Source organism: Elgaria multicarinata, chromosome 3, assembly GCF_023053635.1.
Source record: "Elgaria multicarinata webbii isolate HBS135686 ecotype San Diego chromosome 3, rElgMul1.1.pri, whole genome shotgun sequence".
Taxonomy (NCBI): domain Eukaryota; kingdom Metazoa; phylum Chordata; class Lepidosauria; order Squamata; family Anguidae; genus Elgaria; species Elgaria multicarinata.
The window spans coordinates 119,747,354-119,891,532 of NC_086173.1; positions in this window are offsets into that span (position 1 = coordinate 119,747,354).

Sequence of the window (144,179 nt, forward strand, 5' to 3'; positions counted from 1 at the left end):
GTGAATATAATTTCACCCTATTCATTACATTACATTTGTATACCACCCAATAGATGAATTTTCTGGGCAGTTCACCACTGTTAAAACCAATAATAATAATAATAATAATAATAATAATAATAATAATAATAATAATAATAATTTTAAGGTTCAAAACTATAGTATAAAACCAAAGTTAAAGCCAGCAGCAGTGTAAAGATCTAAAAATAAAACAACATGTTTAAAAACTAAAAAAAACCGGAAGGATTAAAATGCCTGGGAGAATAAGGTCTTCACCTGGTTTCGAAAACGCCACAATGTATCATGCCACCACTGAAAAGGCCCTCTTCTTAGTAGCCACCTGCCTCACCTCATTTGATGGGGGCACCCAGAAGCGGGCCTCTGAAGTGAATATCTGGGTCCAGCCAGGTATATACAGGAGGAGACAATATTTCAGGTAACCTGGTCCCAAGCAATTTAGGGCTTTGAAAGTTCATCTCTGTACTTTGAATTTGGCCCAGAAACAGGCTGGAAGCCAGTGCAGATCACAAAGTGCTGGTGTAACAAGTACCAGTTAACAATCTACTTTTGCCCTATTTTTGACCAACTGAACATTCTGTATTCAAAGGCAGCCTGACATACAGTGCAGTACAATATTTATTTATTTATTTATTTTATTACATTTATATACCGCCCCCCAGCCGAAGCTCTCTGGGCGGTTTACAACAATTAAAATAGTAGACATTAAAAGTATATTTTTAAAAACAAACAAACATAAAAACAGTATAAAAATAACAACAGTATTCATTTAAAACAACAATTCTGGGGTCCATTAAAACAAACTTAACGTTATTAAATGCTGCTTAAAATGCCTGGGAGAAGAGAAAGGTCTTGACCTGGCGCCGAAAAGATAACAACATTGGCGCCAGGCGAGCCTCATCGGGAAGATCATTCCACAGTCGGGGGGCAACCACTGAGAAGGCCCTCTCCCTTGTTGCCATCCTCCGAGCTTCCCTCAGAGTAGGCACTCGGAGGAGGACCTTAGATGTTGAGCGCAGTGTACAGGTAGGTTCATGTCAGGAGAGGCGTTCCATCAGGTATTGCGGTCCCAAGCCATGTAGGGCTTTATAGGTTAAAACCAGCACCTTGAATTGGGCTCGGAAACATATAGGCAGCCAATGCAAGCGGGCCAGAATCGGTGTTATATGCTCAAATCTTCCTGATCCGGCTATCAATCTGGCCGCCGCATTTTGCACAAGCTGCAGTTTCCAGACCGTCTTCAAAGGCTGCCCCATGTAGAGGGCGTTGCAGTAATCTAATTTGGAAGTTACCAAAGTATGGACAACTGAAGCTAGGTTATCCCTGTCCAGATAGGGGCGTAGCTGGGCCACCAACCGAAGTTGGTAGAAGGCACTCCGTGCCACCGAGGCCACCTGTGCCTCAAGTGACAAAGATGGTTCTAGGAGAACCCCCAAGCTACGAACCTGCTCTTTCAGGGGAAGTGCAACCCCATCCAGAACCGGTTGAACACCCCCCATCCGATCAGAGGAACCACCCACCAGCAGCATCTCAGTCTTGTCTGGATTGAGTTTCAGTTTATTAGCCCTCATCCAGTCCATTGTCGCAGCCAAGCACCGGTTCAGCACATCCACAGCCACACCTGATGAAGTTGAAAAGGAGCAGTAGAGCTGCATGTCATCAGCGTACTGATGATAGTGCACTCCAAAACTCTGGATGACCGCACCCAACGGTTTCATGTACATGTTAAACAGCATGGGGGACAAGACCGACCCCTGTGGAACCCCATACCGAAGAGTCCACGGTGCCGAGCAATGTCCCCCAAGCACCACCTTCTGGAGCCGTCCTGCTAAGTAGGAGCGGAACCACTGCAATGCAGTGCCCCCCACTCCCAGCTCAGCCAGACGTTCCAGAAGGATACCATGGTCGATGGTATCGAAAGCCGCTGAGAGATCAAGGAGAATCAACAGAGTCACACTCCCCCTGTCTTTCTCCCGACATAGGTCATCATACAGGGCGACCAAGGCTGTTTCCGTGCCAAAACCAGGCCTGAAACCCGACTGAAATGGATCCAGATAATCAGTCTCATCCAAAAGTGTCTGGAGCTGTCCCGCCACCACCCGCTCAAGGACCTTGCCCAGGAATGGAACATTTGCTACCGGCCTGTAATTACTAAGATTTTCCGGGTCCAAGGAAGTTTTCTTCAGGAGTGGTCTCACTACTGCCTCTTTCAGACGGTCTGGGACCACTCCCTCTCATAGAGAGGCATTAATCACCTCTTTGGCCCAGCCGGCTGTTCCATCCCTACTAGCTTTTATTAGCCAAGAGGGGCAAGGATCCAGAGCAGAGGTGGTTGCGCGGACCTGTCCAAGCACCTTGTCAACATCCTCGAGCTGTACCAACTGAAACGCATCCAAGATTACAGGACAAGACTGTACTCTGGACACCTCACTAGATTCACCTGCTATAACACTGGAGTCTAAGTCCTGGCGGATGCAAAAGATTTTATTCTGGAAGTGCCTGGCAAATTCATTACAGTGGGCCTCAGATGATTCTACCATGTCCTTGGGGCCAGCATGTAATAGCCCCCGGACAACTCTAAAAAGCTCCGCTGGGCGGCAAATTGAAGATTTAATAGTGGCAGCAAAGTATTGTTTTTTTGTTGCCCTCAGTGCCCCTGAATATGCCTTACTATAGGCACTTACCAATATTTGATTGCATCCACTAGGAGTTCGTCTCCACCTGCCCTCAAGCCTTCTCCTATTTTGTTTCATCGCTCTCAGCTCTGGGGTATACCACGGAACCGTACGAGCTCTACTCAGGAGAGGGCGCTCGGAAGCAATCCTGTCAACTGCCCGGGTCATTTCTGCATTCCACAGATCAACCAGGGTTTCGAGAGCAGAGCCAGCCCTATCAGCCGGAAAACTCCCCAGAGCCCTTTGGAAACCATCCAGATCCATTAGTCTCCGGGGGCGGACCATCTTAATAGGTCCCCCACCCTTGCAGAGGGGAAAAGCTGCTGTAAGTCTAAACCTCAGCAAGCAGTGATCCGACCATGACAAAGGGAGTGATGTAAGGTCCCCCACTTCCAGATCACCATCTCCATGTCCAGTTGTGAAAACCAGGTCAAGAGTGTGCCCCGCTACATGTGTTGGGCCGATGACATGTTGGGACAGTCCCATGGTACAATAATCTAGATGAGAGGCTACCAGAACATGAATACCTGTAGCCCACCAGGGATGTCCAGATTCTGTAAAATCCATTCCATCTATATTCCACAGATTGACGGGCAATTTTCCTTCCATCAGCCACTCATTGGCAGATTCAGATTTGTATTTGCTCAAATTCACACTGGCAGAAATGTGCAAATTCCCCCTCCCCCACAAAAAAGTGTTTTCATGCTTTAAGTTTGTGTGAAGTTTCAGAGAGTAAAATGTTTGCAGGTCCATGGAATCCATGTGACTCCGGAAAAGCTGCAGAATCCATGGGTCAGGTTTATGGAAATCTGAACTCAATTGATTCCATTGCAGATTTCTCTGAAATCTCTAGCAGCCCACTAGTCAGGGATGTCTCAAGGGCAGGAAATGAGGCAGCCACTCAGAACAGCAAATTCTGGGGGGCACCAAACAACCATCTGAAGGTGGCAGCACTCCAGCTGGTGGTCCTCTCCTGCCTGCGAAGTCCACTGGCTGCTCCCAGGCTGCAACAAGTGCTGCAGCAGAAAAGCAGCAGGCACAGCTCTCCTGACAGCTTGCCCAGCCCAAATGTTTCATGTTGAGGTGTCCTTCCTCAAAGTGGCCGAGGCCTTCCAGGCGCAACGGCCTTGAAGATCACTGGGACTGCAGCAGCACAGGTGAGCTCCAGGGCTACCACACCCAGAATGTGTCACACACTTTAAGGAAGGACACCTCAGTGTGAGGTATTGATGGGGAGGTGGGGAAGGAGAAGGAGGGTGGGTGCAACCATGGCCACCAGGGGAGAGGGGAGAGAAGATGAGGTGGAGGGTGGCCATGGGAGGAGAGAGATGGAGGAGGGTCACAATAGTTGGGGAAGAAGAGGAGGAGGAGATTGGCCACTGAGATGGGGGAAGAGGAAAAAGGTGGTAGCAGTGGGGAAGGAAAAAGGAGGACGAGGGTGGAAAGAGGAGGAGGTGGCAGCAGAGGGGTGGAGGAGAAGGAGGTGGCCATGAAATGGGAGGGGAGGAGGGCACTAAAATACCTGGAGATGGCCCTGCCTCTTCTTGAGCTTGGGCTCTCCTGCTGAAGTCAATAGCAGGTAACCAGCTAATGGAGCCTTTGCATCCATTTTGCATAGATGCAGAACATGCACATCACATCCTTCCTTTTCAAAGCAACCAAGGAGACTCGTCCTATACAATGCCACTGAAAGCTATATAAAGCCAAATCCCATTTGAGGATTTAACATTGTAAGACTCTCTGACCCCAAATGTGTCGACCTGCAGAAGGGAAATATGTGAATGATTTCATAGGGAGCATTAAAGAGAGCTGCGTAGGACCGATGGCTCAAGGGGTGGGGGTGGGGATGGGAAGGAGAGCAGCCAAGATGGAATCTTTCACCTTCATGATATTAGACCAAATGACTCTCATGCCAAAAAGAACTGAAATGATATACCAGCCAGTGCTTAATGATGAGCTATACAAGTTTGAGTACAATACAATGTCATTCATCTGAACAGCACAAGGGACATGCTGAGAATTAGATATTTGGTTTAATGAGAGTGCCGTTTGCATTCTAGATGGGGGAGCTCTCAGAAACTGCCCTTGAAATAACTCAGAAAATTGCCCACATTTTTCTGGAAACAAAAGTAAGAAACGTTGGCTATTTTCTCATGCAATCCAAGGGTCCCCCCCAAAAAATTATCCTTCCATTCATCTTCCTGCAGTGTTTCCCCTAACCCCAGTCCCTATGCAATCTAATGGAACTAATTTCCCATCTCCAACACATGGAGTTCACCCCTCCAACTCTTTGTTCCTGCTGTATTCCATGTAATGGAGTGATGTTGTTCCATTGCATTGAAACAGACTAGAATATATATGTGCAGGGGGGAAATCGAAGGATGAGGGAAGGAAGTCAATCTGCCCCACACTCAATGGAGGAGTTGAAGGGGTTTGATGTCTCCCTCCCCCCTCCCACATTTGTATTTTGATCATGCACCTCTTTATTCTTGCACACCTCAATGGAATGGAGCATCATTGCATATGGGCATGCATATTAGGTGTAACACAGTTGCAGAGACAGTAGTGCCAGGGAAAGATTACTGGCTTCTCCCTGGAATTCTCAATAATGAGACCCTTTCTAATCAATTTCCCAATCCATGGGTGGTAGAAGGTAAACTAAAGCCCATGGGTGGGATTCCTTCCCCCACCCATGAATTTTGGCCCTGTGCCACTTGACTGTGGTCCTGTTCAATGTAATGGACACACGTTGCTCCATTACATTAGGAACATAGGAAGCTGCCTTATCACTGTGAGTCTGATTATTGGTCCACCTAACCCATTATTGTCAGCACTGATTGGCAGTGGTTCTCCAGGGCTTCAGGCAGGATTCTTTCTTCTCCATGAACCCCTGCCAAAGGAAGTGAGGCAGGTGGCTACCAGGAGGAGGGCCTTCTCTGCTGTGGCACCCCAGCTGTGGAATGAGTTCCCTAGAGAGGTTTGCCTGGCACCTACGTTATACTCTTTTCTACACCAGGTGAAGACCTTTTTATTTTCCCAGTATTTTCCCAGTTTAGCATCTTAGACTTTTAACTTTGCTGTTTCAAATCTGTATTTTAAATCTGCATAAAGCTCTGCATTGATTCTCAGTTTTACCCTTGTTGTGCTTATATATTGTACTTTTATATTGTGTTTTTATACTGTTGTTTGTTTTAGACTTTGATTCGTATTTGATGGTTCCCTGGGGCCTAACCAGGGTAGCCAGCAGCAATTCCTCTTCAGCTCAGATTTTAATCAGAAGAGGGGAAGAATTCCAGGGCATTTATGAGCTCCTCAAATTCTTTTATGAGCCTGGCTCAGGAGAACTTCCCCAGCATTTGCAGGCATAACTCATCCCAGTTATCCATGTTCTGATAACCTCTCATCTAGATTATTGTAATAATAATAATAATAATAATAATAATAATAATAACAACAACAACAACAACAACAACAACAACAATAACAACAACAACAACAACAACCCACCTCTCCCTCTGGATCGAGACAGGGCAAAACACAAATGCAAACATATAACTAATTAAAACATTTTAAACTAATACATTATTAAAAGCAGCACATTATTAAAAAGCAAATTTAAAATTCAACTGGGTAAGCCTGCCGGAAGAGATAAGTCTTTATGGCTTTCTTAAATTCCGGAAGACTGTTAAGTTGACGAATCTCTCCTGGCCAGTCATTCCACAAACTGGGAGCAGAAGAAGAAAAGGTCCTCTGGGTAATAGTTATCAGCCTTGTTTTTGTTGGCTGGAGTAGATTCTTTCCAGAAGACCTGAGTGTGTGGGGCGGATTGTATGGGAGAATGTGATCCCGCAGGTAGCCTGGACCCAAACCATGTAGGGCATTAAAGGTGATAACCAACACTTTATACTTCGCCCGGAAACTAATTGGCAGCCATTGAAGAAATTTTAAAACTGGTGTAATGTGGTCACCCCTAGGTGTACTGGTGACCAGCCTGGCTGCCATATTTTGGACTAGTTGAAGTTTCCAGACTAGGCACGAAGGTAGGCCTATGTAAAGCGCATTGCAGAAGTCGAGCCTTGAAGTTACCATCACGTGCACTACCATCTTTAGGTCTTTTGACTCTAGGAAGGGGCACTTTATATGTGGGATGGCTTTTGAAAACAATTCAGAAAGCTCAAAATAGGGCAGTGGGGTTGCTAATTGGGACTGGTCTAGGGGGCACAAGGTTGGAGGAAGCTGTACTATTCATCCCAAGAAACTTCCAAGTGTCTAGTAATTAGAGATGGGTGAATCCTTGATGCCCAGTCCAGGGGGTGGATCTACCATGGGGAAATCCCTGGAGCGTTGTTGCATATGCCAGAGTTTACAGAACAGCTCTCTGGCTTTCAAAAAGTCACAGATAGGAAAATGGTGGCTGCCATTAATCTATCATGGAAACACTACAGCTGCACATAGTGTGTTTTATGCTATTTGTAGGCCTGAAACTTACTTCTACAGAAAATTGCAGCCGCTCCACAGGAACTCTTGTGGTCACTGAGGACTCCAGAGATCATGTTTTTTGAGATCTGGACACATTTAAGTCTGTGGCAGATTCCTCCAGCATCCCTACTGGTAATCAAAGGAGGTTGAAGAGAGAAATGCCCAATTCATCAACCCAAATTCATGAGAAATCATTCTCTGGTATTTCTATCTCAGTATCTGCGTTATAGGTAACATGCATTCCTGTATTTCTGTTCCAGATGTACTGTTATCATACTGCCAATACTCACTGCACCCACAACACTGCAAATGTTATGCTTCTTGGCTTTATTTTCCCCCTCCTTTCTATTTCACCTTCTGTTTTACATATGGTCTAATTATAGCTTCCTGCTGGACATTTCATGCAGAATGCACAAAGATGTTTTTCCAAGAGGCCTCAATTATTTGCTCTTCTTCTTTTTCTCTAGCGATTCTGAAAGGAAGGCTGCACTAATAAATAAATAAATAAGCACAACCCCCTGCCTATTCGGAAGAGACAGTTTTATAATTGCATTTTGGGTTGTCTTTGTATTCTTTTGTATTGTTTGCATGTAGGGGGATAAACCGAATGTGGATGTTGGAACGCAGCCAGGCGGAATTGTCAGGGTAAGAGTGAAAGTGTAGAAGGCTAGATGGAAAGTGAATTGGGAGGGGAGGGGAGAAAGATCAGCAATAAGAACTGGGAGCTCTTGGAAGAACAGCTCCAGGAAAATGATCATGAGAGAACCGTCTTAGACAAACTAGCCTTTGTATATCTTGTTGAGAAAAGCCAACCACAAGTTCTCTGCCAATCGGTCTTTTTGAGAGCAGAGTGCATAGAGAGATGTGAAATCTTTGAAAGGAATTTGTCTCTATTTTATCCCCTGGTTTATATTGAGAAGTGATTTTTCCAAAAAAAAAAAAAGGGGGGGGGAGGGAGGACAAGCAAGCCCAGAAGGAGCCAAATAATGAGTGTGCCTTTTTCACACTTTTCCCTCTGAGGCAATGTGCATGGTCTTTATTCATAATGACAATGGAGCGTGATTGTTCCTAGTACAGTATTAGAAGATGTGTTGCTGTACTATAGTGGAATGGCATATATGAATGATATTAAAATACCTAACAGATGAGCTTATAACACCTGTTTCAAAAGCACTTATAAATTAAAGTGCCTGGGATTATTTGTCCCTGTCTCCATTGCCTGTGACAATCCACCCATCATATGATAATTACCTAAGCAGAAGGCAGTTTCTGCTATTCATTTGTTAACCATGGTTTGCCTTCCTTTACCTGATAGGATTATCCTTTCACTAAAAAAAAATATCTTCACGAGTTCTTTCTTTTAAGCAGACCACATGCAGGTGTTTTCAAATGGATGGAGGTTCCATATATGAGCTATACCGTCTCTTGAGCATCTGTATATTGTCTTCCCCAATCTGGTACTCTCCAGTTGCTTTGGACTCCAACTCTGAACATCTGTGACCATAGGCCATAGTGACTGTGTCTGATGGGAGATGAAGTCCAAAACATCTGGGGGTGGGGACAAGGTTGTGGAAGGCTGATCTATTGCCCTGATCTATAGTTGGGGAAACTGCAATTACCTTTTTCAGTAGGGCAAAGTTCTGGCAGTTGTAATATTATAGCAGATACCCCTTCTGATTGACAAAAGATAACCTCCCTAGTGCCTTAAATAATAACATAATACACCATAGGAAAATCACATACTAAGAATTATTAGTAATACTTGCACATTCACATAAACTCAAGCAAAACTAGTACTTAATAAGGTTTCCTGACTTTTAAAAAAGTTGATGTCAGAGACTTAAACCTAGCAGTGCAATCTTATACATGTGTACTTGGAAATAAGCCATTGACTTCAGCAGGACTTGTTCATAACATTGTAAGTATTCATAGCATTGCAGCCTAAATCAAGAATTCATCACATCAATTCTTTCCTGAGAAATGCAAAAAGAAAAAAGAAAAAGAAAGAAAGAAAGAAAAATACAGTAGCACCTGTTGCTAATAGATTGTGGTCTCTACTCACTTGAGGGTTTCAGTACCCTGGACAGCTCTATCTTGGCTTATAATGATGTAGCTACCTCAGGCAGAAGATTTTGGGCACCATTAAAGCATGGATTTATTTTTATTTTATTAGTAATTTATGTTGTTATAGGAAAGGCTATCATTTGGCTTTCCTGTCTCAGGTGCCAAAACACTGCTAAATTATCCTTCAGGGACAGCCATCTTGTCCCTTCCTCACTAATGCTACAAGATCACTAGGCTGATAATGTTTCTCTCTTTGAAAGATGCATGCCCATACGCAGATTAGTCTTGGACTGTGAGAAATGGGGGTAATGGGAGTCACTGAGGAAGATGCACACAGTTGTCCTCTATATGGCTCATATATTAATTCACACACCAGGCACATCGTCACTGTTCAGGGGAATTGTGTGGCTCAAGCTTCTCTCTGCTCCTTAAAAATAGTGCTCCCTTCCATTGGGTCAATAGCTTGTCAGATTATGAATGGAGAAGTGCCTAATAGCTCTCTCACCTTTGGGAGACTGCACTAGGTTATCTCATTTTGATTCTTTGATTCTTATTTCCATGCATCCTTCATGCAAATGCAGCTGGAGAAGGACACATGGCCACAGAGAGTGGGCCAGAGCCTCTCCAAAGAGGCTATTAAAGAGAGGAGTTGATGGACTTATTAGAAGGCTACCAACGAGATTCTTTCCCAAGACATACAAGCCTCTCTTTCACTTACAGGCAGCTAGAGAAATTGCCCCTATAAGTCCCGCACACTTAATTAGGAACCAAACATCCTCAACTGTCTAGTACTGCAGTGAAGTGTATGGCAAGGTCTTGACCAAACTGCTTGAACAGAGGGCATCTTGGGAATTCTCTGGAAGCTAATTATCAGCTTTGTTTCTCCTTTCTTGCACACCATCCTCCCTCTAAATGGAGACTCTTGTCATTAGAGGTTGAAGTGGATACTTGACATACCTTTTCCTAGATGGAAAGCCTTGTGTTTCCCTACACCTTCTCCCACAAAGGAGTCCCTGGGGAGAAACTCTGTGCCCTGAGATGATAGAACCGGCATCTTGCCACTTAACTAGATTTGCTTCTCTCCAAATTATTTGGGAGGTAGCCCAGCACCTGCAGGCATTAAAGTTCAGATCCACTCAAAACAATGTGTTATTTCTTTTTCTTCTCACCCACCTATCCTCCCTGCCCACATCTCCCAGAAGGCAGCTAGGAGTGTGTTCCGTTCCCATCTCTGTACATGACTTATTGGCTGAAAGTGAGGCAATTACTTTGCTTTTTGCCATGTCTAAATATTTCCCTACCAAAAACATGAAAAGGGGCAACAATGATTCCTTTCTCAGGCTGCTGATTCTTCCTCATCCAGAGATGGCTTGTTTCCACTTTAATCTTCCAGGGAACCAAGTGAGGCTGCATAGCCATAGCGACCCATGCCCCATCCCTCCAGCTATAGCTTCGCTCAGTGCCATGGAACGTTTCAAGGTCTACATGCCATCACCAGGTAATGATCTGACAAACGCAATTGGTTTTTGTGTTTGCACCCGAGTTTTATTGGGAATGCCATTGGCTGTACAATAAATGGCCATTATGATGAATCACTGTGCAAGTATGAACACTTTTTAAAATGTTAATTTTGATTCCTCTTTAACAAAGAGTTCATTATTCAGTCCTTTCTTGCATGATTGACCACCTTCGCTTCTTGGAGAAGCAACTTGCTTGTTCCTCTCTCTTGATCTGATTTTAAGAAGATGCCAGGTGCTATGGGGTGAGTGGGGGGAGCAGTACTGAGAGGCTGTTGGATGGGGGATCTCTGCTGGTGGCTGTGCAGCTGTCAGACTAACTACTGCAAACAACCCACAGACTTCTCACCATGGGGACCCTCATTCACAGAGTCCTGTGTAAAGAGGCTCATGTAGAACCAGTGATCTGTAGCATCTGTCATGCATAATACTTGCCTCGCCATATGGCCAGATGCTACAGACAAGCGGCTTTTCATATAGTTGTCGACATCATGTGGGATCTTTCTAAATGGCCACCCTGGGCTAAATGATCATCTGTATCCAACACCTGGATGTCCAGGGCTGTTCTTCAGTTGTGGGGAACCCTGTTATGAGAAATCTTGTGTGAACATACATGTGTGAACTACTTCTTAGAGAAATTTTCTGCATATCTGACTCGATACAATTAACAAGCAGAAGCTATTATGTTATACTAGCTTCTTCTAGTATGGCTTATACCAGGTCGGTCAAAGTACAAGGCACAATTCATTCTGCATCCATAGCCCCTTCAGTGAAATTCCAGATTTGTCAGTGAAAGCAATGGCTTTAACGCATGGGACAAATTTCAAGACCCAGGAGCATTGCACTCTTCCTAGGCCTTCCAATGAGATGTTCTCACCCCATTACTTCCTGTAATGACATGCTTTCCCCTATGATAGGCCTTTGACAAACATTCCGTTTGATCTTATTTCCTTTTCCACTGGTTCCCTGCAAGCACAAAGTAGGGGTTCAGCCACTCTGGATCCTGGAGTCAAATTTTCTTCTGCTCTATCCCGAGGGAAAGGGGTTAGTGGTGTTTGCTCAAAACACAGGTTACTTCTTTTTTACTCTGGGGCAAGGGAGGGCAACCTCCAGCCTATTGGCCAAATCCAGCATGCGGGATTGCCCAAACCAGCCCAGTCATTATTCGGCCATATAAATGGTGGAGAGGGAGGACAATTTGGATTGGGCCTACAGCAGGCAGAAATGTTTAACGTCCTCCAATCCCCATTCTAAAGTAAAACAACAACCCCTTATGCTTACTCTAGAGTAAAACAGAAGCTGCTAGCTATGACTTTAAAGTAATGTGTGCTTTGGCCCTGTGGCAATGGAAATTGACAACCAGCAACTTTGCCTGGTGAGGTTGGGATCTTGACCCACCAGTTCACTCCCCGACTCCCTTCTCAGAGTGGCCTCCAGCAAAATTAATTGCTGACAAAGGGCACAGAGTATTTCTGCAAAGATATGGTGATGATGGAGTTTATTCAAGGACCATCAATTGGCAGCTCCATTCTTGACCTTACATTTTATGCCTGCTGTGTGCTGCTTTTAAGATCTCCTTTGCCTTCTCCCCAGTGCATAGTATTGTATTGGCATGATTCTTCTCCTAAACTGTAAATGGGCTCTGGGCATTTAAAAAGATGGCTCTGCAATCACTTCAGTTATAATCGGCTGCTCTGTACAACAAAGGAGGTTAAATGAGGATTCAGTATCAAGCTTATATAAACACTATTGCCCTTGAAGTACATCCTTTCCCAGCAGCACTGAGCTTTAAGATCCCTTTCTGACTTTCCGCTACTGATGTTTTATTGATGCTTGCCAGCCATATTAACTGCCATGCTCCTCATGTGCAATGATGCAATGTAGCCTGAAGTCATTAGGCTTGTCTTCATGGACCAAAGATCATTAGCAATGAGGAATCCACTAAGCAATTGCTCGGCTAATTTCTCCCTAAATGCAACATGCAGCCTTTCTAGTGTGATTGGGTGAATGTTTGTGAAGTTAAAATGGGCATCTTACACATTGCTTAATTGAAGCCTCCATGAGCATCAGCTGTGACTTAGCAAACAGAGCTAAGGTTACCAGGTTGCAACTGGAAAATCCCTGTATTCCTTTATCTTAGGAGATTCCCTCTACTGGAGATTCCCTCTATTTCTTTATCTCAAAGCTGGGGAACTCGTGACACTCCAGATGGTTCAGCATTCAACTCCTATCAGCTCTAGCCTGCCTAGCCAATGGTGAAGTATTATGTGAGGGTCACAAGTTGTCCCGCCCTGCTTTAACTCCTCTGCTGAATGAAGAGACTGAGCAGAATGGCCTCTTTGGCCTATTCAACTCACTCACTCACTCCCCCCCTCTCTCTCTCACACACACACACTCCTATCATATACAAAAAGCCTTCTATGTCTGCTACCTGACATGGTGGACCACACAGCATGTAGAAGAGAATGTGTGCAACGGGGAGAATTTGGAAGAACCCATCACAAGGAATGGGTGAGAATTTCATTTTGTTTCACTTTTGATAAGAGATTACCAAAATTTGCACAGTTCTCCATATTCAGGACAAAAACAACTTGAGATTTTTAAAAATTGGATTAGGGATGGCCATCATGGGGAAATCCAACCATTTTGGGATCACTAGATTTCCCCAGAGTCCCTATTTACAACTTGAGACACAGGCTTTCCCACTGAAATACAGGAATTTCCTCAGAATTTTTAAAATTTCCATTTATGCAAATTGCAGTCACAATTTGCATAATGTACACAAATTTGGTGCAAAATTGGCTTAATTTGCTCAAATTGCAGCTGTAATATGCTTAATTTTTTGCAAATTGCATTTGCTATCAGCACAAACTGCAGGTGCAATTTGAACAGATTAAGCATATTACGGTCACAGTTTGTGCAAAGTAAGCAAATTTCAGCCAAAGTTTGCATATATTATGCAAACTGCAGCCACAACTTGCCTAAATGGTGATTAAAAAAACAAAAATGATGCAAAAACAAAAAATCCATGAGCTGGCCCCACTGAACACAAATGGATTTTTGTATTTGGTTTGTTCTTGTTTTTTTAAAATACAGATTGAGTCGGGCCTGGTCATGGGTAAGCACGTTGGAGTCCATGGGGCTGAGCTGCTGAAAGCAAGCTACATGCACACACACACACACACACACACAGAGAGAGAGAGAGAGAGAGAGAGAGAGAGAGAGAGAGAGAGAGAGAGAGAGAGGGAGGGAGGGAGATTCCTCTGACATCCCAAAATTGAATGTTGGAGATACCGACACTGACAGATTTGTCCATCCAGGCCCAGAACTTTGTGTGCGTTGTTCTTAAAAGCCTAGCTCTGAAACCTTGCATATTTGAAATGGGGATGCCAGTGCCACCTCTATTTTCTAACTTAACAGCTATATGGCAGGGAGGTACAACATGATCCTCTCCTTGCTGGGAATAGCACTAAAGCTAACACAAACCCTTAAGAAGAGCCTTGCTGGATCAGACCAAGGGTCCACCTAGTCACACAGTGGCCAACCAGCTGTCAACCAGGGACCAACAAGGCAGGACATTCTGTTCACACAGTGGCCAACCAAATGCCTGCGGGAAACCCACAAGCACAGCATGAGCACAATAGCACCCTCTTGTTCATGTTCCCCAGAAAGCGGTATATAGAGACATACTGCCTCTGATACTGGATGATACTAGTAGCCATTGAAAGCCAATGAAGCTGCATCCAGTCCAGCCAATGAACGAGTCTGAAAAAGATAAGGGGGATCTTTGGGGAATCTTTTGGGGGGCCTCCCACATGAAAGCTCCTTAAAATGTTCACTAGAGGATGATCCATTCCTCTCTGCAGTCGGACACTTTAGATTCTCACTGCCGCATCACTTCAATGATTTTTTTCTAAGCTGGCTTCTTCGTCTGTACAGTTTGTTTCCAAATAAAAAGAGAAAGAAAATAAAGAGGATAGTTTGTAGAAAGGCTTCTCAAACCACCACAGTATTTACATAAAAGCCCTTTTTAAAGAGAGAGAGAGAGAGAGAGAGAGAGAGAGAGAGAGAGAGAGAGAGAGAGAGAGAGAGGAGAAGCAGCAGCAGCAGCAGCAGCTAAGACACCAAAGTAGGGGGCTCCCATGATTCAAATGAAAGAAAAACACAACCACTAACTACAAGAAAGCAAGGAAATGGCATGTCACCTGCTAAAGGTGTTGAGCCAAATCTTGCAAGGTAGAGGGGAGGGGAGATCATTAATGTTAAGACCTACAGATCTATGCCCACTCTGACTTCAGCTCCATGAAACAAAAGCAGTCTTGGATTTATTCTCTTCAGCTGAATGCCGAGCATGAATAGCCATTGGGCGGCGTCCGGTAATGGTTGGTTTGCTAGGATAAGGACTTCTGCAATCTTCCCTTCTCCGCAGGGGATCCACTTCCCCGCAGTTATCTCAGCAAAGCCTGGTTTGAAATACACATTTCAAAATAATAATAAAATAAAATAAAACTGCAGCAGTGTGCCGATATACATACCAAGAGAAGGCCCTCGCCTACACAGAGTTTGCCTGCTGGGGTTAAAAGGACAATGCCACTGATTGCCTTGAGCCCAACGAAAACAGTTTCTTTATAATAGGCATTAGTCAACCGGAGCAATGTCATTCATAAAAACGTATGGAGGGGCAAAGGGACAACATCCCAAACACATGGACTAGGAATTTGGAGGTATGGGACCATTGCCAACATAGAATTCTAATGAGAAACTATTATTAATCTGAGAATGGAAGTTAAATTTGGCTCACTGGGTGTATTATTAACTGCATTCCTGATAACCGTGTTGCCCTTTAGTAAAATGATTGAGTTGCGGGGTTGGACTCGATGGCTGTATAGGCCCCTTCCAACTCTACTATTCTATGATTATTGCTGGCAGGAAAGGTAGGAACTCTTCTGCTCATAGGAACTCTTCTGCTCACAGAAGCACATTGTCCTGTCAATGGGTCCCTCTCCTTGGGTTGCCCAGGATGATGAATGGTGGGCAGATCTTGCCACTGCTATCATGGTGAATGGCAGGCATTTACATATACCTACGGATAGGCCAGCCCTCTCTTGCTCACCCCAAAGATTGATTGGGCTTCTTGTGTGTTCAGGTTTAATCCAACTCCCTCTCTTCCTTCCCCAAGCCTCCCACTTTCCTGTTCCACCCCCACCCCCAGGGCTGGTGCTACCATTAGGCCAATAAGGTAGCTGCCTAGGGCGCAGACCTCAAAGGGGTGCAGTACTGCCCTTTAAGGGTCACAGTTTTATACAAATTAGCAGTTTTAAGAAAAAAAACATAATAAAAGAAAAATATAATAGTTCAGAAACTCTTCTTGAACAGCTGAATCAAAGTTGGCAATTTGTGTGTGGGGGGGGGGGGTGCAAGTAGCTCACATTGCCTAGGGTGCAAAATAGTCTGGCACCAGCTCTGCCTCCCCTCTTTCTCCAAGAAGAAACACAGAGAAGGTGTGATAAATGACACAAGGGGTGGGGAGAGCAGGACTTGGTGCATCACTTCCTACAAGGGATTGTGGGTCTTGACTGCTGTTTCTGGCAGGAAGTAACACACATCATTTACAGACAAGCCTTCTGGACTTGATCCTCTTCAACTTGCTGGGATCATCATTCCTACAATAGGTGCAATTTGCAAGTGGATAAATACACGGAGATCTGGTCTGCTTTTCTTGAAATCTATGTATAACTCTCTCCCTTTTCTTTTTTGAATGATATACATGATGAAAAATGATGATATTCCGATATATGTAATGTGATTTTTTTCTTTACACAATAAAATACAAACATAAAAACAACAACAAAGAAAAACAAACAGCTAGGTATTAAAATTAACCATTGCCTGAGTATACAGATAAGCTTTCAATAGGTGCCTAAACACAATCAAGAAAAGTGCTTCCCACACTATTTATTTATTACATTTCTATACCACCCCGTAGCTGAAGTCTTCTGGGCAGCTCACAAAAACTAAAACTTCAAGGTACAGAGAAAAACAATATAAAATAAAGAAAAGCTTAAAACTACAGTATAAACGTACGATCAGAATAAAACCTACCAGAAATACAGAGATTTAAAATATAGGCTTAAACCAACAGAGCTAAAAGACTGGAATGCTAAAATGCTGGGGGAATTAAATGATCTTCACCTGGTGATGAAAGGAGTACAGAGTAGGAGCCAGGCAAACCTGTCTAACTAGGGTGCCACAGCAGAAAAGGCCCTCTTCCTGGTAGCCAACCACCTCACGTCCTTTGGCAGGGGCTCCCAGGGAAAGACCGCTGAAGATGACCTTCCGGTCTGGGCAATTCCATACTGTATGGGAGAAGACGATACACTATGAAGGAGAGAATTCCAAAGGTGGGACGCCATAGCAGAAAACACTCTCTCCCTGGTTGCTGTCAGATGTACTGTAGATATCAGTGAACGGGAAATTTGATTTGGGAGAAGGTGCTCCCTCATATTCAGAAGAAGAAAGAAAGAAACCACAGGTACTGCTCCCTTACTACTGGTGTTGTTTGGTCATATACATGGGTCTTTTGAGTCAGTGGGTTTGGCACTGCTTGCCAAAGATTTTCCTGATGCGACCTATAAATTCATATCCTGCAATTCTGCGGCTGCTTTTTAATTTCTTTTTTAACTAGTGCACTCTCCCCACAGGCACTGTCAGATGCTAATAAAATCTTTAATTAATTCAGATTCTAATGGGCTCGCATATTTTTCTCGCTTGCTCGCAACTTCAATCAGCTCTCTCTCTCTCTCTCTCTCTCTCTCTCGTGTGCCGCTTTCATATCACTTTGCACTGTAGCTCAGGTTTATCTGGAGCTCGACTAAGATGGGCATATTGGCAGCAAAGCTTCAGATAAAAGCAGAGCAGGGATGAGGAAAATCATTACTGCAGGATGTATCTTTTTTTTAAAGGGGGGGGGAGGAAAGAAAGAAAAAAGGGGAAGAGCATACCCCAAAGGTCCCATCATATTATGAATTCCCCAGGAACTCTTTAAATTACAGACAATTTGCTTGATTGGACTGCGCTGATTTTAAGTATTAGAGTGAGACAAATCATTCTTAACAAACGTTAAATCAAAAACGATAGACAAGAAATCTTGATAATGTGAAATGAGTTCTGTAAAATGAAGGCATCTGCAGGACGCTCAGTTTGTAATAAAGCAATAAGCTTTTCCAAATATGTCTTGTCTCATTATCCAACTTGATGACTAGTTACTGAACGATCCTCTCTAATAAACTAGTTAACTCCAAAACAGTTTTCCCCCCTTTTTTTCTTCTTCTTCTTTTCTTTGCAGGTGCCAGAAGTGTTTCAAGTTAGAATTCAGACTTCATTCCTCTTGCAATTTCCCACTATTTGGGTTAAAATTGTGCCACAAGTACAGCAACATTTTTCTAAGGGCTATAATCCTAAGTATGCTGCATCAAGTCTCACTGCATCTCATAGGAGTTACATCTGTCAACAGGAAGATAAGTTGGGATGTTGGAGAAATCTGTAATGGATTCAATTGAGTTTCAATTTCTATGAATCCACCCTGCCGATTCTGCAGTGGGCTGGCTGTTTCTGAGATGCATAGATTCCATAGGCTTGTGGACCTTTTTTTTTTTTTTAATAACTTTTTGGAAGGATTGATTCACTCATGCGAGTGGAACAAAATTCTTATACATCCCTAAAATTTTGTTTTTAAAAAAATCAATTTCCACCAATGAGCAGATGATGGAATGAAAGATGCCTAACAATCTGTGAAACGTTGATGGAATGGATTTAACAAAAACTGTATGTCCCTAATTCTAAGGCAATGGAATATCATCTGTGAAATGGGAGACCAGGGCCTCATCTACACCTAGCAGGATATTGCAGTATGAAAGTGGTATGAAAGCGGTATATAAAAGGCAGGAGCCACACTACTGCTTTATAGCGGTATTGAACTGCACTAACAACTGTTGGAGCCCATGGACACAGACCATATACCGCTTTCATACCACTTTCATACCGCAATATCCTGCTTGGTGTGGCTCCTGCCTTTTATATACCACTTTCATATTGCAATATCCTGCTTGGTGTAGATGAGGCCCTGGTTTGTAAAAGCTAAATGGATTTTTAAAAAGAACTGGAATCCTTGAACCATGAGACCGGTGATCTGGCAGTTCCAATTAAGATCCCAATTTTCTTCCTTAAGTGTTTTCACATCCTCCCTCCCTCATGTATATCCCCAGCCTTAGAGCATCTTTAGACAAGTGTTTTAGCGCACGCTTGTGACTGGCCACTCACGGGTCATTTTGACAATACAACTATCTTCCTGCGCACCCGCTGCTGCTCCTGTTGTTTTTTCCGCTACAAAATACAACCCAAAAAATCTTCTTGGCTCTGACAATAATTGGTGCCATTTCCTGCCATATGCAAGAGAGGTTGCGGCATAAAAACGCCCACTGAATGCACCACATGGTCGTTGATTGGTTCCTCTTTCTTCCCTGTGTGAAGGAAGAGGAAGCTGTTTGTCCCTATTGTGGGACAGAAGCAGGAGGCAAAGAGAGGATAGGGAACCGTGATTTTCCCCCATCTGAAAATGCTCTTAGTAGTGGTTGTAGCTCAGAGCACGTTTTGCATGCCAAAGGTCCCAGGTTCAATGCAATCCCCAGCATCTCCAGATAGAGCCTCCAAAGACCCCTGTCTCAAACCCTGGAGAGCTGCTTCTAGTCAGTGCAGAAGTGTAGGCAACTTGATGCCCTCTAGATGTTTTAGGCTAACTCCCATCAGCCCCAGTTGGCATAGCCAATGGTCAGGAATGATGGGAACTGTAGTCCAAACACCTGCAAGGCCCTGATTATGAGCCAGCATCCTATGTTCCAGAGCTGCATCAGAAGAACCTGGTACTATACTTTTCTCTGGCCTCTCGCACTGTTGGTGCAAAACAGGAAATATTAAATGGGTAGCAGCATTGGTAGGCTTATTTGTCTCAGAAAAGGCTTGCTATTGTTTATTCTTTGACATCCCTCACCAGTCCCCTCTGGCTAAATCCAAGAAGGAAACATCCATCCATTTTATTTTCCTTTAAAACTGGCGAGCATGTTTGCGAACATCAGAGACTATCCGCTGTGGATTTAGTAGGTAGGAGCCTCCCACACGCATCATGCCAAGGTACCCCGCTCTTGACCCTGCACTACAGGGAATACATCTATATAGCAACCATTATTATTGTTAATAACGTCTCTACTCAGTGGTTCTTGGTGGCAAAAAGTGATTTGATGAAACGGGGAGAATTCACACACCGGGCTCATGTATCATAATATGCTGTAAACTGATTTGTTGCGAGTTTCTGCAGGATAATGCACTCTGTAGCAATATTGCTCCAGGTTACAGAGGATGGCTTAGCGCGCACACATACATCTATATGGCCTAGGGCAATATTATAATTGAATATAAATCATGAATGATTAGATTATTCACATGGTATATTACAGTCCAGATTTGCAACTGTCCAGGACAGCTGAGGCAGTCCCTCAGCTACTCTATCTAGATGTGAAGGCTATTCCTAGAGTGGTGACCACAACTGTAGGAAATAAATGTTTATAATTATTGCAACTCATCTCCATAGTTAGTCAGAGCATTGGGCACTGCAGTTTCATTCATGATCCCTCATAAGTTTGACAGCTCGGTCAATAAGGGAAATAAACAGCCCGGATAATTAAAGGTGAGTTCAGAACAGTAACCCTTCAACTCCCTCCAGGCTGTATTAGTATAATTGATCTCAGAACATTAATAAGGGTATTGATCAGGCTGGAAGGAACTGAAATCAAGGGGAAGCAGGAGGGATACAACTAGATAGTAAGGAACTATTCAACATCTCCACCATGTATTCATGGTAGGTAACTAAGAAATTATGGGTCGAGCTTCAAAGAAACTATCAGCTGTCCAGGAAGATTGAACTTCTAGCTTAGACATGAATAAAAAACTAACTTTAAGGGCAGTGCAATCAGCACAATGGACCTGAGAGGAATCTTAGAGCAGCAGGGATTTCAAATGACGTAAGGCTTGTTTGATCATTTTCAACATTGCAATTTCCCCATTACTTCAGTTTCGTAAGTCAGCATTTCTGAAGGAAGATCAATCGGTGAGGCCACGATGCTTTTTTTGAGTGCAGGAAAGGTCTTCAGCACAATATATCCCTTGTTGGAAAAAGAAGTGATTAGATGAGGTTTGTAATGGACTTTCTGAACAATGAAATGGAAAGCTATACTTATTTAACTCTGAAAGAGGAATCTCAAAAACCTATCTTTGCTCCTATTTCATTTAAAATCAAGAAGGCATGGTCAGAGATTGTTTTGAAAAAGCCAAAATCCTGATTCATCTAAGAAAATCTCGTATGAAGGATTTTTTAAAATTGCATTTTCATGATGCAAATATTATATGTAGGTGATGCCATATTACCTGGCCAAAAACATGACAATTCTAGTCTAGAAGCTACTTATAGAAAGGTGCGAGAGTTCTCACAGAACCTAGCTAGAACTATGCTGTGCTTGTAGTTCAGCTCACTGTGAAGAGATGTAATTGTTGTATTTAACCTCAAAAGATCCCCCAACATCTTCCTAGACCCGTTGATCCTCACGGGTCATTTCCCAGCGTTCAAATGCCTTTCATTCTTATAAAAATGTAAATGTCCACCTTCTCTTCAGAGAAATACGTAAACCCACAGTAGAACATTTCACACTGAAGATATGCAAAGCTGCAGTAGAATTTTTTACACTGTACTCTGCGATACTAATGCCTTTGGTGGGCGGAAGGGCAGAATATCTACAAACCCATCTGTATACCCATGGTGTACACTCATCGTTAGGTAACTAGAGTGATACCCTCTTAAATGCAGCTGCATGTTGGATATCGTAGGATGTTAGTTCTCGAGCGAACATTTATGTACACTGTGAAATACCTAACAGAACAATAGATCTCAACTCAGTACACCGAATGCACTCAAGTCTATTATCTTCTGGTTGGTCTATTATTTCAAGCTATCCTGCTCCTAAATCTAATGATGTTCTCTATTCTCATGATTCTTCAGAGGAAACTACACTGAATTCTATGTGCTTGTATTATTCTTCACCACCATAATGAACCTGAACTTCCTGGTAGAACGAGCTTCTGCTTTATTAGCAGCAGCTTCAAATGTTGTTGTTTTCTACTCTTGCATTTGTGGGAGACAAAGCTGTTGCACCCCGATTTTAAAAAGTCCAGCTATAACAAAATTAGGAACCCCGTTCCATAGAATACCTTTTGAAGACCACAGCCATGTGGTGGGCTTCACAACCCACCATGGAACTTGACTGGCTTAATTCTAAATGGCTTGGCTAAACTGGGTTAAAGGTTGGGCTGCAGTTGTGTTGCTTGTTCCACGAAAGGGCTGATAGTTAGATGGTGAAAGCAATGGATGGGCAACAAATAATGAAGAACAGACAATTATACTAAAGAGTTGATGATTAGGCTAGGTAATTATTATTATTATTATTTTTACTTTCGATCTTCATTTTCCCCCCCTTCCCCCCTTTTTTCCTTCTTTTTTGCAAACGGGGAACTCTTGCACATACATAAATCACTGAGCTCCTAGATGGGAGCAAAGACGGGTTTCCATGGAAACAAGATCTATGCTCTAAAGAGGAGCTGCCCTTTGTTATGTATCTTTGTGATATTTCTCTCCAGACATGTCACTGGCAATTACCCACAGAAGTAGAGCTCAAATTGTAGCGTAGCCCAGCAGATCCGCCTTACATTATTTTCTGTAATTAATGAGATTATTGAATTTCTATGCTAATAAACCATGGCAAGGAGTCTGAAAACAACTCTTCTCTCTCTCTCTCTCTCTCTCGCCCCCCCCACCCCCATCCCACAATATGAAGGGAGTCCTTTGTATTACCTCCCTGCCACCTTCCCGCTTCCCCAAATCACCACACTGCATTAGATGCTGTCAAAATGAAATTCTAAAAAGCTCTTCGATGTTTTTACGAGTCAGCTTGGTATAAGGGTATTGACTTTTTTCTTCTTCTTTTTGCATTGCCAGGAGGTGAAGCCCCACATAAATGTTCATAAAAGCAGTTCCCGAGCTATTCATCTTTCATAACATTGTTTCTTTACGAATGCTGGAGCTTCGCTTAGAGGCCGATGTATCATTTTTTGACAGGCCTCCATCTATTCTTGTTCCGCCTGCACACTTCCTGTACATAGAAATGAAGCTCGCCTGAGCCAATCCTCCTCCGAAGCTGTTTTCAATGAAGTTTCCCATTTCAAATGCACTCTCCAACCTTTCTGGGATAGAAATAGATTGGATTCTGTTGCATCAAGATGGCGTGGTGGTGACACAGGCTGCCAACTCATAGGTAAACGCAGGCACTGGCCGTCCACAACACTCTGAAGTGTAGTACTTCTGCATAAGCTCTTGGGCCACTGAAAAAATGCATGGTGTGTCTTTTTCTTTAAAAAGGCTGTCTTAGGCCTTAGCTAGACGTAAGGTTTATCCCGGGATCATCCTGGGGTCATCCCTGTTCATGTAAATGAAACACAGGATATCCCGGGAGCAGGCAGGGACGACCCCGGGATGATCCCAGGATAAACCTTAGGTCTAGCTAAGGCCTTATTGTTCCAGGAGAGGTCTGAGTATTTGTAAATCTCTAGATATGGGGATATTCCACAACTGAAGGGCAGCCACTGAAAACTCTTCTCTGTGTCACACTTAAACCCTTGCATTCTTTGTGGTATGGATGATAAAACTGAGAAGGTACTTTCAGTTGATCTCAGGCCTAGTTCACATAAACTGAAGATGTAGTCAAATTGTTCACAGTGGAGGCTGTTGGTTTCAATGTCAGAACTCTAAAAGAGTCCCTTGGAGTTCTGACTGGTTCTGACTGAAACCCGGAGCGGATTTGCCATCCCACTTGACTTCAGAGCCACTGGTTGTTCCTAGACTGAAGCACCTCTGGCTACAGATGCAGGAGTGCACAGGCCTGAAGTCCAACCAAATGGAAAAACAGAATCTCAGCCAAGCCAAATACAAACAATATTGCGGCACGCTGGAGTTATTGGGCTTAGTTCAGAAGAATGAAGTATTACAATGGGCCTGCCAGACAAGACAGTAAGCCACAATTAGGCTGCTAACCCTTTTGCAGCAAATGGTTACTGGGCATGTTTAAACCATGGTTATGTAGTCACCATAGTTAGGAATGGTTCACATGACATGTTAAGCCATAACATTTAGCTCAAATGCTTAACCACCATGGCTTAGCATGTTGTCTAAACAGGGTCACTGTCACTCAGAAATATTGCCTGTCTGCCTGCCTTTCTTCCAAACATTTCTACATCACTTTTCCATAGAGACTTAGAGCTGCTTGCAATAAATATAAAACACTTCTGTTGTACATTAACACTACTCATTTTCACCTCTTGCCTGCTGTTATCTTTTTCCTTACCCACTGGTCCTGATGTGAGCTCTGCCATTTAGTTGGAATACTTGGCAGAGTTTGGGCCATTGTTGAAGCACCGGCAGATGAGCAGAGGTTAATCTTCTTTCTTCCAACCGCCAGACCCTGTCTAGTAAAAGGAAAACATCTTCTCTAGATAAGGCCATTGCTCTAGAATCTAGAGCATGGGCTCCTAAACCCTTTTTGAAAGGGCTCTTACAAAAAGACCCATGTGGGTATGTACTGGAGTCTTTGGAGGCCTGCTGTGACATGTTTACAATGCACTTTGAGGATAAAGTCACTCATATCCACTCTAAACCTGTTTCCATTATTGGTTTACTCCCTATGGAGTCCTCCAGAGCACTGCCTCTTTGGTTGTCCTGGCTCAGTTTCAGTTGCTGTGGCCAGAACATGTAGATAGACTTTAGAGGGGTTCAGCCAGCCACCAATGCTCTTCCCCATCTTGGCTGTTGGAGGGGATTGACCAGGTAAGTCCATGAGGTAAATTAATGCCTCTTCATAAGAGGGTGTGGTGGTGCTGACCGCCTTGAAAGAGGTGATTGTGCCACCGCCTCTTACAAAATCCTCTTTGGACCTGGGAGATTGTAAAAACTATCTCCCAGTGGTTAAAATATCCTCCTTGGGCAAGTTATTATTATTATTTATTTATTTATTTATTTATTTATTTATATAGCATCATCAATGTACATGGTGCTGTACAGAGTAAAACAATAAAATAGCAAAACCCTGCCGCATAGGCTTACATTCTAATAAAATCATTATAAAACAATAAGAAGGGGAAGAGAATGCACCAAACAGGCACAGGGTAGAGTAAAACTAACAGTATAAAAGTCAGAACAAAATCAAGTTTTAAAAGCTTTAGAAAAAAAGAAAAGTTTTTAGCTGAGCTTTAAAAGCTGCGATTGAACTTGTAGTTCTCAAATGTTCTGGAAAGGTTCTGTGAAGGTTCTGAAAAGGTGGTGGTACTTCACCTCCATGTGATTTGGGGGAAAGCAGATTAGCTGAATCCAATTCAGTCCAGATTCAAGACCAAGTTTAGCACTGAAACAGTTTTCCTTGCCCAGATGGATCTTCACTATCAGGGGGAAAGCAATCTCTCAGTGGTTTTTGATATTGCCATGGCATCTTGCTCGTGCAGCTCTATGGGTGGGTGGGGACACAGCGATACACTGGTTCAGTTCCTACCTCCAGTGTACACTCCAGAAGGAATTGGGGAGTTCTGTTTGACTTCACTGTACTTGTGCTTTGGGTCCCCACAAGGTTCCATCTCATTCCCCATGTTTTTAACATCTATATGAAGCCACTGGATTAGGTCATCAAAGGATTTGGAGTGAAGCATCATCAGTCAACTGATGACGCCAAGATATATTTCTGTCTGACATCTGAGTGATGTGAGGCTATGCACATGCTGATTAGTGTATCAATTCGGTAATGGGCCATATGGGGAGGCAATAAACTGAAGTTTAATCCTAACAAAATAGAGGATCTGTGGGTAGGTAGTTCTTTTATCTGACAAATGGGCATGTAGCCTGTTCTAGATGGTGTTGCACTTCTTGTGAAAGAGCAAGTAATGAGTACCTTTGGGGCACTCTTTAATCCAGCTTTGTTACTTGAGGCCCAGGTGACCTAGGTGGCTTAGAGTACCTTTCATCAGCTTCAGCTGGTTCACCAGCTATAGCCATTCCTGGACAGGGATAGATGGCTCTGGGGATCCAAATTCAATACTTGATTTTTGACCAGCTACTTTAGTACAGGTATGTTTGTTAGGCTGTTCTAGTTTTAGCTGCTCTTCAGTTCTGCACTTATGATTATGCTGTTTATTGATTTACTAAATATCTTATCTTGTGTAATTAATTTTGTACATTATTATTTGTTTTATTTGGCATGGCTAATTGATTGTGTTTTTTGCTAACCACTGTGGTATCTGCACAGATGAAGGTCACTTTAAGAATATTTTAATAACTAAAACAATAAATTTTAAAATTGCCAAGCCCTCACTGAGCCCCTACCTTACATGCTACTTGGAGGATGGAATCCCACTATGACATCTTGTGTTGAATTGGTCCATACCGTCAGAATCTACTCATGTAAGTGTCCTTAAGTCTTCCTTACATCTCTTATATCTACAGCCCTATTTAGATATTACATAAAGCTGTGGAGAATGGCGAAGTGGTATCCATGCATACCCAACCTCTATGCATTCATTCTAGGGTATAAAAGAGTCACTGCATGTGCAACAATATGCATGAAAGTCTCTCTCTGCCTAATGGGACTGCTGGAAAGCATGAGGACTCTTTCGGACTTTGAATACATGTGTTCTTATGCCATCTGAATCAGGCTTAAATATATCCCTACCTCTACAGTTAGCAACTCCAGTTTTACCTTACCTATTCCCATCTCTTACTCGATAGGGTTCCACACCCACCAGGAGGATCAATTTACTCTTGGGAAACCCTGCCTGTTGGGGTCATGTAGAACCCTCTGCCTGGATCCTTGCCCTTCCCAAACTGACAAGGACAAAAGATGAAGTCGATACTAAATGCATAATAAATATAGGCATACGATCATACATTGAATAAATGCCCAAGGGTAGAGGCAGCAATACCATTGCTGAGGATATTTAAAACGAGCCAAATGCTGGAAAATTGTTCTGTAATGAGAAATCCTGTGATTGCCAATAAGATAGAATAGATAGTCTAATAGGCCTCTTTTATCTTTGATGCCTGTAATGATAGTACACAAGCTGGATGCAGCTGTCAAATGTAGCTCCTCTATCTTACCACATGAATTTGTCCCATTGTAATTACTGTGCAAGTAATGGAGATAAAAATTCTGCCCTAGAATATGCATTCTCAACTCCCTTGGCAAGGAAGGATGACTTCATACACAAACATGAGAGCAAGCTCCTTAGTGTATTATACAGCTCCTCTGCTTCCCTCTGCCGAAACACCCCTACATGCTAATTATCTTCTTTTCTGGCAGATACATCATGAAATATTAACCAAAGTTGGCTGATGCAGCTGGCTCAATAGTTAAACTAGTGAAAATCAGATGAAGTAATTGGATTTTTAAAAAAAAAAAAAAAAACACGGAGACGCATATATTATTGGATATCGAGTAGCTTCCTATTACAAGACATATTTTGCAGTAATTTCACAGGCCTATAGCTCGCTTGTGTAAATACGTGGCTCTTTAGTAAAGGGAAGCAATAGAAAGCTATCGATAAAACTCTGTCTTCCATATAGACAAGAGCTGGGAACCAAAAGGACAGGCAGCAGGTCTTTTGAGAAGCCTCTACATCAACTTAACAGCCACTCCTAATTCTGGAACTGAGAGTCTCTAACAGAAGCCAAGAGCAGTGATCTAAAAAGAAATTAGGAGAAGATGCAGTGTGCATGAGAAAGTGCTTGTCACACACCTAAGGGGTGCTTTGAATCCTGGTCATTAAGAAATGCGTGCCGTATTGGTGGCCAGTTTGTAGAGCACACATGCTTGTGGTGAAGCAGCTTTCTTACCATCTGCACAATGCACTTGTCATGATGAACCCATTCACGTGGCCTGTTCCTTGCAAAGGCAGGCTGAGATTTTGAATGGAAAACTTTCCTGAAGAGAATTGAATGGCTGCAAACAAAGCTGCCGTCTAGGCTCATAAGGTTCACACAACCATTTTGCTTCCAGCAGTGTTTCAGTTTCGACTGAATGCAAGTCGTATCCAGGGACCTGAGCTAATGGTGACTGACCAAGAAAGAGATCTTGAGGTTGTGGTGGGTGGCTTGATGAAAACGTCAACCCAGCGTAATGAAGACAAACTCCATGTGAGGCATAATTATAAAAAAGGAATTGAGAATAAAACTGCCAGTACTATACTGCCTTCATACAAATCTATCGGGCAACCCCACTTAGAATACTGTGTACCGTATTGTAGAGCTTGGAAAAGTGCAGAAAAGGGCAACTAAGATGATCAAGGGGCTGGAGCATCTTCCCTATGAGGGAAGGTTAAAACAGCTGGGATTGCTTAGCTTTGAAAAAAGGAAGGTAAGTGGAGACATGATAGAGGTATACAAAATTATGCATGGTGAGGAGACATTTTTCTCCCTCTCCCATAATACTAGAACCTGGGGTCATCCCATGAAGCTGATTGGTGGGAGGCTGAGAACAAATAAATGGAAGAACTTCTTCACACAGTACATAGTTAAACTATGAAATTCATTTTAACAAAATGTAATGATGGCCACCAATAAAAGGGGGGATGGATATAGTCCTGGAGGAGAAGACTATCAATGGCTACTAGTCCTGATGACTATGTGCTACCTCCAGTATCTGAGGCAGGAACCTTATATACACCAATTGCTGGGGAACATGGATGCAAGGGTGCTGTTGCACTCATGTCTTGCTTGTGGGTTCCTGGTCGACAGCTGCTTGGCCACTGAATAAACAGAGTGCTGGATTAGATGGATCCTTAGTCTGACCCAGCATGGCTCTTCTTATGTTCTTAAGAAAGCTCTGAAAATGCAGTATAAATGGATGCTGTCCCAAGACAGAAGGTGAGACCTGTGTCCTGTTTTCTATCCTCACTCCCGTCTAGCTCAGAAGAAGACTCCAAAGGGGAGAAGGCATCATGCAATGAGCCATTGTGCAATACTCCAGAACCTTCCAGACCAGAGGATATAGATTTACTGGACTCCTTGGGCAACCCTCTAAAGCAGTCCTTACCATGCCTATGTCACAGGAGCTAGAGGCTGCAGAGTTGGGCAACAGTCCTTTAAACATAGACAGCTCTTCAGAAGGGGCATGGTTAAGACCAAGTCCCAGCCAGCGAGCTTTCAAAGTCCACCCAGTTTGAGATTGATAAACAAATGGTCAAAGAACACCTAATTTCCTTGAATGAGTTCAAATCCCCAGGGCCCGATGAACTGCATCCAAGAGTAATGAAGGAGCTAGCGGAAGAACTCTCAGAACCTTTGTCTATTATCTTTGCAAAATCATGGAAGACGGGTGAGGTGCCGGACGACTGGAGGAGGGCTAACGTCCCTATCTTCAAAAAGGGCAAAAAGGAGGAACCTGGGAACTACAGACCAGTCAGCCTGACATCCATCCCTGGGAAAATTCTGGAGCAGATTATAAAGAAGTCAATCTGTAAACACCTTGAAATCAATGCAGTGATTACTAGAAGCCAACATGGATTTGTCAGGAACAAATCCTGTCAGACTAATTTGATCTCATTTTTTGATAGGATAACCTCCCTTGTGGACTGTGGGAATGCTGTGGATGTCATATATCTTGACTTCAGCAAAGCTTTTGACAAAGTACCACATGACATTCTGATTAACAAACTAGCTAAAAGTGGGCTAGATGGAACAACTATTAGGTGGATCCACAATTGGCTACAGAATCGGACTCAAAGAGTACTTATCAATGGAACCTTCTCAAACTGGGGAGAGGCAACGAGTGGGGTGCCGCAGGGCTCAGTCCTGGGCCCAGTGCTCTTCAACATTTTTATTAATGATTTGGACGAGGAGGTGCAGGGAACGCTGATCAAATTTGCAGATGACACAAAATTGGGTGGGATAGCTAATACCCTGGAAGACAGAAACAAACTTCAAAGTGATCTTGATAGGCTGGAGTGCTGGGCTGAAAACAACAGAATGAAATTTAATAGGGATAAATGCCAAGTTCTACATTTAGGGAATAAAAACCAAATGCACAGTTACAAGATGGGGGACACTTGGCTCAGCAATACTACAAATGAGAAAGATCTTGGAATTGTTGTAGATCACAAGCTGAATATGAGCCAACAGTGCGATATGGCTGCAAGAAAGGCAAATGCTATTTTGGGCTGCATTAATAGAAGTATAGCTTCCAAATCACGTGAGGTACTGGTTCCTCTCTATTCGGCCCTGGTTAGGCCTCATCTAGAGTATTGCGTCCAGTTCTGGGCTCCACAATTCAAGAAGGACGCAGACAAGCTGGAGCGTGTTCAGAAGAGGGCAACGAGGATGATCAGAGGTCTAGAAACAAAGCCCTATGAAGAGAGACTGAAAGAACTGGGCATGTTTAGCCTGGAGAAGAGAAGATTGAGGGGAGACATGATAGCACTCTTCAAATACTTAAAAGGTTGTCACACAGAGGAGGGCCAGGATCTCTTCTCGATTCTCCCAGAGTGCAGGACATGGAATAATGGGCTCAAGTTAAAGGAAGCCAGATTCCGGCTGGACATCAGGAAAAACTTCCTGACTGTTAGAGCAGTGCGACAGTGGAATCAGCTACCTAGGGAGGTTGTGGGCTCTCCCACACTAGAGGCATTCAAGAGGCAGCTGGACAACCATCTGTCAGGGATGCTTTAGGGTGGATTCCTGCATTGAGCAGGGGGTTGGACTCGATGGCCTTGTAGGCCCCTTCCAACTCTGCTATTCTATGATTCTATGATTCTATGATTCTATGATTCCTCTGCATGTTGAGACAACAGCTATCCTTCGGTGAGTTCCAGCACCTGCCACAGTGATCTGTCCAAGGTCCCAAGAGCCCTGTTGTGATCTCACATAGATAGACATGAGACTGCTATATTGGATGTAACTCTGCCCTCCGAGTAGGTGTCACTGTTAGAAATCAACCTCTCCTGGAAACCTTGAACTGAGCTAGGACAGGACAGCCTCCTCACAGGCTAGCATACTTTAAGGGTAAAGCAGAAAGGAACAAGACATCATATATCTTGACTTCAGCAAAGCTTTTGACAAAGTACCACATGACATTCTGATTAACAAACTAGCTAAAAGTGGGCTAGATGGAACAACGATTAGGTGGATCCACAGTTGGCTACAGAATCGGACTCAAAGAGTACTTATCAACAGAATCTTCTCAAACTGGGGAGAGGCAACGAGTGGGGTACCGCAGGGCTCAGTCCTGGGCCCAGTGCTCTTCAACATTTTTATTAATGATTTGGATGAGGAGGTGCAGGGAACGCTGATCAAATTTGCAGATGACACAAAATTGGGTGGGATAGCTAATACCCTGGAAGACAGAAACAAACTTCAAAGTGATCTTGATAGGCTGGAGTGCTGGGCTGAAAACAACAGAATGAAATTTAATAGGGATAAATGCCAAGTTCTACATTTAGGAAATAGAAACCAAATGCACAGTTACAAGATGGGGGATACTTGGCTCAGCAATACTACAAACGAGAAGGATCTTGGAATTGTTGTAGATTGCAAGCTGAATTTGAGCCAACAGTGCGATATGGCTGCAAGAAAGGCAAATGTTATTTTGGGCTGCATTAATAGAAGTATAGCTTCCAAATCATGTCAGGTCCTGGTTCCTCTCTATTCGGCCCTGGTTAGGCCTCATCTAGAGTATTGCATCCAGTTCTGGGCTCCACAATTCAAGAAGGATGCAGACAAGCTGGAGCGTGTTCAGAAGAGGGCAACCAGGATGATCAGAGGTCTAGAAACAAAGCCCTATGAAGAGAGACTGAAAGAACTGGGCATGTTTAGCCTGGAGAAGAGAAGATTGAGGGGAGACATGATAGCACTCTTCAAATACTTAAAAGGTTGTCACACAGAGGAGGGCCAGGATCTCTTCTCGATCCTCCCAGAGTGCAGGACATGGAATAACGGGCTCAAGTTAAAGGAAGCCAGATTCCGGCTGGACATCAGGAAAAACTTCCTGACTGTTAGAGCAGTGCGACAATGGAATCAGTTACCTAGGGAGGTTGTGGGCTCTCCCACACTAGAGGCCTTCAAGAGGCAGCTGGACAACCATCTGTCAGGGATGCTTTAGGGTGGATTCCTGCATTGAGCAGGGAGTTGGACTCGAAGGCCTTGTAGGCCCCTACCAACTCTGCTATTCTATGATTCTATGATAAGAGCCCTCTCCTGCTTCCTGAGAGACCAGTGGACAAACTTGACCTAGAAGCCATTATATGTTCTTCCAGACCTGCTCTAGATTACTTGTCTTCCTTTTGGATATGGCTGGTCTTCTTGCAATTGCCAGGAATTTGCATGATTGAGCACAAGAAGCACAATCCCCTCCTAACCTTCCTCAGACTTCCAGCTCTATCTGAAAGGGGATATGTGTTGGCAGGTAACCTAATCTGCACAGCTAAGTATGAGGTCAATCTGCAAATATCTGGTTCACACAGGCATTTCTGGTGTTGATGTGCCTTGATAATTTCCTCTTGTGATGCATTGGTATTTAGTGAGATCATACGCTGTGTTATCCTACTGGAAGAAAAATATATGTTAGGAATAGCTTGGTTTTGATGAATCCAGTTTGAAGTGCATAACATTAGATGTGAGCACTGCTTTCAGGTCTTTTTCCAGCCCTATATGTCTATGGAGTTGTGTGTGTGTTTTCCAATTCTTGGTGCTTCTAGTTTCCCCCTTTGCTTTAAGAATCACAGCCCCCAGGCCAAGAACCCCTACATCAGAGCATAATGAAAGTCATGCTGCTACATTCATTATCCTTTATAGGAATTCTGCTTGCATTTCATTTGAAAAACACCTTTTTTATTTGGAAATCAGATTGTGCTCACATTAGTACTGTGTTTCTCAGCATCTGCAGATTTGTAAATCACAGTATTGCCTGGAAAAACGATGCTCCAGTAAATATAGCTTTTTTTAAAGCATCCCACCACGATCTTTTCTCTTTCCTCCTATGTTATTGTCCGGTTTGGATCATCACAGTTTCCTTGCCTTTATAACCAGCAGCAACAACAAGCCTTTTACTTACAGTTTTAATGTTTTGAAAATTTGGAGTTGTGTCTCTTTTGTGATTTCATTCAAAAGCCTGATTGCCACATTTTTCATAAATGCTGCAAAGATAGTTGATACAGTTGGACTTACTTTCCTAAGGATAAGGTTTTTAAAATCATATAAAGACCAGGTTCAGAGAAAAAGACACTGGCCCAATAAACTTTTATATCCTGGTTTTTCATCAGAGATTAAACTACAGTTTCCCTATTCAGACACAACAGGAAAGTGTAGTTTAACAAACCCCAGAAGTTTTGCATTTACTGTGAGCAAGTAAATGCCATGACCCAGGGCTGGATTAAGGCCAGCTGATGGCCTAAGCACAACCCAATAATGGTGCCCCCTTGGCCCTCCCATTGCTTAGCTAGCAAGACGTTAAGACTCAATAAGTGCTGAAGTTTTCTCTTTTGTGCACCACTTAATTGAACACGTTTTATCTTGGGGTCTGAAAAGTACAGAAGCAAAAATTAAAAACACACACACAAAAGAATATGGATCATATATATTCATAATGCTTATTAAAAACAACAACACTGAAATTCATGCAGAAAACATTGGTAAGACAGTCAAACATAGTGAACTCTATTATTATTATTATTATTATTATTATTATATTTGTATCCCGCCTTTTGCCCAATGCTGGGCCTCAAGGTGGCCTTACAAAGTTTAAAACATACATTGGGGGGTGGGGGGAACAAAACCATAAACGTTTAAAAAACACAACAAAATTATAAGACATTAACATACAGTAGATGGAGGGCCAGATTATTCTCCAAAGGCCTGCTGGAACAAAAAAGTTTTAGCCTGCTTCCGAAAGCCCATCAAGGAGGGAGAAAGCCTAGCTTCCATGGGAAGAGAGTTCCAGAGCACTGGAGCAGCCACCGAGAAGGCCCTCTCCCATGTTCCCACCAAGCACGCCTGTGAAGATGGTGGGACTGAAAGAAGGGCCTCTCCAGAAGATCTTAAAGCACGGGCAGGCTCATAAGGGAGAATACGTTCTTTCAAATAACCTGGACGCGAGCCATATAGGGCTTTATAGGTCATAACCAGCACTTTGAATTGTGCCCAGAAACAGACTGGAAGCCAGTGGAGCTGTTTTAACAGGGGAGTTGTCTGCTCCCTGTAACCAGCCCCGGTCAACAATCTGGCTGCAGCTCTTTGAACCAGCTGGAGTTTCCGAACACTCTTCAAAGGCAGCCCCACGTAGAGCGCGTTATAGTAATCCAATCAGGATGTAACTAAGGCATGTGTCACCATGGCCAGGTCTGACATCTCTAGGAACTGGCGCAGCTGGCGCACTAACTTTAGCTGTGCAAATGCACTCCTGGCCACTGCCGAAACCTGGGCATCCAGGTTCAGGGCTGAATCCAGAAGTACACCCAAGCTGCAGACCTGTGTCTTCAGGGGGAGTGTAACCCCATCCAACACAAGCTGAATCCCTATTCCCTGATCTGCTTTTCGACTGACCAGGAGCACCTCTGTCTTATCTGGATTAAGCTTCAATTTGTTCGCCCTCATCCAATCCATTACTGCCATTACTGCCAATCCATTAGCACAGAAACCGCTTCCTTGGAATTGGGTGGAAAGCAGTAGTAGAGTTGGGTGTCACCAGAGTACTGGTGGAACCACACCCCACAACTCCGGATAACCTCTCCCAACGGTTTCATGTATATGTTAAATAGCATGGGAGACAAAACAGAGCCCTGAGGGACTCCACAGGCCAACGGCCAAGGAGTCGAACAGGAGTCCCCCAGTACCACCTTCTGGGTCTGTCCATCCAGGAAGGAATGGAGCCACTGTAAAACAGTGCCTCCAAGACCCATCCCAGCAAGGCGGCCCAGAAGGATACCATGGTCGATGGTATCGAACGCCGCTGAGAGGTCCAGCAGAACCAGCAGGGACACACTCCCCCTGTCCAGTTCCCGGCGAAGATCATCCACCAAGGTGACCAAAGCTGTTTCTGTCCCATAACCAGGCCTGAAGCCAGATTGAAATGGATCTAGATAATCCGTCTCATCCAGGAATCCCTGGAGTTGGGAGGCCACCACACGCTCCAATACCTTGCCCAAAAATGGGATGTTGACCGGTAGTTATCCAATACAGTGGGGGCCAAGGAGGGCTTTTTCAGTGTGGGTCTTACCACTGCCTCCTTCAAGCAGGCTGGGACCCTACCTTGGCAAAGGGAGGCATTGACCACTCCACTTACCCACTCAGCCAGTCCCCCTCTGGCAGCTTTTATAAGCCAGGAAGGGCAAGGATCTAGTATACACGTGGTGGCTCTCACCAATCCAAGGACCCTGTCCACATCATCGGACTGTGCAAATTGAAAGGTATCCAATAATACTGGACAAGCAGGTGCCAAAGTTACATCCACTGGGTCTGTATCAACAATAGCATCCAAGTTAGAGAGGATCCGAGCAATTTTGACTGCAAAGTGCTGGGCAAATTGGTTACAGCAGGCTGTTGAAAGGTCTGAAATCACTTTTGGGGGGGCAGAGTGTAGAAGGCCCCTGACCACCCGAAACAGCTCTGCTGGACGGCTCTTTGCAGACGCAATAGTGGCAGAGAAAAAAAGTTTTTTCACTGCCCGAATTGCCACAGAGTAGGCCTTCAAATAGGCTCTAGCCTGTGTTCGATCAGATTCACTCCGAGTTTTCCGCCAACGTCGCTGTAGCCTCCGTCTCACTCGTTTCATTGCTGCCAGTTCACTGGAAAACCAAGGGGCTGGTGTGGCTCCACAACGTGAGAGAGGGCGCTCAGGAGCAATCGTGTCCACCACCCTGGCCATCTCTGCATTCCATATACCTAACTCTAGGTATATGTTGAGACAAAGGTTGTCAGAAAGTTATCTCAGATGTCAGATTTCGTTGTGGGAAAAACAGAGCCTAAAGCTGGTTGATTGGGTGTAATAAAATAAAGCACAAACAATAAAACTTTGCCGCTCTTAGAATATGCCACTAGGCCCTTATGAATCTGGAATTCCTTAAAATTAGATGGCTACAGCTATGGTACCGGTACTCTGTGGTGCCCCCCTTCCCTTGGTGCCCTAAGTACGTGCTTATATTGCTTAAAGGTTAATCCAGGACTGCCATGACCCACTGCAGAGGATTCTGATGAGGGAGAAGTTACTTCCTCAAGGATAGGACAGTCATCACTTTATTTAGCACCCTCCCAGGCAGAGAACACAACCATGCCATCATCATCTGGCTCAGAGGATGCATCCCTTAGCCCCATCTCTCCTGGAAGAATCAACTGGATTGTTAAAGTGCCCTCATCTGATTTTGTAGACTCACAGAAGTCTCAGGCTACAAAATCAGGCAAGGGCCTTTAACAATGGATCAGTCCAAACAACAGGATTTGTCAGCATACATAATATGATTTCAGTTGGCTTTAGGTCCCTGCTGAGACAACATCCTCCTATTGTTCTAAGAAGATAAAGTTCTAGCCAGCAGGACCCACTTTGAGCTATTCAAGGTCCTATTTTCTTCCCCTACAAACCTCAGTGAACAATACAGAGTAGGGAAGGAGGAAGAATGCAGGCACAAAGCTCATTCTCATTCAATAAACCATAGTATATTGGACTAAGATTTTCATGTCTGAACCAGGCTGAATAATTCATGCAAATATAAGTGGAAGAGCAAAGGTAGAATCAAAGCCACATGGACATAACCCAGGCAACAACAATCTATGATAAGCTATGTCTATACTGCAAATCTGTAGGGATGTATTTTTGTTTTGTTATTGTTTGTTTAATCAGTTTAGTCATCATGGCTTTGCCCAATGAATTCTGGGAATTGCAGTTTGATGAGGATACTGGAAATTCTTTAGACCCTCTCACCAAACTACAGTTCCAGGATCCTCTGGGGAAAGGAAATGACTGTTAAACTACCCTTAGTCCACAAGCATAGATACATTCTTTGCCATTTATTTCAATAAGATGTGGAACTGGGCCCCACTGACTATTCAAAATGCATGATAAACCCTCTTTTCATCTAAGCTATTTTTCATTTCTTTTTTTATATTCCCTACATGGGTTTTCTTCATAGATTTGTGGGTCACCATGGAGACTTCAGTTATCTGGCTTCTACAACCTGACCCACAAGCTATATAAAGTTGAGAACTTGAATATGAGCTGGTGTATCCAAATTACACAACCATATTTTTTTTAATCTGAATGTAGGGTGAACTAGACATGTGATTAGCTTCAGCGTACTCTAATACATTTCTTAAGAACCCAAGACAAGCCATGCTAGATCAGTTCAAGGGTCCATCTTGTCCAGCATTCTGTTCACACAGTAGCCAACCAGCTACCCAAGCGAATCCCACAAGCAAAATCTGAGTGAAACAACATCCTCTTGCCCATGTTCCCAAATAACTGGTGTACATAGGCATGCTGCCTCTAACAGTGGAAGTAGCATATAGCCATCAAAACTAGTAGCCATCGATAACCTTCTCCTCCTGGAATTTATCCAACCCTCTTTTAAAGCCATCCAAATTGGTGGCCATCTTTACATCTTATCAAAGTGAATTCCATAGTTTAAGTATGCACTCTATGGAGAAGTACTTCCCTTAATCTGTCCTGAATCTCCCACCAATCAGCTTCATGGTTTGACCCCAGGTTCTAATATTATGAGAGAAAGAGAAAAATGTCTCCATATCCACTTTCTCCACAACACTTTCATTATGCCATAAAAGGGGATGCTAGCTTAGCATGATGAAATTGCACAATTCCTTATCGTATTTCTGGAGGATATAAAACTCAAACCACATCCTTGCACCTGCATCTTTCCACCTAAAAATAAATGCTTGTGAATTGTTCTTTACATCATTGATTTCAATTCTGGTAAAAATCCATTTTTAAAGCTTGTACTTTGGCTTTGCTTGCTTCAGGATGAGAGCAGCATAACTATCTTCTGAAGATACTATATCTGGTGTATATTTGAGGGCTGCTGTAGTGTACTAACTAAGTCTGAGAGCTATGAACTCATTTAATAGCAAAAGGCAAGCCACCACCTCTCAGATGCAGATCCTCACCTACAATATTAGGATAGCAATAATGGCCTGCCTTACAGGGGTGTTGAAAAGATGGTACAGGAAGCGGTTCAAACAATCAAAACTGTTTCATACATATTTATGGTTATTCTGATTTGATTTCCTGCCTCCGTTTTGCCCAACCTTGCCTTCATTTGCTAGTGCAGAACCATGGAAGCCAAGGCTTCACATCCAACTGTTCCCATATTTATTATGCATTGACTTTCTACTTATTGAATCCCAGTTCTTTTTATGTTTATGTCCCCATATGGAGACTTTGTTATGCAGCACCTGCTTTTTGTTTGCAGTTTTCCTGAATTGGCAATAAAGATGTTGTGTTGTTTTAGAAGCTAATCTCAATCAAAGAAGCAGAGGAAGATCCGATGCTACTTGGCATTGGCTCTCTTCCACTATTGATTTGTTTTCTTCGGCAGCGCTCCCCGTCGTTAGTTGGACTGGAACCCCTCTGAAGTTTGTGCTACCAACACAGTCTCATTGATCACTTCAACAAATGCACTCTGTTCTTTCTTGAACATTAAACAAAAAATGTGGCAACTCTGCACAGAGAAGGCCGGTGATTATCACAGATCAGTCACTAGGGATCCCCCCCCCCTCCATCTTAAGTCATAGTTCAGATTTGGCATAAATATGTGATGTGATAATGAGACTGAGGGGAAACACAAAGTATTGTTTACTAAACTAGATTAATCAAGAGGGGGTCAGCTCTGTAACCCGTACGCATGGAACTTCAAATACACATTTTAAATAATTGCGGTCATTATTCTTTTGAACAAGTTACAAGTATTGTGATGGATTGTCTTGAACTTTTGCTTTTTTACTTTTATCAAACAGATCCACTAATACAGCCAGAGATTATGGTCTGATGCAGGAAGTATGATATCTTATGACCTGTTATGTATAAGCATGTGACCATAATTCATTTGTAATTAATTACAGCTTGTCTTATCTTGGAGGCTGTGGGCTCAAGAGGGAATTACAAGTAATTTCACCCCAAATGCAAGCTGAAACACTGTCCAGAAGAATCAATTCATACACTATGAAATTGCTCTGATTTGTGCAAATAAAAGCTCATGCAAGAGGTCTATTCATATGAGAAGCGCAATACGAGAGAGGAATACTTAATGGAAGACCCAGTGGCAACTTCCATGACTAGTGGGAATTTCCTTATCCCAGGCATGCCCTGCACCCATAAGCTGCCACTGCATCTTACTCAAGTGTTCATTCACATTACACTGCTTACTGCTATTAGCAATACCTTTATACTGCTATTTGCCAAATCAGGCTTACTCATAACAAACGAACTGTCTCTCAGTATTGGATATAATGGTTTTGTGAGGGAGAAGGAAGAGTAAACCATCATCATATGTGAAGATGCATAGGGTTTATGGAAACCTTTTTCACTGCTTAACTTCAGTGGTGTCGTGATTCCTGACCCTGGGGTCTCACAGTGCTTTGAGGAAGAATCCGATGAGGATGAGGTTCAGGCCACTTTCCCCAGAGGAGAACCTTTAGTACCCTCTCCCATGCCCTCTCATCAAGACTATCAAAACCAAGTCCACAGAACCTCTCCATCTCTTAGGCCTTGCAGAAACCAAAAGACTCTGAATCAGGCAAGGACACCTTAAGAAACGTAGCTGGTCTCAGGTGGCTTCAGCTCCCTGCCAAGACAACAACTTTCCATAGCACAGCCAGCAGAGCCCACTGGGAGCTTTCCGGGGTCCTGATTTCTGCTTCAAGAGACCTGCCTTGAAGATCCAACATTCCAATACATGTTGCTGGAGTACTTATTACTAATGTAGCTGGTACCATTGTGAAGTCCTGTTGGCAATTAACAAGGTCTATTTTTTCCATAATGTAATCTTGATATTGATGCATCACCCCGGAGGCAGTGTACAAAGCTTTTGATGTGCTTTCTCTGGACTTTGGAAAATTAGTTGTGGTAGAGTCCGCCCCCTCCTGTGGGCACAGGGCCTGCTCCAGCAGAATTCATCCTCATGCATTTTTACTGAGGCCTCCTCTTCCATCACCCCAACAGCCAAATATGCCTCCCAGCACTTCAACTATGGCTATCTGTTGTCCTAGCATTCACCAGGCAAAACCTCTGCTTGTTCCTAGTAGATGCTCAAACTGTGCTTTTGGTCATGGTTGAGACACCATAGAACAGCAATTCCCACATACTTTGTCAAAATAAAACCCCATGTTTATGACTTGCAGGATTAGCTTGTCTACCACTGGAGCCAGACATCTTTTCTTCTCCTGTGCATAGCTGGGAGTTAAGCGTGCCATGGGAATTAAGGTATGCTGGGCGTCTGCTATAGATGTGGGGTTGATATTAAGTAAGGGGTCAGCATATGGAAAGAGCACAGAACATGGGCAAAATCTATCGCTCAGTTACTTGGCCAAGCAAGAGTGTGGCTTCACGTTTGCATTCTTGTATCCACTCTTGGTCCCTGACATTAAGCAAATATGACAGATACTTTCCCCCAAAGGAAGCCTCCGGCACCGACTCTGGCTGGGAGAGCAATGCAAGACCTTGCTGGGAAAAGATGATTTGTGTGATTACTTAGGTATAGCGCGGCTCTATCTATGTATAGCTCTTTCCCCAAAACAATCTCATAAACATTTTTCTTAGAAAGGGTTTCCATGGAGATACTTAAAAGTTACAGGGAAAATTACCTCCATTTGTTTCCTTTAAAAGTAGGTCAGTTTAGAGGACAAAGAGATGGAGTGAGGTTAAAAAGATCTGATATGTGCTGCTTCCGCCTTCACTAAGAGTTGCACTTCCCCATGTAAGCCAAATTTGTTTCTGAAGAGTGTAGACATCTGATGCCTCCCTGTTTAATATTGCCCCCTTTTCTCCTCTCCCTTTCCTTTTCTTCGCTTTTCCATTTGCTTTCTGCCTTTACCCGTCCTTTCTCTTTCTACCTTTACCTTTCTCCCAAACTTTCACATAAAACAAGGGGTGAACAATGCAAATCAGTCAGGGAGCAAGCCTATGTCCCCTAGACAGTGTCTGGGCGGACATAGGTTTGTTCAGTTTCCTGGCTCCAAGTTCATAGTCAGAGCTCCAAGCTGGAAGCCAGGAAATATGCTTCCTCTCCCCCTCCCCCTCCCCCTCCCCCTTGTCCTCACAACAATCCTGTGAGGTAGGTTAGGCTGGCCCAAATTCATCCAGTGAGCTTCATGGCAGAGTGGGAGCTAGAACCTAGTACTCCCCAGTCCCACTACACCACACTGGCTCAGTTATCCTTCTTTCTCTTTTTTCTTACAGCCCACAAGTCTCTTTGCACCTGATACTAAGAACATAAGCAGAGCCATGCTGGATAAGACCAAGGGCCCACCTAGTCCAGCACCACAGTGGCCAACCAGTTGTCAATCAGGAATCCACAAGTAGGACATGGGTGCAACAGCACCCTCTAGCCCATGATTCCCAGCAACTGGTATATATAGGCTTTCCTACTAGCAATAACCCAATGAATGGGAAAACTGTCCCTCACTTAAAAACCAAGTGCCTGAATGCTCCCACATCCATACCAACAATTTTGTCTTGAATAAACATTTAAAATTCAATCACTTTAAGAATTCTGACAATGACTTTGCTAATTCATTTCATTTTTGTGTTGTTGGTGTTGTCTTTTCCCCCCAGACTTGATTGTTGTTGTTTTCGCTTAAAATGCAATTGCAACACTAGTCCGTCAGTGTGGATTGCAAAGCATAGTATTCAGGCTTTTGAGGCCTACTGTGCCTTTAATTAGAAGTTTCCTCTAATAACTTCCTGTTCACTACAGTATTACTTTACTGATGAATTACCCCTTAATTAGCCAGATCTATTTCCCCATGAGGGGATTTTAGCTATTGCCTTCCTCTTTCTATGTTTTTCTTTTGAAATGGTGCTATTTTGCTATAAAAATGAGGAAAAGAAAGGGGGAAATCCTTTGAAATAGTGATGTTTTGCAGTCAAGAAAAGAAAACAAATAATAAGAAACTACTAATTACATCCCACCCTCACCCCAGGAAGTAAGGAGAAAAAGCATTACTAATGCTACACTGTACAGGAAGTAATTAGAAACAGAAGCCTCTAGGAGGAAGCTTCTAATTAAAGCTGATAGGAAATTTTGCTGAATTGAACTAAAATCTCAGTAGTTAAGCCAAAACTAGACTATTAAATCTGCAGCTTTGTCTAAGGCTGTGTGCACACACACTTCATTCCACCAGCCACGCTAAAAGACTACTCCAGGTGTGTGTGTTTTCTCTTCCCTGCCCATCCCTTTTTCCTTCTGTGTTGTGTCAGTTTAGATTATAAAACTTCAGGGAGGAACAGTCTAGTTTAACTGATAGTTTCTACACTACTTTTTTTGCTATGGAGAGGGAGATGATAGATAGATAGATAGATAGATAGATAGATAGATAGATAGATAGATAGATAGATATATTCAGCCTTAGTAAGGATACAAAGTTTACCACTCACAGCAGCTAATTTCTCCCTTTCCTTCACTTCTTTTCTTCTGTGGCTCTTCAGTGATTATCACAGCCAATTGTTTTTTACAACTCAGGAATAGAGGAAAGAGTCACCTGGTTGCCTAGGTAACACTGGAATGCTTTCTGATCTTCATGCACCATGCAGCAGGCCACAGTTCTGGACCACAGGAAAGAGCCAACCATTTACCTAGGTGTTGTTGTTTCCTTCTCTTTTTCCTGTGTCCCAGAGCTATAAAAGAAAATGGCTGTGATCATCCTTGTGACTGCAAAACAGCTACAGCCAACATTAACTTAAAGGTACATAGGGTCAGGCAGATTGGCAATACTGTACCCTACCGTTTTGCCCCTGAAATGTCTTGCAGCTGATACTTTGGCTCATGGTGATAGTGGCAGACCTTGCCAGATAATATTAATGCCATTCAGAAGCACTATTTTTATACTGCTTCCAGATGGTTGTGGAAAAGCAACACCTCAGTTAACAGTGCTCTAGGGCAGTGCCGGTTCCAGGTCTTTGAGGGCAAGATGCCCTCAATGGGCCCTGTTCCTCAGTGAGTCAACCTTCACACCACAATTGTCACCAGCTGCTGTTCCTCCTCATCCCCTTTCACACCATTGCTTCGACATGCTTGCTTCATAGGCAGGCAGCCAGTGAGCACATAGGCAGTGGCATCTATTGTTCCTCTAGTATCAGAGGCAGTAAGCCTATATACACCAGTTGCTGAGGAATGTGGGTGGGAGGATGCTGTTGCACCCATGTCCTGCTTGTAGGTCCCTGGCCAACAGCTGTTTGGCCATTGTGGGAACAGAATGCTAGACTAGATGGATCCAGCAGAGCTCTTCTTTTGTCCTTATGTTCTTCCTTCTCACCACCTCTGTTGTCTGGGCCAAAGTGAGAGGCAGGTGAACAAGCAGGTTTGCAGTGGTGAAGAGGGGGGAGCAACTCCAGGGGGCTCTTGTCAGTAGGCGCCTGCTGGGATACGGGCCCTCGTGGGGTGCCCAACCATGCCTACCTTTGACTCTGGCCCTACTCTGGCCCTGTTCTGTGATGAGATGCAGCCCCCAAAAAATAAAGGGGGAAAGCCAGAGGCAAAGTTTCCTTAGTTACAGCAGTTACCACCACCACCCACACACAACCGTTATGACTAGGGTGACCATATGAAAAGGAGGACAGGGCTCCTGTATCTTTAACAGTAATGTAGAAAAGGGAATTGCAGCAGGTGTCAATTGAAGTGAGTGAAATTCCCTCTTCATCACAGCAGTTAAAGCTACACTAGCTATAGTAGAGTGGCCAGATACAAAAGAGGGCAGGGCTTCTGCATCTTTAACTGTGTTGATGTAGAGAGAATTTCACCCTCTTCAATTGACACCTGCTGAAATTCCCTTTTCTCCATTACAGTTAAAGATACAAGAGCCCTGTCCTCCTTTTCATATGGTCACCCTAGTTATGACTAAAATGGAGTCTCAGTGAAGACTTCTGTTCCCGGTGTTAAAAGGAGGAGGTGCTGATATGCCATGACTGGATGGCTCTGGTAGCCCTTCCCCCTTACAAATCTTCCAAGAAACTTTGAGCTTCAGTGCTCAGCTGTACTGGGCAATGCACAGCTGCTCCCCCCCCCCATTTCTTTCTGTAATTTGGGGAAACTGTCTTCCTTCCATCTCAGGCAATACAGAGCCTGTGCCAAGGAAGGGTTGGAGAATCATGCTAGAATGCTAGAAGAATAGCCCTGTATTATCAATCCTAAGGACAGGACTTCAATAGGCACCAGAAGAGACCCATTGGAAAAGGACTGGGACACCATTTCTGTGGGTGTTAGCAGGAAAGGCAGGGATGTAAACACATGTGCTATTCACAACTAGTTGCTGTTAAACAAGCTTTAGATCGTTCGGGTGTGATAAACCTCAACTTCCCATATTCCTGCCCATGCCGACTGGGACTGATGGGAGTTGAAATCCAAAACATCTGGAGAATGGGTGATGACATAGTTTGTCAATAAGTGTTTAGAACAGATGGTGAACATCCTTGTTCCAGCCCAGACTCCACATCAGCCCCAGATGTTTGAAGAACAGTCTCTCCAGCCCCAGCACCCCCTGGGATGAATATGGACACAGTGCAGCCTGTTTCCTTGCGACTTGAAAGACTTCAGGCTATCACCCGGAGCAGTTGACACTGGCAATTAACAAGATATTCCACTATGCTCAGGCGATATTACTGTAGCTTTTCCTGTTGCTTAGCAACAAGGCCACCAGGAAGCCTGAGAAAGAATTTCGCCACAAGCTGTGTTTGTCCAGGTTAGGCACTCATCCCCATATTGCAAATAGTAAGCAATCCCCCCTTATTTACTGAGGCGAAGCAAAATGAAGCCCCATATCCCACAAGGGACTTTTAAAGTAAATTTGCTGGATAATCAAATATTTGCAGGTGCCACAGCAAGGAGGTATTGATTAGAGAGGGATCTAAACTGTCTAGTTAATTTCAAGAGCTTGTTTGTCTATGTGCCACAGAGTCTTTCTAATGGATTATTTTTTCTGACCAGGTCACTACACCCCAGAGAATTCCCACTATCAATGCTATGAGTAGCAGACCAGATAGACAAGAATTCATCCCAGATATTCCTGGCCTTGATTTGACAGCAATTTGTTAATGTTGTGTTTTCAACATTGCTTCGTTTGGCTCAATCACACTCACTGGTTCTGTTTTGTTGTGCAATATCTAATTCTAGTATTTATTTTCTGGGGTATTATATAACAACATAAGAAGTCCCATGCTGGATCAGACCAAGGGTCTATTTAGTCCAGGGAAGGATCTACACTACTGTTTTTAACAGCATTGAAGTGCAGTGACAACTGTTGGGGCCCATATACCATTTTAAAACCACTTTCATAGTGTTATATCCTGCTTGGTGTAGATCTGGCCCAACACTCTGTTCTCACAGTGGCCAACCAGCTGTCAATCAGAGACCCACAAGCAGGAAACAGTGCAACAGCACTCTCCCAACCATGTTCCCCAGTAACTGGCGTATATAATTCTGGTATCATGTCCCAAGATGGATCATATAATTCGTGCAAAAGAACAAAATCTCCATATTATTGTAAAATGTTCAATTCTCTAGTTACATTTTGCCATGCATATGTCTAATACCAAACCCTGATACTTAGAGACTGAACATCTTGTCAAATAACATTTTGAAAATAAACTTAACAAGATTATATGGATCTACCATCAAGTACCATCTCCCACAACTCTAGAATAATACGATTCAACATTAATCCTTCTTTCCTTTTTTAAAATTAAATTTTAAAAGCAAGTTTGCATGGATAATTGGATAAAAAGACTATTTGCTTCATTTCGTTTCCTGGCATGACAATTTGTTCAAAGACAGTTCTGTTCCTCTTCCAGAAGGATAGGTTTGTATTATTCCTATCCAGGTCTTTGATAAAGGGTCAGATGTAGGCCTGACCTCTCAGTAATCATATCCTTTTATGGGTTTTGAAGCAAGTGAAACAGGTGACATAATGAGAGAGTGGAATCCTCAGTGTTTCCAAGACATGCTGTTGGGTGAGACTGCCAAAAATTGGAAATATTCACATTTGAGTGGTGGGAGTAAATGTAACCATCTGGCAGAGTTGGAAGTTGGAATAAACACCATGAAGAGATAATAAGAGCTATTTTGGATCTTCAGAAGCAGCACAACTCGAGGAAATGTGGTAAAATCAACAACAGAAGTGCATAGAAAGCATATCTGGAACCATTTTTAAAGAGTGGACCAGATTAAAGACACTTAACTATATACTGAACCAGTAAGTGCATCACAATAATCTATGGTTTGTTGTGAATGAAGCAGGAGCAATCATGCCGGTTGCTGCCCAATTGCTCCCATTGCAGCTGGGCAGAGCTAAACAATTCAGGGATGCGCCATCCATAGGTTGTTTCTCATGACATCCAAACCCCAAACTGTGGGAGGAGAAACAACCCAGAGTGAGAACCCAAGAAGAAATCATGGGTTCTAACTCTCAGGTTTGTTTCTCCCCCAATAACCCACAATTCCAGATTCAGATATTGTGATAAACAACCCAGGGATGGAGTGAACCTGGGTTGTTTAGTTCAGTAGGAACGGATGGGTGTCTGAGAGCAGCTGTTTGCTCACTCACTTCCACTCATTCACTATCCAGGCTACAAATCCTAGTAACTGTGTCAGATGAAAAGGCTCATTAAGTAAGCTACATTAAGTGTTTAAGAGTCCATCAAGGAAGACAGTGTAGTTCAGCCTTCCCAGATTTGGTGTCTTCCAGATGTTTTGAACTATGCCTCACAGCATTCCTGACCATGCTGACTGGGGTTGAAGGGGTTGAAATCTAAAACATCTGGAGGACATCAGGTTGGGGAAGGCTAGTGTAGGTAGAGATGGGTGACTCCGTCAGGGTTCATGTCAGCTCAGAATTGGTATTTTTTTAAAAAAAAAATGTTTCCCTTCACTGTGGGTCCAGTGTGAGTCATTGCTGGTGGTTTCAAGGGAAAATGGAAGGTGATTTGAGAGTGAGGTGGGAGGTGGGCAGGTGGGAGTGGGAGAAGCCAGGATATTTTCCCCTGGCTCAGATTTTTAATCTGGACTGGAGAAGAGTTTAAGGGCAACATGATGTTCACCTCTTCTTTGGGGTGAGCATTACAAGCCCCTGAGCTCATATCTGAGCCATATCCTGTGGGTTTCACTGGAGACTGTAACTGTAGAAGCTTGAAATCTGTAAAGCATCAGATTTATTTGATGATCAAGGAATGACTTGCCTGCATAAAACAGCTATTACGGTTTATTTTTAAAAAAGCATACAGAGGCAGGACACTTTCACTTGACACAGAGACCCCACTGGAAATTAGATGCCCTGGGCAAGTTTTCCAATCATGTCACGCATAAGCCCTATGCAGGCATTCAACTTATTCACATGTGGGCTCAACATGGGGAGGGGATGTGAATGCACAAACAAACCCCACCTTCAATGTCCCTGGCCTCATCCACAAGTCAATCGCCAGCCTTCCTGTGTTGAGCAGGAGGCTTCTACTCAGGTTTACTTTAACAAAAGTAAAAGCCTCCACAACACTGGGAACCCTTTATCAGGGTTCCTGATCTCATGGATACTTCTACTCATTTTCAAGCAAACTTGAGTAGAATTTTCCTTCAGAGTTCCCTGCTCAGTGTGGGAAGGGTAAGGACTAAATGTGTGAATCCAGGGACATTGGATGTGGGGCTTGCATGGGCACCCACCTCATCTCCCTATTTTTAGCCTTTACATGAGCAGGCTGAATGCCTGCATAGGGTTATGCACTGTCATAAGATCTAGAAATGCTCACTGCTAGGGTGACCATATGAAAAGGAGGACAGGGCTCCTATATCTTTAACAGTTGCATAGAAAAGGGAATTTCAGCAGGCGTCATTTGTATATATGGAGAACCTGGTGAAATTTCCTCTTCACAACCACAATTAAAGGTGCAGGAACTATACTAGAGTGACCAGATTTAAAGGAGGGCAGGGCATCTGCAGCTTTAACTGTTGCGATGAAGAGGAAATTTCACCAGGTTCTCCATATATACAAATGACACCTGCTGAAATTCCCTTTTCTATGCAAATGTTAAAGATACAGGAGCCCTGTCCTCCTTTTCATATGGTCACCCTATCACTGCATGAGCTGTTGCCATAAAATAATGCGTCTCAAAACTACACTCTCTATACCTGATGACTCCTACAACTAGAGCCCTCCTCCAGTCTTTTTCCATCACAGGCAAATCTGGCAATATGCTCTCATTTGCTATCATAGGAGACAGATTACTCATGCAGGTTGTTAGTAGTTGGCATGAGGGAAAGTGGGCTTCCATTGTTCCCCATCCAGGATGCTCAGGTAAGCAGTGCTGTTAGGAAGGAAATGTTTCCCTTGATTGATCTCTCCCTCACCTTTGATGGAAATTCCAGCAATCTGTCTCCTGACTTGGGGCTGAGATATCTGAAGGACCACCTACTCCCTCATGAAGCTGCACATCAGTTGCAGCTGTCATCTGAAGACTACTATGTGTTCCACTGCTAGGGACATACAAGAATTTTATTTCTGTTTGCAAATCATACACACGTCCCACTTGCATGCCTGAACACAAATGTGAGCAGGAGCCCTTTATTCAAGGAATTCCTGAATTTTCAATTGCATTTCAAAAATGCACACTTTGGAATGAGCATTTCCCCCCACCCCCAAAATATGCATTTTCGCACTTTAATCAATGGGGGGAAGTGCGCACTTTGAAAAAATTCACACAGAAATGTGGACTTTTCCTGATAAAAATGCACAAATTCACATTGGAATGTGTTGAAAAAGTGGTTGAAAATGAAAATGGAAGTGAGGCGAAATGAACTTCAAAGTGATTTTCAGAGAATTTAAGCAAGCTCAAAAACCACTGGTCCTCCCATCCATATCTACTACCAAGGGAAACACACTTGGCAGTGACATGAGACAGGGCTTTTTTAGTGGCAGCATCCCAGTTAGGAAACCCATATCTCAGTGGATATTTGACTAGCCCCATTCTTGACGGTTTCTAGGCAAGCAGCCAAGGCGTTTATATCCTACCAAGCTTTTTCTGGCTTTTAAGTAGTTGTTAATCCTTCTGTTTTGATGCTGTTTTTTAAGTGATTGTTTTAAATATTTGTATTCCTCACAGGGCAATTTTTTTAAAAAAAAATTGTAATAAAATTTATATTTAGAGTTGTAAACCACCTTGGGGGCCCTTTTTAATAAGTTTTAGTGAGTTTTGTTTTTAGTTTATAGCAACACAGCAAAAACAGCCATAAGAACAAAAAGGCTGGCAGAGAAAGGAGGGGAAGGGAATGAGGGACAACAATCAGAGGTTTTGCTCATTTCCCAAGTTCCAATTTATCAGAAACAAAACCTTTTAGCTACAGTTAGGCATACAGTTGGGGGCAGGATGTTGGAGAGCCACTAGTGAGTGCATAGCTGTTAAATAAATAAATAAATAAATAAATAAAGCCACACTTTTGCTATTTCTGACAGAGCAGGAGAAAAGGGAGCAAATTGTACCATACATGTGAGAGACGGAATGTGGATGAATAAGTTCCTGAGGACAAAAACTAACGTGTAAAGTGCTTCTGGGACTATCTGAACAAGTGCCACTCAACTTGAGTAAGCAAACCAGAGAATTGCCTTTTAACCATTTTTTAATAATTGAAGTGCTTGAATAACATAAAATGAGATTGGACCAAGCCCTTGAAACCCATTCACGGAGACAGGAGATGTCCCATATCTTTTCTAGCTTCATGTTCCATCTGGCCATTTTATGTATTAGCAGAATGGGAAGCTTGTACATTTCCCTCAGATTGATCTCTGGAGAGTCTCTGAAGAGAAAATGATATCCAGATACTGAACGGATGCAACGGCTGTATCTTGAGCTCATCTCAGAGCTTCAGAAATAACACCGCATTCCTTATAAGTGGCAATAACCAGCAAAGATGTGACACAACCAATTTTGCTGCAGCTGCCCTAGTGTGATGTCGCTGGTGCACATTTAATTTTAAGTAGCATTTTGGCTGCCACACATATAGATATTATATGTGGATGTCAAAGAAACTGGCACTGGATTCAAATGAGATGGATTTCTTTGAACCTGACCTGAGGTTTCTGCAGAGGACTGGCTTTTTCATGGACTTGTGTATCATGGTGTTTGTTGGTTTGAACTTTTGGGGAGATTAGTGCACGTGCTCATTTGCAAACAAATGAAAATCTTGTGCATAAAAATCTGATTCCATGAATGAGTGAATGCGGTAACACAAGATGCCTAACCACCTGTGGAATACAGATGGAATGGGTTTAATGAAAACTGTACATCCCAAATTATATATGGCTAATATTCAAAGGCTAACCTAGGTGTGACAATATTACAATCCATAGTTCTCGGTGTCACACAATATCAGGGGCAAACAATAAACAGACTTTTGTGGTAGGGGAATTGAACAAACAAAGCATACAAGTCTGTATCTATAATGGGAATCTAGCCTACGTTTTAGCCAGAACGATGTATCTTTCATTATGAGGTATGAATGTGTTATTCTAATAATGGTGCCGTGAGATCCACTAGGCAGAACTGGATTCTTAGAACATTAAAAGTGCTGAGTCATATAGGCCATAAAGCTCAGCATTTTGCCTGGTAGTAATTAAGATGTCTCAAGAAAGGTCACCTGAGAGTCAGTGGACTGATTATTTATTTATTATTTATTTATTTAATTACATTGACATACCGCCCCACAGCCGAAGCTCTCTGGGCGGTTCACAAAAGACTGATATTCTTTATTATTTCTAATCTCCAGTTTTTTATCAAGGCAATGCAGATTTCAGGGTATATCAATGGGTCATCTGTTGGGAATGAAAAGTCGAGAAAAAGTGTTGGTGTGCTGATTTGGTCACATGAGATCTCAGCTAGGAATGTCTGAGAAATCTGCAACAGAATCAAATGAGTTCGAACTTCTATTCTGTATCAAGCCAGCTGCTTTTACTTTCCAAAATTTTACACAAATTTAGTCATAGAAAAATATGTAAAATAAAAGAACTCTGGCCGAACATGTGCATTTCCCCCATAGGCTAAAGCATGGAAATGTGCATTTTGGGGGGGATCAGAGTATTTTTTGCATGTGCAAATTTGCCTAAATTTGGGAAATTGGAAAAAATCGGATTCCATCAATGAGTAGATGATGGAACGAAAGGCACCTGAGAATCCACAGTATGCAGACAGAATGGATTTTATAAAATTCATACACCCGCATCTTAGCATGAGGTCAAATACTAATCTTTCCAAAGCCAAAGTTATCGTTGGCTTTGGAAGCTACAAACGCTTTCTCTTTGGCACTCTTGGCAATTACAAATGTCATACACCACATGCAGAAGACTGGTCATGTGACTATTCCACTATATCCACAAAGCATCACCCATATTGGAAAAGCCAGCTGACTTGCACCAAGCTTATATGTTCTAAGATGGTCATGTGAACAGCTGGTTAGTCTCACAAAGTCAATCGGAATACACCAGCTTAAGTTCCAGTACATTAATGTAACTGGGTTGTGCTGTTAGTCAGCAATGAGTATTATTACTCTTTGCTCTGTAGGGCTGTTTTTCAGTTTTCTTCCATTTCCAATTACACCTCACAGTTGCCATCGATCTGTTTGCCGTTAGCATGAAACTCAGAGATGCTCTGATCTATTTAATGTAAAGTCTCTACCTTCATTAACCCTCCTTTTTTGTTTTTAAGACAGACCATTTAAATTGATCGCTATTAAATAAAATCACAAGTGCTATCAATCCCCCTGCTTCAGGGAGTTAAAGTAAGCAACAATTGGACCAGGAAGGAATTGCTTTCGTATACCTTCAGCTTAACTACTGCATTATTTTTAACATAGGAACTTAAGCGCTTTCCTGTATGCATACAGGTCTTTGGTATTGTTAAGGAAATGCCCAAGATAAAATGGACCATTGGCTTGAATTGTTCTGGCAGAAAACATGGTATTGGACCCAAACTTTTCACATATCATCCCTGCTGGTAGCTCAGATGCTGTTTCCATGCCCCAGTTCTCCTGAACCCCTCACCCATGTGCTCTTTTTGTATGCCATTTCCCCATTATCAAACTACTCCCAAAGCAGATATGGGTGCCCAGAGGCCATAGGATTGTTCACATAACAACTGTGTGCTCAATCAATGCATAGAGGGGCTGCAAGAGCTGAACCTCAGAGTATTGATTTCATCTTGTGAGCAGAGCCTTCATGCACAGGCTTTGTTCACAAGACCTGATCAACGTACAGAGTTCTGGGCTGAGACCATTGGGCATGATCCTGCTCTCCTTCCATGCATCGATTGTACACACATTTGTTTCGCAAAGAGTCTCAGCAAATTTCCTGACAGGCCTCCAGTCAGCAATGGTCCTGGATCAATTGTTCCGACCACACCATGGATAATCCAGTCTTGATTTTAGTCCTGTGTGGTAATTAACCTAAGCCAATCAGTTATGACAAATCTAGGTAATCTTTTGTTTTGCTACACCTTTCTGCTTCTTCTCTACAATCAATTTATCCAAAGTATAAGATTTTTGCCTAAAGGTTATGAAGTTAGCACAAACAAGCCCCTTTTTTTTACCTCTGGCCTTCTCATGACTATATTTTACTGGATTGTTCTGCTCTGGAGATGAAATTATGAAGTAGGTTTTTAGAATTGTTTTATTGCTGGTGTTTTATTAATATTTCATAGAATCATACAATAGCAGAGTTGGAAGGGGCCTACAAGGCCATCGAGTCCAACCCCCTGCTCAATGCAGGAATCCACCCTAAAGCATCCCCGACAGATGCTCCCTTATTGTTGTATCATTACTGTTGTTGTTGTTTAATTATATGGATTTAAGTGTTGTAAGCTGCCTTTGGAGGACTTCTGCCCAGAAAAGCATCCTATAAATATTTTAAATAAATAAATAAAAATATTCTGGTACCCTCAAGATGTTTGGATTACAACTCCCATCAGCCCCAGTCAACATGGCCATTAGTCAGGGATCATGGGAGTTATAGTCCTAAACCTCTGGCAGGCACCAGGGTTGCCGGCCTCTGTTTTAGGGTGTTTAGGACACCCACAAGACCTTGGTGGTGGCTGCAGAGTAGGGTGACCATAGGGAAAGGAGGACAGGGCTCCAGTATCTTTAACAGTTGTATAGAGAAGGGAGTTTCAGCAGGTGTCATTTGTATGCATGCAGCCCCTGGTGAAATTCCCTCTTCATCACAACAGTTAAAGCTGCAGGAGCCCTGCCCTCTTTTGTATCTGGTCATGCTAGGCAGGGCTCCTGCAACTTTAACTGTTGTGATGAAGAGGGAATTTCACCAGGGGCTGCATGCATACAAATGACACCTGCTGAAACTCCCTTCTCTATACAACTGTTAAAGATACCGGAGCCCTGTCCTCCTTTCCATATGGTCACCAAATCCCTCATCCCAGCCTTCCCCACCCTAGACTACAACTCCCATAATCCCTAGCAAGCATAGCCTGGAATGCTTTCTTCTGCAGCATTCCCTCATCACAACCAAAATAGGGTTTTTTTCCTGCTTCCCCCAGACTTTTCTTTCGTTGCTGTTGCTTTAGATCTTCCCTTCCTCCTCCTGCTTTAGAAAGCCAGGCTCTATCTATGCATGTTTAGACAAAAGACTTCACTGCTACTCAAAAGTTGCTTTCAACATCCTCCTACTCTCATTCAGATCTCTTCTCTCTCATGCTCTCCTTTACATTTAAGGATTCTGCTTAAACATGCATAAGTGAATCAACGTGATTTTTCTCCGACAAGTATTTTCAGCTGCAAGATGCTTGATTATGTGAGGGAGGGAAAGGAGTTGTTTCACCCACCCACCCCGGCATGAGCCTCTGAACACTCCAAGTCATGACAAAGCTGAATTTACGCTGCAATGCTTTACATGTCTACTCAGAAGTAAGACCCTCTGCTTTCAGTGGGGCTTACTCTGAGGCAAGTGTGTATAGGGTTGCAACCTAAATGTAAGAGATAAGCAAGTAGCTGTCATCATGTCACTGCTGATCACATATTCCAGGAGAGCAAGCACATGACAAGGAAATCACATGACTAGGGAGATCCTGAGATGGGAAAGTGCATCATCTCTCTTCTCTTTGCCTTTTTGATCTCTTGTTGTATTTGGTTCAAAAGTGGAATCGACCTAGAAAAAGAAAACACTTGCAGAAACAGAGGTACTGTTGATAGATTCTTCTATTCAGGGAGATAGCGGCCAACCTGTTTGGGTAGGCTGGTACTACCTCTAAAGGATCAGGTTCACAGTTCATGTGTGCTCAATGGTCCAGTTTTATCACTGGGGAACCAAATGACCTCAGTGGCACAGAACACCTTGCCGTGATCCCTCTTTGACACGCTTATCCAGGCTTTAGTAACCCCCAGATTCGATGGCTGCAACCTATTGTATGTGGGAGTCAGAGCTGGCCCTACCATGACATAGGGTGAGACAGTTACTTCAAGCAGCAGGTGCTGGGAGGTGGCAGTAAGGTGCTGGAGGAGAGAACTGTGCTACATGGTCTCCCCTGCCATCTCCCTTCAGGAGGGGTGGAGGATACTATTCCACTGCCAGAATTTTTTTTTTTTTTAAAAAAGGGGGGGTCAGCTATCAGTTCAGTTGGCTTTTGTACATGGAATGGGTGGAGTGCCATCTTATCCTTCATCTCAGGCAGAAAAATGTCATAGGTGGGGCAAGGCTTTTGAAGACCACTAGGAAACTGCAGTTGGTACAAAATACAGCTGCCAGACAATAAACCGGGACCCATTGCTAAAAGCATATCTCACTGGTGCTCAAAAAGCTACACTGGTTTCTGGTCCATTGCAAGCACAATTTTGAGTGTGGATGCTTGCATTTAAAAGCCTACACAGTTTTGGTTCCCAGGTACCTGAAGGAATGCCTACTTCCACCACATTAACATGACTCAGTGCTGTGGTCATGGTTGGAGACCCTTCTCTGAGGTCAGGCAATTGGGGAAAGGAGAAGGCCTTCTCCCCTCTCCCCACAGGCCTTCTGGCCTCTCTCCCACTTGTAATACCCTGTCTGTAGAACTCTCTCTCCCAGGAAACTTGCTTGGAACCCACCTTCTTCTTTCCCTGGTCTTTGTAACTTCTGAGGCTTTCATGCTGCTTTTAACCTGCTGTTTCACCATCTGTATCATTTTGGTACTTTTTATTATTTGTTGCTGTACGAGTTTCTTGTGTTGTTGTTGTGTTAACTACCTTGTTACATTTTTGTTTTGTTTTTAACATTGAAGGACAGTATGTAAGTCCCCCAAACAAATAAACAAAAACAAAATATGAGGGAAAAACTGAGAGCTCCATCGGATGAGTGTTTTATTGCACTCACTGCTGGGCACTCAAGGATTTTTACGGGTCCCACTCACAATGTTGTCTACCTCCCACATGCCTCCCACTCCTTCACATGACAAAAAAACCACCCCAGTAAGTCCGGTTTGTTTTTAAAGACGGAAGTTGCCACTATCTCCTGCTGTGTGCAGAAGAAACAGCAGGATCAAAATGCCCCACTGAATGGACCACGTGCATGTTGTTTACTTCCTTTTTAAAAAGAGGAAGTAATGAGGGACAAACGCATGGGTGGAGAAGCAACAGTAAGGAAACACGATTTCCCCCTGTGTGATGACACTCTGAATGAGATTGAGTCAGCCTTAGGATTTAAAAAGCTTCTTGCTTCCATCATTTTATAACACTGGTGGCCAAAGTGCTCATTTGTATTACAAATGCCTGTCTTCTATATTAACAAATACCTGATATTTGAAGAAATAGCGTGTGAGTAAACTTCACATGTGAAAGTAGTCTCAAAGACAAAGATGGCTAAACCATGTTAGTGCAAGACATTTTATTCTCTGAAATGAAACTTAAATTGTGTCCACTCTTCTTCCCCCCACTCCACACTTCCAAGCATCTTGCTACACCATTCAGAAATAATTCCTGCCTTTAGATACCAATTCAGATACCAATTTTTGCCTTCTTCAGTCTGCCCTCCATGTGTCACCTGAAGCAGGATGCTTCATCCTTCTGCAGGGCAGGGCAAGGCCTGTTGCCAAATTATCCAGGAGACAAGTGTTCACCACTATGACATGGAAAAGTAGACCTTGGTCACAGGTGTGTTCAGTGTCTAAGATGCATGAAAAGAAAATTCTCAGTAATGTACCAGCTAATTAACCAATAACAGGTATTAGTCTTGAAAAGAAAATATAAGACTTCTAGAACCACTTCTGAAGTTTTGCCCTATATGTATCTTCACTCCAAGACTGCTGATAGTGCATCGGTGTCTTTCAAAAGCAACATACGAGAAGGGACAACCCACAGGGTGACAAATCGGAAGAATCTAACAGTGCGATCAGCAGCAGCACCTTCTGATTTATTACTTCTCTGCCCAAGGTTTATCTTACATTCCGCCTTTATATATTTTCATGTATATCTCTACACACAGCTTTGTTCCTTCACTAAAGTAGAGCTTCAGCTAAATGCTGCGGCCCTACTTAGAGCGAAACCCTGATCAGCAGAATATATTCAATTGTTGTAAACTGCTCAGAGAGCTTCTGCAATGGGGTGGTATAGAAATGAAATGGAGAAGGAGAAGGAGAAGAAGACTTTGTTGTATAAATTATGCCTAATCCAGAAATATGTCAAGAAATACTTTTGTAAGCCGCCATGAGAGCCTTTTTTGGCTGAATGGCGGCATAAAAATACTTAAATAAATAAATAAATAAATAAATAATCCAAGTGTATCCAAGTCCAGTATTGAAACACTCACGAAAGATCACAGGCAAGGCATTGCGCTCCACACGTTTATTCTCGAGAATAAGGTGACCTCTTGGCGCTCACACTGCTAAATCAGAGTCACACGGCGCTGAGGCAAGACAATAGCTTATATACTTCCATGCAGTGGTCAGAAGGAGAATTACAGCTGAGATTACTCAGCCACTATCACCATGTGCTTTACTTCCTTGTTCCCAAGTGTGTTTTGCGCCTGTAGCTCCTCCCCTATTGGTGATGTGGCTAGGGGGCAGTCCTAGACTTGGCTGAGTTTAACTGGTCAATGTCATTTGAAACTGACCTATGGTGTTAAAGTGCACCTAAGCAATGTCTGGGCAGCTAGCCAGTGGAGTGGATTTGGCAGGATTAACTTAATCAGTGTCCTCTGGAGCTGACAAGACTAATGGGCTTTATGTGTGCCTACATGCTGCTTGCATGGGGGTAAATGGAGTTCTTACTGGGGGCATTTGGCCATTCCCTTTCCCTGCCTTGTGTGCCCGTTCACCCTTTCCTGGTGTCCCTGTGTGTGTGTGTGTGTGTGTGTGCGCGTTTGCATGTACACGTGTACGCGAGTGCGTGTACATGCATGTGTACACACATGTCTGAATACATGTCTGTGTGTCAGGATGTGGGTTTGCGTGTCAGGGGGGAAATGGACATTCTAGATTTTACATCACCTTGAGTTTTAACATATGTGGCTTTTCTTCCACTTTGGAACATGCATTTGAAACAATTCATCTAGCCAATTAATTGAATTAAAATTGCAGCTGTAGTTAGAACTAAATCCTCATATAGTTTGATGTGGCTATTAGGTATCCTCATTTGGCTATTTCATAAACCTGCTGACATGGATTATACTACATGCACATTTCTGATACGGAGAGCCTAAAGGGAACTCGTGGGTCATCGATCCAACACCCTCCTATGTGTCACAGATTTTTTAAAAGAACAATATGAACAATTTGCATTACAACTGGAGTGCTTTGGGTACACCTCTTGGGGACATAGCGAGCTGCCTTATACTGAGTCAGACCATTGGTCCATCTGGCTCAGTATTGTCAGCACTGACTGGCAGCAACTCTCCAGGATTTCTGAGAGGAGACTTTCCCAGCCTTGCCTGGAGATGCTGTGGATTGCACCTGGGACTTTTTGCATGCAAAATGTGTGCTGTGCCACTGAGCTACAGTCCTTCAGACTGTGGGGTCAAGTCTCCCAGCCAGGCAACAGCTTCTTCATCCATTATAGAAGCTGATCCATCCTATTATTGTGACAGATCTATTGGATATTGTTGAGTCCAAACCCTAGTCAAAACCAGAGCCCTACTGATTCCAGCAGGCTAGAGGGGAGGGTGGGAGGTGTAGCAGCTTGGAATGAATGAGGGAGCTGCTGTACCTTGTGTTATGGTGAAGCTGTTCAATCTTTCCAGGTTGCAACTCTGGCCAGATATACACCAAGCAGGATATAACACTTTGAAAATGTTTTGAAAAACTGTATATGGAGTGTATCCTGGGCCCCAACAATTGTCACTGCTGTTATAAACCATTTTAAAGCAGTTGTGTAGCTCCTGCCTCTGTTTAGCCCAAAGGTACTAATGGACTATGAGCATTTCTGTAAGATGCTTTTATTGCACGAATGTGATTAGTCACTCACAAAAGTTTGCAGGTCTTTTACACAATGTTATCAACCTCCAGGGCATCTCCCATGCTTTTTGACCTTTATCCCGCTTTTTAAAAGATGTGAGGTAGCCTGATAAGGAATGTTAATTTGATATATTGCCAGCACCATCTAGTAGCTGTATAATGAAACATATAGAATTTGCTGAGAAAGGAAATCTTTGATTCAAAGCACATGTCTGCCCATGTAAAGAAAGTGATCTTCCTCAAAGAATCCGGAAGCAGAAGCCTGGGTAAGGATGCGGGATTTTAGTATCATGTCATGAAGTCATATGTCAGCGGTACGACACATTGCTAACTTTTTTTTTCTGGCAGAGTTGCTGTGCCATTAAACTGCTGCCTAACAGGCCAAAGTTAATTAGATTTACCTTTTCTGAGGCTGGAGATGCAATGATGAAAACTTTTTCTTCCTCTGCTCATGAAGTTACTTGGAAGAAGCAAACAAGCCCTGTCCACCTTAAGGCCTGAATTGACATAGGTGAGAAGAAAAGTGTATTATTATTGTTGTTGTTGTTGTTGTTATTTAAAATAAATGAAACTAGCTGAAATGGGTAAGAAAAGGGAAAAACCCTCCTATGGACCACAAGGTGTAGATCTGGCCATCGTGTTATTTCCTGCTTTTTATTCCACATTCGTAATGATTTGACACAAGGTATAGGTCTGGCCTCAATGTTATACCGCAGCTGTGAATTTCCATCCCTTTTCAGAGAGTTCAGATCAAACTCTAATGGGCTTCTGATATTGTTTTAGCATTGCGAACAGTTTGTCATTGTATCTGCTTATTCACCAAAATAGTGAGAAGGCAGCTTTACTGTGGAAGATGGCAGGAGGCAATAGAAGGTGAGCTCAGCTGCATTTGCACAGCAGAAGCCTTTAAAAATCACTGTGCTATGAACGAGACATTTCCATATTTCACAGCTATTTTTGTCTGGTGCCTAAAGTTGATGATACAGCAGAAAGAAAGAAAAGAAAGAAGAAGAAGAGGGAGGGAGAAGAGAGAGAAAAATTTGAATGAAAAGGGGAGGGCAGGGAGGAAATAATGAAAAACCTTTTGCTGTTCCTTTCTTCCTAACAATTTACATTGCAAGCATATCACTCAGCAAACCCAACAAAGCAAAATGGGTTATGCCTGTAAATTGACAGAGATTAGGAACTCTAAGCGACTCTGATGTTAGCATTAGAGGAAGAAGAGTGGGTGCTAATTTTCAGCACAATCTCTTGAACCCAAAATTTCCGTCTCCTACTTTATTTTGCCATGAAACAGCTTTATCTTTTCTTTAAAAACACACATCTAGCTTCCTGTCCATAGGCAAAAGGAGGTCAGAAGGGATTTAAAACATTGACTGTGGACCTTGGGTATCAGAGCAAGGTACCGGCTAACTTCATGTGAGAAAATATGTTTCAGAGTAGTTAACCATTTCCCTGGATCTCACGTGCTTTTCACTGTGTTTTCTGTGGAGGCTGCCACGACACAGGCTCTGAACACCAGACCTCACGTCTGCCACCACTTCTTATGGGGCGATACAGGCTCTGAACACCAGACCCGGCCGAGGCTACTCCCTGCTCAAGCCAAGCACCACCACTTGATACGCCTGAGGCAAGGGATAAGAACCCACCTTCCTCCAAACTATGTGGAGAAAGGGGTTTAAAATGGAGAATGGATTTTAATATATATAATAATGCGCTGTGAGTTATATCTGCTGAGGTGAATGATTGTCAGAGTGGGTGTTATATGTGTAAACTTAAGACGATAAATGCCAAACAGACACATGGGACTTTTGTGGTAGTTTAAAAACAAAACAATCAAAATTTATTTTTAAAAGTTCATAAGCTTTGTTTCAAATAACAACATTTAAAAACCTTTTTGAAACCTTTCATACAATCCGGTCACTCATTCACATTCACGCTTTCCTTTTTCTCACACTCTTGAACTTTCTTTATTATCAGTATTGATTAATATACTTCCACTACGTGCACACCATACTCTAAAGACACCACTCACTAAACTGACTCTCAAATTTCCCAGAACTTAAGTACCATAAATACAGAGAGCACTACAGACTCTAAGAGTCCCTAACAAGTCTCCCTGAAAAGTTTCCCTGACAAGAACTCTCAATCCCCTCAGTCATTCCCTTATATATCACTCCTCCCCACTCCCAAGTCATTCTAACTCCGCCCACTCAGGCCAACATTCTAAAAACCACAGACTTACAAACTGCAGACATATATTTGGAATTGACTTGTGGGGTGTAACGCCACAGAGGCCTGCTCCAAAACCTTGTGCAGGTTGTTGTAATTGTTGTTAATTTACACATCAATGTGCATGATGTCCTGAGAGGACAGGTTCTTATCCAGAGAGTTTTACACTCAACAGTTTGACCCGGGGAGACAACAAGGAAAGAGGGAAGGGAAGCTTTGGTAAACAGGGGAAGGATTTGCACTGATTTATGGGTACTTAGGCCTATTTACAGAAGGGCATGCAGATTAAACAGTTGTGCCATAGGCTATATGGAAAAGGCAGGTTTTGAGGAGAGGTGCGAAGGACATTAAAGAAGTGGGATCATGCCGGTGTTTCATGATGCGGTTCGGAGCATAAAGGTTTAATCTGACACCTGGCTCAGCTCCAGAACCTGCTTGCAATACCAATGTTGAGCACCAGTCTACATACAGGTTGAAGCACTTGTGGGGGGAGGGGAAGGGGGGACGACAATTGCTACTAATTATATTCCACCCTTGGGCTCTCCACACACATTGGGCCTGTTCTCACATCACAACAGCCCATCGTAGGTTAATTTACCTGCGGAGGCTGTTGCATCATGCCAGGTGCCCAAAGGTCCCTTTATCCATTTCACCTGTGGGCATCCGGCTTGTTGTGTTTGTGTTTGTGTGAACCCAGGTGGCATGAGCTGTTTGAATGTTAGACAATCCTCAAGTAAACCTAGAAAACAGCCATGAGTTATCTGAGGGTTGTCTAGCCCTCAAACAACCCCTGCTGCCTGGGTTCGCATGACAATGCGTGCCATAGTAAGCTGGGCACCCATAGGTGCCTTGCAAAAATGACACCAACAGTGCCCACAGGTAAATCAGACCATGGTGGGCTGTCATGTCATGTGAACCAGGTCATGCTCTCGCTCTCACTCTCTTTTCAAGCTTCATCCCACGTACCTGTTTCCCTTGAATTATCCCCTACAGTGCTAAACTGTCAGTGTTGTTGTTGTTGTTGTTGCTAAACCACACCCTGGGCGGCAGAGCTCCTAAGATCCTTTGCAAAGGGTTTAAGGGAGGAAATGTAAAAAAAAAATCATTAAAAAATCAACAGATGACCCAATCCGATTCAAATTTGGTATGCTTAAAGCTCTCAATATCTATTACTGTGCCAATTTTGAGGTCTTTATCTTCAAAGCTTACGCAGATGTTAGCATTTGTTTAATTCCTATCAAATCCTGCTCCTAAGCCCCAGTGGCCGCTCGGAAAACACGCTTGAAAACTTGTACCAAAATACCTCGATTCTTTTCCCTTTATAGCACAATTAAAGCAGGATGCATGGGAGTACTTCACAGTCAAAGCAGATTATAAACTGGAAAACTTCAGAGTACTTCACAATAAAAGCAGATTGTAAACTGAAAAACTTCGGAGTCCTTTGCACGCAATTCGCAGTGATTCCACAGTATAATGCTGGTTTGATAAAGCTCTTTGTCTCTAGCCTCTTTCTTCTATTCCTCAATGCATACAAGAATATGAGTGTGTAGTGGGGGTAGGGTTGTGTTCTGCTGACCACATCCTCAATGTCTGTACATTAAGCAGAAGGTACATGCTTTGGCATCTGTGAGATTAGGACGTCTGGTTGCATGGAGCATATGTATGCACAGAGGTGCTTCATTTCAGAAGTATGTCATTTTTATTATTGTTCCCATTTTACAGATGAAGAGACAGGGTGTAGAGAACTTCCTCTTCCCTCTCCATGCCGTTTTCCTCCTATGTCATGGGTCTTTTTATCTGTAGCACTGTGCCCACAGACATTTCCTTTGGTGCCCACCAGCCTCCCCGCCCCATCTGATGTATTTTTTAAAATAGTTTTTTAACTGGGTGGCAAATTGAAGTGTCATCATCTGGTGCCATCTTGATTTCCAGGAGTGAATTTGGGACCACAGAGGGGGGAAATGGTGGGCAGCTGCAGCCCAGCACTTGGTTTTGAAGTGTGCCCAGTTTCCCAGAAAAAAGAAAAAAATGTAAGGTGTGTTGATAGGGAGCATCCACCGGGGGGGGGGGCAGAGTGGGTGATGAAGGATGTTCTGTTTGAGCTGTGCATGTGCATTTTGCCTGGCTTTGGGGGTGGGTGGGTGAGGTGTTAGTGTTTTTCTAAGCATCACCAGTTTGCCTTCTGTGAAATGTGTATTTTGTTGGGTTTTGTGGGGGGAAATATGTGGATTTGACATTTGGGACACAGACTCAGTTTCTTGGCCAAATTTCTTGTCTCTGAACCTCATCAGTTTGCTTTTTGTGAAAGAGGTGCTGGAGCACAAAACTGGGTTCAAAAGAATGGTGTTGTGTTATGGAGCTCAGTTCCACCCAGACCTCTCTGCCTTGTACTTAGGATGGGTGTGTTACTTTTATTTTAGTCCCACAAGTTTTCCTTCAGAGAAAATAGGTGTTTTGTGATTGTCCACAGCCGCTAAGGCAGCCATTTTGTGAATCGGCAAGCCTCTTCCCATATAGCAACCATTTTGTGAGACCACCTACAAGACTCTCAACAATTCCAAATATGCCTATAGGCCCCAGAAGGTTGAATATTCCTGTTTTAGATACTAAGCCTGCAGATGAGGACTGTCTTCTTTTTATTGATTTTATGTTAGCCTGCCCAGGAGCATTTTTTGGCTGAGAAATGGGATAAAAAAATCTTTAAATAAATAAATAGTAAAAATTAGGGCAAGTCATGCCATTTGGCCCACTCTCATCTGTAAGGGTCTTTAGGATCTTTCACCATAGATCTATGACCCCATTCTGACTACCTTCCATTTTCATAGCTGAGATGAGATTTGAGTCTGGAAATCCCACTCAAGTCATGACACATAATGAGAGATAAATCAACAGCTACGTTCATATCTGAATGGAAACCTCTGATAGAATTTTTGCAGGAAACAGAGAAAAATGATGTATTTGTCTGTAGATTCAGTGTATGAGATAAAGTTAACTTAGAAGAAAGAAAAGAATTTGATTATTGTGTTAAATGTATCAAACAAGGAGAAAATATAATTTACATTTGTGATATGTAGAGAACCGAAAATATAACTTAACCTTTGTGTGTGTGTGTTTTCCTCTCCCTTTTTCGATTTTTTTATCTTTCCCCTTGGATGTAATGTCGTTATGTAATGCTTTTATGTTAAGTATGTTTGCGAAACAATAAAAAAATGGGGGGGGGGAGGAAGTCATGACACATATTTTTACCTGCAGTATTTCATCCATTTTTTTAACTCCTCCTCCTAAAAAGAGCACCTTCATTCCCTATTGAGTGGTTTTTTTAAAATCTTCCACCCATAACAAAAGGCACACTTCAAAATGAGATCATGCCTCTGGATTCCTGTTAGAGGCATTTGGGTCATTGTATTAGTTGCCAGAATAAAATCTAAAGCCATAATCAGGCCGTCCTGAACATTTCAGAAGAGACGCTCCCTTGATAGTAGAGAAAGGATTCTCCGTCACCTGAATGGTTGCCATATAACGTTTAATCAGGTTAGCTGGGTTTTCTCTCTTGATTTCACAGCTTCCATTCGCTGCACCAGATTATAAACTTTCAACATGTAATTGAACCTGACTCAAGGAGCCAATTGTGTTACAGCGAGCTTTAAAATGGGGAATGGCGAGGACTAAAGTTTTCATTCAATGAATGCAATTTCTATGTGCAGAAATCAATTCAATTGACATCAGTTGAGCTTTAATGCTGAATTAAAGAGCTGCCAGGTTTCCCCCATGGGGTTTTTACAGTCCGGGCTTTATGAATTCATTAAAATGCACACACAAACTTTTAGGGAAGTAGTATTACACTGTAATAAGAGCTACAAATCGACAATATTCCTCCGAGAGATGACTCTAATTTGAGTCGCCTAGTTGGCAAAATTGTTTTCCATTGCTTTGCATCTATTAGCACAGGGTGTCATATTTTCCCTTGTTCCTGTTTCACTTCATCGCTGTTGGCTCAGCAGGGGGAGCATTTAAGAGCTCCAGAGGAGTGCAGAATCTTTTAGGAAGCCGTCACCTTTGGAGACACAAGACTGGGGGGAGGGAGAGGCAAAGCATTTGCAAGCTTTGTTCACAGAGAGCGGGGGGGGGCTGTAGGTAGTAGGGTGACCATATTAAAAGGAGGACAGGGGCAACAGTGTCTGCAAATTTCATCCCATAAAAACCTTATAGACAACCCCATTAAAGAATATTTAAATATTTTAGCCATCTAGCAGAGAAATGCCTCTACCTATTTGTCTGAAATGTAGCTTCGTCCACTTAGAAGGGGCTACTGAGCCTGCCAAATTGATCCGATCCTTTCCAAGACTTGAAAAGCTACAGCCATTTCTTCATTTCCCCACGGTAGTCATACCAAGCTCCATCTTTCTGAAGCAAGCCTCCATTTCACTCTTGACATGAAGTGGGTCATGTCCGAAGAAAGACGCCAAGCCAAAGCAATCTGAAGTAGGATCCGAATCAAATCTTGTCTTCTGTGCACATCCCTAGAAATTACAGGGCAAGATGGCAATAACTTTCCTTTCCCTTGCAATTGCCTCTCTTCTCCCTTCACCTTGCCACTGTGCCACTCAGCTGAGAGGTGATTGTTGCTTGGAGAGGGAAGCAAAACCCTAATTTCCTTCTTCTGATTCCCCTTGTTCTCTGCCCTCCTGCCTCCACACTCTTGTTTCTTATGGCAGGCGGTTTGTAGACAGCTCAGTTAGCAATTCACTACTCCTTGCAGAGCCTGGAGGCATAGTCTTCAAGTCTCCTGACACCAATGGGCTAAAGCAAGCAAAAGGCAATTCTGGAAGTCCGCTGCCTTTGCCATGGCTCTACTGACACACAGTAGAGGACAAGGCTTCTATACCTATAACAAAGGTGGGAACCTGTGTCCTTCAAGATGTTGTTGGACTGCAGCTCCCATCAACCCCAGGCAGCATGGCCAATGATCAAGGATGGGGGGAGCTGCAGTCCAACTGCAATAGAAGGCCATGTTCCCCACCCCTGTCCTATAATCGTGGTGTCAGCAAGGGACATCCTATTTTGAGGTGGAGGGACACCCATGGACTTTGGTGTGAAGAAACAGAGAAGGGTTAGACAATTTCAGCTGAAGAACATGCTTGCCCGTGGCTGCTAGGACCCACTAAATTCTTGACATGAACATCACACTTGCCACCATAACTTATGTACAGAGGAATGCTGTACAGAGGAATACAGACAATATGTACAGAGGAAGCTGCCTTTGTAATGGTCCTTCTAGCTCACTATTGCCTAACAGTAGTGAAGAGCAGTGACTCTTCAGGGTCTGTGGCGGAGACATTACTTTCCCACGATCTGCTACCTGATCCTTTGAACTGGAACTAAACCTGGGACCTTCTGCATGCTTTATTGCTGCATGTTCTGGGGCCCTCTAAGCAGAACCACATGATACACTTGTGCTATCCAGGGTTAGAAGTGGGGAGCGCAAGCCCAGGCACTTGAATGAGAGTTTCCATGTCATCCTATGTAGCAATGCTAGTAACCTCTGAACTAGGGGTGTGCACGGACCCCCCGCTCCGCTTCACTTGCAGATCCGCGATTTTCGGAGCGGGCCGCTTCGCCCCGCCCCCGCTCCGCCCACTTCTGCTCCGCTCCGCTCCGCTCGGAGCTCCGGATCCGGATCGGAGCTCCGTTTCCCCCCCCCCATAGGCTTGCATTGAAAGCTAAAAAATTATACAACTTTTTTCTGTGAAAGTTAGAAACCTCACGTTTGGCAGCATGACACCTCATGGGGGTATACACACGCACGCCAAGTTTCAAAGCAATCCCATCATCCCCTGATTTTTGGGGAATTTTTGAAAATCGGGCACCCCATTCACACCCCTTTCCATAGCTCCGTCAATTTGCACGTTAGAAACCTCAAACTCAGCACCATGATAGCTTATCCATGTGTCCACATGGACGCCACATTTCAAGGCAATCCCATCATCCCCTGATTTTTGGGGAATTTTTGAAAATCGGGCACCCCATTCACACCCCTTTCCATAGCTCCGTCAATTTGCAAGTTAGAAACCTCAAACTCGCCACCATGAAAGCTTATCCAGGGATACATACGCACGCCGAGACTCAAGGCAGTCCCATCATCCCCTGATTTTTGGGGAATTTATGAAAATCCAACACCCCTTTCCATAGCTCCGTCAATTTTGCACGTTAAAAAAAAACCTCAAACTCACCACCATGACAGCTTATCCAGGGATACATACGCCGCACGCCGAGACTCAAGGCAGTCCCATCATCCCCTGTTTTTTGGCGGGGCTTAAACCTGCAAAATTTGGAACTTCCAAAACTCCAAGTGAGCGCAGGAAGGACTTCTCCCCTGAGTCAAAGCCACACACACACAACATTCCTGCGAGGTGGGCAGGGGAGGAGGGAGGGAAGGCAGGCAAGCATGCAGCTGGCATTTCTGGGGGCATAAGGAAGTGAGCCAAGGATAAGCCAGTAATGCATATAAAATGGAATAAATAAACAAATAAACAAAGGAGGGGTGGAATTAAAAGCAGCAGTGTTGCTGAATAAACAACAAGAAGAACTTTTTAAAAAAGGCTATATCTGTCTTTTACCAGTAATAGGGGGACGTGCCCGGGGGAGAGGGAAGTAGCTGCCAGTTCAACTCAAGACAGCCATTGCTTCACCAAGAGCTCTGAGAAGTAAACGCTCACTTCAACTCATAATAGGCATCGCTCCACCACTAAGAAGTAAACGCTCACTTCGACTCATGATAGGCATTGCTCCACCGTTTTACTCTCTTTGGAAGGCTCTAATGGCCTTCCAGTGCAGGAGAGAGTGGGGGCACGTCCACGATGAGATGCCCTAGGGGAACTCATCCCCTTGCACCACGTCTTTTCAGTTGTTCCCCAAAGTTAGGGTGGGTAGCAGTGCTGTGTTTCTATATTATTCTTGGTTTAGTATATGATTTCAGGTTGTGTTTGTGCATTTGGTGGGGCTACTGTGTTAAAAAACACTGGGAAAAGTCCGTTCAGATGAAGAAAGAGAAGTTTCCCAGAATCCCAAGTTACCCGTTTTGTCTATGCCCTCCTCTAACTTTGGGATCATGTGATCATGACCGGGAGCTGACTCTGCCCCTCAGCCCTTTGAAAAAGGTATTTTTCCCGCCGATTTTTAAAAAAATTCTAGCGCGCGACCCGCACCACGCAGAGAGGTGAGAGTAGTCTCAAAATGACCCCCATCCACGACTGTCTAAGCACAAGAATTTTCAGAACGATAGCTTAACACCCCCCCAGTTATCCCCGATTGTTTTCCGCAATGCAATCCTATGGGCGAAAACCTCCGTTTGACCCGCGCTGTCCCTGTTTGTAATGTTTGTTGACCTGATTTTTAAAAAAATATAGCACGTGACCCGCACAACGCAGAGAGGTGAGAGTAGTCTCAAAATGACCCCCATCCACGACTCTCTGTGCACAAGAATTTCCAGAACAATAGCTTCAAAAACAACCTAGTTATGCGCGATTATTTCCCGCAATGCAATCCTATGGCAAAATGTTTTCAAGATGGCGACCGGAGCGCTCCGCCTGAACTAGGAGCTCTGAAAAATGGTTGCTTCTCTTCGTCTTGCTTCTAGGGGTCCGCGGTCCGCTTCTACTCCGCCTCTGGGAAAGGCGGAGCAGGCCAATCCGCTACTGCTTCTCCGCTCCTAATCGGAGCGGAGCACATGCCTACTCTGAACCCCACATGCTTTTGTTTCAGCATCAGGCCTCTGAGGATCAGGACATCGATCAGCTGAATTTAATCTTCCACCTTGGGGGTGGGGGGAGCCCTACAGCCTACTTTGCTGCCAATCACACTTTTGATATTAGTTTTCAAATATCAGTATCTAGTGAAATAAATGGAATGATTTGACATTCATTCAGGCCCAAAGGATGGAGAACAAAACCAGAGGTAGAATATTTAGAAATGCTGTAGAATCATGCTTACCTAACACTCACCCTTCCCTTGGTGTCAGGAGACTTGAAGACATTTGAAATTACCTGCTAGGCTCGATGTCCCACCTGTGAAAACAAGGATCACAGAGTCAGCCACAGAACAAAAGGGGCATGGTTTGACTGCCATTGTCTCTAGCAGCCACTTCAAGAAATTGTTTTACAAAGTGCATCAGAGGTCAGAGGCAGGCGAAGAGAGCCATACTGCCTTTTTGTAGGGACAAAGTGACCAGATGAAACAGAGGGCAAGGGCTACTGTGCATTTTGTAATTGTACAACAATGGAAATTCTGGCAGGTACAGTGAGTTAGGTCGTGGTGCTGTACAGATGAAAGAAGCTGCACTTGCCAGAAAACGTCCTCCTACACAAATGTTACAGGGACAAAAGTGCTGCCCCTTTTTGTATGTATGTGGCCTGAAATATAGAAATAGGGGGTGCATGTCTTTTGCACCTAGACATTCTCACCACATCGAAACTGGTCTTGTGAAAGGTTCCATTGTGCATTTGGTTATGATTTTGAATAGCAGCCATAAGCCTTCCAAGCTGTGATTTTCTGATTTCTTTTCTTCTTTTTTGTAGCACAAGTCCAGTAGTAGTAGTAGTAGTAGTATCAGTATTATTAGAATTTTAAAATCTGGCTGTTACTTTAATAACGTATTAGTTTTATATGTTTTAATCAGTTTTATATGTTTTATAGTATTTTTATATTTGATGTTGTTCCCTGCCTTGATCCAGAGGAAGTTGTATAAAAAAGGTAATTTCAGCAGGTGTCATTTGTATGCATGCAGCATCTGGTGAAATTCCCTCTTCATCACAACAGTTAAAGCTGCAGGACCTATATTAGAGTGACCAGCTACAAAAGAGGGCAGGGCTCCTGCAGCTTTAACTGTTGTGATGAAGAGGGAATTTCACCAGGTGCTGCATGCATACAAATGACACCTGCTGAAAATCCATTTTTAATATAGTTATTAAAGATACATGAGCCCTGTCCTCCTTTCCATATGGTCACCCTATCCTCAGGGCCACTGGCTTATAGAGTGTCACAGGGTTCCATCTTATCCCCCAGGCTCATATTTGGCAGCCATGTTCTTGGCAGAAAGGATGGGTTAGAAATTTAACAAATAAATACAAAAATAGCAATGGATAAGGCCTGAGCATTGAAAAAGCATTCTAAGGCTGAGCTTTGGCCGAGGGAGAATGTAGGATTGGGTTCCAGCTCTTCCAAGCATTGGGCTAATATTCTGATAAACAGGAGCTAACAAACAGAAGGTGGCTATGTTCAGACAACACAATAGTCAGTGGTGGGTCAACTCTACGGTTATCCCCACATAACATGATTATAATCAACTGCGGTGTGGATTAAGACCAGTGTCGAGTTGACTATTAGTCAATGGTGTGTTCAATTGACACATCCCCCCCTCTCCCTCCCTCAGTCCTCCCACTGATATCCCATCAGCCATTGCGAGTTCTGCCAGCTGGACTAGAGTGGCAGCCGCCACTTTGGTTACTCTTGCCAGGGGACTCTAGTCGCCGAAAATAACCAACTGTGTGCAACGAAATAGTCAATGGTGCCCGACACACAATGTGATAACCAATGGTTGTTCAAATAATCAACTCTGCACAGCGTTGGTTATTTCAGCTGAATAACCAACCGTAGTGTGAAAAAGTCCCAACAGACAGCACAATAACCCACCATTGAATATTTAACCCACTGTTGACTGTTTAACCCACCATTGGTTATTGTGTTGTCTGAACACAGGTATCTCACATTTGTACCTTGCTATTCCATGGGAGACCTTAGGAAAGGCTGTATATACTTTTCAACATAAAATAATTCGTAAATATCACACTCATCCAAGGAAGGGACCATGGCTGAGTGTGACAGAGCACCTGCTTTGCATGCAGAAGGTCCCAGGTTTGAACTCCGGTTTGTTCAGGTAGGGTGAGGAAAGAATCCTGCCTGAAACCCTGGAGAGCCGCTACCAGTCAATGTTTATTTATTTATTTATTAGATTTTTATACCGCCCAATAGCCGAAGCTCTCTGGGCGGTTCACAAAAATTAAAACCACAATAAAACAACCAACAGGTTAAAAACACAATTACAAAATACAGTATAAAAAGTGCAACCAGGATAAAACCACACAGCAAAATTGATATAAGATTAAAATACAAAGTCAAAACAGTAAAATTTAAATTTAAGTTAAAATTAAGTGTTAAAATACTGAGTGAATAAAAAGGTCTTCAGCTGGCGACGAAAGCAGTACAGTGTAGGCGCCAGGCAGACCTCTCTGGGGAGCTCGTTCCATTAGATTGTAAGCCTATGCGGCAGGGTCTTGCTATTTACTGCTTTACTCTGTACAGCACCATGTACACTGATGGTGCTATATAAATAAATAAATAAATAATAATAATAATAATAATAATAATAACCGGGGTGCCACAGCGGAGAAAGCCCTCCTCCTAGTAGCCACCTGCCTCACTTCCTTTGGCAGGGGTTCACGGAGAAGGGCCCCTGTAGATGATCTTAAGGTCCAGGTAGGTACATATGGGAGGAGGCATTCCTTCAAATAACCTGGCCCCAAACTGTTTAGGGCTTTAAATGTCAATACCAGCACTTTGAATCGGGCCCGGACCTGGACTGGCAGCCAATGAAGCTGGAAAAGGACTGGCATAATGTGATCTCGCCGGCCAGTCCCTGTTAGTAACCTTGCTGCCCTATTTTGTACCAGCTGAAGCTTCCGGACCGTTTTCAAAGGCAGGCCCACGTATAATGCATTGCAGTAATCCAAGCGAGAGGTTATCAGAGCATGGATAACTGTAGCTAGGCTATCTCTGTCCAGATAAGGGCGTAGTTGGTATATCAACCTAAGCTGATAAAAGGTGCTCTTTGCCACTGAGTTCACCTGTGCCTCAAGTGACAGTTCTGGATCCAAGAGCACCCCCAAACTACGGACCCGATCCTTTAGGGAGAGTGCAACCCCGTCCAGGACAGGGCAAACATCACCTCGCCAGACAGATGAACCACCCGCTAACAGTACCTCCGTCTTGTCTGGATTGAGTCTCAGTTTGTTAGCCCTCATCCAGTCCATTACCGTTCCCAGGCACTGGTTCAGAACAGTCACTGCCTCACCTGGGTTTGATGAAAAGGAAAGGTAGAGCTGGGTATCATCCGCATATTGATGACACCTCAGTCCACATCTCCGGATAACCTCCCGGAGCTTATTGATAATACTAGGCTAGATGGACCAATGATCTGACTCAGTATAAGGCAGCTTCCTATGTTCCTGTGATGTGCATTAAATGACAGATCATCCTTTGTGTGGAGTAGGAGTGCCTGGCTGCATCATGCAAGCCCTGATTGGTCCCGATGGCAGAGTACCAACCCACTCCTTTGGTTCTTCCAATCACTACTTTTGTAAACCGCCCAGAGAGCTTCGGCTATGGGGCGGTGTATAAATGTAATAAAATAAAATAATAAATAAATAAATAAATAAATACAAAGCACAAAGTTGCTTGCCCTTCCAATTCTTCTGTCTCCTTGCATTCATGTCTAGGAGGACCACAGCAAAGACCCAGTTCACAACCAATGAGGTTCAACTGTTCTTTAGAGGCTTGTTTTATGATGGGTGGGCCATTTGCGGCCCTCCATATTTTCTGGCATACAACTTCCATGATCTCTCACCATTGCCTATGTTGGCTAGGGCTGTTGAGGGTTTTAGAGGGCTGCAAGTTGCCCACCCCTGATCTATAATATAGCACAGTTTAAGAACACCTATCCGTTAATGTGACATGTACAAGTGTGTGTTTTTGCCCCTAGATGGACCATTTATTGGGTAGGATCCACACTACTACTTTATAATGGTTTATAACAGTTTTGAGAACTGTTCAGGCCCAGGACACATTACATATTCCATTTTCAAAACGTTTTCAAAGTGTTATATCCTGCTTGGTGTAGATCTGGCTCTTGTCTAACCCTCTGAACGAGCTCCCCAGAGAGATTCGCTTGGCACCTACACTGTATTCTTTCCGTCGCCAGCTGAAGACCTTTTTATTTTCTCAGTATTTTAACACCTAATTTAACTTAAATTTAAACTTTGTTGTTTTAATCTCATATTTTAACCTATATTAATTTTTGCTGTGTGGTTTTATTCTGGTTGTGCTTTTTATATTGTATTTCGTATGTGTGTTTTAAATTTGTTGGTTGTTTTTATGCTCTTCATTGTTTTTAATTTTTGTGAACCGCCCAGAGAGCTTCAGCTATTGGGCGGTATGGAAATGAAATAAATAAATAAATAATGGCCAGAGAAGAGGACAATATTATTAGCAGAAACTGAGGCCCTTTCTCCCCTTTCTGCATTCTGCAGGGATACTTTAACTTGTGGCTGTTCATGTCAGGTCTGCTCGGAAAAGAACCTAGAATCACAACAGTGTTATTACCGCAAAGGATGATATCGGTACATTTTGCTGGAAAATTATTACTATTAAATAACCAACATTTTCCATTTTTCAAAAATGCATCTTTTATACACTGGGGGTTTACACACCATCAAAAGAAGAAGAGAGTGTGTGTGTGGGGGGGGTGGCGGGTAAGCGCTGCAGATTCCTGATGACTCAGCCAAGATACTAGAAGCTTTTTTCGTGTCTTTTTTCCCCTCTCTCTTTTTCCAGAGGATCACGCTGAGCCTTCCTAGATGAAAAGACGACAAGCTATCATCTCTTTACACTTAGTGAACTCCCAAGAGCAAACAGGGAAGAAGATAATTAGAGCAAATGTTGATACAATAAAGCTCGATGGAAGGCAACCTGGGAGGTAATTCTGGCATTTGCCCGCCTCCCCACCCAGCCCAGCCCAGCCCCAAAATATTGATGGTATCCTGGTGGAAAATTCCGTTAGCCTAATGGAGAATGAGTTCACAACCACCCAGCAGGAGCAGCAGTCTCTCTCTCTTTTTGCTCTTTAAATAAATAAATAAACCCTCCATGCAAGGTGGCAGATTCTAATGTGGAAGATCACCAGTCGGTATCCCAGTGATCTGTTCCCTACATACAAAACTCAGTCCTTTGCCCACTTTCCTGGGAGTACGCCTCATTGAACTTAATTTTCTATATTTCTGAATAGACACATATAGGAATATAAGAAAGTGCCTTAGACTGAGTCAGAATATGGATCCATCTAGTCTAGTATTATCAACACTGACTGGCAGCAGCTTTCCAAGGGTTTTAAGCAGAGGTTTTTCCAGCCCTACCTGGCCCGTCTTGATGGCGGCACATCTGCACTGTGAAACTTCAGGCTCCCACATTGGCGCTCCTTCCCGGCATCTGCACAGGAAGGAATGCCAATGCAGAGTTGCTGCTGCCGCCAGTGAGCCAAGCACCAAGGATGGGGAAAGGATGGGGCAGCCGGCTCTCCTCCCTCTGACCCTCCTCTGGCTGCCCCATTCCTCTCCCCCCACCCCGCCGTGTTTTTTTTAAAATCTGTATATGTGAACCTTTGCATCTATAGCTTTAAAAAAAATAATTAAAAAAATGGGGGAAGCAATGGGGCAGCTGGAGGAAGGTCAGAGGGAGGAGAGCTGGCTGTCCCATTCCTCCCCCTCCCCCTCCCCTGTGTTTGGCCCAGCAGCATCCTCCCACCTACCCTGTTCCTCCCCCTCCCTCAGTTTTTTTTATTTATTTATTTACAGGGACCTGCGGCACCCAACTTGGAGCTCCCGGTCCACCCCCTTCCTTGTCCAGCCCAGCTGATGGTGACCAATCAGGGGCCGCCAGTGGCCCCACAACCAAAAAAGTCAGGATAAGTGCCCGACTTTTTTTCAGCAGAGTTTCTGGAGTTTGCCCAAGGATGGCTTCGCAATGGCGGCTGCGTCATATAGATGACCTGCTGCCACTCTGAATCCACCCCGGGGCAAACCCTTCATCAAAACAAGCCCCTGGAGATGCTGAGGATTGAACCCGGGACCTTCTGCTTGAAAAGCAGGTGCTGTACTGTTGAGGGTTGCATAGAGTAAAAGGGGAATTATTCTATGCTGATGTGCTTAGAAGAACTGCATCCCAATGAGTTTAATGAGAACTATTCCTAAGTATGTGTGCTTAGAACTGCAGGCTTACAGCACAATTCTATAGATGTTTACTCAGAAGTAAGAGCCACTGAACCCAGTGTGGTATAGTGGCTAAGGTGTTGGACTGGGAGTCAGGAGATCCGAGTTCTAGTACCCACTCAGCCATGGAAACCCACTGTGTGACTTTGGGCCAGTCACAGACTCTCTCAACCCAACCTACCTCACAGGGTTGTTGTTGTGAGGATAAAATGGAGAAGAAGAGGATTATGTACGCCGCTTTGGATTCCTTGGAGGAAAAAAGGCAGGATATAAATGTAATAAATAAAATAAACCCAGTAGGACTTTCTTTTTAGTAAATATGAATAGAGGTGGGCTGTAACTCCCATAGAAATCAATGGGGCTTACTTCCAAGTGTTTATTTCATGTTCCACTCTTCAATCCCTAAAAGTACTCCCAAAGCAGTTCCAAATGTAGTTTTGAAACACGATATATAATAAAATGAAATGCAACAACAAATTTAAGGAAATGATCAGGTAGTGGGGCTAGAGTCTTTTGTATACATGTGTGGGAATGAGACTGATTGGATTCAGTGAGTCTTACTTCAAGTAAATAAGGAATGGTCAGCCTATACAACTGTAAGCTTTTGTACACTTCTGAGTAAGTCCCACTGAATGCAGTGGGACTTACTCCATAGGATTATACCAAGGTCCCCAACCCTTTTTTGGACACATTTGGAAATTTGAGAAATCTCTGTAGGAACCCCTATAAAATGGCTCCCATGGAGGATGTGGTTAGTCACATGTTGGTTGCTATGGAGGCCAGGTTAGTCAAAAGGCAAGTATTTCACCCAAAAAAGAGGACCCCCAAAGCCAATCTGCAGATTTGACCCCATAGAAGCACAACAAAATACCCCTTGAAGTTGAAATCCTGTGCATGTTTTCATGGAAGTCAGTGGAAATTATGTCTGAGTAATTACATAGCGCCTGTCCACATGTCACGTTAACCCATAGTGGCCTATAAGCTAGGCACAGTAGTTTATTTTGCAAACAGCCTACTGTACCCCATCAAACAATCTGACAAATAAGTATTTCCCCCTCCTCCTTCTACAGTCCTCCCGCCCAGCCAGGCAGGTGTCCCAGTTTCCTTTCTGGTGGGAATTACATCCTGCCATCCCTTGTGCTGCTGCTATATCAACAGCCTGTCTCTGATTGGTCTGCTTTGCAATAGGGGCTTTTCTGCCTCTGCTTCTGCTGGTTCCCCCCATTCCCAACCCCATGTCAATCCTTAGTTGGGATCCCATTTGCTTCCCTTTCTGCTCCTATCCCTTCTTCCCCAGTCCTTATTCCTTACCTGCCACCCCAATTTCCAAGTCTTCAACAGTTCCCCCTTCACCTGCAGCAAATCAGTAACACTGAATAAAAAGAAAGGTTTTATAGGCATACAAAGTGGCTTATATGTTTTGGGGGGTGTCTCCACGGTGACGGGTAGGTGCCGCCTCCCTCTCAAACCATGTGCTTCCCTCCCCTTGGCTGTTGTCAGGTAATCCCGATGCCAAGGAGGGAGCACGATGTTTCTGGGCAGCCATCCGGGGACCAGAGCCACCCCCCCCCGCCCTCTTCCTGGTGGAAGGTGACCAATCGCAGCTCACCTTCCACCAGGCACCACCCAGCCACGCCTCTGCTGCAACTCCAGAGTGCAGCAAGGGGCTGTCTTATATAACACTGATGGTGCTATATAAATAAATAAACAAATAAACAAATAAATAAATAAATAAATAATCTTCACCTCACTCCAGAAAAAAAAGTCAGGGTAAGTCCCCAGCTTTTTTTCTCTGCAGCTTCGGCAGAAAGCCCCGGGGTGGGAGTGTGATTGCAGCGGCATCATTTAATCAATGCCACCCCCACCCGCACCCACCCCAGGGCTTTCCAAGCATTTAGACAGCCCCTTGTTTAATACTGGGCTTGCTTCATACTGCTTTGAATCTACTAGAATCAGTTCTGGGTTGGGAGGGTGTTGGATGGCTAGCTTGGGGGCAGAAGGTGGTGGTGAAAAGTTGTGGGGGAGATTCAGTCTCATGGTTTGTTGGGAGAGGAGGAAACGTCTGCTGAGTTGAGAAGCACTTCTTCAGACAGCGCATAGTTAAATTATGGAATTCACTACCACAAGACATAGGGCCTTCCTAGACGAGGCCTTAGCGCGCCTTCTGTCCCGGCTTCCCTACTGTGCATTCAGATGACGCACAGGGGAATCCGGAGACAGGCCGCGCTGAGGCCTCCTCCAACGCGCCATAAGCGAATTCGCTTATGACGCGCCTTTTCCCCAGCCTCAGACCGGAGCTGGGGAACGTCTAGGGACTTCCGCAGCTTTTCGCGGCTCCTTGCTTACTCGCGAGGAGCCGCGAAAAGCCGCGGACCTGGCACAGCGCTCATAGGAGCGCTGTGCCCATCGGCGGGGGGGGCGAAGGCTGGGAGGGTGGGTGGTAGGGTGGGTGGCACGGGGGGAGGGCGGGTGTGATCACGCTGCGCGCCGCCCAAGCCCAGGCAATGCCGCCCCATGCCAGGCATTGCCCGGGCTCGGGCGGCGCAATCGCACCCGCCCTCCCCCCGTGCCACCCACCCTGCCACCCACCCTGCCAGCCTTTGCCCCCCCCCCCCCGTAAAAATAATTAAAAAAAAAACCCTTACCTTGTCTGCTGTCTTCGGGCCGCACCCGGCCCCTTTAAAATAAAAAAAAAATGGCGGACGACGCAGGGCTTCCGTCCTCCCTGCGTCTCCGCCGTCTGTAAGCCTGGGGGAGGCGCGCTAATGGTAGCGCGCCTCAGGCCCGCCTACCTGCCGGCATAAGCCGGCAGGTCTAGCAAGGCCCACAGTGATGGCCACCAGTTAGGATGGCTTTAAAAAGGGATAAGATAAATTCCTGGAGAAGGCTATCCATGGCTACTAGTCCTGATGGCCATGTGCTACCTCTAATATCAGAGACAGTATGCTTGTGTACACCAGTTTCTGGGGAACATGGGCAAGAGGGTGCTGCTGCACTCACATCTTGCTTGTGGGTTTCCCACAGGCAGCTGGTTGGCCACTGTGTGAATAGAATGCTGGACTAGATGGACCCTTAAACTGATCCTGGATGGCTCTTCTTAAGTTCTGATGAAGGGGTGGCCTAACTGGAAAGGAGGGATGCTTACGTGGTGGGAACATTGCACCAGATCCTTGAAAGTTTACAGGAACAGGACAAAATTTAATATACATCTTGTGCCTCCCTTATGGGGAGGCACAAGATGCACTACTGGATAATTGCTTTTCAATGGAAAAATGAGGACCTGCCCACAGGTGAAACCATTGGGGAAGTGTGCAGACGGGGGAGCTAATTTGGAATGGGAGACACAGCTGAATATGACAGGAAAACAAGTTTTCTCAAGGCTGCTCTGCCATTTAGACACACACACACACACACACACCCCGAGTGGCTCTGAGGGAACACAAACTGGCGGAAGGCTGGGCTACTCTCGTTCTGGCTGGAAAAGTTGGGGTAAGTCCCTGACTTTTCAGCCACGCATCTTCGCTTCTTTGCCCTGGGGTAGCTTCAAATCTGCAGCTGTGTTGTCTAACCAGTGTCAAGACAGCCCCCAGGTTCAGGAACAGGAAGGAGAACCTGGCACCTCAACATTTTCCAAGCTTTTTTATTAAAAATAATAAAGAGCTTTGCGGGTGCTGTTGGACAGCTTTGCGGGCATTGGGGCCACTGGGTTTTACTGTAAAGTGGTGCATGGAGTAACCCCACCACTCAAAGAAGAAATGACTGATTATTAGAGATCCACCCCAAGCCCATGGATTAGATCAGGCTTCCTCAACCTGGTGCCCTCCAGATGTGTTAGGCTGCAACTCCCATCATCCCCAGCCAGCATGATGGGAGCTGCATGATGGGCACTTCTGGAGGCCACTGGGTTGAAGAAGGCCAGATTAAAGGATCAAGCAATGGACAGCTCAGAAACCAACCTGGAGGCCTTGTTCCCTAATCACAGACATGCAGAAGCTGCCTGGAGCGACTTAGTGGTGAAGGAAAGGCACTCTGCATAGACTTTAAATGCATAGACCTCAATACTTTCGATGTCCTGAATTTGACAACAGCTTTTGAGGTTGCTCTTGGGTCTAAGATAAGCATGAGCCATGTTCGGGGATGATGGGAGCTGTATTCCAGCAAAATCTGGAGGGCTTCAGGTTCCCAACCCCTGGCCTAAGAACTCACATGCGTGTCAGGAAGGTTCTGATGGCCATTCATTTTCCAGAGTGTGGTTTGTTTAAATGATTGTTTCTTGGGTGGAACCATGGACGTCGACCTCAAGGGCTAGAACCAGGAAGCCCTAGATAGGTGAGCTCTGCCTTGCACAGTGAACCTACAGGGTTCTTTCTAGGCTCTGGAGTGCCTCCACCAATGCAGGCTGGCTCTTCCTTTCCCCTGCCCTAAAAGGGCTATAAAAAGCTTTCCAGACAGGCTGGAATAGTTTTTCATGGACAGCAGCAACAGTAGGCACTGCACCTGCCTTCTAACTCCCAGCTCTTCCCCCCAGGTTTGGGATGTGTGGATGCAGGACTGGCCAATGACCATTCCAAGCACTTTCAATGTACTCGGGAACCCTCTTGTTACTTGGATGAGAAATAGAAATCGTCTTCAAGCCTATAAACCACAAACGTCTTTAAATCAGCTTTCCCCAACCTGGGGTCTTCCAGATGGTCAGACTGCAATTCTCATTATTCCCAGCAAATATAGCTGTTGGCCATGTGGGCTTGGAATGGTGAGAATTTCAGTCCAACCCATCTGGAGAACCCCGGGTTTGAGAAGGCTGATTTGTTTGTACTAGACATTTGGGATTTTGTTTCACTGGTTTTTAGCTGCAGAACCTTCTAAGAACACACAAGGTCTGCTCTCATGCATTCCTCAACCATGATGCTAAGAAAATTCATTTAAAAGAAAAACAGACATAGAAAGACACATATAGTAAGCTTACTCTATGCAATCCCGCCAATTTCACAACAGTCAAAATAGAATTGTAAAAATTAGGAATAGTGCAAACATAAAATGGGTACATCTTCCATTAGTGTAGGGTGAGGAGTCCACGTTTATAAGTCTATGATGGAGAGTGGAGCGGCAGATAGGGGAAGAATATTTCATCTTTGTAAAGGGGATCCATCTTAAAATCAGGTATTCCAACAAATTACTACAAATATGAAGCTGGAAACAGATAACCTTGTAATAATCCAATTCCTAACAAAGGGCCTTTTGAAATTAAGCACAGTAGGTAGCTTGAAATGTCTAGTAAATATTCATGGTGAAGGTTGATGCAAACCTCAGTTTATAAAACACACATACCCACAGAACCATCAAGGTATTTGCTATGTCCCCAATGAAGTGTGGTAATCCATTTTTTTCAGAAGCCTCCACAATGTCTGTTAGGGATGGATGGAGGGGGGATGCATGCCCTTCTAAAAAGTGGGCCATCCCGGATAATGTTAATGAATAGAGAAGGAGTTGCGTTGAAGAATCAAATCCAGAGAGATGCCGTGACTTCTTCCTGCCCTGCTCTGTTTAAAAAGAGGGATGCTGCAGTGGGTGCTGCTTGTCTAATAGTGGAATGTGAGTGACACCCAGTGGCCGGCACTTTCTGTTTCGTGCAGGTTTCCCTCGAACTGCTTCGGTGCTCACAAGCTGCTGGGAAAAGCAGGTTTTGAATCCCTGCTGAAAGTGATATTAGAAATGCTAAGAGGCCTGTGGTCCTTCTGCCCTGCGTTGCCCTTTAAGAGTTCCTGAGCCCACTCCAAACTGGAAGGTGGAGACGGACATAGGAAGTTGTCTGATCACTGAATCGACCATTGGATATCTAGCCCAGTATTGTCAACACTGACCAGCAGCAATGGCTCTCCAGGGATGCAGGCAGGAATTATTTCAGCCCTACCTGGAGATGCCAGGGATCGAACCTGGGACCTTCTGCATGCAAAACAGGTGTTCTACCACTGAGCCACAGCCTGTCCCTTGAATTCATATGATACATAAGGACATGACTTGCACAGTAGCTCACTGTATGAGCTGTGAAATCTGTGAATTCATCAGAAGCTGCCTTATATAAGTCCATCTAGCCCAGTATTGTCTGCTCGGAATGGCAGCAGCTCTCCTGGCAGAAGCCTGATCTCTTTAACTGAGATACCAGGGATTGAACCGGGGTCTTTCTGCTCTAGCCCCAGGGTCAATGGCCACAGTCGGTATGATCGGGTACTTGCTGACGGTCCACACTCCAGCAGGAGGCCTATTGGCAAGAGCCTCTCTTCACTATGGCAACCTTCTCACCTTCCTCTCATTCTGGCCCAGACAACCTTGATGGTAAGAAGGAAGATGAGTAGTAGATGCCTCTACCTGCTTGGTCACTGGCTGGCAAACAAGCAAATGGTAAAAGTGATGAGGCGAAAGGTGAGCAGCAGCAGATGGTCACAATGGCAGTGAAAAGCTAGAAAAGGGTGTGCCCTATTAAGAGTGTCTTGTCCAGGAGCTCTCCCCCCACTCCAAAGCTGGAGCCAGCACTGTCTACCATTGAGCTATGACCCATCTCTTACAGTATTTCTTCGATTCTAAGATGCCATCGATTGTAAGACGCACACTAATTTCAATACCACCAACAGAAAAAAAGGTTTGATTCTAAGAAATATTAAACGCACCCGCGATTCTAAGACCCACCCCGTTTTTAGAGATGTTTATATGGGGGGGGGAGTGTGTCTTAGAATCAAAGAAATACAGTAATTCAAATAGCATCTCATCCACAAACTCATTGGGAGGCCATAGACAAGCCGCTATCATCCTCAGGCCCTCTGGGTCTGTAATATAGGGACCTCGCCGGGCTGTTGTAAGACAGATCACCCAGCAGAATCTGCACTGATGGTGCAATCCTCAATGTCTACTTCCAAGTGAGCCCCTTTGGGACCTACTCCCAAATAAGTGTGTATAGAATTACAGCCTGGTTGTCTCAGCTATCCGGAGTCTTTTCAAATCATACTGCTGCCCTACATCTGCTGTAAATGGAGATACTGGGGAATAAACCTGCGGTTTCATAATGCAAAGCCCCCACTCTATTACTGCTTCCCTGCTTATTTTATTTCAGATGCCTCATAAGGTTTGGCTGGCCTGGGAGGACTTTTTAAAGTTCTGCTGTTTGGTTGGTTCCTACTCTTTTATATGATCAGTTGTCCTGTTGGCTGCCTTTTTAATTTGTATGTTCATATTACATTTTAATATTCTCTGTTGTTTTTCTTGCATGTTTCTGAGCTGCTTGGGTCATCTGAATTGCTCCAGAGATCCTTGCAGAAATAGGTCATCAAAGTACAAGATAGGATCTCTAGTACAAATCAAACATTTGAGAGCCCACACTATTCTGGTTCCATTTGTGGATCCCATCACAAAGCGATTTTAAACATATACCCCCCCCCCAAATGACCATTCACCCTCAAATATCCTCAAAATTAAAAGATGTGGTTGTTTTGATCTTGAGTTGTTTTAAAAATTTGGACTAGCTACAAATTAGAAATCATATGAATACTGGCATCGGAAAAAGCTCTATTGCGCTGCTCAAAAAATCAGGGTTATCTCTGGCCTCATATTTCTGATTTGTGCCGCTTTCTAATCTGACCTCTAAACCGCTGAAGGGCATTTGTCCTTAGTGACTATTGTGAGTTTGTTTTTAATTTTAATGCTCTTGAGGTGAGCCCTTTTACTTAGCAGGAAGCTCTACAGTCTCCCAAGGCCCTTTCCCTCCACATTAGAAGGTCTACATACAACATTTTTTAGTAGGTCAAACGTTGGGTCAGCTATCCTTGACCGCGATTCTTTTAGCATAATGGTTTCATATCTTTTGTACATTAGCGCTGAGTTATTAAGGGTAGTGAGTGTACTGCATACTCATCTAATCTTCTATTGCTTAATTCTGGGCATGCAATATGTTGAACATTTTGATTTGCTATCACAGGTGGCAGCAAAAGAATGCCTGGGGGGCGTGGGGGGGGGAGAAAGAAGGGAGCTTTCTCTGTAGTCACATCTCAGCTATACTGTTTGTCTGGATCAAGCATTGCTTTGTGCAAAATGTCAATTTCTGGGTGCTTGCACGCTACTAATCCAGAGAGGAATTAGCCTGAAAACCATCCTTCTGTCACTAAATTTCCAAATGAGAGGGAGGAAAAACCAAGTCCAAGCAGCTCCATTGTAGAATTGCCAACTCCTGTGATTTCAGCAGCCAGCCAGCCGCTTTCATATTAATTTGCTGCCCACAGTCCAATTAGATATGTGGGAGGTGTTTTGTTTTTAATTTCCCCCCCCCCCTTATTTATGAACTTCACACATTATCCATTGCTTCTTGCATCATTGTGATAGTGGAACAACTATGGTGATCATGGGGCAACGCTTGACATGCAACAATCAATGCGCAAGCCCACATCTATAGCTCCTGGTAGCTCATTCTGGCAGCTGCTAGTGGCTGGATCCACACACAGCCCAATGTTTGTGTACTGAATATATTTCTTGGCAGTTTTTCAAGACCATTGTCCTCCCAAAGTGGCTTACAATACAGTAACATTCAGTATTAAGTCCTAAATGTTTATCCTGTTGTTCTAACTTTTCAAGTTTTAATATTATGTTTCATAGACCCTGTTCAGATGACATGCTAAGCCACAGAGATGGAGAGAAAACAACAATCTCTAAATGAAAACATGTAGAAGAGAAGAGAAGACACTTGTGGTTGTTATTGACCCAGGCTCAGCAACGAATCTGATGTAGCAAGAAAATCAACTCAGGATCCAGAGTTTCAGACAAGACTATGGTGACCATATGGAAAGGAGGACAGGGCTCCTTTTCGATACAACTGTAAAGACACAGGAGCCCGTCCTCCTTTCCATATGGTCACCCAAGATAAAGCGTGGGATTAAGGCTGCGATACCAAACCCATTTAGCAGGGAATAAAACCTACTGACTCAAAGACTTATTTCTGAGCAGATATGTCCAGAATTGCATGCGTGGAATTACATGGTAGGTGTTTCAGAAAGGACTTGGGGAAGAAAGCGTAAGAAACTGGGTTGTAGAGATGTCTTTAAAAAACTACTTGTGAGGAAGTGGTCCTCCTTTTCATATGGTCACCCTAATCTTACACGTATTTTGGTTTTGCAGAGTAACTAACAAAAGTAAATTGTTTCAAAGCTTGTTTGTTTGCTTCATTTTTCAGCAGCAGAATGAAATCCATTGTGGGAAGGGAACCAGAGGTTAAGACCATAAATAGGTTTACTGACCTCCAAGAAGCCAAGATGACCCACAGGTGTTGGCTTCTTCCTCTCCTCTTCGCTCACCTATTGTGAGCAGGAAGAAATGTTTTGATTGCTTGCTGCGACAGATGGGGAAAGATGTTGGAACACTGGGCTGTCGTGGCAACAGAATGAGAGGCACTCAGTGTGGGGGGTCTCCTTTCTCTGGAGCCTGAAACAGAAAGCAGAGTCACCGCCAGATTGGGGAGGTGGAAGCTTAATCAGAAGCAATGTAATTATCAAGAAGGATTTCCATGGCTAACTGCCTGGTGTTGAGGTATCTCAGGGCATGTATGGAAAGAGGTCCTCTTTAGTTCTCTGTTCGGGGTGGGCAAGAAGATTCATGATGCTTCTCCACTCATTAACCCCAGTGTCTAGCAGCTCCAGTGGAGCAAGAGCTCACAGGGACGCTGCACCAGCACTTTTTGATTAGCAGGGATGCTGATGTCATCTGCCACCCCCACCCCCACCCCCAGAATCCCCTGTGTTCCTTCTAAACTTAGCTGCAATTCTCCCAGAAGCAGGGGGGTGGGGGGAGAGAATGAATTTCCCCAGCAACAATATATCACTCCCTGTTGTGTTGTAAGGCAAAGTATTTTAGGGTGGCTTGGTCTTGAATGGGTCATTAAGACCCATGAGTTTTATAAAAGATGTATGGATGGTGGAGATGGATACTGCTAGAACTGGTTTGTTTATATGGTTCAACACAGTTGCCTGCATTTTTTGAGCCCTAGAATGTATATCACTTGTTCTGAGTAGATGCACCTCACAAACTACCCTCTTCTACACACCTATGAAAAACGTATCAGGTCACCATGTTTCTGATACTTCCTTGAATAGAGGCCTCAACATTTGCAAAGTTCTCTGTATTTTGGGGAGGGGGAGAGAACTGGAGTTATTTTTATTAAAAAAAATGTGGGAGAAACCAAATCTGACAGATTCATCCATCCAAGCCTTGGGTTTTGTTTGCTTTGCCCTTAAAGGTCTGGGTTCAAATCCCTGTGTATTCAACTATGTGAGGGCTGAATTCAGGTTGCTGCTTTCTTTTTTCTGATGGGCTGCTCAACAGCTCTACAACAGGTAGTTACATTATGTTGGTCTCCATGCTGTGAATAGCTAGACATATTGAATTTGGCTGGTGTAGATTGGTATGAATTTCATTTCAATTAGTTTTTTGATAATTTACAAAAATTCACAATATTCTTTCACGTTTTTAAAATAAATTGTGGGAGAAAGTGAACCTGACAGATTCGCCCATCCTACTTCAGGCAGGACCTAGGTAAGAGTTAGACAAGTGTCCTAAGAGAGGCAGGAAGCCATTGCCAGAGTCACAGACCCCAGCACTTGGACCTTCCAGCTTGCAGCAGAGGATTCTGATGAGGAGAGTGCTCAGACTACTCTCGGGATAGGACAATCAGTGCCTTATTCAGGGCTCCCCTGGTTAGAAGTCACAGCCCTGGCACATCATCCTCTGGCTCAGGGGATGGTTAATAATATAAGAACATCAGAAGTGCCATGCTGGGTCAGACCAAGGGTCCATCTAGTCCAGCACTCGGTTCACACAGTGGCCGACCAGCTGTCGACCAAGAACCCACAAGCAGGACAGAGTGCAACAGCACCCTCCCACCCATGTTCCCCAGCAACTGGTGCACACAGGCTTACCGCCTTGAATGCTGGAGGTAGCACATAACCATAAGGGCTAGTAGCCATTGACACAATTCTCTTCCAGAAATTTATCCAACCCCCTTTTAAAGCCATCCAAATTGGTGGCCATTGTTAAGTATATGAAAAGAAATACTTGCTTAGTCATTAAAATTGTGTGTGTATGGCTATCTCAGGGTTAAACAGAGAAAGTATCTGTGGGCAATTATCTTGAGATAGAGGCTGTTCTGGGAACCTTGCCAAGATTCTAAGTTAGCCTCATCACAGCTGTATGTAATGTAGATAAGAATTGTGTAGATCTGTATATAGTTTCTCACTTGTGTAAAATGGAACTGATCACTGCTTACTGATCACTGCTCTATGATCACTGCTCTCTGTGTATGCCTCAGTGTGCTGATCTGAACTGATCTGAATTGAACTGCACAGAAGCCTGAAGGAAATAAACCAGCTCTGCTGTGTAAGACCTGCGTGATGTGTGTTTGTTTCTGAGCACAAACAGAGTTCCAGAGAGAGAAAAGTTCTAGCACAATAACCCAACAAAGGTTATGGGCCCAGTCTAGCCCAGTCCAGCCTACGCCAGCCTAACCCAGGCAGAGGAACCAGAACTTGATGGGAATGGTGCAGTATCAGAACCAGAACCAGGAGTCTGCTAAAACAGAAAACTGTTGATGAAGGAAGACATCAAGCTAAAGCCAGTGCTGCAAAGTGAGGAAAAATCTCAGTCGGCTGACTCTGAGGAGGACTCTGAGCAGGAGGACGGTGAGATACCAATTCCTAAAGCAGAGGAAATGGCAGGAGCTAATATGTCTGGTTTGCATCAATTGTTAGAAAAGCTGAATGACTCTAACTATGCATTATGGTCTTACAAAATGCAAATGTATCTGATTCAGGCTGAACTGTGGTATGTAGTCACAGAGGATCCACCAGATAGAGCAGATCCACAGAATGCTAAATGGTTTAAGGACGATGCAAAAGCAATGGCAGTTATTGCATTAGCTGTGGAAGACTCTCAAATTTCCTTCATTCAGTTTTTGAATACATCAAAAGAGTGCTGGAATGCGCTACAAGCTGTATATCAAAGAGAAACAGCGGGCAGTAAAATAATTCTAACCCGGAAGCTGTATGGAATGAAGCTGAAACCAGGGGAGTCTATGTCAAACCATTTGAAAAGCATGAGAGAAATCTTCAATCAACTCAGGGCACGAGGGATGGAGTTTACAACTATACACCAAGTCTATGTGATTTTGTCAAGTCTTGATTCATCGTACGACGCGGTTGTCACCATGATGGAAAGTCAAGAGGAGAAAAATTTAACCCTCGAGTATGTAGCTGGAAAACTACTGGAAACCTATGAAAAAAGACAAGCTTCAAAACAACAGAGCCTTAAACATCCTGTGGCTGAATTTCAACAAAGCCATAAATCTTCTGACGTGGTGGCTGCATTAAAGGCAAGGAAATGCTTTAATTGTGGTTCCACGGAACATTTACGGCGGGATTGCAACAACAACAAGAAGAAAAAGCAGTCAACAGCAAAGTGGAGAGAAGAAAACAACATGAATGAAGCTGAATCAACAAAGAAGTGTCTTCTAGCAAGAGTCAAAGAGACAATGAATCCTTGGTTTTTGGACTCTGGGGCTTCAATAAGTATGGCAAAAGACAAACTTTCATTTGTAACCTTGGAAACTCCTACTTCAGAGCAAAAATGTGTTACCCTTGCAAATGGAACAAAAATCCAGATTTGTGGTGTGGGTAATGTATATTTTGATTGTCTGGGAGTTGAACTACAAAGTGTTTTATATGTACCAGAATTGGAAACAAACCTTCTAAGTGTGTTTCAGTTAACAGAAATGGGGTATGAGGTTTGTTTTACTGAAGAAAATTGTACTATAAAACAGGGAAACAAGGTGTGTGTGCAGGGAATAATGAAAGAATCTTTGTATGTGATTAATACTTGTACAGAAAATGAAGTTGTAGCCAGCAAAGTCACAACAAAAACAATAGCCAATTGCAAACCACACCAAGAGTGCATCCATTTAACTCATAAAAGGTTTGGTCATGCTAACTATAAAACAATTTCTAAGATTCCAGAATTGTGTGAAGGGGTGAAAATCAAACCATGTTCTAACTATGTAGAATGTAATGTATGCAGTGAAACCAAGTGTCATAAGTCAAACATTCCAAAACATAGTGAGAGAACAACAAAAAGAATTTTTGAATTAATTCATGCAGATCTTGCAGGTCCTTTTGAGACAAGTCAAGGAGGAAACAGATTTTTCTTGTCTATTGTTGATGATTACAGTAGATTTGGATTTGTGTATGTATTAAAACAGAAGAGTGAAACTTTTGGAAAGTTTAAAGCCTTTGTTAAGTGGAGTAAAAATAGATTTAAAGAACCTATAGCTAATCTAAGAACGGACCGGGGAGGTGAATTTCTTAGCAACCAATTTAAAAAATTCCTCAGTGATGAGGGTATACAACATGACCTTACTGCTCCATATTCACCATTTCAAAATGGAGTTGCAGAAAGGAAAAACAGAACCTTGCAGAACATGTTAAGAGCTCTATTGAAAGAGTCAGGATTGTCTAATCTGTTCTGGGCAGAAGCTTTGTCCACCTCAAATTATTTGTTAAACAGGCTTTACCACTCTGTACATGAAAAAACTCCATATGAAATGTTTTACAAAAGAAAACCTAGAGTGTCACATATAAGGGTTTTTGGGAGTAAATGTTTTGCTCATATTCAGAAAGAAAACAGACCAGGAAAGCTAGCTCAAAGAGGTTTGGAATGTAAACTGTTGGGATATGATACACAAACAAAAGGCTATCGTTTGTGGTCTCCATATCACAAAAGTGTAATTGTGAGCAGAGATGTAGTTTTTCATGAACAAATGCAGGAAACAAAACAGTATGTAAGTTTGCCTGTAGAACAGAAAGCTGTAGAAACAGAAGAAATTCCTGAACAATCTCAGCAAGAGAGAGAGGGGGAAGAAACTGTAGAGGAGGAAACTGTGCCTGTAACTATGCCAAGACGATCAGAAAGGGAACGCAAAGCTCCAATTCGTTATTCAGATGAATACCAAAGCAAACAGGTTTCTCATAGAGCTTTACTAGTAGCCTATGAACCTACTTCATTTGAGGAAATTCAGGAAATGGAACCTACAGAAGCTCAGGGCTGGCATGAAGCAATGTCAGAGGAAATCAGAGCAATGGAAAAAAATGAAACGTGGGAGCTAGTACCTTTACCTGAAGGTCGTAAAGCCATTACCTGTAAATGGGTATTCAAAGTAAAACAAAATGAGAAAGGACAGGTGGAACGTTACAGAGCAAGATTGGTAGCAAGAGGATTTGCTCAAAAATATCTAATAGATTTTGAAGAAGTTTATGCACCTACAACAAAATACTCAAGTGTAAAACTTTTGTTAAAAATTGCAGCAGAAAAACAATTGAATGTATTTCATTTTGATATCAAAACAGCTTTCTTATATGGAGATTTAACTGAGGAAATTTACATGACTCAACCAAAAGGTTTTGTTAAAAATCCAGGGTTAGTTTGTAAATTGAAAAAATCCATATATGGTTTGAGGCAAGCAGCAAGGTGTTGGAATAAGAAATTGGACAATGTATTGATCAAAATGGGTTTTAAACAAAGCAAAGCTGATCATTGTTTGTACACAAAACAGGATGGTTCAAATGTAGTGTATTTGCTGATTTATGTAGATGATTTGTTACTGGTTTTTAATGAAGGAGAACAGAAAAACACATTTGTAAACCAGCTGCAAAGACATTTTGAGTTAAAAGACCTTGGTTCAGTGAAAAGTTATTTGGGAATGCAAATTTCAAAAGATTCTAACACAGGGTCATTTCTGATTGAACAAAGTGGCAAAATTAAAAAATTGCTGGAAGAACACAGCATGGAGAATTGTAAAATTGTTGCCACACCTATGGTCACTGATTTTCAAAATCAGACAGACAGTACTGAAATGGAAGACATACAGAAATATCAGAGTGTGATTGGAAGTTTACTTTATCTAGCAAACCTAAGTAGACCAGATATTACATTTGCTGTAAATCTTTTAAGCAGAAAAATGACAAAACCTTCTGTAACTGATTGGACAGCTGTAAAACGTGTATTGAGATATCTAAAAGGTACAATCAATCACAAATTGGAAATATCTACACACAAAGATGGAAATTTCTGTGTTTATGCAGATGCTGACTGGGCTAACGCAATTGATAGAAAGTCTACCAGTGGAGCAGCATTCTTTTACAATCAATCTTTGATTGATTGGTATACAAGAAAACAAAATTGTGTAGCAACCTCTAGTGCAGAAGCAGAATATATCAGTTTATCTCTGGCTTGTAATGAGATTGAGTGGTATAAACAATTATTTGCTGATCTAAGGTTGGAAATTGAGACACCAGTAACCATATTTGAGGATAATCAGGCATGTATTAGTATGGCTACATCTGAAAAGTGTAAACCAAGAACTAAACATGTGGATGTTCGTTATTCTCATGTGAAAGATATAATTCAGAAGGGCTGGATTAAGCTTGAATATTGTCCATCTGAAATGATGTTGGCTGATTTATTCACAAAACCAGTATCAATGGTAAAACACAAAGAGATGCTTTTAAAGCTGGGTCTCAGATTGTAACACAATTTAAACAACATGCGCAAGAGGAGGACTGTTAAGTATATGAAAAGAAATACTTGCTTAGTCATTAAAATTGTGTGTGTATGGCTATCTCAGGGTTAAACAGAGAAAGTATCTGTGGGCAATTATCTTGAGATAGAGGCTGTTCTGGGAACCTTGCCAAGATTCTAAGTTAGCCTCATCACAGCTGTATGTAATGTAGATAAGAATTGTGTAGATCTGTATATAGTTTCTCACTTGTGTAAAATGGAACTGATCACTGCTTACTGATCACTGCTCTATGATCACTGCTCTCTGTGTATGCCTCAGTGTGCTGATCTGAACTGATCTGAATTGAACTGCACAGAAGCCTGAAGGAAATAAACCAGCTCTGCTGTGTAAGACCTGCGTGATGTGTGTTTGTTTCTGAGCACAAACAGAGTTCCAGAGAGAGAAAAGTTCTAGCACAATAACCCAACAGCCATCACTACATCTTATGGTAGTGAGTTACCAGCAGAACCACTATCTCCTCAGCCTCAGCCTCTGGAATCAGGTCCAGTGAGCTCTTCCAAGAGAGGTGGAGCTGACCACACAACAGGCGTTGTCAGCCCATACAAGGATTCAGTTGGCTTTAACTCCCTGCTGAGACAACATTCTTCTATTGTCCTAGTAGGAGAGAGTTCCAGCCAGCAAGACCCTGGAGTTATCTAAGGTCCTGCTTTCTTCTTGCCTTGGTGTTGCTACCAGCTTCAAGGGACCATAGAATGGAACAACCCTCCCAATCCAATTCTTGACACTGCTGAGTTTCAGCACATGCACGAATGGTCACAGCTTGAAGACTGCAATGTCAAAAGATGTTTTGGTGCATGGAATACTATCACACATCATCAAACACACAGACAGAGCATTCATGTTAGCCAATGTTGCCTTAAATATCATATTTTGCAATGCAGGCAAGTGATGATTAGTGGGGCATGGTGCAGTAGCAAGCAATGTAAATGCATGTCAAACCAAGTCCTTAGTCTCATATACTTAAACCACTTCAACCCACAAGCAGCTCTTCTGTTGAATTCTGTGTGCTTTGCACCAGACTCTTATCTACTACAAGGGTGGATAAACCTCTAGGTTTTCTATGAAAGACAGAGAAGGGGAAGAGACCTTCTGCATCATCTGGTTGTGAAGATAACTTTCTAAAAGTAGACAGCTGTGATAATTAGGTTTATTGGGTCTATAGCATTGGGATATGTGCAATTCATAACACTTTCAATGAGAATGTATTAAATTATGCTTTTTGATATCTTTTTCTCCAATGTGGAATTATCAAATTTTCATGCACTGGTTGCACATGCTGATTTTGACCATATATAGCAAAATGAACTTAAAATAATTTCAATACTTACTGGGTTTCAATTGATTTTGGCAGCAAATAGCGTGTGTGTGAGGGAGAGAAAGGAGAGAGAGGCAGGGGGAGAATGATCACTGTGAGAGGGCTTAAGTGTGAAAAGCTTCTATTTGCCCTTTGGTTGTCCAGAAATAGAGACCCTTGCAGTATCCCCTAATTTAAGTAATAGCTTGTGTGCACATTACTGGATAGAATGTAATATTATGTGAAATTCCATTCATAGTAACTAGCTAGCCACAGCCAAAAATCTGGTTGATTATGTCAACTTCAGCTTTCCATGCCTTTGTGACTCCTAGTCTTCTACACTTCTTCTCTCTATCACTCTCTCTCCTACTTTCCCTTCTCTTCTCAGTCCACCTGGCTTTTTCCTCCTCCCCTCCAGCAGTCTGGATCAGACAAAACACCTCTCCTAGGCTGGTCATGCAAATGTATTAAGTGAACACACAGTTCTTCCACACTCACCCAGCATGCCAGTCCTGTCCCAACTGTACATTTGGGATTGGAATGTTTGAATGCCACCTGTGAGTGTAGAACTCAACACACATTAGGTGAAAACCATGTGGTTTGATCGATTACCTTTGAGTAGTGAATCAACCACAATTTTTGACTAGGCACATTGAATTGTGTGTGTGTAGGCAGTATTCTGATATCCCATCCCTGCACATCCAAGTTGGTATCTTGGCACACCAGAGGATGGCACACCAGAGAGGAGCTGCACACACTTGATCCCTTCCACACATTGGGCCAGATTTGGGGAGATGTGTTGTCCAATCTGGCCCAGGCTTTCAACCCTCATATGAACATAAGAACATAAGAAAAGCCATGCTGGATCAGACCAAAGGTCCATCTAGTCCAGCACTCTGTTCCCATAAGCCCTCCTTTGCTGTTCCCACGGCTTGCTTCCTTCTCAGACTCCTGCTTCCTCCTTCCCTATGCTCTTGCTCCTTCTACTCCAAGCATTTCTGCCTCACCTGCCCCTCTCAAGGGGTGTACTGCTCAGACAGTTCTGGGCTACAGCCATTCTGAATGCTTAGTCTGACTGTAACAACCAGGCAATGGAACCAATTGCTTCCAGAGGTTTCATCACCACCATCACCACAAAAAAACCTCTTCATGGATTACAATAGAGATTGTTCCATACTGCGTAACAGCTGTGCATAGCCCCTAACTAAGAGCTCTGGAATATCTGTGCATTCAGCTTGTAATATCCCACTGTCTCCTTCCCACATGCTCTCTTGAACCCTGACCTATCCTATGCAAACATGGTTTTCAAAACTACCAGATGATGCAGATTGGCTGCCACTTTTCTAAGCTGCATATCCTTCCTTTAGAACTTCTAAGGTCATGGTCTGATCTCTGATTTGAGCAGCCAAATGGCTACCATCTTACTCTCCTTGGCATTCTGCCTCTGATTCCTCATCCGCTTGCCCAATGAACGTGTGCCTTGCCAGCTCTTAACCTCTGCCATGTCCACATGGCTGAGCTTACTGATGATGTACCTATGGGCAATGCATGCTTCCAGACAACAGTTCTTGGATCATCCTGTTGTGCTATTGCTTCTGTTAGATTGCCTCTTGGCTATGATTCAATACTTCATTTGGCCAACATCACCCCTTCCGTAGAATTTCTGTCAGAAGAGCTAAGCACAAGAGATTCTAGATGATTTTTAAAGCATACTCTTCAGGAAATAACACATTGAATTCAGTGGGACTTAATTTTCAGAAAATATATGTCTAGGCATCCCCATTAGTATACAAAATTCACCTGCACAATCACTCCCACTTTCCTAGGCTTGGGTGGTGAAACAGATAAGCACCACAGAACACACAGGGGGATACTGGTTGAGTAAGAAAGACTTGTAGCTTTCTCACAAGATATGACATAAGAAAGAAACTTTCCTTGTTTCCATAGTGAAGCCTTTCCTAGTTGTGTTTTAGCTAATAGCCAAACACAGGACAAATGGATTCAAAGTGGTTCCTATGTTGCTAATGCTTCAATTGCTACATAATTTGTTCCTTGCTAGGGAGCACCAGGCTTCATGTGGATTTTTTTTCAAGGTGGCTACATCTATGCCACAGACTACAGGATTGAGTTGCGGATAGCAATCTGGAGAGGGGTACCAGAATTCAGGACCAAAGAGCAATCTGGGGTACAAATGTGAAGGCAGGACTAGAGACCAAGCCAGGAGTTATGGCCAAAGACCAATCAGGAGCAGAGGTCAAAGAGAAGTCAACACTGAAGAACAAGTCCAGATACACACCAGAGCTCAGCACCTTGTTGTTCCAGTGAGATAGGAAGCCTTCTTATATTCCTTCCTGCCCAGATGGAACCAGTGACCAGCCTGAGCAATCAATGCACTGAGAAATTGTAGTGACACAGCTCACCACGTGGGGCAGTAGTTGGCAGTTCCTGACACTTTACTGAGAAGCTGCAGTGATGCAGCTCACCACATGGGGGCAGTGGCCAGCAGTTCTTGACACAGACCAACTGGTTTAAGAATTATTCCCACTCCCCAGAGACCACTGAGAAATGAGTGTGGAGCTAGCGATACAGATTAGATCTGTTTGAACTCCTATGTGAAGATTTCAAGCTCATGAGATCTACTTTGTTTATATACTAGAACAAAATCCCAACACACACACACCCCAGAAGCAGCTGCAAAATAGCTCAGGGGTTGAGCCACATGAAAAATGGTGGCTCAGGGAGCAGTATACCCAGAAGCACTATACTGGGATGAACTACGTACATAAATTCAAATATGCATTTGAGTTATTATTGATTAGGGATTATCACCGCTAATTTAAAGGAGAAGCTTTTTATTGTTGCGACTGATTAGAAACAATTAGAAACCCTTGTCACTCTGTGTCAAATCATCCAGTGATTGATCAGAAGATCCTGATTTACCCTCTGCCCACCCCTCTGAATCCTCATCCTCATTCTCCTCAGCAAAGTTTCTTTGGAAGAAACCCATGCTACCTCTAGGTTTGCTGCAGGGCAGATATGCCCTCCGTTTGCCAACACAGTGCTTCACTACATTCCTCTTGTGTGATGTAGCCCAAGAAAAGCTATCATGGCAATCTAATCCACAGGCTTTTTCTCACGTTTCTAGATTTTTGGAGACTCCCACATGATGCCATGCCTCAGTTGGCCCCTGATAAGGGCCATAGCTCAGTGGTGGGACACATGCTTTGCATGCAGGTGTCCTGCCGTCTCCAGGAAGGGCTGGAAAGACTCCTGCCTGGAACCTTGGGGAGCTGCTGCCAGATACTGTGGACAAAGCCAAGCTAGATAGACCAATGTTCTGACTCAGTATAAGGCAGCTTCCTAGAATCCCCTCCGTTGCTCCAAGCTGCAAGTATTGGGGAGATGGCATGAGACGCAAGGTTTGGATGTACACTGGATATGCCCGATGCGGCTCGCCTGGCACCAACACTGTTATCTTTCAGGCGCCAGGTCAAGACTTTTCTCTTCTCCCAGCCATTTAACAGCATTTAACAACGCTAAGTTTGTTTTTTAATGGACCCCAGAACTGTTGTTTTTAAATGGATACTGTTGTTTTTATACTGTTTTTCTTATGTTTTTTATGGTTTTAAATCTTGTATACTTTTTTAATGTTTACTGTTTTAAACTTTTGTAAACCACCCAGAGAGCTTCAGCTATGGGGCGGTATATAAATGTAATAAATAAATAATTAAAATTCTAATGAAGATCTTCCTACATTCCAGCTTGAAGAAAATGCAGATTCACTTCAAGAACAAGGAAAGGTTTTCCACTGTGTCTTTCAAACATAATGCAAAAAACAGACCCAGATCTCTCCATAAATCATCTCAGACTTGAATTTTATGTGTCACTTGTCTGTCTTCTTCCAACTGAGATCAGTCTCCATTTGGTCCCAGCATATGGAGTAAGGACATCTTTGCTTCCCGTACCTATGGTAACTTGTGCAAGTATTAAGATGAAGCCCTTCAAGCATGAATAATAAACTAAAACACACTCTGGAAGATAGATTAAAGCACCCCAGCACTTTGAGATACTGTTTGTAATGCAGATAAAGCACTTGTACTTTAATTTTCCAGCCGCCGACAACAAAATAAGCAAGTACACAGAAATAGCATTTTTCTTTTACAACCAGCTCCAAAAATTATTCATATTGAAAGGAAACAACTGAAAATTGTTTTCTGCATCACAGTGCGTGGAGAAAGATTAGGCTCTGTTATCAGCATCACAACTGTAACCTGTCCATTTGAAACACGGAGTGTAAAGAGACACAAAGCTGTTCTATAAAGGATTGGAGTGTGCTTTAAGTCTAATTAAGCCATGGATTAATGTGGTTTGCCAAACACTTTGAGACTGTTGTAAGGGTAGTGGAATATCACAGGAAAAACAAAAACAAGCATATATCTGAATCTATATATAGGTATAACACACACACATAGAGTGAAGGAACAGAATTATCTTCCATATTTTGTGTTTAGTTTGGTGATAGGATAGGAGTTAAGTCCTTTGTGTGTCCTGCTAGTCAGTTTCAGCCGAAAGAGTAATAGTTTAGAAGATGAAAGTTTAGTTAGAAGGTAAAGTCAGAAAGTTGCGCTCAGAGGAACAGGAGATGATAAAGTCCAACAGAAAATCAGAGGGACAGAGAGAGGTTCAACTCAGGAAATAGAAACTTTGTTTGCAGAAATGAACAAGAAGAAACTACCCTCCTGATAAAAATCTGTTCTTAAGAGTTAAAAGCCTACAGCAAAAAAGCAAAGAAGGAAAGAATAAAGAAAAGAAGCCTGGACTCCTGAAGGAAAGAAAAAGTCAGAGCTGCAAGAACTAGAGAACTGTCCACAAGACCTGGACCAATAACAGTAAGTTATTACTTTGATAAGGAACCTGAATAAAGTTCTTACACAATGTAGTTAAGTTAGCTGGATGTATTTATCCCTGGTTGTTTTATTACCCTCATGCTCATTTGGGGCAGCGGGTGGGGTGTTGTACGTGTGTCCATTCAGGGGTTAAAACTTTTTCCTATTGACATTTTCTTCAGTAAATTTTAAATTTTCTTATTTGTTGTGGTCTCTTTCTTGAGTTCCCAGCCAATGTATTAACAGCAAGTCCTCACAATACCTAAAGTAAATATATGAGTCCTAGAGAGTTTTGAGGCTGGTTTGATGGAGGCACCAAGAGAAATAAAGATTTCCTCCTGGTGGCAGCTGAGTAAGGAAAGGGCAAAAAGGAGTGTGGGCACACTATTTTAAATGTTTTACCTTTCACTCAGGTTGGTGGCCCATCTCTCTCTCACACACACACATGCACACTTGTATTCAGGACTTCAAGCAGGGCCAACAAGAGGTGGGGAGAAGCCAGTACAAATTACTGGGGCCTGGCGGTTGGAAGGGGCCCCGGGCCCCAACTATGTTGCATATGTTTTTGTCTTTCTCGGTAGTATCATTATTTGTTGATATATATTTTCTGACCCCCATTGCAAAATCGGTGAATTTCAAAGAAAATAATAATGATAATATACGAACAATCACTTCTGCATGTTGACAGGAGATGAGGGGGCAGGGGAGCCTTCTCTGGCCCTCGGGGGCTTGGAGGGGACCAGAAGCGGCCCCTCCAACACTGTTATCTTTTAGGCACCAGGTTGAGACTTTTCTCTTCTCCCTGGCATTTAACACCATTTAACAACGCTAACTTTGTTTTTCAACGGACCTCCAGAACTGTTGTTTTTAAATGATACTTTTGTTTTTATACTGTCGTTTTTATGTTTTTAAATTTTGTATACTTTTAATGTTTACTGTTTTTAACTTTTGTAAACTGCCCAGGGAGCTTCAGCTATGGGGCGGTATATAAATGTAACAAATAAATAAATAAATAAATAAAATAAGTGCTTGGGGGTCAGGAGCAGGAAAGAGGGGGGACAGAGGGGGCCAAGGGGCCTGCCCCACCCTGCCCGAGTGCCGCGGGACACACAGCACATCTCCTGCCATGGAGGGTGTCCTTCCCCAACCAGCCAGCCAGGGGGAGACTGCCACATGCCACAAGGGGTCTGCCAGTCCTGCTTCCCTGGCTTCATTGAGGGCCAAGACGGGGGAGTGGGCAGCCAAGCAGGCCTGCTCAAAGCAGGGTGAGCAAGTGGCACTGGCAGGCCTTCCGATGGTGCCAGGGTGGGCACCTGAGCCTCGGGCGGCCTTCCTCCTCTAGGAACGCTCCAGCAGCTTACTAGCCATGGGCCATGCTGGCTAAAGATTTTTAGCCAGTCCACCATTGCTGGGGGGCGCAAAAAAATTTTTCACCGGGGCCCGAACCTGCTCTCGGCGTTCCTGACTTCACAGGATATTGGACTGACGGGGAAGTGGAAACAACAGCAGTATATAAAATCAGACATTGCTTATGAAAAGTAAACTGGAAGCCCCTGTGGCGTTACACCTAAGTCAGGAATGGGCAGACTTCAGGCTTGTGAGGTCTAGTTCAGTTTTTGCTAGAACCTTGATATCCACCAACCAGAGAAGGGGTGTTGAACCTCTGGCCCACAGGCCAAATCTAGTCCACGTGGGGTCCCAATCCAGCACTCTGGGGTTCCTCATTTGGCCACAACCCCTTCGCCTTTCTCTCCACTGCTGATCACTGTGTGGTTCCCAGCTTTTGCATGCCCTTTTTTCCCATTTCCAAAAGGTTGAAATGTCTCTCCTAATGCATAGTTAGTGGCAGTAAGAGCTTTAAGCTGAAATATGCTGATATTTCCTATATTTGGGCCCACCCCTTTTGCCCTCAGGCCCACCCACCACTGGAATGCAGCAAGAGCTTCTCTAAAAATGAATTTGTCCTCTGAACAGAGCCAGGTACAAAAGGCTTGAGCACCTCAAGGATGCCATGAGCTAAACCGTGAAGGGACACCCAAGACGGGAAGGTCATGGTAGAGAGGTCAGACTAAATACGATCCCTGGGGAAGGTAATGGCAACCCACCCCAGTATTCTTGCCGTGAAAACTAGATGGATCAGTACAACCAGAGATATGTCGGTATACCATCGGAAGATGGGACTCCCAGGTCGGAAGATGGTCAAAATGCTACTGGGGAGGAACAGAGGATAAGTTCAACTAGCCCCAGATGTGATGACGCAGCTAGCTCAAAGCTGAAAGGACGGCTAGCAGCCGACAGTGCTGGTGGTGAACGACGAATCCGATGTTCTAAAGATCAACACACCATAGGAACCTGGAATGTAAGATCTATGAGCCAGGGCAAATTGGATGTGGTTATTGGCGAGATGTCAAGATTAAATATAGATATATTGGGTGTCAGTGAACTGAAATGGACTGGAATGGGCCACTTCACATCACCACCAGATCTACTACTGTGGACAAGAGGATCACAGAAGAAATGGAGTAGCCTTCATAATTAATAATAAAGTGGCTAAAGCAGTGCTTGGATACAATCCAAAAAAAATGATAAAATGATCTCAATTCGAATTCAGGGTAAGCCATTTAACATCACAGTGATCCAAATATATGCCCCAACCACAGATGCTGAAGAAGCAGAAGTAGATCAGTACTATGAGGATCTGCAGCACCTACTGGATAATACACCAAAAAGAGATGATATTTTTGTTACAGGAGACTGGAACACTAAGTTGGGTAGTCAAATGACATCTGGAATTGCAGGTAAGCATGGTCTAGGAGAACAAAATGAAGCGGGACACAGGCTGATAGAATTTTGCCAGGACAACTCACTGTGCATAACAAACACTCTCTTCCAACAACCGAAAAGACGGCTTTATACATGGACTTCACCAGATGGCCGACACCGAAATCAGATTGACTAAATCCTTTGCAGCCAAAGGTGGCAGACATCTATACAGACAGTAAAAACAAGACCTAGAGCTGACTGCAGATCACGAACTTCTTATTGCACAATTTAGAATCAAACTAAAGAGAATAGGGAAGACCCACAGATCAGTTAGATATGAGCTCACTAATATTCCTAATGAATATGCAGTGGAAGTGAAGAATAGATTTAAGGGACTAGATTTAGTAGATAGGGTCCCGGAAGAACTATGGACAGAAGTTTGCAACATTGTCCAAGAGGTGGCAACAAAAAAGTCCCAAAGAAAAAGAAAACCAAGAAGGCAAGATGGCTGTCTGCTGAGACACTGGAAGTAGCCCAAGAAAGAAGGAAAGCAAAAGGCAACAGTGATAGGGGGAGATATGCCCAATTAAATGCAAAATTCCAGAGGTCAGCCAGAAGAGATAAGGAACAAGCAATGCGCGGAAGTGGAAGAAGACAATAGAATAGGAAGGACAAGAGACCTCTTCCAGAAAATTAGAAACATCGGAGGTAAATTCCAGGCAAAAATGGGTATGACCAAAAACAAAGATGGCAAGGACCTAACAGAAACAGAAGAGATCAAGAAAAGGTGGCAAGAATATACGGAAGATCTGTATAGGAAGGATAATAATATTGGGGTAGCTCAGACGGTGTGGTCAGTGAGTTAGAGCCAGACATCCTGAAGAGTGAGGTTGAATGGGCCTTAAGAAGCATTGCTAATAACAAGGCAGCAGGAGACGACGGTATCCCAGCTGAACTGTTTAAAATATTGCAAGATGATGCTGTCAAGGTGATGCATGCCATATGCCAGCAAATTTGGAAAACACAAGAATGGCCATCAGACTGGAAAAAATCAACTTATATCCCCATACCAAAAAAGGGAAACACTAAAGAATGTTCAAACTATCGGACAGTGGCACTTATTTCACATGCCAGTAAGGTAATGCTCAAGATCCTGCAATTCATGGAGTGAGAATTGCCAGATGTACAAGCTGGGTTTAGAAAAGGCAGAGGAACTAGAGACCAAATTGCCAATATCCACTGGATAATGGAGAAAGCCAGGGAGTTCCAGAAAAACATCTATTTCTGTTTTATTGACTATTCTAAAGCCTTTGACTGTGTGGATCATAACAAACTGTGGCAAGTTCTTGGTGGTATGGGGATACCAAGTCATCTTGTCTGCCTCCTGAGGAATCTGTATAACGAACAAGTAGCAACGGTAAGAACAGACCACGGAACAACGGACTGGTTTAAGATTGGGAAAGGAGTACGGCAGGGTTGTATACTCTCACCTTACCTATTCAACTTGTATGCAGAACACATCATGCGACGTGCTGGGCTTGACGAATCCAAGGATGGAGTTAAAATCGCAGGAAGAAACATTAACAATCTCAGATATGCAGATGACACCACTTTGATGGCTGAAAGCGAGGAGGAGCTGAGGAGCCTTATGACAAAGGTGAAAGAAGAAAGTGCAAAAGCTGGGTTGCAGTTAAACCTCAAAAAAACCAAGATTATGGCAACCAGCTTGATTGATAACTGGCAAATAGAGGAAGAAAACGTGGAGGCAGTGACAGACTTTGTATTTCTGGGCGCAAAGATTACTGCAGACGCTGACTGCAGCCAGGAAATCAGAAGACGTTTACTTCTTGGGAGGAGAGCAATGACAAATCTTGATAAAATAGTTAAGAGCAGAGACACCACACTGACAACAAAGATCTGCATAGTTAAAGCAATGGTATTCCCCGTAGTAACCTATGGCTGCGAGAGCTGGACCATAAGGAAAGCTGAGCGAAGGAAGATAGATGCTTTTGTTGGAGGAAAATTCTGAGAGTGCCTTGGACTGCAAGAAGATCAAACCAGACCATACTCCAGGAAATAAAGCCAGACTGCTCACTTGAGGGAATGGTATTAAAGGCAAAACTGAAGTACTTTGGCCACATAATGAGAAGACAGGATACCCTGGAGAAGAGGCTGATGCTAGGGAAAGTGGAAGGCAAAAGGAAGAGGGGCCGACCAAGGGCAAGATGGATGGAAGATATTCTGGAGGTGACAGACTTGACCTTGGGGGAGCTAGGGGTGGTGATGGCTGACAGAAAGCTCTGGCGTGGGCTGGTCCATGAAGTCACAAAGAGTCGGAAGCGACTGAATGAATAAACAACAACCAGAAGTGAACAGTCCTTCAAGTTCACAATCCTTCGACACAAAAATCCATCCCTCATTAATCTGTGCTTTCTTTATTTCAGCAGTATAATTTAGGGCTGGGGGGTGTCATTTTGTTGCTATTGTTAAACAACTGAAATTCAGAAATCTACTGTAAACCACCCAGAGATCTAACAGTAGATTCAGATCTATAATCTTCCCACTCTGACCTAAGCGAAGAAGATGCCCAGTAGAAATAACCGTCATGTTTCCAAGCTCGCCCATCCCCAAGATGTGAGATAATAAAGAGGTCTCCTGTGCCATCCACAAAGCTTTGTTCAGTAAATAGACCTAAGGTCACAAAACAGTGGGCAAGCTTTCAAGTTCTCCAGAACTCTTCATCAGGTTAGATGGTAAACAACAAAGTAAGAAAAGGCAGTGGTGAATTCGGCTGACGGTGACACCACAGAGTCTGCCTTTAGTCCCCATCTTGATGGAATGATGTGAGAAGCTTGCAGATATTCAAATTAGGCTCTGCTAGGTGTCATGATGGTTTCTGCTGGTCACCTAGGACACTGTTGTGCAACCTACACAGCTGCTGTGTTTGAAATGACAGGCTGCACTAGAGCCACATAATGGCTAGGAAAAGGGACGGATGACTTCTCTAGCGACCCATGCTCACAAACGTTTTAACGAGGCAATCCCCAATGCAAGAATACATGTATTTACAATAAAATAAAAATAATACAGGGACAAGATGATGGAGGCATGATTTATCAAGGACAGGATGCAATAAAAACATAGAACAGGGATGAGATGGAGGTAATGATTTAATTGATATAAATGCAATAATAATAAAGTTAATGTTATTAAAAATTGTTGCAGGAGTGCATTCCGTATCTCCTGCAATAGTTGCTTGCAAGTCCTTTGATCTGAGCTATTTATCCGATCTGAGTTAGCAAAAACACAAGTAAAAAAAATGGAATTGATTTGCAAATAAGGTATAGTCATTATGGTAAAGAGCTCTTTGAGTTGAATGAATCCAACACATCTATGTGAAACTGTATAACGGCTGGTTGCTAAATACAATAAACATGACTTGGACTTTGAGTTAACAGCCCCAGTTGTGCAAGGCTTGTACTATAGGAATGTGCAACCTTGCTCAGCTCCTTCCCAAGCTAATTGGCTGCCTTATTGGCCTGATCTGCACCAAACAGGATATGACACTTTGAAAATGGTTTGAAACCAGTATATGGAACATATCCTGGGCCCAAACCGTTGTCACTACCGTTATAAACCATTATAAAGCAGTTGTGTAGATCCTGCCCTTGTTGCTGAACCAAGAAAGCTGAAAAGCTAAACCGTAGTTACTGACTAGTCCCTCATAAAAATCCAGAGGGGTTGTCCAATTGGGAAGAACATTTTCAAAATACCTAATAGTACAAAATGCACGCCATTAGAAGAAATCTCTTCCCTTTTGTGCAAGTGTTCCCTAGAAAGGTTTACACGCGCAAGCACACACATTAACCGTTGGCTTGGTAACAGTTGCTGTTACTGTCAGGGGTGGCACGAGGGCAACAGCAGCGCTTATCGCTTTCGTTCTTCAGGAAAGCCTTGCAGTGTCTCTGGCTGGCTGGCAAGATTTATTAACAGCCGAGCAGTCCCTGGAGCAACGCCACAGCACTTTTCTCGGGTTACGATCTCGTAGGCGATGCTTACAAGGCTTCCTTGCCTGTGTATAACAGGCAGGCGATAGGGGAAGACCCCCTGGACAACGTTGCCATCCCTGAGTTGGCGAAGAGGGGCCGCGCAAGGGGGTGGGAAGTCAAAATGTGGCTTAAAAGGAGGCCGAGGGAGGGGCCAGAGCTCGGCAGCCGAGCATGTGCTTTGCAGGCCCGAGGTCCCAGATTCAATCCCTGGCATTTCCAGTTAAAAGGATCGGATCGCAGGGGGTGCAAAAGGCCTCTGCATGGGACGCTGGAGAGACTCTGCCAATAGACTAACCTGGTATATTGCTAAGACACAACGGCCTCCATGTTTCAGTAGTACTTCACAGAGGGATGAAGCAAGAACCAAAAGCAAGAGCCAGTGTGTTGTAGTGGCTAAGGTGTTGGTCTGGGAGTCGGGAGATCCAGGTTCTAGTCCCCACTCGGCCATCGAAACCCCCTGGGTGACTTTGGGTAGGGTGACCAACTGTCAGGATTTCCCCGGATTTGTCCTGGTTTTTGTTCTTTCCATGGTGTCAGGGGGGATTTTCTATAATTTTCAATAATGTCCTGGAATGACACACCTTCCTCTTTAAGGCTGCCATTAGCATGGCAGGAGGGAATGACATGATTTCTTGAGGCACGTCATTCCCCCACCCCGAGCTCCAATTGAGGTCTTAAAGGGGAAAGTGGGTCATTCATGGACATTATAGAAAAGGCCCCAATTGGAGTGGATGGTGGTGGTGCAGAATGAAATCCTTTCCCCTCCTCCACTCCAATCGGGTTCTTTAAGGTGGCGGGGGAATAACGTACTTTCTGCAGGACTCAGAAAGCTGCTTCCCCCCACACACACACGGTGTCCTCTTTTTTGGTTTCCCAAATATGGTCACTCTAACTTTGGGCCAGTCACAGCCTCTCAACACAACCTACCTTACAGGGTTGTTGTGAGGATAACATGGAGAGGAGGAGGATTATGTATGCCGCCTTGGGTTCCTTGGAGGAAAAAAGGCAGGCTATAAATGTAATAAATAAAATTAAATTAAATGGTATTTATTCATTGTAAAAGGAACCTAGGAAACTGCCTTATAATGAGTCAGACCATGGGTCCATCTAGCCTAGTATTGTTGTCACTGACTGGCAGCAGCTCTCCAGGGCTTCAGGCAGGAGTTTTTCCAGCCATACCTAGAGATGGCAGGGATTGAACCTGGGACCTTCTGCATGCAGAGCAGGTGCCCTACCATTGAGCTACAACCTTTTTGGAACAAAGCCTCATGCAATAACTAAAACGAAAGGCCAGATTTGCCCACCATTTGCTTACAATCTGATGGGGAAAGGAAATGAAGAATCAAGAAGGGACATGACGGAAAGGGAAATAATGGAGAATAAGCTTATGGGTAAAAGCCAGGGAAAAGAGAATGCGTCTTCAAGTGCTGTTTGAAAAGAAAACAACTGATGGAGATCTTCTAATCAGGAGGCAGGGCATTCCAGGAAAAAAAGGAATGGGTGGGAATGTAACAAACAAGAGGATGTAGGAAAACAGACAAGAGGAATCCAGAGTATGGGGACATTTGTAAGCTAACAAAAGTAGTTTAAATTGACTCTTCATCAGAAATGAAAGTGGATTAGAAAGGAGTAGAAAAATGTGGGCAGGATCTACACTACACTACTGCTTATAACAGTTTATAATGGTTTTGACAACTGTTCAGGCCCAGGACACACTACATATACCATTTTCAAACCATTTTTAAAGTGCTGTATCCTGCTTGGTGTAGGTCTGGCCATGGATAAAATGTGGGAGGGGGAGGAAAAACATACAAATGAGCTGAGAAATTAAAGTGGAAGAAAACAGCTGAAGATACGAAAAAGGAACCATTGTCGACCTAAAAAGTCGAAGCAGAAAATTTGTCAATAGATTACAGCTATCTAAACATTTGAAACAACCAGATTTAGCAGCAGCTGAAATAAAAGGAGGAAGAGAAACTTAAGACCAGACTCCAAAAGAAGCCCAAAATTATGAACCTGGGAGGAAAGGAAAATACATATAGATCAGAAAGAAAGATGATGGGGGAGAAGCAGAACTAGGAGGACAAATCAGAAGTTGTCTTAAATGGTAACATTGTCAAAGTACACGTTTTCCTGGTCCACGAACAATGCTTGGCTGTATTACAAACGAAACATCATTTCCCCAAAAAGTTCTTCCTTGGCTTCGTACATAAACAAAGTTTCTGAGTAATAATGTCGCCAAAGTTTGAAATTACCTGGTTCAGAATACTAATTTGTCACAATGTTCAGCTGCATTATGAATCAAGCATAATTTATTTCCCCCAAAAGTGCTTTTTCATTGCAAATGTGACTCAGGAGTCTGCAGACGCATTCTGGCTGCTTTGTAGGCCCTTGTACAAAAGGAGAGGCAGTGAGGGACAACCTTTCATTGAACAAGTCACACATAAATTAAGTGGTTTTTGCTTTTAGCTCAATTGTTGTTGTTGCTGCTGCTGCTGCTGCTGTTGTCGTCGTCCAAGTCATAAATGGTAATCACAGTTCTGGAAATGCTGCCAGGGGGTAATTTTTAAGGCTGCAGGTACTGCAGGAAATCCCAGGGAAGCTTCAGGGCCTGTGATTAGAATCCATGATTAGAACAAATATAGATAAAATTGTGAGGGGCAATCAAAAAAGATAAAGGCAGTATGATAAGGCACAGTCAATCTTATCAGCCAATTTCTTTATTTAGAAGTCTTTGGTGTGTGTGTGGGGGGGGGGGAAACACCATTGATCTTTTTTAGTATTGACACACATTGCTAAATTACACTCATCAAGGAGCCCTGGGAACACGTAGTTTTCCAGCCAAGGCTTCAGGTGTCCTGAAAGTACATATCCCAGTGCTCCCTATACCTTGCCTGCTGTCATTATCACATTCTCCAGCATCCCATATACAAGGAACCCTGGTTCATGCAGTGACTGGATTCAAGCAACATGCTTTCCACTGAGTGTGGGATGTTGCTGAACCGTGGGTTATTTGTTGAACCATAAATTAATGTGTTGTCTGAACCAAGGACATATTCCACAGGGTGGCTTGTTAACCAGGCAGTACAGCTTATTTTTCTTCAATAAGCCACCTTGGGAACCCATGGCTTGTAACTGAGTTGTTCAGGGTGGCTTGTTAAACTGCATGTTTAATAAGCCACCCTGGATAAAATGTCCTGGGTTTGGACAACACACTAACCCACAGTTCAGCAGGCCACCCACAGTTCAACAGCAACCCACACTCAACCACTGAGTGTGGGTTAGCATGCTGTAGGAGTATGGATTTATAGCACGATAGCAGTGCTGGGTCCAGGTTTTGTGGGGCACTGAGTAGGGCGTCCAAAGTAGGCAGCCCTCTTCTCCAAGGCACCACTACCCAATCACTTGTTCTCTCCCTCTGGTCCCAATCCACACAACATCCCAGAGGAAGAACATAAGAGAAATGGAGGATGCTGCACCATCTCCTCACTCATAATTACTTGAGAGCTAAGAGAGGGCAGGTGAAGAGGCAGTGATGGCAATAAAGAAAAGCGGCAGGTCCAGGAGGTTCCAGAAGACAGCAGTGCCCCCCCCCATTCCGCAGAGGTGTAGGCTTCAGCAGCTGTCCAAGATTGCCCGCCCCTATAAGCCATTCCTGGTGCCTGGAATGATGCCATTCCAAAGTTACTGACACCATGGAGGCTTTGCAGAGGTCACTCCCACCATTGTTGCTATCGCTACCTCCACCAGGTATACCGTATATGTACTATTTATTTATTTATTTATTTATTTATTTATTTATTTATTTTGTATTATTACATTTATAACCCCCTGTTTTTCTTCTTGCAAAAGGCAGTGTAAATGATCCTCCTCCGCTCCATTTTATCCTTACAACTATAACCCTGTGAGGTAGGTTAGTCTGAGAGTCAGTGACTGGGTCAAAATTACCCAATGAGCTTTATGGCTGAGTGAGGACTAGAACCTGGGTCTCCCGTGTCCCAGTCCAGCACTCTAACCACTTCACCACACTGGCTCTCTATTATTCTGAGTTTTGGGAATTGGGCAATATGGTTTAGATTACATTTGCAAGGGATCGCATGGCCTAAAACCTGTGGGAAGCATGGCTGCAGCTCTTGTTTCTCTTCCATTCCAACAATCCCTTCACTGGCCACAAAATGGGAAGGAAAACACAGGGGATAACCTGCCCGCCCACCTCCATCCCATGGCCTATCTGCCCCTCCCTGCTCTGTGAAGAAGCTGTCATCAGAAAATCGGCCACCACTCAAAGGGAAGCGCAATTTTCTTCTGTGCGCTGCTGACACTTTAACAGGACAGCAACATGACAAGGAGCCATCAGTCGCAGCATTAGCTGGAAAAGGGGACAGAGAGGTACGGGAGGAAAAGGGGAGCATTTAGCTTCTCAGAAGCTGCCCCCATAATTTAAGTGTCAGTACTCAAACGTTAGGTCAGTTGTTTTGATTGAATGTCAGGAGGAATTGTCTTCCAGGGAGTTGTGCTCCGCACTTAACTGACAGAGCCAAATAATGGGGAAATATTCCAAAGTGACATATTTTAGGACCCAGTCTTTTTAAAGAGAGAAGGGGGGGATGGCACAGGGGAGAAAAAGATGAATCAAACATGAATAAGCAATGACCCTACATAGTTTCAATAAATGTGAAGCGTTCCCTGGCAAAATATATTTCAAAATGAAAACAGTGGTAGGCCGGCCTATTGAGAAAAGAAGCGTGATTTGTACATCCCCACAGAGAGTCCCTCACAATTTTTCTTATACGGCCAGCTTTTCCTTGTAAGAACGACGCTGTTAATTTGCTGGCTGACATGTGACTGAACGGAATACGGCGCTGCAACCTTTTCGCATTTTGCAGTTCACGCGGAGTACCTGTGTCTAACTTATTGCTCATCAAATTATGCAATGGCCCCAGGCCCTGTTAAGATGTTTTAAACAGTATGGACCATAAATTCATTCCCATGCGGGCCAAAGTAGATACCACAAGGTGTTTCGTGTGTTTTTTCTCCAAAGGTTGCAGGGTTTGTTTTTACTGAAAAGTAGCCCTGGAGTCTGTAGTCAAGAGTGGATGAACACTGCAGAGGAGGAGGAGCTGGTAGACCCTTTCTTTTACTGCAGTGGTACAAAACCCATGCCCCACCCTAAGATCTTTCCTGTGGCCCCCACAAGTGCCTGCCCTCCCATTGCCACCAAATTCCCTCCCTGCCGATTTCCCACTGTTCATACTACTCAGCACTCCCCTCCAAGATCCCTGGACAGATTATCATTCAGTTTCCGCCATTGCTAACAGTGAGGAAAGAGCAATCTGTATCAGGATCGCTGTCTCGGGGGAGGGGGTTTGCATGTGCAACTCCCCTGCCTGCAAGCCTGCATTGCATACTGCCCTCAAGGCTGAAAAAGGTGCCTACCTTACTGCCAGTGTCCACTCAAGATACCCCCACCCACCCAGCTGCTTTCTCCAACACAGAAATACTTTTTCCAATCTACACCTCGTGTCAAATCATCACAATCCCCCATCATGGTAACGCTATATCCCTCTTGCACATTTATACCTTGTAGGACACACAGTGACATTTGTTCTACTATTCTGGATAATGTGGAATAAAAAGCAGGAAATAACATTATGAAAGCAGCATGTGTGATGTGCCCCAACATTTATCAGTGCCCTTCAATACTGCTATAAAACAGTAATGTAGATTTAGCCCCAGTAGAGAGTCACAAAACCAATACAATGCCATTGTGCCAGTATCCCTCTCCAGTACAAATGTTCAAGGATCCTGTGTCCATTACCTATTTGAAAGTAGAAAGGACTGTGGCACACCATAAATGCCAATTGGACAGGGTTGATATATCACACTCAGGAAGCTCACAAGCAAACCAAGGGGAAATGATGTTTCCCAAAGCCTTGTTAACTTGCAATCCTATGCACAGTTACCTAGGAGTAAGGACCATTAAACTCACTGGGACTTATTTTTGAGCAGGCATGTATAGGATTGCACTGTTATTTATTTAGCAAAAGTCTATTTATTAGACACTTTTCCCATAAAATGCCCAAGACAAAAACAACCACATTTGAATTACAAAACCATGCAACATTGCTACATAAAACCACTTTTTAATCACGTAAAAACAAACGCACAAAGAGCAGCAATAAAATGCCCCAATACCAAAACATATTAAGAGATGCCAGTTAAAAACGAAAGTAAACAGAACAGGATTTTTAAAAACAAAATTTTTGTTCTGGTGGTTGCTGTTGTCTGTCAAGGATCTAAGTAGGTTTATCCATTCACTTTCTAAACCAGCCTGGTCAGGTGCTGGAAGGCAGTTAATTATGCCACCAATCTAAGAGAAGAACAACAACAAATGGAATAAAGCAGAACTAAACCGGTTTCACGTCCGTATTTTACAGTAATTAATAGGACTGTGGCCTGATCCATGTTATCTTGTCACGCAGCTAACAATATGTTGTTTCCCCCCACTACCCAATTCCATCTTTACTTGTTTGTCAAGGATGAACTTTAATAAGATTTTGCTGTCAAAGCCCATTACAAGAGTAGTCATGTGTATTCTGGAATGGGGACTCTGTGAAAAGACCAGCTCTGTTCGCCATTGTGAAGCCTAAAATGTATTCTCTTGAGTGAGACCTACAAAATGGAGCTTGGGATGGACAACCTCTTGAAACAACATAGCCTGGATTTGCAAGGAAACAAATAAGAATCACTTTTATTATAAATGTGAGGCAGGCTGCCGTTTTAAGGCAAGTTAGGCTATGACACACCAAAAACCACTTTTATATCAAGAATGTACATGTATCCATCACTTTTGTGCATTTTATTTACCCTACTGGTTTACGCATGGACACGTTTTAGCCACATTAGACTGAGGCATTTCTTACATCGCATTTTACAGAACTTCTCATCACCACTTTTGTATCTGTGCTGAGTGAGCATTATGGGAGTTGCAATGCAGCACATTTGGAGGGCAGCAGGTTGAGGAAGGCTGGTCTACACAACCCTGTAACTTCTCTTTATGGGAGCTTTATGTTCACCTCTCATAACCCTTTTCAGCCCTCAAGGCTGGAAAGGCTGGATGGGGTTATTGGAGGCACACAGACCTTCTACTCCTTGCAATAACCTTTGCTTTGCCTGCGAACACACACACTAAGGATGCAATCCTAGGCCCAAGCCAGAAGAAAAAAGGCCTACAATTCCCAACATGCCCCAACCATTGAGAGTCGTTGGCCTTTTTGCTGTTTAAACATGCATGGGATTGCACCTTAGTATGTGGAGAAACAGGCCTCTGGGGCCCTCGTGAAGGGAAGGATCCTGCCTAATGTCTCCACTGAGCACCATTTCTTTTATTATTCACAAACCCTTGATCATGTCCTTCATGTTCAAAATATCCCTTACTGTTGGAAATTTCAAAAGCAAACGCTCTGAATCTGGAATTCAAAAATCCAATTTTCTGCAAGTCATTTCATTTCGGCTCTTCTCAACAAAGCCAGATGCTCACTGTTGGTATGGTACAATCTCAACCCACCCCCAGAGTGGATTTCCCCCCCTTTGGTTCTGGTTGTGCCTCACAGTCTACCTCTGGAACTGTAGGCAGCCACTGTTCAGACTAATGATGGGAAAGCTCTCCTCAGCTGGAGAATCAGCTCCGTAAACTTACTTGGCAAACATTCAGGAAAGCTCATCTGTTTTCTGAGCATTCTCCCTGATTTGTAATGTTGGTACTAGTGCTTATGGTGCCACATGCATGCACAGTATTGCTTCTGACAATTGTAGCTTGGATTCACCCAGGGCCAGCCCCCAACACATTTTTCTGCCTGAGGCAAAGGACAAGATGGGACCCCTCTCATTCCATGTACTGCCTCACTCTGCCTCATGGTAGGGCTGGTTCTAGATTCACCTATGCTGCACTTACCACACAGCACCAGCAATGCTGGAGAGCTACTGGGAAATTCAACTCACTCCTTCCCACCATGAACATACCTGGGAACAAGAGAATTGATTCAAATCAAGAAGATGCTCACCTAACAAAAATTGACAGGCCAGATCTACACCTCGATCAAATTGATAAGTTGCCATCACAGATGACACAAGGACATCCGTTGCGGTATTTTGGATAATTCAGAATAAAAAGTAGGAAATAGTGCCAGAAAAGTGGTATAGGGAATAAATAATGTGCCCCAAGAGTTATCAGCCCACTTCAATGCCGATAAAAAGCACTAGATCTAGCCACAGTCATCAGCAAACGTTCCATCAAAAGGATGGGGTTCATATTAAAGAACTGTGTATGCTCCTGCAAAGCTAGGGTGACCATATGAAAAGGAGGACAGGGCTCCTGTGTCTTTAACAGTTGCATAGAAAAGGGAATTTCAGCAGGTGTCATTTGTATATTTGGAGAACCTGGTGAAATTCCCTCTTCATCACCACAGTTAAAGCTGCAGGAGCTATACTAGAGTGACCAGATTTAAAAGAGGGCTGCTTTAACCATTGTGACGAAGAAGAAATTTCACCAGGTTCTCCATATATACAAATGACACTTGCTGAAATTCCTTTTTCTATGCGACTGTTAAAGATATAGGAGCCCTGTCCTCCTTTTCATATGGTCACCTTATGCAAAGCAGCTGGCTTTCCAGTACATATAAGCCCCATTCATGCATTAGCCCAACACTAGGAGGAGTAACATATGGAGTGGGAGTGTGATCACACCTCCTGGCAGCTCCCATTATGTTCTGCACCACCTGGCTCCACTGCTCTTCCCTCTGCATGTACTCCCAGTCATGTGGAAGAGCCTACAGAAGTACTGTCAGCTCCCTCTTCAGACCTTTGCCAAATAGACAGAGAGGCAGATGTGGAGACATTGGGGGTAGGGCTGGCAAGGCAGATGGTGTCAGGGCAGGGTTATCGCAGTCTTGGTGTAGAGAATGTGGGCAGGGAGATATTTTTTCTCCCTCTCCCATAATGCTAGAACCTGAGGTCATCCCGTGAAACTGATTGGCAGGAGATTAAGAACAAATGAAAGTACTTCGTCACAAAGCGCATAGTTAAACTATGGAATTCACTTCGACGAGATATTTTAGATAAAGTTCTGGAGGAGAAGGCTATCAATGGCTACTAGTCCTGAAGGCTATGTGCTACCTCCAGTATCAGAGACCGTAAGCCTATATGCACCAGTTGTTGGGAACATGGGTGGGAGGGTGCTGTTGCATCATGTTCTGCTGGTCGACAGCTGGTTGGCCACTGTGGGAACAGAGTGCTGGACTAGATGAACCCTTGGTCTAATCCAGCATGGCTCTTCTTATGTTCTTATCACTCCACACCAGCCATGCAGAAAGACCTCCCTTAGGAAGGCTCCTCCTCCCTCAGCTATCACCACTAGCAGCCAATCCTGCAGGCTGTAACAGAGGGAGAGGAGAAGGGAAGCTAGGCAGTTTCACCAGCTCTGCTGAAAAACTACTTAATGCTTTCCTCTTCCCTCCCCATCCTTTCTCCTTGTGTATTATGCCACTTTAAATTGTAAACCTGCGGGCAGGAACTGTCCTATTCTACTGATTGCATGTAAGCCACTCCAGGAGCCCTTTGGGTGGAGAGCAAGATAAAAACACTATAAAGTAATAAGCATGAATAGGGGTATAATTTCACAGCGATCAATAAGAGTTCCTTCACGAATATGGGATGATATACACACACACACACACACACACACACACACACACACATATATATTTTGTCTCTACCTCTACAAAGCAGATGGCTTTGAACACTGATGTGCGGAATCTCTTTTAAGATTCCAAGTCTGAGATGGTTTCTGGAAGAAATTGTGCTTAGTTTGTAATACTGCTAAGCGTAACGTGTTGGAGAAGCTTGTATACTCAACCAAGTAATTATAAACCTCAGTGACATCATGACTTCAGACATGCCCTAACGATACTGTTCTGCAGGAAAGGAAACGAGATGATCTGGAAGTGCATACTGAAGTCAAACTATTGATGACAACCTCAAAAAATAAGAACTGGCTTTGAACAAAACAAAAATAAATAATTCTGTTCGGCCTTTTGAATTTATGAGCACAGGAGTGTATTTATATATGTGATTGATTTTAATTAAATAATCAATTTACTGCATTTTTATCCCATTTTTCAGACAATGATGGTCTCCTAAACAGCTCACCAACTAAAAAAGAAAAAGAGAGACCTGACCTGCCACCAGGTTTACAAACTAAACAGACAAGAAACATGCAAAGGAAGAGGAGGGAGACCATTTTTTCAAGGCCAGAACAAGGTGGTGAGCTATAAGTGGGCATTTAAAACCACTGCAGGCCAGGCTGATCTTCCCTTGCTGGTGTTCCTGAATCCTACGTGAATGAGGCCCTTGTTACTTAGGACAATGGATGGGGCTGGAGTGGGGACCCCCAACCTTTTGGGACCCGTGGGCACATTTGGAAATTTGAGAAACTGCTATAAGCACCACCAAAAATGGCTCCCATGGAGGATGTGACTAGTCATAGGGTGACCATATGAAAAGGAGGGCAGGGCTCCTGTATCTTTAACAGTTATATAGAAAAGGGAATTTCAGCAGGTATCGTTTGTATGCATGCAGCACCTGGTGAAATTCCCTCTTCAACACAACAGTTAAAGCTGAAGGAGCCCTGTCCACTTGACCAGATGGCTTTAAAAGGGGGTTAGATTTATTCCTGGAGGAGAAGACTATCAATGGCCACTAGTCCTGATAGCTATGTGCTACCTCTGGTCCCACAGTAGGCCCATATACACCAGTTGCTGGGGGACATGGGTGGAAGGGTACAGTTGAACTTGTGTCCTGCTTGTGGGTTCTTGGTTGACAGCTGGTTGACCACTGTGAGAACAGAATGATGGACTAGATGGATCCTTGGCCTGGTCCAGCATGGCTCTTATGTTTCCTTGCTGCCACCTCCCAGCATCTGCTGCCTGAGGTGACCACTTCACTCTGCCTAATGGTAGGACCGGCCCTGACTGTACATTATTGAGCTCCCTGAGTGCCTGTATACAGTGCCCTTGTGCAAGGAATGGTCATGCCCACTATATCATGATTAATGGAACCAAAGTTAAGGGATGCAGGTTCCCTGGGGTGAAACTATTTCCAAGGGAACAGCTCCCAGCCTCATTCTAATGAACCCTGCTTTCAGTTTCAATAAAGCTTTTGTTGCAGGCCTAGCTTTTGCAGCATCTTTCTATTTATAACCTGAACACTCACATCTACTTTAACACAATAGGTACATTTTGTGGATTTATTTGCATTGTTTCTATAATTATTTTGCACGTTTCTCTTTTTGATAGGGTGCAGCAAATACATTAGCATTTCTAGAGGAGCACAGGACAGGAACTGCATCTGGAGAGCAATAAAAAAGTCAATTATATCACATACAATTACTGATTCACATGATCCAATCTCATGACCTAGAATACCTGGATCATTCTTCTTGTCTCCTCAAAATCAGCATGGATTCACCACCATTATCTATTGCTAGAGAGACCAGCAATGAACTTCAGTTGATAAAGGAGAACTGACGTTTATGAACTAGGGAGTCAGTAAATAAATGTAAAATGGCTTGTTGAATTGAGCAATAGGGTGCCATGAGAGGCTTCGTAAAGCATATTGTGGCTTTAACATCATCATTCTTCTGCAACGCAGAATACACTTCCCCAGCCTTCCTTGAATGACAAAGTGCTCCATCACACCTACTTTTTTTTTCCTGGTATGCACCTACGATTTTGACCTCTGCCTCATTAGCGGGGCAAGCGCTGGTCCCTTTCACGATTGTCACTATACCGTGGGACTCTCTTTTCCTTTGTTTGCTCTCCTGCTATTCCACCCACCCTACTCTGCCCCTTCTCCTTCCCCCTCCAGTTCATTGGTTCATTGGTTGGGTGATGGACATGGGTGCCTCCACTCTGGACCGATTTATTTATTTATACAGAGCATTCCCAACATCAGAGTGATCACAATGGTTACAGTTTGGGGAGTCACAGGCAGGGCTTCCTTATGTTGCAGAAGTCCCCAAAGTGTTTGGGAAAAGCTGGGGGGGAGTGAGGAGGACTTTACGCCACATGTGGAGTCCACCTGACAGCACAGGGGTGACTTTCTTCACCACCTCTTTGCTTAATGTCAAGCCAGCTTCCCAACTTTCATACACTCTTTGCCCCATGCCTTGTTGGAAAGGCATTGCCAAGGCTGCTCCACAACCTTTTTCAGTGTTTAAAGATTTCAACGTGTCCCTCGTTTTCACGCTCTACACCTCAGTTATTTTATCCCCCTTCTCCCAATCTCAATTAATGACACTTAACAACATAGGATTACTACATCCATTCTTCCCACCCAAAGTCCCAACAAAACAATCAACAACTTTGTAGGTAACCACGGAAAATCACAGACCCATCAGCCAATGTGATGGAGGCTTATAGCTCCCTTATTTCTAAAAATAAAGAGATGAAACATGGCATCGTAATAGCTCTTAAGTAGGGGCTTTAGGCATGCCAAGTTTGAATGAGATCCCTTCATCCATTGATTTTGTACAATTTTTTTATTTCCCCCCTCAAACAATTCACCCGCATAAACACACACACACACCCCTCTATTCTGCTTTAATCCACCCCTGAATATTTATGAAGGGAGCTTTTATCCTCCATAAATGTGCAGGGGTGGATTGACACAGAATCAGAGGTGTGAGTGGATGTTTATACGAGTGAATAGTTTGAGTGGTTTTTTTAAAAACAACAACGTACAATTCGCATGACGTCATGTGAGTACCGTGCCACGAAACAGCAAAACAGGCATGACGAGAGTGTGATAAAATGCTGGTGTGATGGAGCCCTTAGTTTGCTCAGTCACACCTTTCTCTGTGGCATTCAAAGCAATACCACAGGCATTGAACGTTTTATTCTTGAACAATTTAAAACAGCTGGTTTTAAACGTTTACTTACATTTTCTCTTTCCGTGGGAATGCATTCCTTTTGGCCACACTAAGAAAATACATCTGTTTCTTCTACTTCCCTGGGCGTTCCTAGACGAGGCCTTAGCGCGCCTTGAGACCCGGTTTCCCTGCTGTGCGTCCAGATGACGCACAGGGGAATCCGGGCCCAGGCCGCACTGAGGCCTCCTCTAACGCTCCATAAGCGAAGTCACTTATGGCGCGCCTTTTTTGCAGCCCTGGCCTCAGGCCGGAGCTGCGAAACGTCTAGGAAGGTCTGTGGCTTTTTGAGGCTACTCGCTTACTCGCGAGTAGCCGCGAAAAGCCACGGACCTGGCACAGCACTCATACGAGCGCTGTGCCCATCGGGCCGGGGGGGGGAAGGATGGCAAGGGGGGATGGCAAGGGGGGATGGCGGGTGAGAGAGAGAGTGCCGGGCGCCGCCGCCTGAGTAAGCAGGCGAGCGGCGCTGCCAGGGCAAGGCCGGGGACAAGGAGGGGGGGCTTCATTTTTTTAAAAAAAACGGACTTACCTGGTGCGGAGTCTTCGGGCAGCACATGGCCCCTTTAAACTAAAAAAAAAAAAATGGCGGACGCTGCAGGGATCCCGAAGTCCCGGCGCGTCCCGCGTCTGGAAGCCAAGGCGGTGCGCGCTAACGTCAGCGTGCCGTTGCCCCGCCTGCTTATCCTGGCAGGTCTAGCAAAGCCCCCTGTCTGCAAATTTCCCCTCCCACTTCCTCTTCTCTCTGCTTCAATTGCCCCTCCTCCGTATTATGCACCTGTGTTTAGAATTCAAACAGTTTGGGCGGGATTGTATTACTTTCACTTTAGACCAGCCTTCCCCAACCTGGTGCCTTCCTGATCTTTTGGACCACAACTCCCTTCCCCAACCTGGTGCCTTCCTGATCTTTTAGACCACAACTCCCAGCATCCTTCACCATTGGCTCTGCTAGGTATTTTTTAACTTGTTGGTTGTTTTATGATGATTTTAATTTTTGTGAACCGCCCAGAGAGCTTCGGCTATTGGGCGGTATAAAAATGTAATAAATAAATAAATAAAATAAATAGGTAGGGCTGATGGAAGTTGAAGTCCAAGGCTTCACAGGAAAAAGGCTCCAACTTTGGGCGCGGAAATTAAATAAACACGCCCCCCAGGAATATGATTGGCTAATTAAGAAGTAAAGGAAAGCTAATTAATACGGCGAAATCGGCCACATCATAACAAATACAACGAGCTATTTCAGAAAAGTTCAAAATAAAAACCGGAGGAAAGACCTCAATAAAACGTCAAAACCTGAACATCATGTGGCGTAATACTACGAAACGCACACTTAAAAACGGTACGACATGTTCTAACTAGACTAGTGTAGATCCCCTCCAGGTATGGGAGTGGTGAATCTGGATGGGAGGGGACAGAATGGAATAGAGTGGAGTGGCTGCAGGAGTCCACGCTGCAACACTTTGTTATAGGTCTCACTTCTGCTTGCTTGATTTGGCAATGAGTTATTTAATATTTCCACTTAGTTCATAAGATGAAGAATGGCACATACAGTTTCCCTCCTCAAAATTTGGTTGATTTTCCCCATCTTAATGGGAAGAAATTAGGAATACTAAATTCCACTGAGTAAGGAAACCTGGTAGACCCTCCATCAAGGAATGCAGCCAAAAGAGCAACTCTGAGATCTCCACTTCCCCTTAGCTTAACAAATTAGTCATTTGTTGTTATTTTGAACAAGATCAAAATATGAGCTGATGAAATATTTTGACACCTTCTCTTTTTGGTTTTGGTTTTGGTTTTTTAGCATTTGACAGCAATTGCCTTTTTTAACAGGCTCCCCCCCTTCCCCTTGAGAGCTTACATAAAACAGTGGAGCTTGTTTATGTTTTATGACTAAAGCATCTTTGCATGAGTCCTTTCAAAACTCCCTCATCATTGATGTCTGTGTCTTGGCCCCAGGCTTATCTAGCAACACTGTCTTCCTTTCTCCAGAGATACCAGTTCTGCAATAAAACGATAGTTTTGACACTGCGAAATGGAATCTACACACTCTTATTGGCTCAGCTGCATATAATCATTATAGACTTATTTTATGTTATTTTTTGCAGTGTGGGTTGCTGATGTTTTTAAAGCGAGTTTCTAAATAAACTTTTTAAAGAAAGCCTCCGTGGTTGTGGTGGACATTTTGATCACGTCTGCTACAAATTATCAGATGGGCAATGAACGGCCAGGGAATCTTTCCAGTCACTGCCATGCAGTGAGTCCTGGGATATGGAGTATTTGATCAAGCCTGGCAAGAGTGGACCTCTGGCCCATAGGCCTTCCCAATCCAACCCATGGAAGGTTGGTCACCCATGTGGGCCCCTCCCCAAATTCACCCTCCTCTGAAACTCCACACCCTGGGAGGGGAGAGGAATCCCTTTCTTATCTCTAATATGTGAATGGAGATAACATGGGGATTCCCCTGCCGCCTTTCCCCCTCCCAATGGGTGATTCCTTCTTTGTAAACCGCCCAGAGAGCTTCGGCTATGAGGCAGTATAAAAATGTAAAAAATAACAACAACAACAACAACAACAACTCCACTCACACCCCCAATTGGGATATGAGCAGTATACAAAGGCATCAAAGGACTCAGCAAGTGGTTGCTTCTAAGTCTCCATGCAGAGAGAGGCGCAGCGCTCCATGCCTTTCTCTGCACAGGAAAGGAAACCTGGTAGACCCTCCATTAAGGAGTGCAGCCAAAAGGATGTGTGATCAATGCATGCGAGCCAAACTGCAAGGTGCTGGGCTGGCATATGTGGGAAGGAGGATGAGCTTCCAAAACTCTAAGCAAAGTTGGGCTGAAAAGTGCTTTGTTCAGTCCACAGTTTATACAAACACAGACACTGTGGCCTGAAAGGACTGTATAATTACTGTTTATTTATGTTATGTATGCTAGGGAGTACTTTTTTCATTTTGGAAAAGCAAGCCTATGAGATATCACCAGACACCCAATGGCAAGATCCCAGAACTCGCAAGGCCATTATATCCAGTGCTGTCTGCTGGACCACACCATAGGGATGCCCATCATGGATAAATCCAGCCCTTTTTGAAGCTGACAATTTCCTGAGATGCTCCTGGCTTGGCTTTGCCTGTGTGAGCAGAGCCAGGGGGTTGCTCCCAAAAGCTGGGAATTTTTTCATTATTATTTTTTCTTTCCTTTTGTAAACTTCAAATTTCCGCAAATTACGGCTGAAATTGGTAGCTGGTTAAAAAAAAAAACCCCATGAAAAAGTTGGTGCCCTGCCACTACCACCCGTCACCCTCCCTCTCTCCTTGCCACCCCCAGCCTGGAAAGCCCCCACTTGTCAGAAAGGCAGTAGGCTCTCCAGAATGGAGGCTGATGGTGGCAGGGAGAGAGGGAGGGCTTGCAGCTGTATGGCTGGGGGTGGGGGAAAGAGAAAATGTGCAAGCTGGCCTGACAAGGTGCAGAGGAAGTGAGCCAGAGGCCGGGAGTCCAAGCTCCTGAAAGCTCAGCGAACTCCACCCCATGGATGGATTCCTCCGACATCCCTAGATGTGGACACAAGTTTGCTCCTAGATTGTAGCCACCTAAGAGATGATGCCTCCCACAGCTTCCCTTCAAAAGACCTTAGTTTGTCTCATCTTGCTGGCATTAAATAAGGCTCCTTAATAATTTAGATTGCTCGATACCGGCAAATAAACAGGGCTCCTCTCTTGTACAGATGTCATGCACTATTTATTATGAATGAGGAGCCAGGCGTTGCAATACTTAATTCGTTACCACTCTGGTTACCAATGATTAAAATTCTGAAGTTTTCTTACGGCATTCAACGGCTGAGCAAAAATGCTTCCCATCCAGTTCCGTTAGGCCATGATGCATGATACCAAGGAATCCGCTGAGAATGCCACTGAACGCCGCCAAATATACATGCACATGCATATATCATATACAGGCGCATACAGATGCAGGGATTACTGTATAAATAACATTTACAAACAAACAAAAACCCTGTTACACGCTACAGCGGCTTCATGAATTTATAGCATACGGGTGCCGAAGCGCTCGGAAAAACTGTAAGCTATAAAGAGGGTTACACAGTTCTTTCATTTATCAAGTTGCAATGAGTAATTTGTTCACCAGGCAGGAAAAAAGAAATCTACACAGTCAGAATGAGTATGTATCTCTAAGGTTCACACTAGAGATCTTTTTCGAAAACACACACATGATTTGAATTCCAAATTTGAAAGCCCTTTGCAGCAACAGAAGAGCTAATATTATTATTGCAGCGATGTCGGTGCTCTAAAAGCTAAAATCTGTACCCAGGTTATACAGCGTAACAAATGGAACCTGGACAAGCCCCCCCCCCCGACACACACACACACACACACACACACACACACACACACACACACATGAGAGGGAAGGAGTGTAAATAAAATCCATGGTAAGGAAACTGTAGGGTGCAGAACATTACAGTCACATATCCAGGTGGTAAAAATGGTCCTTACTGATGAACAAAATAATATATGTATAATCAGTTGCCACTGCACACATTGCCCCAAGAGAGATCCATCTACAAGAAGCTTAGGATGTCACTCAATCCTGGATTGTCAAAGAAGCACAGACAGTTGTCTTACAGTATCCTGGTTTGGGCAATCATCATAGGCTAAACAAGACACGGCGACTAGTTTAAGCTACGGTGGCCAGGCACGAATTGCATTGTCACCCACGGGCTGTTGTTGGGTTATTTGAGGGCTGTTTCCCATGGCTCCCAGGTTTTGATGACACGAAGAGCTGCAGGTGAGTGGGTAATTATGCAAATCATGCCTGGCATGCACCGCAGCTTTAAGGAGCCATGGTGGCTTGTTCAGCCCACGATGATCATGTGACGCAGCTAACTGAGACAAACTATTGGTCCATCTAGCTTAGTATTGTCTACAGCAGCTTTCCCCAACCTGGTGTCCTCCAGACATTTTGGACTACAACTCCCATCACCTCCGACCATTGGCCATGCTGGCTGGGGCTAACGGGAGTTGAGGCCCAAGGCATCTGGAGAGTCCCAGGTTGGGAAAGGCTGGTCTACAATGATTGGCAGCAGCTCTCCAGGGTTTCAGGCAGAACCTTTCCCAGCCAAGGGGTTCAAGCAGGGAGCTTTTGCATGCAAAGCAAACCCTGCAAAAAAGGACCCAATTAAAAACATATTGGTGCCAGCTAGTACAGTCCCAGCAAGAAGCGGAGATGCAATCAGAGGATTCTCTACTACTAACAGTTTCAGAAGTAAGACCGGGGGTGGCAACCAGAACGGGGGACGACGACAAATTACCCCCACCCAGCCTTCTGCAGTCCAAATGACATAAGGATGTGTGGCCGTGGCCCCTGACTTCAAGAAGGATGGGGCCTCTCATTTTCTCCCCATTGGACATGACTTTCTCCGCTGTGGCACCCCAGCTGTGGAATGAGCTCCCCAGAGAGGTCCGCCTGGCACCTACACTGTACTCCTTTCGTTGCCAGCTGAAGACCTTTTTATTCTCTCAGTATTTAAACACTTAATTTTAACTTAAATTTAAATTTTACTGTCCTAATTCTGTAGTTTAATCTTATATCAATTTCTGCTGCGTGGTTTTATCCTGGTGGTGCTTTTTATATTGCATTTTGTATTTGTGTTTTTAGACTATTGGTTGTTTTATTATGGTTTTAATTTTTGTGAACCGCCCAGAGAGCTTCGGCTATTGGGCGGTATAAAAATGTAATAAATTAATAATCAGGCACGTAAGCTGGGAGTCAGCTTTGCTGCACACAGATCTTCTTCCACTTAAGAAGGCCAACATACAACAAGGCCACTTCACCTGCCCCACGCCTTCTCACATTGGGGTGAGGACACCCCCACCCCAGTTATCTCTGATCAGAGATTTCCCTGCATAACGCATGCCCTCCATTGGGAAGGTGGCTGGCCCACAGAAGGATCTCCTTGTTAACTCCAATCACAGATCAGGGATAAGAAGGTAATTCCTCTCCCGACCTCCTCACAGAGCCCTCACTGTGAGTTGGGCAGGGAAGTGGCCGAGGCCTGCAGAGGGATACAGAAGGAATTTCACCAGGTTCTCCATATATACAAATGACACCTGCTGAAATTCCCTCTTCTATGCAACTGCTAAAGATACAGGAGCCCTGTCCTCCTTTTCACATGGTCACCCTATGGTTGAGGAAATCCTGTTTTGAAAATGTATATGTCCAAATGTGTATATGTTCAGAAATAACTGGACTTGAGCATCCTATGGTTTCCTGACTGTAAAATGTGATCACGCTCAAGGGCTTTAAGAGATGCTGTGATTTAAAACACATTATAGATTTAATTCTGGAGATATGAAGTTGAGTCAACTTGCCCCAGCTTTTTTTAGCCTTGTTTTGAAACAGAAGGAAAGGAATATTTGCCTAGTAAAATAAATCACAGAGGGACAAGAGACATGGACTGTGTTTCCAGCTCAGCAACTAATCAGCTGTCTGACCTGGGGATTTCTGTCTCAGGCTTCCTATCTGAGATAGGACCTAATCAACTTCTATCTTAGACAGGTGACTCAGACCTAAAGAATCTGACAACTGAAAAGGGTGGGTTTTACAATGAAAGAGACACTACACCGAAAGCTAACAAACATCTAGCTGGATCCATAAACGGAAGGGCTTTTTCCATTGGGGGAGGGAACCAGGATCCAGCCAGTTTCCCCATTGGAGAAAGGGGGTGGGTAACCATTTCCCCCTGATTCCTCCTTCTCCCTGCAGCCCCCAATGCCACTTCACATGCTGTTCTGAATGGCAACCCAGATCAGATTTTCAGGGACATAGCAAGCAGCAGGGGAAACAGGAGATTGATTGGCCAAAAAATAATAATAAAAATATTTTAAAAAATCACATCCCCCAATCCTGCTTCCACCCATGGAATGATCCAGTTCACGGAATTCCACTCCACACAACTCTGGGACCTAGCCCAATATTAAATAAGGCAGAAAGCTAATGATTGTTTTTTCTGGGGGGGGGGGGGGAATTATCCTGAAATAACAAAAACAACTTTTTCCTCCTTCAGGTTAAATACTGAAGGAGGAAAAAGCATAGGTTGCATCACTATGACTGGAGTAGGTTTTATTTATTTATTTATTACACGAGTATTTCCAGGGAATTATCAAATTAGCTATAATAATAATAAATAACAATAAAATGCAATAAAATAATGACTGTTTGAAAATAAAGCTATAATAATACTGGCTGGGTCACATCTCAGGGGAAGCCCTGATGAAGCGGTGGGTCTAAGCAAACATCAAAATATCAAAAGTGAAGCTGCCTATCTAATGTCAATAGGGAGTACGTTCCAGAGACATTCAGAGGCATTGTTGATTCCTGAAGCAATAAACCCTTATTTACCCAGAGAAGGAATCTCAGGATGTATGAACCACACCTCTTTCTTTATTATCTCAGATCATGGTTTGTTTGCAATGAATTGGGAACTCTATATCTACCAGAATAACGATGCTATCATTTACATTGGGTTTTAGCAACAGGCAGTCCCTGGATTTCATCCTTCCCGTGAAGAGCTGCCAGCTGGCTCACCAAGTCAACCTTTATCCTAGGCTATTTTCTGTCTCTTCAGGCAAGAACAGCAGAAGCGGCTGTCACTGCCAGGAAATTTAATGATTGGGGATTAGCAGGGGACAGGAGGAGGATCTGAAGAACCACATAGGTAGCTGCTAGTTAACCACCTGTTTATTTCTTCCAGGTTATGATGACAGGAGGGGAAGAGGCTTGTACGATTTCTAGGCAACCACTCATCATTCCCTTAATTCCACCCCCATCCTTTTCTCAATGGTTAAGGGTTTGCCTGCACATTCAGACAACACATTCAGAAAAAGGATGTTGAACTCTACTACTGAGATGAAACCACTCCAGCATGTGGGGCGGGGGTGAGCAGGTGTGTGCAGGGGGAAGTCATGCATTTACCCCCCACATATAAAAATTATGTGCACAAAGAAAAAAAGATTGTGATCTTTTCCATGACACACAAATTTTCTATGGGCAGAAAGGTTTGGTTTGGTAATGTGGGAAGCATATCGAAACACACCATTCTTCATCTGCGTTGTGAAGTGGTACAGTCCCAGAAAGGTTGTGCCACATGCTTTTATGAACATGTAGCTTGGCTCTTGAGTTCCAGAATCCTGTGACAACAGCATCCCAGGACAATAAGCAGTGACATTTCAAATTCAGAGCGCCTCTAGAAGATGGGGGATTGATTTTCTGGGGCCCAGCTTAACCCTCCAGAAGGTATTATTATTCATCAAGGCTCTAACTATTGGGTTCCCAGGGCTGAAGTCACTTTAGCCTGTGAATAATTAATCATGGAAATAAATTAAATATTGAAATTACTTTAAAGAGTTGCTATCAAAAGATAGCAAAAAACTAAATTCTTAGATAGTCAAGCTAGTCATTACTTGGTTTAAGAACCTAAGGCTATAATCCTATGCATGTTTAAACAGAAAAAAGTCCCATAGCTCCCAGTACTGCACAACCCTTTTCTGTTTGAACATGAATAGGGTTGCACCCTCAGAAGGGCCATGCTAGATCAGACCAAAGACTGATCTCAGCGTTACTGAAAATGGAAGTATTGTCCAATGGAAACAGAACTAGGTCCAGCCAGTACCTATTTCTTTAATTTGTCTGTTTCTTTATTTGAGTTCAATACAACCCAGGATGCAATCACAGCCCCACCGAAATCAGAGCCACCAGCCTCCATTGGATCAAAGTATTAATTAGAGGGGCCTTTTTAAGATAAGGAAAGATATTAGTTTTATGAGTTATCAGATGGTGTTAGAATTGATATGGGCCTTAATATTGAAACCTCTGTGTGTGTGTGTGTGTGTGTGTGTGTGTGTCTGCTGTTAATAAGTATTGTACTATATGAATTGAAAGGTATACGGTATGAGTATGTAGCACAAGATAAGTCTATCAATGGCTACTAGTTATGATGATTATATGCCTCTGTATATGTTGCTGTAGAACACAAATGGGAGCATGCTATTGCACTCATATCCTACTTGTGAGATCCCCTAAGGCAGCGGTCCCCAACCTTTTTGGCACCAGGGACCAGTTTCGTGGAAGACAATTTTTCCACAGACTGGGGCAGGGGGGTTGAGGGGATGGTTTTGGGAAGCCCCCCGCCCCCACTCCAGTGTCCCACTACAGGCTTTGCTTCGGCTGGGCAGGCGAGATGGTGCCCCGCACCCAGGTACCCTGGGGTGGGGGTGGGAGTGGGAGGGTGAAAGCAGTTCACCTGCACAGCCCAGTTCCTAACAGGCCACTGGGGACCCCTACCCTAAGGCATTTAGTTGGCCACTGTGTGAACAGAATATTGCGCTAGACAGGCCCTTGGTTTGATCCAAAGGGGCTCTTAGGTTCTTAGCTAACGTCAGCCCTTGCATCAAACCAGTGGTGAGGGGTGAGGGCCACAGGTTGTTCCTTCCATTTCAGGGTGGATTGACTGCTCTCAGAATATTCCAGCAGTTCAGCCTGGCCCAGAAAGACAGAAGTTGGCCCAGAAAGAGGTTGGGCGAGGAGAGAGCTCTGCTGACGTGTCCCATTCTGGAAGTGATAGTTTCCGGTAGTTTCTTGGGATGCACTAGCAGGCTCTACCTTCCCCTTGCATTAGTGGTCATTCCCACTAGTGCAACTTGTTTAGAACAGGATGACTGCCAGCATTAGGAACATAAGAAGAGCCCTGCTGGATCAGACCAAGGGTCCATCTAGTCTAGCACTCTGTTCACACAGTGGCCGACTAGCTGTTGACCAGGAACCCATAAGCAGGACATGAGTGCAACAGCACCTTGCCACCCATGTTCCCCAGCAACTGGTGTACATAGGCTTACTGCCTCTGATATTGGAGGTACGGTATAGCCATTAGGACTAGTAGCCATCCACAGCCTTCGCTTGCATGAATTTGGCCAAACCCCTTTTAAAGCCATTTAAAGGCTACCCCTTATATCTTGTGGAAGAAACTCCATAGTTTAACTATGCGCTGTGTGAAGAAGCACTTCCTTTTATCTGTCCTGAATCTCCCACCAATCAGCTTCATGGGATGACTCCGGGTTCTAGTGTTTTGAGAGAGGGAGAAAAATGTCTCTCTATCCACATTCTCCATACCATGCATAATTTTGTACACCCCATCAGGTCTCTCCTTACTTGCTTTTTTTCTAAGCAAAAATATTAGATACTGCACATTGTATTTACTTAAGAATATTTGCTTTTATTTCCCTCCTTTATTTAGGGTTGGGCTATTGCCATCATGAACGGCAGTTCTGCTGTCAATGTGGATTGAGCCCACCCACTCCTCCTGTAGATGTGCCAAGTATTATATCACCCACAACACAGGTGAGAGGAAGAAGTGGGAGAATACTAGCATGCCAGCTGCTACTTGACAGGGCTGAAGTAAGATTTGAAGTAAGAGCTTTCCAGCTCATAGCTCCCACTCTTAACCATTACACACACCATCCCAGAAACAGTGAAGCTCACCTTTTAAGCCCTACATGGCATGGGTCCTACATTCTGGAACAAAAACCTGTCCGATATCATTCCACCTGTGTGCTGAGATCATCAAGCGAGTCTCTTCTTCATCTGAAGCAAGGTAAGTGGTGAACAGAAAGAGGGCCATTTTAAAGTTCCAAGTTCTAGCTCTTTTAAGCAGCTCTTTCTAAACTGTTCTTTTATTGTTGTTGTTGTTGTTGTTGTTGTTGTTAATATTTGTATTTCATTTCATTTTGTTTGTTTTTTGCATGGGTTTGATATAGGTTTGTATGATCTTATCATGAACTGCTCTTGGAGACCTTGGTTACAGGTCACTATGTGTGCAATAAAACCACAACAACCCCTCCCTCTCTAACTGAATTCTGGCCATTTTGTTTTTCCTCGTGGCTTATAAGTCTCTAGGTCTGTGGGTATATACAAATGGAACTATCTTCCCATAATTCCCTTTTCCTGACTGTGTGTAAATCGGTGTGTGTTTGCGATGCATTTTAAACAGTGCACAAGGCATGTCACATGCTGCAGTTGGGAAATGGATTTCTGTTCCCGATGGAGAAAATGAATTGTGTAATTTTCATCCTCGCCATCGTGTCCCAGTGCAAGCTGTTCAGATCTTCTCCTTTTGTTTCAACCAATACCCCGTGGAACACTTGAGCTGGGTTTCAGCTCTTGGGTCATTGCTGAGCAGTTTCTCTTTCATCTCTTTTAGCACTGGCAGACACAGCTTGAAATGAATGTACAAGGTGCTGCTTTGCAGCATCCCTTATTCACTGGCACCTTTGAGACTCCAGTTCATTGAAAGTAATAAAACCAGATCATCAGAAAAAGAAATCTTTTGAACAGGCTTTGGGCTCTGCTGTGCTACTTGGTTACGGATATTCATCTTCCTGGATATTGTGCTGTTTGATTCAGCGCTGCTGTATGAAAGTGCCAGCTGCCTCCCTCGCCTTGTTAACCCATTGAGTGTCAACACTGCACTTCTTGAATGGCTGAAGCATGGCATTTTAGCCGTGATTCTGGAGGAGCAGGCTGTATGCTTCAAGCTGCAAGCAAATCACCACTTGTAGGCAGGTGAATGAATGTATGTATCATTCCATGCCTTTACTACTCCCCTTACACACCTTTCCACAATGAGTCCAAGGCAGCTAACAAAGAAGTTAAAACAATGGTTTTAAACAGTAAGTTAGGGAGCAATCCTATGATCTCCAAGAGGCTGTTGGATGCTGTGGAATTTCCTCTCCACTGGCAGAGAGGGGAGGTCTGTTATTGAGGAAGGCCTGCCTAGTGATGTGGCAGAAAGCCAACAGAGAACAGGGCATGTCAGGGGTGGCCTTGGATCCACTGAATCCAAAGCACTCTCTTTCCCCCAGTAGGCCTTCGGAAAAGCCAAATGCTTCTGTCAACCCTGGAGTTGGTGCATTTATTTTCCCTCCCATTAGAATCAATAGCAGGCAAAAATTTAACAAGGCCAAGCACCGGGGTGGAAAATTGACTCATACATACACACGCACACATGTTCTACCCTTGCCGCTATGTACTGGTCAGTCTTAGGGGGAGTCTATACCAGTCATTTATTGCAGGATTGCCGATCTGCTAATGCTCGCAGCGTACCCAGAATGAGCTCTTGGAGACGTGAAGGAGGGTAAGGTTCCAGGCCAGAGGCTTGACCCTTTAAGGTTTACATTATATGGAAAGGGGTAGAGTCTGGGAGAAGGGCCTGGATGAAACATAAAAGGCTTCCCTTGGGTCTCAGACTTTGTTAGAGCAGGTTGCTCCCTAAGATTTCTTCTGGGTGCTGCTTTTGTTGCTACCCCTGTGGGTGCCTACTCAGACTAGAACAGGGGTTCCCAACCTTTGTGGGCACATTTGAGAAGCTGCACAATAACAAAAAGCCTAATCAGTTGATTGCTGCTTTGGTGACTTCCTGTTGTGGCTATGGATAATAGACCGTGTTTCATGTCTGTTAGACACTTCAATGTTTTTTTTAATAAGGAATTGTCTAATTTGGTTAATTGCTGGCAGTGCCAGCAATTAATCCTTCTTTTAAACATATTTTGGCAATGTCCAGTAGTTGCTTCTTTTGGGGAGGAGGTTATTACACAGCTACATTTTGTACTGGAACAGTCTTTTGTATTCACTGATATACACACTCCTTTAAATTACTTACCTGCTTCATGGAAATTAACAAATGGTCAGCATATGGATTCTCCATGCAGTTTTAACAGTGAAAAGATTGATATTTCAACATGGGAAGGATAAACATCCATCTCCTATAATGCTGTGGTTTAAGAACATAATGCTTTCTCTTTTTGAATGGATGGCATATAGATGCCATCTTCAAAGAGATACTTATCAGCTTCATGGGATGCTCCTGAGTTCTAGTATTAGGATTGCACCTTTAAGCACATTTGTTGTGAAGCTCTATGTTCATGTGCACTGTGTGTGCACATGTCCATGCATCTCTGCACCTATTGTCTGGCTGGTTGGGGAATCCTGGGAATGAAAGGACCTTTTTCTGTCGAAACATGCATAGGAGTGCTCCTTTAAGTACATTTGTCTGTGACACTGTGAGTTCATGTTCAAAGGTCCATGCAACTCTGCACCTATTGTTTGGGCACATCCTTTTCCACAGAAGCAGCATTGGGGACGAGTACATGTTTGTATGCATCAAGGCAACAGGATTAAAGCAGAAGAGTTTTCTATAGGAACAGCGCAGAAGCTACTAGAGCGTTTGTTGAGAAGGGCAGCATCTCTTTATAAGCTGCACATCAAAAACAGTACAAAACAACTCTAAACCTCCAGGCTACTGTGGGATTATACAGTCATGAAATACTTTATCCTGCCTTAAAAGCTGTCTTTGACTCTCTGCCTTGGGCGTTTTTTAAAAAAGGCCCCCATGCTCCCATTTGCACTGCAGCGAAAGCTGAGCTTGCAAGGTGTACATGTGAAGGAGAAATGCAGAAGCCCCCAATTGAATCCAGTCCAGAGAGTGGTGTGTGCAAGAGTTTCTGACAGTAAAATCTCCCCTACTTGTCTGGTAATTTATCCTTAATACAGGCTGTTGCTAGAGAACATTTACTACTTAGTAACTGGTGGAGGAAGCAAGCCCAGAGCAAGAGTATGCTTACAGTAAAGCACCTATCGTGGCAAGAGCCACCAGAAGCTTTTATCAGCATAGGATTGTGCTGTTAGTGTTATATTTCCCAGGTAGAATCCAGGAGCTGACTGCACAATTTTGGCCGGTGCACGTAGGATTTCATGTGTATATACTCTTAATTCGGATTTGAAGGGGCTGCAAATGCAAAAAACAACAACACCAAAACAAAAACCTTTGCTCGTATCCTATTACTTGCAGGTTATCAGGTGAGACTGACCTGAGAAAAAGAGAACATGACAAGAATAATTTTTCTTGCACCATATGGTTTATGCCCCAGACAGCTCTAACCAGGCCTGCCCAGATGAATGTGAAACCAAGAATTTTTAAGTTGTATTGATTTACTGTACTAATGTTGTTGATTTGTTGTACTAATGTTGTCTTCCTTTGGATCGAGGCAGGTAAGAAATGTATTATTATTATTATTATTATTATTATTATTATTATTATTATTAACCACAGGGTACATGCAGAGGGCATCTTGGGAAACTTGGTGAATTTCTATAGAATTATGCAGTAAACAAAGAATCATCAGAATCCACATTAAGCAAGAGGGTGCAACCCTGATTTGAAGAGAGGTCTTTGAGGAGGATAGACCACCACATTGTAACCAATCAGCACGCTTAACACTTTAGAGTTTCCATTTATGGCAATGAGCATAGAGGATGGCATATACAGTGGTATAAAGGAATGCCCCACCTAGAATTCTAGGTTCTGGCTTAATTTAGGGTTTCTGGAGTGTCTCTGAACTCCACACAGAGTCCTTAAAGGGAGACAGGTCCTTTACCAGTGGAAGAGAGCCAGTGTGGAGTGTTGGACTGGGAGTCAGGAGACCTGGATATTTATTTATTTATTTATTTACAGCATTTCTTGACTGCCTTTTAAGGCAGAGGCCCTCACAAGGCAGCTTACAACAATAAAACACTAGTCCCTACTCAGCCATGAAAGTTCACTGGATAACTTTGGGCCAGTCACAGTCTCTCAGCCCAACCTACCTCACAGAGTGATAGAGGCCTTAGCTAGACCTAAGGTTTATCCCTGCCTGCTCCCAGGATATCCTGTGTGTCATTTACATGAACAGGGATGACTCCAGGACAATCCCGGGATAAACCTTAGGTCTAGCTAAGGCCTATGAAGATAAAATGGAGAGGACAAGGAGGATTATGTAAGCCACCTTGCGTTCCTTGGAGGAAAAAAGGCAGGATACAAAATAAATAAATAAAGCTAATTCTATTCTTTTTCTATTTTGGTATTAAGATTGGATAGTGTGTGTGTGTGTGTGTGTGTGTGTGTGTGGAGAGAGAGAGAGAGAGAGAGAGAGAGAGAGAGAGAGAGAGAGAGAGAGAGAGAGAGAGATCATCCTTTAGATCAATAAAGACATCCTTTTCTACTTCAAGTTGTTGTTGATATGATCCACTGCTTCCTTGCACCAAGACAGACCACATCTTTAAGCCAAGCCACAAGTTAGCAGACAGGGAGTGAGGGCCTCTTACTCAGGAGTCATGTAGAATTGGAAATAATATGGGATTTTAGAATCCCATAGGTGCAGCTTCCCCATATGGACGTGCATGAATGGTGGAGGGAATGGTGCATTGCTCCATGTGCGGGCCAGATTGGCATTTTCAGAAGTGGCCCAAAGCAACCTCTACAGGTCAACCGGCAAAGCTCTTCAGAAAGGAACAGGCTTGCTTCTCAAGCTTGTCGACAGCCTTGAAAGGCCTGTTAAGCTTCTCATGGACAGCAGGGCAGAGCTATGAAGGTGGGATGATGCCTCTATGGGCAAGCTGGATGCTGATGCGCTCAGCATGGGCAGGGAGCAACTTTAACCGCTCTCTGTATCATGGGTGTTCAAAATCTCAGGCCCAGGAGCCACATCCAGCCTGCCTGGGAACCCAATCTGGCTCTCTGGGGTACTACAGAGGGCCACACCCCTTTCTCTTGGCCTCACTACATCTCCCCCACTGTTTGGTGGTTTCTTGACTTTCATGTAGTTTTTCCCCTCTCTAAAAAGCCATTCTTCTAAGGCTTAAAGCTCCATCACACGTAATTCTATCAAAATTATATTCCTCATCACCATCGACCAGTCAGTAACTACGATGGTCCTCACACAACAACATTCGGTAAAGTAATTATAGAATGGCAATACTTGTAGAAAGAAACACATTTTCCCCTCTTGACCAGCTACAAAAGAGGGCCGGGCTCCTGCAGCTTTAACTGTTGTGATGAAGAGGGAATTTCACCAGGTGCTGCATGCATACAAATGACACGTGCTGAAGTTCCCTTTTCAGTACAACTGTTAACAGAGCCCTGTTCTCCTAGTCACCCTAATGGGGACAACACATGCAGAAAAGCCAGGAAACCAACCAATGAAATGGGGCATGCTTCTTCCCTCCTCCCTTTAACAAGACAGGACCTGTCAGATGAGTACTTCAACCAGACCTCCTTTATGCCCTGCAAACATGGAACAACACTTTAGTCTGGCTCTTTGGGGGCATCGAGGGAATATAATCCTGTCTCTGCAGAGATATGGGCATTGTATGATTTTTAAAAAACGCTTTCGAGTGTGGGATGCAAGGTTTGGGTTTTAGATTGAGGCTTGGAGCCAGCTGCTGGGAGAGATTGCCTTTCCCTGCCAGGACCTGATGCAATCCATTCAAGCCAACAGCAAGACTCCAGGCACAGCACACACCACCAACAAAGGAAAACGTGAGAGTACAGCGCTACACGGAGGCTTTAGGGTGCATTAAACATGCTTGGGGAAAATAATCCAGACTTTAGGCATTCTAGGAAAAGGCTGGGGAAGAGGCGAGGTGTCAGCAGGACAGGCACGGCGTCATGTGAGTATCGTGCTGCACTCCCATCCTTTCCCCCTTTTGTAAACTGCCCAGAGAGCTTCGGCTATGGGGCGGTATATAAATCTAATTAATAAATAAATATATAAAAAATAAATAGGTTGCCACTCACTCCTGGGTCAAGCAATGAAGCACTGCAGAGTGTTGCATGCAGAAAGGGCAAAGCCTGTCCATTGCCCCTGAGACAGGCTGGCCTGCCCTCCACAGACTGGGATTCTGCAGTCTGGGACATCAGCCCTTCCTCCAGACTTTCCCTGCCCACAATAATAACGGGCATTTTGCTATTTTTCCAACAGACGATGCTGCATTTTTGTTTGCTTTTTTTTTGCTCTCCTATTCCAGGTGTGTCACTGTCAGCCTCGAGTAATTGTTTCTGGTTAGTCAACCATCTTCAAAATTGGCTTTCCCAGTGGACATTATCTCCGAAACACATTGGGGCTGAGAGAATAGGACAGTCTGTTGCTACGTTCAGCTTCGCCAAAGCATCAGTCACCTTCCCGCCAGGCAGATGCAGACAGAGGCATTGAGATGCAGAAATCCATCCAAATGACCATGTACTCATCTGGTCCCAATAAGCCTTCTGTTCCAGAGAGGTACTAGACCTAAGTAAGTAAGTAGCCAGTATTGTATGAATCAACTTAGCAGCTGTTAACATTCCTGTTCATCTATGTAGGTTCTCTGACCTATTCTTCATTTCAGATTGACCCCAGAAAGCTCAGATTCTCAAAGAAGGATATGGCAACCTCAGCTCACCCACAAATAGCTAACTCGAGTGACACATACAGGCATGTCAGCCCAGCAGTACACAACATGTACCCTGGTATATTAGCCTGAATGAGACAAATGAATCCATCTCCTTGCCAAAACAGCAAAGCGCCCACCATAGAGAAAAGGTTTCCCAAAGGCCTCGGCATAAAGAAGGACGGGTTCACACATCACAGTTTTCCAACCTAAAAGATAATCTGCCTATAGGATAGTGTGGATTGATTATCACATGTGAAGAACATGGATGTTCTTGCACTGGCGAGACTATCCACTGGGCAGCCACTGCATGCATCCAATGTGGGGCCAGCCCTACCATGAAGTGGGAGGAAGCAGGAAGCAGAATATGGGAGGAGCGCCAGTCTCCCCATCCAAAGGGTCTGCCGCTTCTTGGTCTTGCTGACCACCTGCACGGTTGGCCATGCAGGCAGCTGGCAAGACCAAGAAGCAGGTGCCTCCGGCCTCGCTTCCGCACTCACGCACTTTCCAACCCAGCTGCCCCGTCTGCGTGGCCAGGTTACTTTTCCTGGCACAGGTATGTGTACCCACCTTTCCAGTGCACTGTTCATAAGGTGTGTATGCCTTCAGGGGGTTCACGGCGTCTGTGGAAGGTCAGGCACATTATCCCGAGAAGTCCCAGAAGTCCTGGGATTACTTGTAATACTTTGCTGGACATGCAGCTGCCGTGCAGCTCCTTAAGGGCAACACACTGGTGAGGCAGGCATGTGTATCCGCACCAGGAAAAGCTTGTTGGGCAGTTAGGTATTTCCGGAGGGAGGCAGGGTGGTGGTGGCGGGTCCTCGCTTCAGGCGGCAACCTGCCTTGGGCTGGACCTGATCCAATGCTTGATCAGTGCCCATGTGGCACAAAGAGCACTCATTTAAGAAATTGCAGTGTGTGATATGGTATAATCAGTGCCAGCTCCAGCCTTTTGAAGGGCAAGGCCCCCCTCAATGGACCCCCTCCTTCAGTGAGTCTATCTTCCCACCACCATCGTAACCAGCTGCCATTTCTCCTCCTCCTCTTCCTCATCATTGCTACCACTTGCTTGCTTGACAGGCAGAGAGCCGGGGAGCATGGAGGCAGTGGCATCTCCTGCTCCTCCTTCTCACCACTGCCATTATCCGGACCAAACCAAGAGGCAGGCCAACATGCAGGTTGCAATGGTGAAGAGGAAGAGCAATTCCAGGGAGTTCTGGTCAGTGGTCTCCTGCTGGGCCGTGGGCCCTCGGCAAGTGCCCAACCATGCCTAATCTTGATGCCTGTCCTGGATCTAGTTGTTCAAATAAATGACCTGATGCATTTTTGAAACACCAGTGCTGTTTAGCTAAGCCTAACACATAATGATGATGCTAATGGTGTGGGAAACTTCCCCTCAACCTGCAACTACAACTCACCATGGGCTGCACTCTTGCTCCTGTGCCACCAAATTTCCTGGCAAAATTTAGCAGCAAGGTAGCAAAGAAGGGCTGCTTTTCCCCACAACCCAGCCCCTTTTTTGCTCCCATGCTGCTACACCACTGAATTTCAGTATCAAACAATGGCTTGTTTTTGGAAACAAGGTGGAATCTGCCCTATTTTGCTGCTATGCCACCAAGTTTTGGTGACGATTTCAGAGCTAGCAGGGGGGGCTGGGGAAAAAAGCCTTGGGAGGGATGTATGCGGCCCATGGCCTGCATGTTGCCCACTCCTGCTTTATAGTAATTTCAAACTCAGTTTGCCACTGAAAGTAGAGTAGCTATCAGTTTGGAAGCAAAAACAGGGTCAATCTAAAATAAGGTAGTGGTTTATACAAACTTGGGGGATGCCCTAGGTACCAAGAAGTACATAACTTCGTAAACTGAAAAAGAAAAATACAGGTCAATGAGGACTGAGCATTGCTCATTAGTTTCCAAGAGCCACAGAACGTTGAGTGTCAACGGGGTGGAGTGGGGGGTGGGGTGGGGGGACAGACAAACTGGGAGATTGTGGGATTCATAGAATCATAGAATAGTAGAGTTGGAAGGGGTTTATAAGGCCATCGAGTCCAACCCCCTGCTCAATGCAGGAATCCACCTTAAAGCATACTTGAAAGATGGCTATCCAGCTGCCTCTTGAAGGCCTCTAGTGTGGGAGAGCCCACAAACTCCCTAGGTAACTTGTTCCACTGTCATACTGCTCTAACAGTCAGAAAGTTTTTTCTGATGTCCAGCCGGAATCTGGCTTCCTGTAACGTCAGCCCGTTATTCCGTGCCCTGCACTCTGAGATGATCGAGAAGAGATCCTGGACCTCCTCTGTGTGACAATCTTTTAAGTATTTGAAGAGTGCTATCACGTCTCCCCTCAATCTTCTCTTCTCCAGGCTAAACATGCCCAGTTCTTTCAGTCTCTCCTCATAGGGCTTTGTTTCCAGACCCCTGATCATCCTCGTTGCCCTCCTTTGACCTGCTTGAGTCCCTTAAAGCTTATAGTATCCTGGGAAGGGCATGGGTTGCTATCACAAGGTCTGCACAGGAGCAATCCTGTTAGGGTTTGGGATTATACTGCAACATTTTGTTGCAGATTGCACTTGAATGGCACTACACTTCAAGGGTTGCTAATTACATTTTACTTTGCTGTGCCTTTCAAAAGCTCATGAGGTAATTGCTCCTTGCCTTTTAAAGCTACAGGCTGAATGCTTTCTGTATCTTGAAAGTTAATGAGCTGTTTAAGGTATACGGCCATTCCTCCGAGCTGCTTTTAGATGCTGTGTTCTTTTTACTGAATGTTGAATGGCAATTTCAGTGTAGCTACCTCTGTTCATTACAAATGGAGATGAGGGATTCTACTGAAAACAAGTAGCAATCACAAGCAGTATCTTGTGAGGGGGCATAGATTTGGAGAAGGTGAGTAAAGTAAGTAATAAAAAAAATAATACTTGGGATTTGTAGAATGCATTTCATGTGTTTTGAGTGCTTCACATACATTATCTCAATAATTCTTATACATGTTCTATAAAGCGGGCCAGTATTATTATGCATATTGCAGAAGAGGGTAGGGGGTAGTTGAGACTTAGGCTTTAGCTAGACCTGTGGCTATCCTGGGCTGATACCTGGGATCATCTGGATGCACAAGGGATCTCGGGATCAGGGAGGGATCATCCCTCCCTGGGCCCAGGATAAAGCCCTACACTTTGGGCCCGGTTTTTCCTGCGGTCTTGGGCTAAGCGTGTGGCCCGTTTCCATGGCTTTTCCCAGCTCCGCGTGGAGCCAGGAGTTGCGCCCATCGGGGCTAGGGTGGGGGGAGCAGGGAAATCAATTTCTTTTAAAAAAAATCCCTACCTTTAGTCGCTCCAGCACTCGTGCACAGCCGGCCCTTTAAAAAATAAAAAAATGGTGGGCGCGACACCTCTCTTCTTGAGGCTGTCAAGCCTGACATGTAAATGAGGGTGAGATCTTGATGCAATATTTCCCCTCCTCTCCCCTGGATTTTCAGTTAGGTCTAGCAAAGGCCTAAGAGAATAGCCGCTTATCCATGGCCACCTAGGAACCAAGAAAGAAACTGCCAATATCATACTGTGAGGGAACTGGCTGTCATTTCCGGTTATGACCTTAATGAAGGCCGTGTTCTTTGCGCATGCCTGAAGTCCGAGGCAGACATTCCTACCGAACAGGTTTGAACCGGTTGTGCTATGCTGCCAAGATGCGCACGCAATTCCTTTGTGTAAAAGTGTGGGCGTTTCCTCTGCATGAGGGGCGTGTATAAAAAGCCCCTCCCCCCAGTCCCCAGGGCAGCTGCCCGTGGACTCATCCCGGGCTGCTGTTTCGCTAGCGAATAAAGCTATCTGTTTGGACAAGAACTTTGGTGTGGACTCCGGTTTCTCCGTGTGGGCTCCAGTTTTTCCGTAACATTCCTGGCGCCCGAACGTGGGGCCGCTTCCTTCAACAAGGAAACCTCACGGAGTACTGGACAGCCTGCCAGGGAGATTTCCCCCACTCCAGCTTGCCTCCTCGCAGCTCCCCCCCAGGCGTCCGCCGACACTCATCGGGAGCGCGCCATCAGCTTGCCTTCAGCTTCGCTGATGCCTGGTGATCTGGAGACGGACCGACCTGAGGGGGCGGCGTGGACGCAGCTGAACCTCTGTGGAAGTTTTGCTACAGATACCTTTCTAACCGGCGCCGGAACTTCAAACAGGCAAGTAACAATGAGCTCTCTGTAATCTGTTTCTGTTCTGTTCAGCCAGCTCCCAGGAGCTGAAGGAGGGGCTGGATCAACCCCTCAGAAGCCGGAATGTTTCTCTCTGTAATCTGTTTCTGTTCTGTTCAGCCGGCTCCCAGGAGCTGAAGGAGGGGCTGGATCAACCCCTCAGAAGCCGGAAGGTTTCTCTGTTTTCTGTTTCTCTGCTGGGCTGGATTTGGGAAAGAGGGTGTTGTCTGTGTAATTGGTGTGTGAATGGCAGCCTGATTTCCATAGTTGGCCGTTGGATCCATCAGTCCTCTGGTGCCATTTTGTGCCTGGAAATTCCGGCAACGTGGGCTGGCAGCGTGTGATTGTGAACCTATTGTTTCACCAACTGACTTCCCCACTACCGATAGCCAGTTGGTTCCCCGTCTACCCACCTGATTTGTCTGTCTGTCTGGTGAGTTTAGAAAGTTAGGATGGGGGGAGGTTCTTCCACTCCATTAGATTCATGGTAGAGCTTTTTTTGCAGAAGTTTTTTTTTTTACACTACCCAGTGTAATGTACAAAGGCGAAGAAAGATAAAAGAATCCAGCCCCACCGCCTGAGGCAGCTTCAAAGGACAAACCAATCATACCTTGTCCTCAGGAAGAACTGCCGCCGCCTTATGTTTCGCCTACGGTGCCCCAGATGAGGCCCCCACCAACAATGCCCACTGTTCAGTTCCGCTACTACAGAAAAGTTGGTGTTGTGTTAAAGTGAAAAAAAAAATTGTCAGTTTATGTTTTCCACCTGGCCCAAGTGAAAAGAGAATGTTTTTTTGTTTCCCTCCTACACATCCACTTGCAGCCTCCTCCTCCCTAGTGTTTTTTTTTTTTTTTGCTTCTCCTATGCTTAGCAGCTAGAGATAAGCAGTTTTGTTTCAGTAAAAGTTTTGTTCTCAGTAGAAGTAGTCCAAAGATTTTGAAGACTTTCTGTATTTTGTCTTTCACTAACCTCAGATAATTAGAAAATGTAGAGCCCCATTTTCGCGGAAGAAATGTCTTCCATAGCTTTGAAGATTCACTGCCTGAGTTAAAAAGCTCCTTGTAAGCACAAATAGTTTTGCCAACCGTTGTGCCAAGATGGGAGAAAGGGAAAGTATGTTGATTTGAAGTGAAGTTGATTTAAAGAAGAGTAAAGTGTATGTGAATAGAAGGAGATAAGAAGTTGAAACGTAAAAAAAAAAAAAAAAAAAAAAGAAAGTGTTTGAAGGTTAGTGTACGTGGCATGGTTTTTGACCAGAAGGAAAAGGGGGGTGAAGAAGCCCTGCCTTGAAAAAGTTAGTGAATGGACAATCTTGCGTCCTCTGCTGACGAAGATTGGAAATACTGAATTGCTATATTTTGTGTGTGTTTTGAACGTTGTGTTCTGAAAATTGCCCAGTGGCTCTTTTTTTGGGGGGGGGGCAGAGATATTCTAACTTTGGCCTAATAGAACTTTTGAAATGCTTTGAGCCCTGAGCCTGAGCCCTAAATGCAACTACAATTGAAATCTAAAAGCACCCCTGTGTTCTTGCATCAGTATCCTTTGAAATTAGAAGCCAGAAGAAGAACACAGCTATTGCTTTTTAAAAATGGACTTGTGAAATGATTAAAGCAATTAAAAACTCCAGCTTGCATTACTGCGTTTGCACTACCAGCCTCAAGCGTGCTGTGCCAAAAACGTGGCACAGACCAGTGGAGTACAGTGGAAGAAGCTGACACCTGAACCCTGCCTGCCAGTCCAGATATGAGATCAACCTCCTTGTGGACCCAAGGCTTGCCTCATTGAATCCTGCCACGTTGATACCTGAACTACAAAGAAGAAGTTCCAGAGCATGACTTGAAGTCTTGCAACTTGGCACCAAACCTCGCCCAGACCTATACGATGACCTCGAGTTGTTTACTGATGGATCCAGCTACAATTGTACAACAAGCAGCTGAACTCGTAGTATGCACAGAAGCCCTGATGCTTGTTTCAGGCAAAAGACTATATTTACTGATTCAAAATATCACATGGACAGATTTGGAAAGAAAGAAGATTTGTGACTGCCTATAGAGCAGTGACCCATGGAGAATTAACAGTTGATCTGTTAGAAGCCCTGATGTTGCCAAAAGAATTGGCTAATTTGTCTACAAACAGCTGCCATAATTGGAGCTAGCCCATTTCTCAGTATTTGAATCCACCTTATGCATAAGAAGACTTGGAATTAGCACAATAACTCAAAGTTTTCAAGAACCCAGAAAGATGGGATTTGTTACCCCTGATGTGCCAAGAATCATCATGACCTCCCTGTTTAAAGACCAGGTGTTTAAAGACCTCACAAGATGGACATTGATCAGACTCTTCAATGACTGAAAGACTTTTTTTGAGAACCATGATCAGCCAAGGAATATAAATGCTCAGTGAATTGTTTTTACTGGCTTCATTTGTAAATGCATCAAAAGAAAAGCCCCTGCAGACATGGACTTGTTATCTTTCTTTTTTTTTAAGAATCCAGAACACCATCGCCCTGCTCAGACATCTGGAGACTGCAGGTTACCGTGCTAGTCAAGCCAAAGCCCAAATCTGCAAACAAGAAGTGACATATCTGGGCTTTATCATCAAGAAGAACACTCGACTTTTAGCTGCCAGCAGGACCCAGGCAATCAATTGTATACCCCAGCCCCGGAACAAAAAGAATTACGAGTTTTCCTGGGCATGGCAGGGTACTGCCAGATCTGGATCCTGAACTACGCTGCCCTGACACAGTCCCTCTATGAACTCTTGAAACAGAAAGTCCCTGAATCCGGGACCCTAGACTGAACATCTGAAGCAAAAGAGAGCCTCCGGAATCTTAAATCAGCCCTTACCAGTCCACCCGCTCTAGGACTACCTGATATCAGCAAGCCCTTCCACCTCTATGTAGACGAAAAGAAGGGCACAGCCGTGGGCGTTCTGACCCAGAGAGTGGGTTCGTGGAATCGGCCTGTAGCATACCTAAGCAAGAATACTGATCCTGTGAGCAGAGGTTGGCCAGGATGTCTCCGATGTATCGCTGCCGCATGCCTGCCCTTAACTGAAGCCATTAAACTTACCTATGGGCAGCACATAGAAATCACTGCCTCGCACTCCATGAAAGCCCTGCTAGAAACCCACGGACCAAAGTGGATGACCAACTACGCCTACTGCTTTAAAGGTCCAAGGGAATTCCAGTTGGATTCATTGGAGCCGAGCAAAATTAGCCGCACCCGAGAGATGGCAGGCCACAAAAGCCGCGGGCCTAAAGCTCACCCTGAGGAAACAGCCCTCACCGCTGGACGCAACGGGAGAAGACTCCTCGGGACCGGCAACCGAGGGAGCGAAATAACTGGGGGCGCTGCATCCCCTCTCAACCTGGAAAGAAGAGGTGGACACCGCCCGAAGCACGTTTTGCCTATTTTGCTCTTCCTGCTGACCCTGAGCATATCATCCCAGAAGTCAAAACTTGATCTCTGCTCCTCTTGTATACAAACAGTGAAACTGCATAACCAAATCAAACAGACTATTATATATCAGAGTAAATTGCAGTGTACTGAGACCAAAACGTCTTGCACTTTCCGTAATGTTTCTTTCTCAGCATGTTCTCTGAATGACAAAGTCACATGTTTTGATCCCAGAGAAAATCCTGTTAAATGGCACCTAGAGGTCAGAGATGCTAACCAGCAAGGTACACTATTGCAGAAAATACCCCTTAGAACCCCAAATTCTCCAGCTTCTGTGATCATAGACCCTTGTAAGATCTCCCACTGGCCAGATCAGTGTGGGGATCTCAGTTGGGAGAAAACATACATGCACGAAGACAAATATATATGCCCCTCCACAGACCCGATGCAGACTACCATCCCCAAACAAGCCAATTGCGATAACAGCTGTCCTTATTAGAACTGTGTATGGTGGGCCACTTATCCAACAACACCCCCCCTTAGTAAAATCCACGCCTCTTTAACCAAAGTGCCAGTCCTCAGTAACTGCAAAGCACAACAGTGCAACTTAGTGAATTTTACCGTTTTTAACCCACAACAGTTCGTGACCACTTTTGGGAACCAATTCGGGCTCCGCATTCATGGACGGGGAGCAGATCCCCTGGGGCGGATTTATCTGAAGCTCACCCAGTTTGTAGAAACAGGCCACACCATACAAGAGCACTTCTTCCAAGACTTTTAGAAAGAAGTCGAACAGCCTTTTGAAGTGCCAGAGATAGCGCGCAACCTTTTTGTCACTTTTGCAGAAACTGTCGCTGCGACTCTGAATGTATCTAATTGTTATGTATGTGGAGGAACCAACCTAGGAGACCAATGGCCTTAGGAAGCCCAAGAATACAATGTCAGCCAGCCGTATAATAAGACCACTGACCCCAATCCCCATAGTCAGTGGATGCTGACAAACACCCTAATTGGAAGGCGGTGCATCCAAAGAATATCTTCCGGGGGTCCCAAGATCGGAGAAACCCCGTGTCAGACCATTACCACGCTGAACCAAACTATCTTGTCCTATTGACCAAATCAAACCGTCATACCTCCTAATCGCCCATGGCCAAGCTCACTTCAGGCCAGGGCTTAGGCTCATGGTTCAATTAGTTTGGTGGGCTAAAAGAGATGATCAGTATTGTTGTTATAAGAATTATGTTATGCTTGCTGTTACCCTGTCTTATGCCAAGGATTATACAAAGTTTGAAGGACACGATAGAGCAAATTGCAGATAAACGTACTGCAGTGCATCTAATGGCCTTGCAGGATTACAGGCCAGTCCCTGTCAATGATGACAATCTAGGATAATGATAGCACTCTGTGCCTTCGCTAAGAGTGTATCAAAGGGGGGAATGTGAGGGAACTGGCTGTCATTTCCGGTTATGACCTTAATGAAGGCCGTGTTCTTTGCGCATGCCTGAAGTCCGAGGCAGACATTCCTACCGAACAGGTTTGAACCGGTTGTGCTATGCTGCCAAGATGCGCACGCAATTCCTTTGTGTAAAAGTGTGGGCGTTTCCTCTGCATGAGGGGCGTGTATAAAAAGCCCCTCCCCCCAGTCCCCAGGGCAGCTGCCCGTGGACTCATCCCGGGCTGCTGTTTCGCTAGCGAATAAAGCTATCTGTTTGGACAAGAACTTTGGTGTGGACTCCGGTTTCTCCGTGTGGGCTCCAGTTTTTCCGTAACATTCCTGCCCTTATATAAATCTATGGTGTGACCAAAAATAGAATACTGTGTAAGAAGGGATAGTGTACAGTTGGAAAAAGTGTGGTGTAGTGGCTAAAGTGTCGGACTGGGAGTTGGGAGATCCGGGTTCTAGTCCCCACTCGGCCATGGAAACCCACTGGGTGACTTTGGGCCAGTCACAGACTCTCAGCCCAACCTTCTTCACAGGGTTGTAGTTGTGAGGATAATATGGAGAGGAAAAAGATTATGTGCGCCACCTTGGGTTCCTTTGAGGAAAAAGGAATGATAAATGCAATAGATAGATAGATAGATAGATAGTGCAGAAAGGACAACTAAAATCATCAAGGTTCTGGAGCAACTCCCCTATGAGAAAAGATTATGTACAATGTTTCAGCCTGTTTAGCTTAGAAAAAAGGCCAGTAGGGGAGAGAAGATAGAGGTGTACAGAATTATGCATGGTGTGGAGAATGTGGATAAGGAAGCATTTTTCTCCCTCTCCCATAATAATAGAACCCAGAGTCAACCCATGAAGCTGAGTGGTGGGAGATCCAGGACAAATAAAAGGAAGCACTTCTTCACACAACACATAGTTAAACTATGGAATTCACTACCACAAGATGTGTTGTGGCCACCAATTTAGATGGCTTTAAAAAGGGGTTGGATAAATTCCAGGAGGAGAAGGCTATCAGTGGGTACTAGGTCTATCTTCAGTACCAGAGGCAGTAACCCTATGTACACCATTGGCTGGGGATTATGAGCTGGAGGGTACTGTTGAACTCATGTCCCACTTGTGCCCTTTCTACAGGAAGCTGGTTGGCCATTCTGAACAGAACGCTGAAAAAGATGGTTCTTTGGTGCGATCCCACATGGCTCTTACGTTCTTTGTATGTCACTACTCAGTTCGCAGATCACACATTTGGACAGTATAAGGATAGGTATATGTTATGGGGCAGAGTATCGGGAATGATATTGGTTCAGTGTGCATGATAGCAGCCTCCCCCAATCCAGTACCCTCGATATGTGT